This window comes from Jaculus jaculus, chromosome 12 (assembly GCF_020740685.1).
Source record: "Jaculus jaculus isolate mJacJac1 chromosome 12, mJacJac1.mat.Y.cur, whole genome shotgun sequence".
NCBI lineage: Eukaryota > Metazoa > Chordata > Mammalia > Rodentia > Dipodidae > Jaculus > Jaculus jaculus.
The window spans coordinates 74,418,007-74,531,625 of record NC_059113.1 but is presented as its reverse complement, the minus strand read 5'-3'; the positions used below and the strand labels follow the sequence as shown (position 1 = coordinate 74,531,625).

At 39.3% G+C, this 113,619-nt stretch overlaps 2 protein-coding genes and 1 non-coding gene across 4 annotated transcripts; 1 reads left to right on the top strand and 2 right to left on the bottom strand.

Annotated features, from left to right (window-relative positions):
• Nucleotides 1–6,634: 6,634 nt before the first annotated feature.
• Intu (inturned planar cell polarity protein) lies at nt 6,635–107,833 on the bottom strand. 2 transcript variants are annotated; one of them, XM_045131939.1, is made up of 16 exons: nt 107,639–107,833; nt 80,338–80,876; nt 62,151–62,236; nt 45,758–45,961; nt 39,970–40,088; nt 35,280–35,369; nt 30,924–31,001; nt 27,873–28,062; nt 21,652–21,705; nt 18,482–18,544; nt 17,131–17,352; nt 15,412–15,882; nt 13,249–13,346; nt 10,015–10,204; nt 8,922–9,079; nt 6,635–7,006 (listed from the first exon to the last, which is right to left on the bottom strand). In XM_045131939.1, the coding sequence occupies exons 1-16, from the start codon at nt 107,779–107,781 to the stop codon at nt 6,895–6,897; spliced, it is 2,817 nt and encodes a 938-aa protein (XP_044987874.1). In that variant the 5' UTR covers nt 107,782–107,833; the 3' UTR covers nt 6,635–6,894. The 2 variants fall into 2 exon arrangements, with proteins under 2 accessions (XP_044987874.1, XP_044987875.1); XM_045131940.1 differs by having other exon boundaries at nt 39,970–40,085.
• On the top strand, nt 38,378–38,468 carry LOC123453945. Its single transcript, XR_006633110.1, has one exon. It is a non-coding gene; the product is annotated as a small nucleolar RNA SNORD88 (small nucleolar RNA).
• A 4,094-nt stretch (nt 107,834–111,927) lies between the features above and the next one.
• On the bottom strand, nt 111,928–112,281 carry LOC101603295 (60S ribosomal protein L34-like). The gene has a single exon (XM_045131941.1). It carries the CDS (start codon nt 112,279–112,281, stop codon nt 111,928–111,930), a length of 354 nt encoding a protein of 117 aa, XP_044987876.1.
• Nucleotides 112,282–113,619: the final 1,338 nt, after the last annotated feature.

Here is a 113,619-nt window from a genome sequence, read left to right as displayed (position 1 = left end):
CAGGGTGACCTCGAATTCACAGTGACTCTCCTATCTCTGCCTCCTGAGGGCTAGGATTAAAGGCATGTGCCACCCTATCTGCATTCTAGAGTGGTTTTTAAAAGCTCTATTTGATTTTTTTTTTGCATTGTGCCCATCTCTGTTTTGAGGTATGATTTCAAGTCAAGGTCTGATTTTTTTTGGATGCTTCCTGGAATTCATTTTTGCATTTGATCATGTCTTCATTAAGCTTAACCAGCTGGTTATTGAGATCCTCCATTTGTTGACTACTGTCATTTCATTTTTCTCTCTTTAAGGCCTCTCTGGTTTTCTTCAATTAAATTAACTCTAGTGACAAAAGCTGTGTTTTGAGATGATTCTGCTCAATTTCATTCATGTGATTGTTGTTTTTCTTTGATGATTTTCTTCTATTTCAGTAATTCTCTTGATCAGGGTCACATAGCTTGTTGTGCTGTCATTTTGGGATTCAATTTCTGTTGTTTTCTCTGTCTTCATTGGAGGCTTCCTTGGTAGAGATCTCTGTTTTCTGACTTTCTTTTTTTTTTTTGCATTATGTTCTGCCCATCTCAGGGTAAAAGTCCTTATTTTATTAAGGAGGAAGCAAGTATTTCCTTATAGGATCTTCAGTGAGTGTTCTGTTTTAAATGTGAACTGTACTGGAGTAGGATGGAGTTATAATTGTAGATGTGCAGATTGTGGAGGTTGCAAGTGCATAAAAGGTACCTGGAGAACTGGGAGCTTAGGTTTACTCACTGCACTTGTGCAGACTTTTCAGCACAGGTGAACTGGGATTTTGGAACCAGGAGCCAGGAGCAAAAGGCCAACTCCCACAGTGGCTTATGTACCCTCTGGCTCAGGGGAACAGGGAGTTGGTGACCCAAGTGTCAGTTAATCAGGAAGTCAGAGCAAAAGGTCTGCTTCAGCAGCATGCACACAGGGACCAGACTGTCCCAAACCAGCAGCAGGGGTACCAGGGTCAGGGAAATAACAGGGAGCTCTGGCCAACTCCTTTTGTGTATGAACCCTCTGTGACGGGACCCAGGTGTTGGGGATCCAGAGGCCAGTCAGGAAGCCAGAGCAAAAAGGCCTGCTTCTGCTGCACACATGCAGGGTCCAGGCTGCCCCAAGGCAGCAGTAGCGGTGCCAGGGCCTGGAAACTGGGAGGCCAGGAACTAACAGGAAGCTCTGGCCAACTCACTGTGTGTGTGCACCTTTTGGTACAGGGGATCCAGGAGTTGGGGACTTGGGGCCAGTCAATCAGGGAGCCAGAGCTGAAATGCATTTCTTTTTCTTTTTCTTCCCCTCCCCCTCCTCCTTTTTTTGAAGTAGGGTATTGCTCTAGCCTAGGCTGACCTGGAATTCACTATGTAGTCTCACTGTGGCCTTGGACTCTCAGCAATCCTCCTGCCTCTGCTTTCTGAGTGTTGGGATTAAAGGTGTGCACCATCACGCCTGGCTCCTGTGTACTTATAACATCAGCATAACTCACTAGAATGTTTTTCTTCCTTACATCTGTAAAAAGTAATGCAGCAAAGCCAACAGTTTTAGCACTAATCTAGTGAAAAAACAGAATCACATTTAGCTGGACATGGTGGTGTACGCCTTTAATCCCAGCACTCAGGAGGCAGAGGTAGGAGGATTACTGTGAGTTCAAGGCCACTGTGAGACTACATAGTGAATTTCAGGTCAGCCTGGGCTAGAGCGAGACCCTATCTCAAAAACCCAGAATAAACAAACAAACAAAACAACAAAAACTTACACATGGTGAGGGGCCTTACTCATCTCTCTTTACAAATCAGCATGGTTACATTTCTTTACTTCAGGTCTAAGGTCACATCAGCAACTGCTTCCCTGGGCACACTATTTGCCAGTTTCATATTCCAGGTTCATACTTCTCTCTCTTAGCAGCAGACTTCATGTATTTCTGTCTGTGGTCTTGTAGAGCAATTTCCTGGGAACTGAAATATTTCTTCCTAGAGGGAGGCTCAGGAGACTTTGGAGGTCAACAAGTTTGGGAGAGCTGAAACTTTAAAAGGTGACACTGTTTCAGAAAAATGCTACTACAAAGCAAGTGCAGAGGCAGAGTGGAGAAAGAGATTTATTCATGTTGTCATGGAGTCAGGATAATTTGCAAAGCCTAAGTACCTGTTACTGTCTCTGGGGTCTTTTATAGACAGTTCAGTGTCAGTTTTGACCCTCTATCATTGGTGGGGTTAAAATTTTCTATGTGACTAGAGCCATGAGCAGGAAACTTTAGTTAGCATCAAGCAGGTTTACAGAAGCAGAGAGGTGGTTAGCCAATGGGGTCTTTTTTAACTTTTGTAAGCAGCTGCATCTCAAGGTTCTGTAGGCAGGACACAAGCAACTCCATTATAAGGCAGCACCAGAGTTTGGCTTTGGCTTCCTGCCTCAACACAGCCACTCCACCAAAGCTATAGGAGAAGTAACAACTGCTGAGGGCCAGTTTGACTTGAAACACTGAGTGGTTCTGAATTGAAATACTTCCTCCTAGAGCGAAGAGGGAGGGAGGCCCAGGTGACTCAGGAGGCAGTAATCTGGGAAATCTGAAACTTCAAAGGTCCCAAGACCCTCTCAGGTTATATAAAGGGTAAACAACTATTTGGGGGAGATTCTGACCAGTCCACTGCCTGCAAGCTACCAACTCTATAGCGAGCTCTAGAGTCATCCATGCATGTAAGCAACACCTCACCCTGCTCTGTAAGTAACCCTAATAAACTTATTGGGTCGCCAAATGTGGTTTTGGTGCAATCAGGCTTTGGTCTGTCATTAGTGCCCAATCTGGGGTGAATAGACATATGTTTGCATATCCCTGTTTCATGTGACAGGTCTGTATCTTTTATTGGGGTACAAAGTACATAGGGTAGGAATTATTAGCTTTTTGTCCACTGCTGTATCTTTAGCATTCAAAATAGGGCTTGGCATGGGACATAATTCAGAAGATGCTGTGGGATGAACATATGAAGAGGCAACACAACTCTGCAAACAAACCTCCCAAATACTTTTATTTAAAACTACTGACAATGTATAAAAATAGCTTTAATTATATAGATATAGAAATAAAATTCTTCAAAATTACATTATTTCATATAGTTTGGTGTATAGATTAGTTTTAATAGCACTAAACAATGCATTTTAATTAATTAATTTATTTATTTGTTTTTGGTTTTTTGAGGTAGGGTCTCACTCTAGCTCAGGCTGACCTGGAATTCACTATGTAGACTCAGGGTGGCCATTGAACTCATGGCAATCCTTCTACCTCTGCCTCCTGAGTGCTAGGATTAAAGGCATGAGCCACCATACCCAGCTTTAACAATGCATTTTAAAATGTCTAAAATGTAAACCCTTTTCTCAAAGCTATAATGAGGAATATTTTTTTTCAAACTGTTTCTAAAATGATGTATGATAACAGGAATGACTTTACTGGTTCCCTTAATTTTTGACCAGTGGATATTTAATAACAAGTGAAAGTCACAGCTGACATGCTTATGGAACACAGTTATGTGCCAATCATTACTGAGAACAAATACAACAGATAATGGTCAATGGAGACAAACCTAGTAAACAGGCTTTACAGCTTCCCCCATCAATATTAGAAATATTTAAAAATCAAGTATTTCAAAATTAGGTATGTATCATTATCATTATCATTATCATTATCATTATCATTATCATTATCATTATCATTATCATTATTATTGTGTCCCTTGGCACAAAAAAGAAATTTGCTAGGTTCAGTTTTCTGTTATGATGGAAAAACAAAACAAAACAAAACAAGTAAACCCTTCCAAAACAAGGATAAGCTAAGGTAGAGTGGAGCTAGAAAGTATAAAATGTAATTCTTTGGGGCTAAGAAACATGTGATAATCAGACAGTCCTTTTTATGTTTTTATCTTTTTGTCCTTTTTGAGACAGAGCCTTATCATGAAGCCCAGCCAGTCTTTGAATTTGCTATCCTTTTACCTCAGCTTTCCAAATATTGGGATTATAGGCATGTGCCACCACTGCCTGGAAGTACTTGCTATATTGTACGTGTGCAACAGCATGGACATATTGTAGTGACACTGCATTTTTAAGGAATAAAACTAAGTATCTAGTTTTTCATTTCCAAAAGACAACTGAATAGATAAGATTTAAAAAAATGCCAGTTAAACATTGCATTTTACATTGATAGTCTTTGATAGAAGGGAACATTATTAGCTGGATGCGGACAAGATCCAACTCAAGACTGTTTCTGGAAAAGCGTGGTCCCTACACTGCCACGTTGCTTTCCTTCACTTAATAAAGTGATAGCGAGGCATAGGCACTTTATGGTCCAACAGGCTCATCTACTTTCTGATGCACATCGGAACACATTTGGAAAAGTGAAGTTTACTTATAGTGTTTTCTTCAATGGCCTTTTAGAGATGAAAAAGTAGATGTTTAGTTTTATTTCTTAAACAGAAAATGGCACTACAATATGGGCATTCTGTTGCACACAAACAATATAGCAAATGGTCCTTTAAGATCAGCTATCTGCTTTGCCTTGATTTCCATTGAGTGGTGCTCCTATTATTTGATACCATGAATGCATCAACAGATCAAAATTACTTAAGTGAAATGAATAAACAAAAAAGTTCCCTGCACTAAAATCCCGAGTATTAGTTTGTTATGTCTGAAAACATGAGGCAAGCAACAGCTACATTCATTAATAGTGATCAGTGTTAAAAATAGCTCATGAGTTTTTTTTTGGAGGAGGCTGAAGGGATGATTTAGTGGTTAAGATGTTTGCCTGCAGAGCTGAAGGATCCAGGTTCAATTCCCCAGGACCCACGTTAGCCAGATGCACAAGGGGGTGCACACATTTGGAGTTTGTTTGTAGTAGCTGGAGGCCCTGGCGCACCCATTCTCTCTCTCTCCCTCCTCCCCCTTTCTCTGTCAAATAAATAAATAAAAAAAAATTAAATTAAAAAAGAAAGCCAGGTGTGGTGGCACACGTCTTTAACCCCAGCACTCTGGAGGAAGAGGTAGGAGGATCACAGTGAGTTCGAGGCTACCCTGAGAACACAGGGTGAATTCAAGTCAGCCTGGGCTAGAGGGAGGCTATATATATGGTGTATGTGAATATATATATATTCACATACAGGGCAATGCTAAGACAGTAAAGTCTTAAATGTTTTAACTTGATTCAATAGTGAATAGTGTTATCTGAAGGGGGAGGATATTTCAAGCTGTTTTCTGTAATATTTCAAGAACTAGTTTGTTTCCCTGAATTGAATGTCAAAATTAAGGCCCAGAAATCATGAATGAGACAGTTATGCAGTGGTTTACATCTTAAATACCTAGGTGAAAATCTCTTAAACTGATGAGAGACAAATAATAGTATTTCATGTAACACCAAATGGCTCAGTAGTATATCTGCTACATTTTATAATTAGTTTTAAGGCAGAGAGCTTGTGTTTGAGGCAAGGGAAATATAGGGATGGGCTGGTATAACTTTTCTTCCATCATGTTAAGTCCTACCCAATATCATAAAGTCAGTGTGTGTGTGTGTGTGTGTGTGTGTGTGTGTGTGTGTAAGATAGCTAAGCCTGTGGAAGTCACTGCTATAGTTCTCTTTCTTTCAATCCATCTAATTCTCAAAGCCAAAGAAAATTCTCATCCAATTAGTGTTTGCTTTTTTTTTTTTTATCTATTAAAGATCAAGTTAACCACTATTCATTAAAGTGCTCTCCCAGAGAAACCAAATACATAATGATACATTTGAAAGGCAAAAGTTAATAATTTATAAAATAAATCATCATAGGATATTTTAGTTAACCTTTCAGTGTTTTTAAAACATAATTTGCTTTTTTAGAAAGATTTACATAGCATTGCTGAAAGTCATCAGCTGTATAAAATGTTTGTCTGCCTGAATGTACTTCAACAAGAAAAAAACAAAACAACGAAAACTTACAGGTAATGAAAAACATATGTCCTAGTTGAAATAAATCTTATCTAAAAGAGTAAAGAGAATTAAATAAATACAAATTACATTTAATTTTTACCTTCCTTTTCTTCCCCTGCAGTTTGGTATCTACTGAAATAAACTAATAAAGAAACCATAACTTGGGCATTACAAATTTCTGACCAGTAAACAAAAGGAAACCAAACAAGTAACACATTTTACTTAATTGGGACTTTTAAAACCCAGTAATCTATACATAAAAATTCTGAGCTTAGAGAGGTACACAGGCTTGCTGATGTCATATCACTAATTAATTACAAAACCTTTCATCTTTCCTTCCCCATATATCAATATTAGCTTTGAGAAAATAAACAATGAGTTAGGTATTTTCCCATATATTTTCTATATTAGCCTTTTTAAGAAAAGAACATTTCACATTATTTCAAACTAAATCAACATTGTAGGCCAAGATGGCAATAAATTAACTAACTCTTCCCTCCCTCCCTCCCTCCCTCCCTCCCGCCCTCCCTCCCTCCCTCCCTCCCTCCCTCCCTCCCTCCCTCCCTCCCTTCCTTCCTTCCTTTCTTTCTTTTTTGGTTTTTCGAGGTAGGGTTTTCACTCTAGCCCAGGCTGACCTAGAATTCACTATATAGTCTCAGGCTGGCCTGCAGCTCATGGCAATCCTCCTACCTCTGCCTACTGAATGCTAGGGTTAAGGGCATGTGACACCACACTCAGCATGTTTTTCATATTTTGATCAAATATCTTCTAAAGTCTCAATATTGCATATGAATTGGTGCATCAATCCAATAGCATTGCCTCTCTGTATTTAAGATCATGTTCATTACTAAACAGTAGAAAGCCTAATCCTTGTCTCTGTGTACTGACTTCAGCAATCAGACGCTGTTCCATGTTCCGTGAGTGTACTGCTGGGCAGTGTAAACACATAGCTACAATGTTAATCCAAAGAACAATTTAAATGCCATTTCTATGGCAATTTCTGTGACTGAGTCATGAAAGCAGACATAAAGTTCCTGAGGTTTGGGATGAAGGAAGAGTCTCCTGCAGAAGAAAAGAACAGTCATTTCAGAAATTAAAGTCATGGAAACCCCTCTTCCCATTTATTTTATTTTAGTTTTGGAAAAATAGTAAATTCAAAATCCACTAATCTAAATCTAAGGGAGATAGCAGCCATATTTTCTTTTACTTTTTTTTTAATGTATGTTGTGTGTTTATATGTGCTTGTGCATGTGTCATTCTTCAGAAAACTGCCCAAAGTGGTTTTTTTTTTTTTTTTTTTGAGAGCATCTCCCATTGGCTTGGAGCACACCAATGAGGCTAGACTGGCTGTAGCAAGTGTCAAGAATACTCCTGCCTCTGCTTGACTTATGCTGAGATCAAAGGTGCCAGGCATTTTATGTGGGTTCTGGGGATTGAAGACAGGTCCTCATGCTTGTAAGGCAAGCTCTTTACTGATTATATCCCCAATCCCCCTCCCATTCATTTTCTAAATAGGATTCAATAGAACCTTGATGTCTTTCTTTTTGATTCCTGCTTTGTTTTTTTTTCATCTTCAGAATTCCTATATACTTATATATGCATTAATATAAATACCTATTATCTACATACATCTATGTTTTTTAATATTTTATTTTTATTTATTTATTTATTTGACAGAGAAAGAGGGAGAGACGGAGGGAAGGAGGGCCCTTTGGCTTTGCAGGCAAAAGGCCTTAACTGGAAAGCCACCCCTCCAGTCCCTACATCTATATGTTTATGTATAGTTTATATATCTTCTATTAGATGTGCGGGCCTTGGGAGCAATGACTATAGCTGAATTTTGGGTTTACATTACTGTTCACCCACCTATCCACCTCTACATTTTGCCTAGCATTAACTCCCATAGCCCAGAGCATCATATTCCATCAGGTGGTTATTATGTACAGGTGCTTCTGTGGATGCCAGTGGTGGACAAGATGGCTAAAATTCCTGATTTTACAAAGGTGAGGGTAGAAAGACAATAATCAAATAAGAAAAATAATAAAATGGCTGATATAGAGAGAATAATGGAGGAGATAATGGATCCTCTTTGAAGGATAACTTATTAGAATCTGGGAGTGAAAAGTTAAAGGGGAAACTCCCATACAGAAGAAAAAGCAGAAACACGTTTTGATTGGCGCTGAGGAAGCTGGCCCATAGTGTACAGAGGAGAGTGATAGAAGAATGAAACAGAGAGGTGGGCAGAAGCAAGTCTGAGTTGGGTCTTGTAGGTGCAGTGAGGACATAAAGAAAGAAGAGGAAGTGTAGAAGGAAAGAGGGAGAGAAAGAGCACACAAAAGAAAGCAGAGAAGAAGGGAACCAAATTGGAGAAGAATATGGGATTATTCTTTTAGTGATTTTAGGAGATTTGAGATATAACTGAACACTTTTTTTTTGGTTTGTTTTTTTCAACGTAGGGTTTCGCTCTAGTCCAGGTTGAACTGGAATTTACTATGTAGTGTCAGGCTGGCCTTGAACTCACAGCGATCCTCCTACCTCTGCCTCCAAGTGCTGAGATTAAAGGCATATGCCACCACACCTGGCCTGAACAGGTTTTTTATTATTTTTTTTAAGTAGGAAAGACTTGAGAGGGAAGGAAACTCTAAATATGCTAAAATATCTAGCTAGATTAATACCATGACTGTATTTTCACATATTGCTTGCCCTTACTACTTTTCCTTCTCTTTGAAAAAAAAAATTATATGTATATTTTTATTTGAGAATGAGAGAGAGGCAGATAGAGAAGGGATGCACCAGGGCCTCAGCCACTGTAAACGAACTCTAGACACATGTGCCACCTTGTGCATCTGGCTTACATGGGTACTGGGTAATCGAACCTTAGGCTTTGCAGGCAAGTGCCTTAATAGCTAAGCCATCTCTCCAGCCCTTCTTTCACCTTTTAACATTCACTTTATAGTCAAATATTTTTCCCACTTACCCTACTACCCAGTAAGTCAAAACTGGTGGTGACTTTTTCGGATCAGTCCAGTTTTCAGGTGAGCATTCAAACAACACACCATGCTCTTTCACAGCACTGAGAGAAGACGCTGGGGTTGAAGAGTCTGCATGATCTCTACCAGGCAATGCTTTCTTTTTCTGTAAATTAGGTGTTATTAATAGATTATAAGCTTCCCAACAAAGGACAGAGACAAAGTACTATTGATTTTTTATTTTTGTTTTTAAAATATTTTTTTAAATTTATTTGCAAAGAGAGAGAGAGCAAGAGAGTGCGAGAGATTGAGAGAGAGAGGGAGGGAGGGAGAATGAGAGAATTGGTGCACCAGGGCTTCTAGCCACTGCAAATAAACTCTAGATACATGTATCACTTTGTGTATCTGGCTTTACATTGGTACTGGGGAATCAAACTTAGGTTGTTAGGCATTGTAGGCAGGCCCCTAAACCACTGAACCATCTCTTCAACCCCTGATTTTTTATTATTATTTTGAGACAAGGTCTCATTATGTAGCCCTGAATTGCCTGAAACTTGACATGCAGGCATGACTGGCTTCCAGCTTGTGGTAATCCTACTGCCTCTTTGTCCTTAGTTCCTGAGTACAGGAATTACAGGCATGTGGCATTATGCTTGGTAATTTTTGTATTTTGTAAAAGCAGTAGTGCTTCTGCATGGTATGGGCACTTAATAAATGAACAATAACATAGATAAAATATTCCAAATAAGAAGAAGGGTTGGACGTGTGGTTCAGCATTAGAACTATACTCTTACCTATAGAATTCTTAAAGCCGCTGGGTGTGATGATGCCTTTAATCCCAGCACTTGGGAGGCAGAGGTAGGAGGATTGCCGTGAGTTCAAGGCCACCCTGAGACTCCGCAGTGAATTCCAGGTCAGCCTGGGCTACAGTGAGACCCTACCTCGAAAAACCAAAAATAAAAATAAAAAAATAAAAATAATAAAAAAAAGAATTCTTAAAGCCTCATCTTATGTTTCATTCTCAGACCACAAAAAATTCCAAAATTACTCTAAAATACATATATTTAAAGAAGTATTTTCTCTTCCTTGATACATACTTACCTCTTCTACCAATGTCTGTTGAAAAAAGGCACGAATGGAAAGACAACACTGATGAAAATTCTTTATTAGCTGAGAGTGGACAGAACCACCTAGTTGTGCCACCTCTTCATGTGTAGGAGTGATGAAAATTCCTTGCACTGTTTCTAAGGCAACATAATGGAATAGTGTGTTCTCAGGACCAGATGTCAATCTGAGAGGAAGAGAGGGAGGGAAGGAAGGAGGAAGAGAGAGGAAGAACATAAAAATTTAAATGAATTTAAAAGTACTGTTTCATTTTGAATTTGAAAATATTCTGACAAGCTTTTATGTACGAGATAGTATTAATAGTATAATTAGGGAAGGCAAATTGAGACATTTAAAATTCCCCTTTGACCTTAAGTCATTATAAATTCCTTTAATGGAGGCAAATAGCACATGCTCTGAAAGGATAAGCACCAATCCATTTGCAAGTGACTTTCTTGTGTCTCTACTAAACAACCTAACTTGGCTCAGTCCCTCTTTGTTCCATGGTTGGTAATGAGTGAGTCAGCTTGTGTGGAGGCCAGAGGCTGAAGTCAGGGGTATTCCTTATTATCGCCACCTTATTCTTTGAGACAGAGTGTCTTGCTGATGCCAGAGCTCACTGATTAGGTTACGTTAGCTAGCCACAGCTCTAGCGTTTCCATGTCTTTGCCTTCTTATTCCTGGGATTACAGGCATAACTCACCACATCCAATATCTTTATGCAGGTGCTAGGGATCTAAAAACAGGTCCTTATGCTGTGTGGAAAGCATTTTACCTACTGAGCCACTGACACAGGTCTTTTACCATGACAACAACATTGCTGATTCTGAATACATAGAAAATTATTATAGTAATTAACAAGTTAAATTAATGTTTTGCATTACATTACCTATAGTTGGTCATGTTAAGTATTCTGACACTCCTCATAATTATAATCATCCTTTTCTCCTACATTCTTTTACTATTTTCATTTTTCTTTTCTTTCCCATCTTTTCCTTTCTCCTTGTGGTAAGGAGTTACAGAACAACAATAAGAGTAACAAAACAATACTAGCTGTCATGTACTGAATTTTGTCCATGTGCCAAAGTAAGTGCTTTCAAGTTTCAATTTTAATAACTACCAGGTAAGATATTAAGTCTTTGGATTGATGTGTTTGTTTGTAAGATATTAAATCTTAATATCCTCATTTTAGCCATAATAGACACATTACTCAGGAACTGAGGCCAATTGGTTGCCCTGTAGAAGATTAAGGACATATGTAGAAGAGAGAATAATTTGTGGGATAGAGACACAACATGATCTCAGACAAACAAGAGTTTGCAGCTGAGTGACCTAGTGCACAGCTGAACAGGGACTTCACCTTTTACTAAGAGGGAAAGTACATTTGCTTACTCTCAAAGTCATAGGTTAAAAAGTTCAAGTAGTAGGTTAACTAATTAAGGAACTTAGAGAGGACATTTAGGGAATGTTTCTAAAAGCTAAAGGAGTTTATACTTGAAAGACAGTATGGACTTATCCTATCTAGGGAAAGAGTGAAAAGGTGATAGAATTACTACTGGTTCTGTGTATGGTGGTGCAGAAAAAAATATGGCCCATATGGTAGCCTTTAAAAAGGAACAGCATATATGGAGACAGCATATGTAAAATTAATGAAATGTATCTACTCTGGGGACTAGCATCATGTTAGCAAGATAGGAATGGAGTGGGTTAAAAATTCAACTTTGAATCCCAGCACTGTGCAGTGGCAGAGCTCTGATAACTCTACAGTGTGCTTTCCCTATATCTTTTTTTTTTTTTTCCCTTCTCTGCTGACTTTTGGAACATAGATCTTTACCTGCATCTCAAATATCAAGTAGCTCATTCTAATCTTTTTATAATAAATGTTGTCTATACTAAAAAACATACATTCAATTGATTCCCCCCCCCCAGCCATTTCACAGAGGCAAAGAAAAGGCATATTTCAGCTTTTAATCTAAGCACTACCATGATCACCTCTGCTATTTAAATTCCTGTTGCACTGTTGAGTTGGCACCATCACTGAAACTAAGGACAGAGAGAGAAGGAAATCATCTCCGAGTTCTACTCACACTTCCCTGTTGGATAGCTAGCTCATCAACAGACAAGTGACATCTTTTTAAGAAATAAAAACTGGGCTGGAGGGATGACTTAGTGATTACATGCACTTTTTTGCAAAGCCTGATGGCTTGGGTTCAATTCCTCAGTAATCTGTTTGCAGTCAAAGGAGGCTCTGGCATATCCATTCTCTCTGTCTCTCTGTCTGCTTCTTTCTCTCTGTCTCTCATAAATAAATAAACAAATTAATAAAAAGAAATAAGCATGTAGCTAGTGTGGCATTTGCAATGGGGAACAATGACAGACCCTGTCTCAAATTGGTGGAATGCAAGGACCAGGCCCTGTCATGCCCATTCTCTCTCTGCTTCTTTCTGTCATAAATAAACAAGTAGAAATAAGCGGACAGCTAGCATGGCATTTGTATTGGTGAACAATGATAGGCCCTGCCTCAAATTGGTAGAATGCAAGAACCAACACCTGAGGTTGTCTTCTGACTTCCACACACCCACCACGGCACTTGCACGCCAGAACTTACACATATGAACACATGTACACATATACAATATAAATAAAAAACAATAAAAAACACATAATCACAAAATGAAAAGAATGAAAATGACTCAAAAAACAAAACAATTTTAAACATACATTTTAATCTAGAGGTCTATGAATTCAAGAAAAAGTACAAAACAGAAATTACTCTTTGGTTGATTTATTGTTTTGAGACAGAGTCTTATGCAGCCCAGACTTGCCTCAAATAGACTATGTAGCTAAGGATGACCTCATCTTCCTGCTTCTACTTCCCATGTGCTGGGATTAGAAGAGTGTGTCACTACACCTAGCCAGACATCTTTTTTAACAAAATATTTTATTTATTTATTTGAGAGAGAAAGATAAAGGTGGAGGCAGGGGATGGGGAAGAATGGGCATGCCAGGATTTCTAGCTACTGCAAACAAATTCTAGATGCATGCTCCAACTTGTGCATCTGGCTTTCAGGGGTACTGGTGATCAAACCTGGATCCTTAGGTACATAGGCAAGCGCCTAACAGCTTAGCCATCTCTCCAACCCAGAAATCATCTTTGTATTAATGAAACTATACTTTCTCGTTATAAAGCTTCCTCAAAGATGCTTTAAGTGAAAAAAAAGTGCTTCTTACTTCATTGTGTTATATATTTCCAATTCTTTTTCTGAAAGTTCCTTTTTCAAATTTCCCAGATGAAATGGATTTGGAAGAGTAGATTTCTTTTTACTTGCCTGAAAAATAAGTAAGTAAAGGAGTTTGTTTGTAAGAACAGAATCAGAGAGCAGAAATGATTCAAAAGCCCTTCTAAGAGAACTACTTTGTGATGCCTTCTTTAAATATTTTTGTTAGTAAGGATCTCAGGGCCAGTGGAGGGAACAGCAATGTTCCCAAAACCTCTATACCAGAGCCATTACTAGATGTATATGTATGGGTACTTGTCTCCCTCCTTGCAGGTACTGGGTCTGTGTTTATTGATTTTCAGATCTCCTCCATGTAGCATAGTGCTTGGCACTTGGTAAGTGTTCAATGAGCATTTGTTGAATAGCTGACTAGTAAAAGTTAATTCAAATTTTCTTATGAGCTACTGATAGCTTTGTGACAACTTCCATTATTATAGACAATAAACCATGATAATTTCCTCCCACCACACCCATTTTGCCCTCCTAAATCTCCCCTCCATTGAATCTCTTCTTCTTTCCAATTAGTCTCTTTTCTATTTGATGTCAGCATTTCCCCCCTCCTATTATGAAGGTCTTGTGTAGGTAGTGTCTGGCATGATGATCTCATCTTATAGAGGGAACTAGCAAGCCTGGACTTGACCACAATAATAAACACAGAATCTTAGATTTGGAAGGGAATTTAAAAGACATCTAACTCCACATTTTACCTCCAGTCAGAAAACATCCGTAACAGCATTTCATTTAATTGATTTGGGAACTTTTCTAGGCACTGGTGATACAACGGAGGGAAAGATAATAAACAAACAAAAAATTATTCTTAACTCTATCCAAGTCATTTTAAACTCAGTTTCCTACTAATTTCCCCAGCTGAGACCATGGGTACCACTATGTTGTAAGCACTTCTTAAATGCCTTCCACCAAGGGCTCGAACAGTATCCTGCCATTTGGATTTAGGAAACAGGATCTATGGTTATATGTGTCACACCTCTCAGAATCCCACTATTGGTGGCCTTCTTCAAGTCTACCTTCTTCTTGCCTTGTCCAGCATCACCTCCATCCACTTAGATGGCAAGTTCCAAAAATGTTTCAAAAGACACCAGAATCATAAGAATAAGGGTAAAGCTTCCAAGGATGACTCCTCTGATAATCAGGTGTATATTTTATGTATGTATTTTAATGGGAAGATGGTAATCTGAAATAGAAACATACTCTTTGCTGTATAGTCATATCCTGAATGTTTGAAACCTTCACAAGTTCACATTAAAAAGAACAAGCTATGGCTGGAAAGATGGCTCAGCAGTTAAAGGTGCTTGTTTGCAAAGCCTGAAGGCTTAGATTCAATTCTCAGAACCATGTAAAACCAGTGGCACATGCTTTTAGAGTTTTGTTTGCAGTGGCAAGAGGCTCTGGTATGCTCATTCTCTCTTTCCCATCTATTTCTTTATATCTGCTTGCAAAACAATAAATAAAATTTTTTAAAAAATTAGCCATAAGAACTAAGTGTCTTTCTCTTCATTCTAGGTTTTTTTTTTTTTTGTCTGTTTCAGCTGAATATTTCACTGGTTATTTACTCAGATTAGCCTAGAAAATGTACCATAGCAAGATCTTTAGTTGTCATTGTGAACACAAGAAGTAGGACTAATGAATGTGGACACCAAGATGAAAAAGTACTTACTGGGAAATACTATGAGATAAATGTCCTGGATGTCAAGGGTTTCCTCTGAGTATGTGTGTCTAGGATGGGATCCCATGCACATGTGCATGTAGAAGTCAAACTCAGGTGTTGTTCCTCACGTACTGTCCACAATTTTTGGGGGGCCAGGAACTCACCCAAGTAGACAAAACTGGCAAGTGAGCCCCAGGATCCTGCTGTCTCAACATTACCAGAGCTGGGATTACCAAATGTGTCACTATGCCTGACATTTTTTTTCACATGTGTTCTAGGAATTGAACTCTGTTCTCATGCCTTTTATTGACTGAACTAACTCCCCAGTTCTAAATCTTTGGTTTGTCAAAGATGACTAAATCCAGCACTGCTTCAAATGAGGAATGGTCTACTAGTCAATGAAGTCTCTGGCAGTTAGCTTCCACAATGTATACACTTGACTGAACACACCTTAAGCCAGGTCCCACTGTCTTCTGAACCACTGGATTCCCTTTGCCTTGGTATTGCATCTGGGGTTGTGTGTGGGCTAAGACCAATGCCTTCACCTTCACAACCAGGCTCAGATTCTCCACTGCCTCTGGAGGGACTGGGTTTTCGTGTCTTGAAGGAATAGTCACTGAAGATGGCTCTTCTGCATGTTGGAGGTGTTTTTGCTTTGGAAGTACCGTGTAGCCTACTGATAATAGGTGAAGTGGTCAAACCATCTGTTTTGTCTCGTGGACCAGCAAGGAACCAATCAGCACAAGACAACCAGGGCCCAGTGGAAGAGGCAAGTCTTTCATCTATGCGTGACTGTACTGCTTCCAGCCGATGAAGTGTTGCTCTGAATTGGTCCACATATACACAGTCTGGGCCAGGATTCCCAGTAGCTTTGGATGTGCAGCCTCCAGCTTCTAGCAGGACACATAACACGTAATGTCTCTAAAAGGAAATTTGCATAGGTTTAAGTACCATGAAAAAGCTTATTGGTAATTTTTTAATGTATAAGCTTGTGACTATTAAAGACATATTGTCACATGGTGCTTACTCATATAATGATTACTAAAAATCTCTCCTTCCAGAGCTGGGGAGATGGTCCAGAGGGTGAGTGCTTTTTAGTAAGCATGAGGGCCTAAGAGGGGTGGATTCCTTGAGTTCAATTTTCTAGCACACATGTAAATAGTTTGGCATGCTCATGCACTCCTGTAACTCCTGTTCTGAGGGGAGCAGAGAATGGAGAACCATTGTGGCTTGCTGACCAAAAACAAACAAAAAAGGCAGCTCCAGGGTCAAGGAATGACTTCACCTAAAGGAAACATGCAGATGAATGAAAGGAAAGGACATTTGGCAGAGTGTGGTGGTGCACGTCTTTAATTCCAGCACTTGGGAGGCTATATAGTGAATTCCAGGTCAGCTTGGGTTAGAGTAAAATCCTACCTCAAAAAAAAAAAAAAAAAAAAAAAAAAAAAGAGAAGAGAAAAACATTTGGCATTCTTTTCTGGCCTATACATAGAAAATATATATCTGCATTTACACATACACATGAATATGTGCCATACACACAGCCTCTCTCTCTCTCGCGCCTATCGCTTTCTCTCTCTCTCACACACACTTTTCTTCTTGGTTATCAAAGCTTGATTCAGATTGCAAGCAATATCATATTGTTTTCTGATATTACCATCAACCACTTATCTTGGCATTCCCTGACATTCCCTAAGATGACTTTTAGCTTTCTCAATTACTAGAAGTTCTCTTATTTTCAGTTACTTTTTTCTTCACTTAGAGACAGGTCTATTTAGGTATCTTAGGTTGCACTGAAACTTTAACTTGTGATCCTCCCCATCAGTCTTGTCAGGTGTGCACCACCATGCATAGTTTGAATCTACCTTTTTCTCATGTCTTCTATTTTACAAAACAATGCAAAGGATAAAATCATTGTAGAAAGGAGAACAAAAGATCTTCAGGCCCTGCGAAAAGCTTACTCTGGGTTTTATAATAATTTTTCATGAGTATTGAGTAGATGAAGAAGAAAAGGAATAAAGGGACATGCAACATTTTCTTGAACACAGGCATTTGACACACTCATACTGGATCACTTTGTACATTATTTAGACAGCAAATAGAAGGAAAAATATAAAAATAAGCAAATAATTAAGAACTGAAAAATGTTCAAAAAAGAGGATAACTTACCAGTCCGACAATCAGTAAAAAATACCTCCCTTCAGGTTCCTGAAAAGCGTCAGTGTCTGATTCTGTGGAAGGGTGGAGGTGATGTCGAGGAAACACTTCTCTCCATATTATCAACTGACCAATTCTTTGTTTTGCTGCTAATGGCAGCAGGCAATAGTGGCGACAGTATACAGCAATCTCTATAAGATCATCCTTGGGCAAATGGCTGCATATCAAATATCCCTTGAATTTAATCACAAAGAGTAAGTCAGCTAGTAAATAAAAAGGAATAATCCTACCTCTCCAAGAGCTTTGTAAATCTTTATGTAGTTGGCTTTAAACAACTGAATTTTCAAATGAAATAAGTTAAGATATAGCAAAAGTATTATTTTTCCCTGAGGTCAAATTAGTGATAAAATTTTAAAACTTAATAGACCCAACAGGTAGATTTTAGCAGAAAAGAAGATTATTTCCATGTAGGGTTTCTCTGAGTGTTTAGCAAAATTAGACCAGAACTGAACTCTGAAATGGAAAAAGGAGAAGTTGAAATTAAGGTGAGGAGAGGCTTACTTTTTATTGTATACATTTCAGTATCATCTGACTTTAGGTATGCATTTAGGTATGTTTATACATAATGTGTTTAAAGATGTTTTCAAATAAAAATATTTAAAGTCACTTGATGCCCTTTTTTTCAAAACATGGAAATCAATTACTTAATGTTGTAAGATTTACTTAAAGATGCATACAGTAAATTATTACAAAAAGAAATTAAGAAAGTATTATTTTTCTCTCTTACCTACTTTGTTCTTTTGAGAAGTGTTTCTCTTTTTTTACACATTTACAAATGCTATAGAATATAAGAAATGAAGGTATTAAGCTTGCTTATACATCTTAATCTTTTCTAAAAATAGTTTGTTTTTTTTTTTTTTATTTAAGAGACAGAGAGAAAGTGGCAGACAGAGACAGTATAGGTGCACTAGGACCTTCTGCTACTGCAAACAAACTCCAGACACTTGTGCCACTTTGTGCATCTGCCTTTACGTGGGTACTGAGGAATTGAACCTGAGACATCAGAGTTTGCAAGAAAGTGTCTTTAGCTGCTGCTGAGCCATCTCTCCAGTCCCCAGACCTTAAATCTTATGGTACCTACATTCAGAAGGGAAAAGTTGAATGAACACACACACACATACAACTTGGAAGTACTGGAGATTGAACCCAGGGTCTTGTGCATGTTAGGCAAGCACTCTACCATTCAGTGACATCCCTTGGCTCTTGATGAATATATTTTTCTTGTGTATATAAGTTTGAAAAAAATTTCATGTGTGTATATATAACAGTTGAATACTTATAAGAATTTCTAGCTTCAACTTACCTTGTAAAATAGAGAAGATCCCAAAATTGTATACAGCCGTCTTATATTATAGTAATCCTCAGACTGGGAGGAAAAAAGATCACAATTGATTTATATTATTTATTTATTTTTGTATGTGAGATCAAAAGATCCCAGCTAAGCCACACTAGTTAAAATGAAATTATATTAGTAACCTAACTTTTCACAGTGTCTTCTTTTTATTCATTTTTTTGGGTTTTCGAGGTAGAGTCTTACTCTAGCCCAGGTAATTCACTATGGAGTCTCAGGGTGGCCTTGAACTTATGGTGATACTCCTACCTCTACCACCGAGTGCTGGGATTAAAGGCGTGTACCACCATGCCTGGCTGCAGTGTCTTCTTTATAAATCAACATATTAGAGTATTAGGATAAGATATGATTAAGTATACTTATTTGTCTGAGAGCAACTTTATTTTGGATTCTTATAAAACAATGTCAAAACACTGACATCTAAGAATGGAACATAAAATGTGTCATTTCATGAAGTATTCTTAAAATAAATCTGTTAAGACAAAAGCTTCAGTTTTTTTTTTTTTTTTTTTTGAGGTAGGGTTTCACTCTAGCCCAGGCTGACCTAGAATTCACTCTGTAGTCTCAGGGTGGCCTTGAACTCATGGTGATCCTTCTACCTCTGCCTCCTGAGTGCTGGGGTTAAAGGCGTGTGCTACCACGCCTGGCTCGAGACAAAAGCTTCTATAATATATCCAATATCACCATATAGTAATTTTTAAAGCAAAAATTGGTATAATCTATTTGTGAGCAGCTGAATAGAATGTAAAAAAAGTAAAATAACATACCACTTGAGCAATTCCTCTTCTAAAAATTCACAAAAACAATCAATAATTTCATGTGAGAGTTAGTAGAATTATTTGGAATATAAGAAAATTAATGATAAACTCTGATAAGAGGAATGCTATTAAATGATACTAGATATCATACAGATATTAAAATAATGGTGATCTCTAAGAAGAAGCATAAAGATTTTTCACTGATATGATACAAATTATACCTCACATTTAACTTTTAAATAGTTTGGAATATACTTTTTCTTTATTTCCTTTTTTTGTTCTAGCCCAGGCTGACTTGGAATTTAATATGTAGTCTCAGGCTGGCCTCAAACTCCCCACAATGGTCCGCCTACCTATGCCTCCTGAGTGTACCACTATGCCTGGCTCTAATTTTCTTTCCTTTTTTTTGGTTTTTCAAGGTAAGGTCTTGCTTTAGCCCAGGCTGACCTGGAATTTACTATGTAGTCTCCTTAAGGTGGCCTCAAACTCTTGGCAATCTTCCTACCTCTGCCTCCCAAGTTGGAATTAAAGGTGTGTGCCACCGGGCTGGAGAGATGGCTTAGCGGTTAAGCGCTTGCCTGTGAAGCCTAAGGACCCCAGTTCGAGGCTCAATTCCCCAGGACCCACGTTAGCCAGATGCACAAGGGGGCGCAGGTGTCTGGAGTTCGTTTGCAGTGGCTGGAAGCCCTGGCGCGCCCATTCTCTCCGTCTCTCTTGCTCTCACTCTTTCTCTCTCTGTGGCTCTCAAATAAATAAAATAAACAACAAAAAAAATTTTTTTAAAAAAGGTGTGTGCCACCACTGCCTGGCCTAATTTTCATTTTTAAGGTATAATTCACCGGGACATTTTTTTTGTGAGTTTTAACAAATGCATACAGCTTTGCAACACCAAAATCGAATATAGAAACCAGCTCAATGAATATATATGTTAAAGCCTTTTATTTTTTTCCTCTGAATAGTATTCCATTGCCTAGATACACCATAATTTGCCTATTCACGTGATGGTAGACATCTGAATTACTTGTGTGGTCTTTAGATTTTGGCTATGACAACAAAGCTGCCATAAAAATTTGTAAACAGGCATTTATACATGCTTTCATATTTCCTGAGTCAGCAGAAATGTGATGGTTGCCTCATGCAGCAGGTGCATATGTAGGCTACTAAGGAACTGTCTACCATTTTTCAATGTAGTTGTATTATCTTGCATTATTTATAAGTTTTTTCTTTCATGGATTGTGCTTTTTTTTTTTTTTTTTTTTTCCTTGAGGAAGGGTCTCACTCTAGTCCAGCCTGACCTGGAATTCATTCTGTAGTCTTAGGCTGGTCTTGAACCTCCTACCTCAGCCTCCCAAGTGCTAGGATTAAAGACATGCACCACCATGCCCAGTTAAGGACTGTGTTTTTGATGTTGTATCCAAAGAATGTTGATAAATCCTTTTCAACCAGAGAAAGCAGTTAGTTTCATATTCATTAAAGTGATGTTTATAAAGGCAGAAGTTAGATTTTTTTTTTTTTTCTTTGAGGTAGGATCTCACTCTATCCCAGGATGACCTGGAACTCATTCTGTATCTCCATACTGGTCTCAAATGTGGTGGCACATGCCTTTAATCCTAGCACTTGGAGGGAGAGGTAGGATGCTCTGAGTTCCAGGTCAGCCTAGGCTGTAGTGAGAACCTACCTGTGGGGGGAAAAAAAACCCTACATATCTGAGTTTACAAATCCTATTTTACTGGTTAAATGCTAACATAACCATTTTAAGTTTTTCCAAGGTAGGGGATCACTGTATCTCAGGCTAACCTGGATCTTAACCTGTAGTCCCACACTGGCTTCAAACTCACAGCACTTCTCCTACCTCTGCTTCCTGAGTATTGGGATTAAAAGCATGTGCCACCATGCCTGGCTTACAATAACCTTATTTGTTAATAGTTAAAGGAACTGCTATGGAATACTGTTTGTTAAAAGGATCTGTGAAGTAATTTACACTTGTTATAAAATAGTTTGTGGGAAGCCGGGCGTGGTGGCGCACGCCTTTAATCCCAGCACTCGGGAGGCAGAGGTAGGAGGATCGCCGTGAGTTCGAGGCCACCCTGAGACTACATAGTGAATTCCAGGTCAGCCTGAGCCAGAGTGAGACCCTGCCTCGAAAAACCAAAAAAAAAAAGTTTGTGGGGGAAAAAAAAAACACCAGTGTGTAACAAATAGTTTAAACTGAGTAGAAAATCTTAAGGTAAGCAAAACTGATTCTGTCAGTGTCAAACCAGAGAGCCAATGCTGTGCATTTCAAGATTACTGTTAAGTTCACTTGATAAGCACTTAGAACAATAACATATGAATCCAGCTTTTCCTCAAATCCTTTCCTCTTACCAGCTCTGCAAAATCTGCAGCCTCAAGGTCACTTAACATTGTGTCCAATTCCACCTAAAATAAAAAAATAAAAACAAAAGATACTTAATAACTACTTGAAGAATTGAGTATTTAAATAATATTTTATTTGGGCTGGAGAGATGGCTTAGCAGTTAAGTGCTTACCTGTGAAGCCTAAGGACCCTGTTTCAAGTCTTGATTCCCTAGGACCCATGTTAGCCTGATGCACAAGGGGGCGCACGCATCTGGAGTTCGTTTGCAGTGGCTGGAGGCCCTGGCATGCCCATTCTCTCTCTTTCTATCTGCCTCTTTCTCTCTCTGTCACTCTCAAATAAATAAATAAATATATAATATATATATATATATATTATATTTTTATTTATTTTATTTATTATATATACATATATATTATATTTTTATTTATTTGACACAGACATAGAGAGAATGGGCAAACCAGGGCCTCTAGGCACAGCAAACAAACTCCAGATGCATGCGCCATCATGTGCTTATGTGGATTCTGGGGAGTCAAACCTAGGTTCTTAGGCTTTGCAGGCAAGCTCTTTAACCACAAAGCAATCTCTCCAGACCTTGAATAATTTTTTTTTTTTCTCTTATGCCAACTTAAGAAATGTCTCAAAATAGAACATCCTATTTTTAAGCTTTGGAAATATAAAACATCAATTTATCTAATTTATGGGTATTTTTCAACTTAATCTCATTTGCAAAATAATTTATGAGGTTAACATTTCTGTACTGTTTTAAGTTAAATTAAAAAAAATATTTTATTTTTATTATTTGAGACTGAGAGAAAGGAGAGAGATGGACATAGAGAATGGGCATACCAGGGCCTCCAGTTGTGGCAAATGAGCTCCAGATGCAGGTGCCCCCTTGTGTATCTGCCTTACGTGGGTTCTGGGGAATCGAACCCAAGTCCTTTGGCTTTGCAGGGAAGCGCCTTATCCGTTAAGCCATATCTCCAGCCCTAAATTTTTCAACTTATTAATTTTTTTTTTTTTTCGAGGTAGGGTCTCACTCTGGCTCAGGCTGACCTGGAATTCACTATGTAGTCTCAGGGTGGCCTTGAACTCTTGGCTATCCTCCTACCTCTGCTGGGATTAAAGGCATGTGCTACCACACCTGGCTAACTTATTAAATTTCTTAAAGCAAAATGAAAATCAATATTAATGCAGCTAACCTATTTTCAGTTGTTTTTCCATTTTCTATGCTTTTTGGAGTCTTGGAAAATGCTAGCATTCTTTGTCTCTCTTCTGGAAAGAGTATGGTGAATAAAAGGGTGATAAATTTTTATTCACAGATTCAGATCAAGGCAAAGCTCCCCTGCGATCTGGCACAGCCTAACTTCCTCACAGAGTTATTAGGAAAAAAAATATTTATATAGGATTTGGCTTTTATTTTTATAGAAATTGCCTGCACTTTTCTCTGAAGTATCCAGAATTTAAAAACAGAGTAAATTTAATCTGTAGTTGATTATAAATATGTGCGTGTATATAGTTACTTGAGGTATAAAGCATACAAATTACATGTGAACAAGAATCCTGTCCTCTTTTCTTAAAGACAGGGACATTGTTGACAAGACTAGGTTTCACACACTGTCTGAGTAGACAAAAGGTTCTGAAATATTAGTCATGCCTTTCCAGTGCTTTTCACACAGGATGACTTATTACTCATTTTGTGACCTATAGTTTTCTGCATCTAGCAAGTACTTCATGGCCTTTTTGGTGGCTTCAGTTTACCTTGTGAAAAACTGTCAGACAAAGAGATTAAACATGTGATTTTTGATCTCAGAAACTGGTTAATGAACAGCTGTTCATTCTATTATACTCTCCAGGCAGGAATAGTATTCTTCCTTTTTCTTATTCTGTATAGAAAAGGTAAAATATCTCTTCCTCTTAATTCCAGTATATCTCTGCAAAGTATGATTGGAAAAATAAAGACTGTCTGAAAAACAAGCAAATTCTCAACACTAGGAAAGAAAACAGGAGTGATTCCTCATCATATACTCAACTCAGAATGGACAAGTTATTTCCAAATTAAAAAACTACTTTTGCTGGGGCTGGAAAGATGGTCCATTCAATAAAGTCCTTGCCTTCCAAGCATGAGGACCTGAGTTTAATGTCTGGGATCTATATAAAATAAGCCAGGTGTAATGGCATGTGCTTTCAACTGCAGCTCTTGGGAGGTAGACACAGGAGGACCCTTTGACCCTTTGCTGGTCAACTAGCCAGACTGGTGGATGGTGTTCTTGAGGATGATAACCATGTCTGTCCACTCACTGGCCTGCACGTGCATGCACACACACAAACATACAAGCATACCATACACACATGTATAAATGAATCAATGAATGAATGAATAAATAAATAACTACTTACACCAAAAGGATGTTAGGTAAAAGCTAGCTCATAGATCTTTTAACTAGCATTATTAAGAGATTAAAATCCTTAATATGTTTCATTAGAAGATGTACAATTGGGCTGGAGAGATGGCTTAGTGGTTGAATGCTTGCCTGTGAAGCCTAAGGACCTTGGTTTGAGACTCGATTCCCCAGGACCCATGTTAGCCAGATGCACAAGGGGCGCACGTGTCTGGAGTTCATTTGCAGAGGCTGGAGGCCTTGGCACGCTCATTCTCTCTGTCTCTCTCTCTGCCCCTTTCTCCCTCTGTCTGCTGCTCTCAAATGAACTAAAAAAAAAAAAAGATGTACAATTAATAAAACCCTACTATTTTTAGATAGTGAAAAAAATCTCTAAGAGAAAAAAGAAAGTATACAAGTTTTCTGATAAAATATAAACTTAGTAGACTTTGACTTCTGGTCAGACATGTCAAAAGCTTGGAGCTGCTACTCAGCCTAACAAGTCAACACATTTCTCAGGCCTGTGAGAGGTGAGGACAAAGCAAGGTGTTGTCCTCAAGACTGGAGCACTAGGGATGAGTTCAGGGTGCCACATCTGACAGAACAAACACGCAAAAAGCACAAACACAGCCAACACCAGGAAGTCAAAACTGCATTACAACTGACATGTTGCCAGAGGCTCCAGTCAGCAAGTCTGGTGGCTGAAGACCCCAGGGAGCCCAGGCTGTGGGCTTAGATCTTTGTGAATTTTACCACCAGGAGTTTCACCAGGTAGTTACAATAATGTTGGAGACATTCTCGATTTTATAGGGAATGGTTTCAATTTTTCCCCATTTAGTATAATAAGGTTTATTGTGTATAGCTTTTATATGCCTCCTTTCTTCAAGACTTATCAGGAAGAGATAGTGAACTTTGTTGAAGGTCTTTTCTGTGTCTATTGAGATAGATGATCATGTGAATTCTGTCCTTAAGTCTAATTAATTATATGCTGTATCACACTAATTTACTTGTTATGTGTATGTATGTTGAACCAACTTTGTTTTTTTTTAATATTTTACTTATTTATTTATTTATTTAATTTTGAGGCAGGGTCTCACTCTAGCCCAGGCTGACCTGGAACTCACTCTGTCATGCTAAGCCTGTCTCAGACTCATAGTGATCCTCCTACATCAGTCTCCCAAGAGCTGGGACCAAAGGTGTGTGCCACCATGCCTGGCTTTCAAATAAACTTTAAACCCCTGGAATAAAACCAACTTGATCATGAAGTATAATTTTATCTATGTGTTCTTTTTTAAAAATATTTTTTATTTTTATTTATTTATTTGAGAGAAAGAGGCAGATAGAAAAAGAATGAGAGAGAGACAGACAGACACAGAGACAGAATGTGTACCAGGGCCTCAAGCCGCTGTAAGTGAACTCCAGACACATGTGCCACCTTGTGCTTATGTGGGTCCTAGGGAATTGAACCTGGGTCCTTTGGCTTTGCAGGCAAGTGCCTAACCATTAAGCTATCAGCCCTTATCTATGTGTTCTTGAAATTGCTTTGAAAGTATTTTGTTGAGAATGTTTAGCTCTATGTTCAGGAGAGAAACTGGTCTACCTCTTTCTCTTTTTTGCTGTGTTTGTGTCCAGTTGTGTTCTCAGAGTAATTTTGGCTTTATAGAATGACTTTGGTAGTATTCCTTCCCTTTCTATTTTATAGAACTGTTGAGAAGCATTAGTGTCTTTTTAAAGTTCTTTTTAAAATTCAGCAGTGAATCATCTAGCCTTGGGCTTTTCTTAATTGAAAGACTTGCTACTATTACTGCTTCTATGTTCTTGATTGTTAGGGTCCAGTTCAGTTGCTTATATAGTGATTTAATTTAGGTAGACCCATTTCATCTAGATTTTCCAGTTTCTGTCAAACATGAGTTTTCCAAGTATTCCCAAATGATCCTTTGGATTTCATATTTAGTTTTATTATTTTCTATTCTTCTTATGGTGGGTTTGGCTAGGATTTGTCAACTTTATCTTTTCAAATAACTAACTTTTAAATTGACCCTATGTATTGGTTTCTCTCTTTTTTATATATATTTGATTTATTTATTTGCAAGCAGAGAGAGAAAAGAAGAAAAAAGAAGAGGAGAGAAGAGAAGAAGAGACAGAATGTGTGTTCCACGGCCTTTAGCTGCTGCAAATGAACTCCAGATGCATATACCATTTTGTGCATCTGGCTTTACATGGGTAATGGGGAACTGAACTTGGGTCATTAGGATCTGCAGGCATGTCTAAGTCATCTCTCCAGCCCAAAGGTATCTTTTTTTTTTTTTTTTATAAAGGAAGGGTCACTTTTATGTTTTTATTTCATTGACTTCTGTCCTGAATCTCAATTGCTTTAGGCATTGGTTTATTCTCATTTTTCTAAGACTTTGAGTTGTATCATTAGACTATTTATTTGAGATATCTCTGATTAGTATTGAGGGCTTGCTAATTTACTTTACTGGACACAGTATATTCTTTTGTGATTTCTTTTGTTTCCAAATCCCTCTCATAAAAGTTACTCTTTCCTGTATTCTCATGATTTAGACTACCTTCTTCCTCTGTGTATAGTATTCCTGTAGGTATCTTCTGTGGTACTGGATTGGGTTTCATGAACTGCCTAATTTTTGTTTATCTTGAAATATCTTTTTTCATAGTCAGTTTTTAAAACATTATCTCTCTCTCTCTCTCTCTCTCTCTCTCTCCAGCCAGGCATAGTGGCATATGCCTTTAATCCAAGCACTTGGAAGGCAAAAGTAGGAGGATTGCCATGAATTCAAGGCTACTCCGAGACTACACAGTAAATTCCAGGTCAACCTGGGCTAGAGCAAGACCTAACCTCAAAAACCAACAATAAATAAATAAATAAATATCCGGGTGTGGTGGCACAAACGTATAATACTAGCACTTGGGAGGCTGAGGTAGGAGGAACACCATGAGTTCAAAGCTAGCCTGGGGCTACAGAGTGAATTCCAGGTCAGATTGGACTAGAGTGCTACAGTGAGATGCTATCTTGATACCTCCTTCCCACCAAAAAGACTGCTTGTTAGTGTAGATCATTATAAAATTTTCTTAGTTATGACATTTTATTAGTATTAAATGAGTCACTATTCCATAGTCATTTCTCTACACATAAAAAACTTAAAACTTTTCCTTTTTCCTTCCCTCCCTCCTTCCTTCCTTCCTTCCTTCCTTCCTTCCTTCCTTCCTTCCTTCCTCCCTCCCTCCCTCCCTCCTTCCCTCCCTTCCTTCCTTTCCTTCCTCCCTTCCTTCCTTCCCTTCCTTTCTTCTTTTCTTTCTTTCTTTTGAGAGAGAGAGAAAAGGCAGATAGAAAGAGAGAGAATGGACATACCAGGGCTTCTAGCCTCTGTAAATGAACTCTGGGTGCATGTATCCCTTGTGTGTCTGGCTTACATGGGTTCTGGGAAATTGAACCTGGGTCCTTAGGCTTCACAGGCAAATGCTTTAACTAAGCCATCTCTCCAGCCCAAAAAGAAACTTTTAATTTGTCCAGAAACATAATACTGACTTTGTGATATAAAATCAAAGTCATAAAATTCCCAGAATGAGATACACAACTTAATTGTGATTTCTGAATAGAATTCTGAGTTTAGATAAAACTTAGATGTAAAATAAGATGAAACAGCCAATTTCTATTTGTAGTCATTTGTCTAAGTTTACTGCACAGGACCTCCTACTTCAGTCATGTGCCCCTCTGTATTTCTTAGCTAGAATCCTCAAAATTACAAAAAGACTAAGCAAAGAACAGAAGATCAAGGCTTAGTGTGAGGCAGTTGCTTTTGGTCCTTACTTATGACACTTCCGATTACCTTGATTTCCTGAGGAAGTGTGAGCCACCGGGCCCCAGGGAGACTGTCTAAGAGCACTGAGCTGGCTGCACTGTACTGCTGAGCACTGGGGCTGGCGCTGAGGTGTTGTCTGGCAGGATGAAGTGCTCTTTGAAAGAACAAGCTGAAGAAATGGTCCAAACGAGGAACATTCTCAACCTGGCAAAAGGCACTGAAGAAACCAGAGCTGCAAGTTAGGGTGACATATGGAAATGACAGTATTTTCTGTATTCTCCTGAGAGGCCTGGCTCTCTCCCAACTACTGAGCTCTTTTCCTTTCTCCTTTCCCTTAATTATGATCATGGGTATAATGTTACTAGAGGAGGACAGTAAGAAATTCATTCTGCCTATAATTAACAACTCAGTACTGCAGAAGAATCACAGAGTTGACATAAGCGGCATATATATAACAGAAAGAACTTCTCCCTTCCGTTCCATCTCTCCCCTTTCCTTTTTGTTCTCTTATGTTTTTATCCTTTTCCTCCCTCTCTTCCTGACTTCCTCTTCTCCCTCCCTCCTTTTCTTTCTTTCTTTTCTTTTCTTTTTCATTTTCTTTTTTTGAGGTAGGGTTTCACTGTAGTCCAGACTGACCTGGAATTCTCAGGGTGGCCTTGAACTCACTGTAAGCCACATACCTCTCTTTCTTTCTTGTAGAAAGTTATTTTTACCTTTATCTTCCAACCAGTTGCAACTTCTAATTTTTTTTTGGCAATAAAAGATAATAAAGAGATTTTGAGCACTATAATAAAATGTATTATTGAATCTTATCACCTCTCTTAACTAGTCATTTATTAGAGAACAAATTGCCTGACCTTTCTCTGAATGTTTTTTCCAAATCTAAAGCTGAGGTTCCTACAGTTTAACTTGAATGCAAACTTCTTGGTATTTAATAAACATAATTTCTTATTATACTCACTAGTACACAGTAAATACAAAAAATCAAGCTAAGTTATTCTCTCTGGTTTGAAGGCACAACTATTGGAGGGATGAAAGTAAGGAAAAGGGAGGTTAAGCGGCTGATTTAATGCATCATTAATTGCAGCCATTCCCTGGAACAGCTCACAAGATGACACAATGACTCTCTGCTGGAGGTACAGCAGTAAAAATATCAAGACCCAGACAAAGATTTCCTTTGGAACATGCACTCTAATGGAAATGACAGAGAATATCAAACTAGTTCTTACAAAGGATTATGGTAAAGCAGGATGAAGTGAATGGGGAGTGTGAATGTGTGGCTGTTTGATTTTTCTTTTGTTTTTAAGACGGCATCCTATCACCATTGTCCATGACAGTGTCCCCAAGTAGCTGGGCTATCAGGCCTTATTTAACCTTCATGTCTGGTTGCTACTTTAGATTACAATGAAGGAAGACTGAAAATGGGTCATTTAAAGTGCTGCCTGTGTTTCAAGAAAATACAGCAAAGGGAAGAGTATAAAATACCCGAGTGGGACCTGCTTTCCCAGGGTGCAGGGAAGAGGGGTGGTTGGAGATCTGGTCAGACAGGAAACTGGGAGCCAATAACAATGTAGGAAGATCATTTGAATTACTCTTTGTGCATTAAGTAAAGTGGTAAGAACAGGATAGAGAATACTTAAGAGAGGCTTACTGGTAAGCCCTGCACTGGGGAGAGAGACACAGAGGGGGGTTTTCAGGGCATGTTGGCCAGCTGGACTAGACAAAGCAGTGAGTTCCAGGTTCAGTGAGAAATTCTAGCTCAAAAAATAAGTAGTGACTGAGGAATACAGTCAACATATACCTCTGGCCACCACGTGTAAACATGTGCACCTGTGCACACATGTACATGAACATATATGCACACACCATCCCCCCATCCCCCCAATATTCATTTTATACAAAATATATGCAGGAATACAAAACAAGCTAACCAATATCTTCTTTACTGTATGTCTTTTTTATAACAGTGCATTTATTTATTTTTTCTGAGACAGTCTCTGAAGCTCAGACTGGCTTGGAAACTCATATGAGCCAGGGTGATCTTCAATTTACAGCAATCCATCTCCTGGGATTATAGGTAATGAATTACCATAATTATCTAATAGTGTTTTCTCTGTATGACAGAAGTATGTCACACTTGTCCCTAGAGAAATATATCAACTCATTATGTACTGATTACTATGTATACTAATATAAAATACTATAGTAATCAGTATATGCTATAATAATTATAATTAATTTCATGCTCCACACCATAATTTATTTACTTATACAGAGACAGAGAGAAAGAGGCAGAGAAAGAGAGAAGAGAGAGAACGCAAACGGTATAGGTGCACTAGGGCCTCCTGCCACTGTAAATGAACTCTAGACTCATGTGCCACTTTGTGCATCTAGCTTTGTGTGGGGTACTTGGGAACTGAACCTGGGCCATCAGAATTTGCGAGCAAGTTTCTTTAACCACTGAGCAATCTCTTCAGTCCCCCATAATATATTATTATTGCTATATACTAATAGTATCATTATTTCACCAAAAAATTCACTCAAGTAATATAGACCCAAAAAAGAAATAGATCAAAAAAAAAAAAAAACAACTTTCTAACACTATAAAATAAAAACCAGTAATATAATATGATCAGGAAGTGTGGTGGTACATATCTACTCAGCATTTAGGAGACTGAGATAGAAGGATCACAAGTTCTAGGTCAGCCTGGGATACATAGTGAGATTCTGTCTCAAAAAAAAAAAAATACTGGGACTTGGAAGATTTCTCAAGTCAGAAATCTGCCTACTGTGCCAGTATGATGACTCGAGTTTAGATATTCAGCATCATGTAATATGCTAGGTGTGATAGCACAGAGACAGGATGATCCTTCGGGCACGATATCTAACTAAACAAGCTGAATGTGTGAGCTCTGGTTCAGTGAGAGAGCCTATCTCAATAGAGAACATAGAGAAGCAATCAAAGCTATAGAGAAGGATGAAACAAACAATTTGCTTATCAAGGAAAAACTACTATTAAGTGCAAAAGGCAATGCAGAATCACATACAACTTCAGGTTGAGTTCAGTGAAGTACTCACCTGTCTAAAGAACCATACATAAATTTTAAGGTTTGGGCAACATCTTCTATCATATTTCTCAGCTGAGGAAGAGGAACTCTAAAAAGAAAAAAACCCCACCAGTACCTATTTATTTATCACACAATCAAATGACATTCTCTAAAAGAAACAAATCCTTTTTCCTTTTTATATGCAAGGTATGTGTCAATGGTAAGCAGGGTTGTGAAAAAATGCTCATTACTTTAGCAACTAATCACCTTCAGGTCTAGATTTGGGCTTGTAGCGTGACTCAAACAGGACTTCCACTATCACCATTAATGACACAGTCATTACTAAATCCTCTTCAAGTTGATCTCCTAGCCTGAGGCATGGGGGTCTGGACCAGGATCTTATATATGCTATGTAGGCATTCTACCAGAGCGCTAGCTCCAGTCAGAAATGCTTAATTCTTTACACTTTTGAGGTGTGATAGTTCATTTCAAGTCATTTTGATTGGATCAAGAAATACTTTGAGCATGCCTTATGCTGAGTCTGTGAGGGTATTTCTGGAAAGGTTTAACAGAGGAAAGAAAACCCATCTTGAACAAGAGTGGGGCCATGCCATGGGCTGGGATCCCAGACTTGGGCAAAAGGAGAAAGCAAGCTGGTCATGGCATTCTCCTTTTTCTGCTTCCTGGACAGTGCCACAGACCAAGTACTCACGGAAATGCCTTCCTCACCATGAGAACCTGCATTCCTCTGAACTGAGAGCTAAAATAATCCACTTCCCCTTAGGTTGCCTTTTGTCAGATATTTGTTCACAGCAATGAGAAAAGTTACTAATAAACCAGGAATACCTAGCCCTCAACTGAACCTCTAACTCTAATGACTAAAACACACCCTAAACAGCATGGAGAAAGGAAAGAAATAGAATTACATTTTTTTCATTTAAGGCTTATAAGAATTCCACAAGGTAGGTTGTATTACTTCCATAGTACTAAAGAGGTTACATAAGTTGTGCAAGGCCTCAAAGGGAGGAAATCCAGCACCTACTTTCTCAGCTCCCAAGTTATTATCTCCTCACCCTCAAAGTGCCTTCTCTATTAGCTTCCGGCTGTTTATTCTGGGTCCATGACGGGATGATCTTCTAGTTTGACAATGAGTACCTGAATCAAGTGTCCCACCCAGGTTTGCAGGAGACACTTTTCTCCCTGGCTTGTTGATAGGTTAGTTGTGAGTGGGGAAGAGCACAGGCTGTGGTGACCAGCTTGCTTAGGAACCACATGCACACTGAGGAAACAAAGACAATGCCATGGAGGAGAAGTTCATGCATGAGCTTGCTATATGCTTTCCCAGTGTGAGGACATGAGGAGGATACTATCAGTCTTCAACAGCTTTGTTAAACAAAGATGGTAAGAAAGAAGCTGGAGTTAATGGTTGTTGTAAGCATTAGATGGGGCAACAGTGACTTGGGCTTATTTTTCACTTGAAGCTCAGCAGAGTAAATAAAGGGAATCTTCAAGTTAATTCTGATTTGCCAAGCCTGATTTGTTCTAGGACAGGAATGACATAAATATGTAGGAAGGACAGGTTTCCTTTTTCTTCCTCCCTGCACAGTTGGCTGGAGTACTGCCCTACTGGAGCTTGGCAGTGAGGATCCCTGCATATCTTCTGCATCAAACCTCTCCTGGACCAGCCTGTGTCTCCTTCCCTTTTTAGGTTACTAAAGGCAAATGCACTCTGTAATTACATCCTAAATTATTTCATTCTGGTTCTTCCCCAAGTCTTTTACATCCATATTTTCAAAGTAATTCCTTAGTTCTTCATAATCCAACCAACCCATTGGTGCAGGGTAGTCTCCTAGCATAGCCCATCACACTCCCTTTTCATGAAAGTCAGCAAGACACATCTTGGCTGGTTCATGAGCACACCATTAAAGCACTATTATCCCTTCATGGTAAAAATATGGATTCCAGATTTATGATAAAACGTATGTTTTCCTCCCAAAAAGTGAAGTCATCACCAAGACATAACCATCTTGGCAATCTTCACCATAGCCACTGCTGGCATTTCTGTCTGTAATATAAAACCCACCCACAGATTCTCAGAGATTCTTCTCAAGGAGTGAGGCTCAGTTCTTTCCCCTTAAGCATGGGCTGATCTAGCAACTCATGTCCAGTAAATAGTATGTAGTGGAAATCACAGCGTAGCATCCCAGCCCAGCTTCTCTTAGATTGTGTCCTTTGGAGGAAGCCAGTGGGCATGTATTGAGGACATTCAAGCAGCTCTATAGAGAGATCCATGTGGCAAGGAACCCAGGCCTCCTGACAATGGCCATGTGCTAAAGTCGCCTTGGAAGCAGATCTTCCAGGTAACCTTAACCTTCAGATAAGCATCCCGACCAACGTTCAATTAAAGCCTCAAGAAACACTGTGAGCCAGAAACATCCAGCTGTGTTGCCCCTGGATCATTGAGCCATAAAATACCTCTGAGATAATAAATGTTGACTATTTAAGTTTAAATTACTCCTAAATTCCATAAGGATTTTGTTGCCTTTTTTTTTTTTTTTTTTTGGTATTAGGGACTGAACCCAAGGCCTCATGCATGCTAAGGCAAGTAAGTGGTCAACCATTGAGCACTATCTCCAGCATAAAACTACCACTAAGTGCCTGGCAAAAATGTGTTATGCTAAATAGTATAAAATAATAAACCCTGGTTAACAAAGCTATTAGTAATAAAACTAGTCATTATTTGTATTCAATTTTTTTTGTGTTGATTTACCTTCCCCTATTCCCCCCCCCCCCCCACTGGAAGCTCAAACATTAAGGCAAACACAAAAAGGAGGCTGATCTGACTGATGGTCTCTAAAGTTCTATCAGTCACATTGAAAATACTTAATATTTGTCTACAATTAGATAGAGTATATGGCATGATTCTACAGACCAAAGGGTACAAACTAACATGAGCTAAATAATAGCTGCCCAATTATTTCTAAAGTCGCCAGGAATTTAAATGACCTTAAATCACTGAACAGGATATACAACAATTCTAACTTATTCAGATCATCTCCTTGGAGCTGTTTCTATCCTCCCCACTAGTTTCTAAGACCTACTACATTAAAGAATCAAGGAAGAACTCATGCCCCTTCCTGAGCCTGTAACTTTTAGGAAGTTATTTAATCATCCCTTTATTTTATTTTCCTTATCTGTAAAGTAGAACCAGTAATTACTTGCACATCTGGAGTTACTGATTTTATAGATAAAATGAAATTAGCAAACATTGTATAGTATCTAGTACAGTCCCTGGGTTGATGGAAATTCATTATGTGCCAATCCAGCTTTCATTCCCAAGTATTAAAATAAGCTATATTTCCAAGTACTTGATTTTTTTTTTTTTTTTTTTTTTGGTTTTCCGAGGTAGAGTTTCACTCTAGCTCAGGCTGACCTGGAATTCACTATGTAGTCTCAGGTTGGCCTCAAACTCATGGTGATCCTCCTGCCTCTATCTCCAAGGTGCTGGGATTAAAGGCATACACCACCACACCTGGCTTCCAAGTACTTGAAATAAGCCGAGAGAGACCATGACAATATAGGGTCTTCCACCAGAGAAGTCATTTTAGCATAACATACCCATTGTTTTGTCAAAGGCACTGGCAGCCTGGAAAAATACCCTTTTGCTGACCCGTCATTTCCAAAATCATAAACATATCAGTCAATATGTTTGCTTCTTGTTGCTACACAAAATACCTGGCAAAAATAGTTTAAAGGAGGAAGGGTTTATTCTAGCTTCCAGTTTCAGGTTACAGTCTACTAAAACAGGGAAGGTATGGTGGCAGAAGCTTCAGGTAGCTAGTCACATTCAGTGAGGAAGTAGAAAGTAATGGAGGCCAACATTTAGGTAGCTTACTTCTTTTTGTAGTCTCCAGGACCCCAACCTGTGGAATGTTACTGTCCATATTTAAAGTGGGTTTTCCCACATCAATTAATTTAAAATAATCCCTCACAGACATGCAGAGAGGCTAATCTAATTTACACAATCCCTCATAGGTGATTTAGGTCCTGTCAAGTTTACAATCAAGATAAACACCAAACATACAAAATCCAAATCACATTATTGCATTATTGTCAAAAGTTTGGGCAGAGGACAAAATGACATCTCAGCCACCTCCTTACTGACCACAGAGGACAGTCAACCCAGGTGGGCCTTCAAAGCACCTGCTGCCTATTCGAGCCAAACGGACATAGGCACCTACTTCATTATGTAATAGAGCTTAAATCAAGTAAGAAGTTTGCCTTTTGAGAAAAATGTCAGTTTTAATGAGGTAGGCTTTGTTTCTGTTATTTTACCTTGATTATTCATTTTCAAAATGGGTTAAGGTAAACAAAAATCTCAACTTACTCTTCAGCAGGCAAGCCAATTAGCAACAACTTGTCAGACTCTTTCCAGTAAGCTACATGGATTTGTTTCCCTTTTAACAGTAGGGATGAGCTAAGGAAAAATAAATTCAAGATGAGGTTAGAATATCTTTGTTATAAAATTATGAAAAAATTACCCATAACAGATTGTGTATGGTATAAGAACTAAATGTTTAATAAGCAAATTTCTTGGCATATACCTAACTAAATGCCACATAGGAAAGGAATTGTGTCACAACAATGCCACGCCTCCAAGCCATATCATTTAAAATCATTATCTTAAAAGTGTTGGCATTTAGGAGGGTGTGGTAGTACACACGTATAATCCTATATTCCCAGAACTCAGACAGGAGGATTGCTATGAGTATGAGGATAATGTGGGTAACACAGTCAGTTACAATGAGCCAAGGCTGTATAGAAAAACCATGTCTCCAAAAAGAAAAAGGCTAAAATTCTTTTGTTGGGATTAAGTAGTATTAAGTAGCTATATACAATTCTTTTTTTTTTTTTTGGTTTTTTGAGGTAGGGTCTCACTCTGGTCCAGGCTGACCTGGAATTAACTCTGTAGTCTCAGGGTGGCCTTGAACTCACAGCGATCCTCCTACTTCTGCCTCCCGAGTGCTGGGATTAAAGGCGTGCGCCACCACGGCCGGTTACAATTCATTTTTTTTTCCATTTTTTTATTTATTTGAGAGGGACAGACACAGGGAGAAAGACAGATAGAGGGAGAGAGAGAGAATAGGCGCGCCAGGGCTTCCAGCCTCTGCAAACGAACTCCAGACGCGTGCGCCCCCTTGTGCATCTGGCTAACGTGGGACCTGGGGAACTGAGCCTCGAACCGGGGTCCTTAGGCTTCACAGGCAAGCGCTTAACCGCTAAGCCATCTCTCCAGCCCACAATTCATTTTTAAAAGGAAAATTTCATCACAGTTTGTTCTTTTAATGCACCTTCTGCGAGAAAATGTGATTTTAAGCTCAGAAGATAATAATATAATATGGGATGGAAACAGAACCAAGTGACCAAAATATAAATGAAATGTAAACATGTTCTCAAGGAATTTCTTGGGGCAATGGGTATATTAAAATACATTGTGGTAATGGTTTCAGAGTAAGCTCTATGTCAAATCTGATCAATGTACACTTTACATATGTATAATTTGTTGTAATTTTCATAAAACTACAAAAAATTGAATGTGTTCTCAAAAGATATAATACTGTAGAAGTAAAACTATAGGAATACAGATATATAGAATATATAAGAATATATATATATATATATATATATATATATATATATATATATATTTTTTTTTTTTTTTTTCCTGAGGTAGGGTTTCACTCTAGCTCAGGCTGACCCTAAATTCACTACATAGTCTCAGGATGGCCTCAAACTCATGGTGATCTTCCTATCTCTGCCTCCCAAGTACTAGGATTAAAGGTGTGTGCCACCACACCTGGCTTCTTAAAATTTTTTTAAAATTAATTTATTTATTTGAGAGAGAGAGGGTAAAAGGCAGAGAGAGAGAGAGAGCACACAAGCGAGCTTCCAGCTGCTGCAAATGAGCCCCAAGTGTATGCACCACCTTGTGCATCTGGCTTATGTGGGTCCTGGAGAATTGAACCTGGGTCCTTTGACTTTGCAGGCAGGCACCTTAACCGCTAAGCTATCTCTCCAGCCCCTCAAAGTTTTTCTAATAGTACTTACTGATTTTCACATGCTAATTCATATGAACAATGAAACGATCTAATTATTAGGTAAAATGACACCTATCGTATGCAGGAGGGGAAAAGAAATAAACCTACATGAAAAAAAAACACCTCATAATGAGACAACATGAAATAATAAAGTTTCTGCACAACAAAAGAAATCATCAGAAAATGACAACAATACAACAAAACAAAATGACAATAGGGTGTGAGAAAATATCTGTCAGCTTGACTTTGGTTGGGGTTAATAACCAGATAAAGAATTCTAAAAATTAGCCGGGTGTGGTGGCGCACACCTTTAATCCCAGCACTTGGGAGGCAGAGGTGGGAGGATTGCCATGAGTTCAAGGCCACCCTGAGATGACAGAGTTAATTCCAGGTCAGCCTGGACTAGAGTGAGACCCTACTTCGAAAAACCAAAAAAAAAAAAAAAAAAAAAAAAAAAAGAATTCCAAAAATTAAACATCAAGAGAAACTAATAAAATAAAACTACCAATCATCAAATGGGCTAATGAAATGAACAGATCACAAAAGTAAAAATGACCAATAAATACTTAAAAAAGTGTTCAACATCCCTAGCCATCATGTAAATGCAAATTAAAACCACTTTGAGATACTATTTCACCCAGAAAACTAACAACAAATATTAGTGAGGGTTTGGAGGAAACCTTACTCACTGCTGGTAGTGCAAACTAGTAAAACCATTATGAAAATCAGTGTGGAGGTATCTCAGGAAGTTAGAAATAGTTCCACCATATGACCCAGCAATACCACTCCTGGGCATAAACCCTCAGGACTACACACTCTACGACAGAGATACTTGCATATCCATATTTATGATAGTTAAAATGGAATTAGCCTACATGCCCATTGACAGATGAATAGATAATGAAAATGTGGTACATATGCACAATGGAATGTTATTCATTAGTATGAAAAAAACTATGACAATTCTCAGGAAAAATAGATAGATGTGGAAAGAACTATATTAATTGGAGTGACCCAAACTCAGAAAGACCAAAACTACATGTTCTCTCTCATATGCAGATCCTAGCTTGTAATATCTATGTGTATGTATATAAAGGTGGGTAAACAAGGGTAAAAGTTACAAAGGTACAATGGTAAACAACAGCGAGTCTAAAGACATGAATAAGAAGAGACATGGGGGCAGGGTGAAAGGATACATGTGACATGTAAACAGAAGGCTGGGGAAAAATGTTGGGGGGAGGCTGGGGAGAGGACGGAGAGATGACAATCAACTAAAACAAATTGTATTTGAAATGGCAGAATGGGAAAAAGAAATGTCAGGATGAATGATATCTAAATTTCTACATGCTAATCAAAAAACAAATCAAATAAAATTGGAAGAAATGAAACACGTCTGTGACGTGTAGCACTGGGCTCTGATCATCCTTGAGGACACAGTGCCCCTCAGGACCTTTGACACCTAGAGGTGTGAGGGGCTCTGAGTTTGAGAGAAAGAAAAAATAAAAAGAAATGAAATAGAACAAGAGGCCACACCTTCAAAACATTATGCTAAGTGAAAGAAGTTAGTCACAAATAAACACTCATCCCATGATTTCATCATAAGAACTGTCTAGAGCAGGCAGGCCTCCAGGTTAGGGACAGCAGACATCAGTTGCCTGGGGCCTGGGCTAGGGTGGGCAGGTTCACTGCAAAAGGGTTTTGGTTTCTTTTCAGGGTGATTAAAATGTTAAAAAATTGATTGATGATGGTTGTGCATATCTATGAACAGATTGGCATCATTTACTTGTACACATTTTAAATGAGTGAATTGTATGAACCGCAGCTCAATAAAACTGTTAAAAAACAAGAGGCACTGGAGAATTAATTAAAAAGAATATAGCACTTATCTAATAGACATGGGTCCCTAGGTTTGATCCCAGCAATGCAAAAAGCAACAATAATTCAAAGAGCTATTTTTACAAATACAAATTTATATGTGAAATGGAGTCTCAGGTACCATTCTCTTCAAAGTGAATTCATTTCTATGTACAGAGATTTAAACATGATTTTTATTTAAGAAAACAAGAACATTCTCCTTCCTTTTTTTTACAGACCTACCTCTTCTAAGATTATAAAGTGTAATTTTTACCAAGAGGATGAGAAGATAAAAGTTAAAGTTCAGAAACTCCAAGTTAATGTGAAGAGAATTCCAAAACATACTCAAAAGCTTTGGCTTCCTCATGCTATAAGTGTGTATGGCATTTCAAAGTCAGGGCTTGAAAGTAATGAGAAATGAGATTGGGCTCTACAAATAACTGGCATGTTTTCCCTTTCCCTTCCTTCCCCCTCCTTTCTTTCCTTTCCCTAGTGCTGGCAGTTCGACCCCAGTCATGTGCAAAGTGACTGTACTACTACTGAGCTACAAACTAGCCCTTCATTTCCAAAAAACTATTTGACATTAGTTTTGCTTATTTTTTACTACCTAACAACAAACCCTGAATTCTGAATATTCTTTTTAAAGCATATTTTACATGTCTCTATCAAGACTGTAAAGCCAGTATTTTCTAGCAATGTGAAAAATTCAGATCAGTTATTCTTACCAGTCACAAAGGCAAGTTAGCAATCACAATAAAAACATGAAGCCAAGACACATAATAATGGCATGTTTAAAAGATAACATTTTTCTGAAGGGTTATATTATTTGTCCTTAGCTCATATCTTAACTAAACAGCAACAGGACACCCAGATCTGTAAACCTACATTCTAAATTAAATTGGTGACTGGTGAAATGACAGCTGCAACAAAACTCTGCAGATAAGCTAGCCAGCAATCTAGATATCAATACTACAGAGGGAAGTATATTTGTAGAGTAGATACTTATTTTGGAATTTTGTTAGAATCAAAGAAATGATTGTGAACATATTACAAGTTATAATACAGTCCATAATTAAAACTGGTTAAAATGTGGGGAAAAAATTAAAGCTAAATAGCAATTATTACCTAGTAACTTGTGTCCCAGTTACATTTTCCAGCATGTCACAGAGTGTGAGAAAAATCCCTCTTACACTTTTAAGTTTCTGCGATGCTTCAGACATTGGATAGTGATAAAGGATTTCCTGCTGTTAAATGAAAAGAAATAGAAATGATCAGCCTTTCCAACCATTTTAACCATTATGCTTGCCATGGAAGGTTCAGACTTTGTATTAAGAACAAGAAAATGAATCCTTTCAGGTCACTGAGAGTTTTATTCAAACCAAGGAGCAGAACTATGTCTGGAATTTTCACACAAGAACTAGCATTTAAAATGCTACATTTGAAAATAAGTTCCAGACTGCCAATTAGTTATGAAAACAAAATATACTGTAATCACCTGAAATTACTATAGTGTTTTCATCTCTATAATGATTTCTAATACTAATATTTTACTATATTTCATTATAAATATATTCTTATCTACTCTAGTTATACAACTATACACAAAGTCAATTTTGTTCATACTAACTTTTAAAAGATGATCTTCATCATCATTGCTGGTACTACTGGATATTTAAGCCCAACACAAAACTAAAATTAGATTTATGAAGTATATTAAACTAAAGTGGTGCAAGTAGGAGTAAAAACTTAGGATGATATTATAAAATCTTGTCTTAAATTTGAGAGGGTTTAGTAAACGCATAAAATATGAATTCAAATGTTAAAAGAAAGCACATTTTACTTTAAATTATAGAAAATCATGGTTTATTGTCTACAATTATGGAAGTTGCCAATAATAAAAAAAGAAAATACTAATTTATAGGAAAATTCACAAAGAGTTTTAACATTTTTCTACATTCAACAAGAACTTGTTCCCAGGAAATCTTTTACAAAGTAAAATGAAAAAAATTGAAATTTAGGATGTGTCACATGCTAACATAAAGAGATGAACTATTATGTCTCTCTCTTTTTTTGCTGTGGTTTAAGGCATAGAAACCCTTGTGAATTCAGAGTAGCTTCCAGTTCCTCTGTTTTAGTACTACATCCATGAATATTAATAGTTACAATTGAAGTTCCAAACTCCAAACTCCGTATTATCTTTTCCTTGGTTCTCTAAAGACTGTGAAATAGTTTGCTTTGGTATCTACAAGACAAATGGTTACATGGTAGGGTGTTTGTATATCAGCAACTTTTCAACTGACTACATCTGCTTTTTATATTTACCCAGCACATTCAACATATACAAATTGCAATGGGATATACTGGCCAAAAAGCACTCTATTAAACAATTCAAAATTTCTTGCAGTATTTCCACTGTAAAATCAGCTTTGCAGTGTTTTATCTCTAGAAAGTAAGTTAAACATCAAATAAAATCTGCAATACCTACTTAAAAAATTTAAACCTTGGCCAACAAGCTCTTTTACTATATTGTGCCAAAATACCAACACCACTTTAAACAGTCATTTTTCTTTTTTTTTTTTTTAAATCTCCCATCTTATGGGCCTTACATTCCAAATCTTGTCATTTGAAGATGGCAGGCTTTGTATCATTTATTTAACTCCTAGAAAACAAAATGACCCTATAGCACTTCATTATAAAATAAGTGATACTTAAAAAGGGCATTTAAGAAAGTCTCCTTTGCTGTGCCAAAAGCCTTAGTAGTAAAGACTTGGCAAGCTCTATAGCTCCGAACCAGTTTAATTAGCTGCATTTTAAAGTCCTTGTTAGTAGCCTACATTTTAGCAGCTCCTACTCTGTTCAGTAAGAATAAAAAGCCTTTCCTAATCACACTGTTGACACAGAGCTAGCAACAGAATCCTGTTTATCTGAGAATCATCCACACACTTTCCCAGGGAAAGAAAGGCAAGGATGACAAAAGACCTTAGTAGGCTCTAAACTAAAAAGATATAAATGCTACCCTTGAAATTTGATGGGGGTCTTATATAACATATAATTAAATGTTTCTTTGTCTTAAAAGATATAAGGAGCCAGTAATACACCAAGAAATTAGAATTGTTAAGTCTAGGTCTCTATGTGTTTTCCAAAATGCAGAAAATGGTAAAAAAGAATAGCTATACATTATACCTTTTTTTTTTTAACCATTTCAATGACTCATTGAATATTGATATGAATCAACATAAGCAAACATATCTTGTGGGTAAAATGGCTTTGACAGTGGAAAGACAGGGGGAAAGATTTTAAAAATAAAGAAATGTAGATCAGCCAAAAACTGGAGATGTCAGAATTGCATTAAGCATGATAGTAGCAATGCTGATAGCCACATGCACAAAACCAGCTCCTAATGCCTGGCTGTTGAATTGCAAGAGGACAGAGATTACAAGAGTGACCTCCCTGCACTCTTCCAATTTTCCTCAGTGCTGCAAAGAAAGGTCTCTGTTACAAGTGCTGAGTGGTCACTGGCCTTCAGGACTGCCTTGTTTCTGTCCTTTTTCAGGGTGGTGGCCAGAGGGGCAGAAACAGGGCTATCTTGAAGGCCAATGCCTACAATAGCTTTAAGAAAACACAGCATGGAGCTATCTCAAGGTGGGTGAGCCGAGTCAAGGACCACTATGTGAAGGTCCAGCACTCAAGCATGGTTCCAGTGCCCTGAGGCAGTAGCAGAAATATTAGAAGCAAATTCTGAGAAAAACATCTCCAGGATTCCCAAGACAAGACCAACCAAGCAGTGAGTTTAAACAAAGATCTCCCAAGACACAATAAGGCAAACCATGTGTTATTATTTTATAAAGAGGTTAAGATAGTGTTTATTTATGGGGCTGGATAATTGGCTTAGCTGAAAAGCCAAAGGACCTAGGTTCGAGTCCCCTATGTAAGCCAGAGGCACATGGGGGTGCATGGTTCTGGACTTTGTCTGCAGTGGCTGGAGGCCCTGGCATGCCCATTCTCTCTCTCTCTTTTTATTTCTCTTAAATAAATAAAAATAAAATATTTTAAAATAAGGAAGTGTTTATTTAGAACATGTATGAGAAGTAGCACGATAAACATTTAGGAATAATCACCAAAAATATAAATACAGAATATAGGAAAAATAATTATGTAAGTAACTAGAAGTAAGAAAAATATCATGAAAAAATAGTTCAAATAGAAATTTTAATATTAATGTTTTTCATTTTTATTCATTTATTTGAGAATGACAGACAAACAGAGAGAGAAAGAGGCAGATAGCTAGAAATGGGCGCACCAGGGCCTCCAGCCACTGCAAATGAACTCCAGTTGCATTCGCCCCCCTGTGCATCTGGCTAACGTGGGTCCTGGGGAATCGAGCCTTGAAACTGGGTCCTCAGGCTTCACAGGCAAGCACTTAACTGCTAAGCCATCTCTCCAGCCCCAAATAGAAATTTTAGATGACAGAAGTTTTCCAGCCTTAGCCTCTGATCCTGCAGTCATACACTGTTGATGCCCAAGAAGGAGCTAATGCCATTTATGAACTCCTCTGTACCATGGGGTTGATGATAGTCAAGAAGGATTCAACATGCCCAAACCCTCAGAGCTGGCAGACAAGCATGTGCCCAACCTTCAGGTGATGAAGGCCATGCAGTCTCTCAAGTCTTGAGGCTATGTGAAGGAACCATTTGCCAGAAGACATTTATACTGGTACCTTACCAATGAGGGTATCCAGTATCTCCATAATGACCTCCACTTGTCTCCTGAGATCATGCATGCTACTTTGCACCACAGTGGTCCTGAGACTGGCAGGACTTGGTCCAAAGGCCTGGAAGGTAAGCAGCCTGCATGACTCACAAAAGGGAAAGCTGACAGAGAAAAAGACAGAGCACTGTGTCCACTGATGCTAACAAGAAGCCGGTGCTAGGGCTGGGACAGCAAGTCAGCAACTGAATTCTATTTAGAGGTGGCTTTTGTTGTGGACACAGTCAGCTACCTCAGTAAAGCTGAAGAGGACTTATTTTGTGTAGAATAAACTTGTAGCCAGAAAAAGAAAGATGACAAAAAAATTCAAATACACCAATTATCTCTATATAAAAATTCACTAAGTTTGTTACTTAGAAATTAAAACATACAAACATGAGAAGACAAGAAAATCATTTAAATACTTATTAGATAAATAAGATTAGATAATGCTGTATATTAAAATACTTTAATAGTACTGTTTTTAAAAGTCTGTAAGACAAAACACACTTCCTATATTATACATCCAACCAAAACTGAATCATGAAGTAGAAAACCTAAACAGTTTTTTCAATGAGCAATGAGATTTAATCAATAAGAAAACTTTCCCATTAAAGAAAAGCCCAAGATATGATGACTTCTCTATTGAAGTCTACTAAACATTAAAGAACTAATATTAGTTTTTTAAGGATTGGAGGAAAAAGTTAGGATCATTTCAAACTCACTGTATGAGGCCAGCATTATTACTTTGATACCAGGAAAAAAAAAAGAAAAAAAGAAAACAGATTCAAAAATTTTCACCAAAATACCATGGTCACATGATAGTTATTCCAGGGATTCAAGGAGAGTTCAATACATATAATTCAATAGACATGATATACCATATTAACAGAATGAAGGACAAAATATAGTGATCACTTAAACAGATGAAGAAAAAGTATACAATAGTCCCTTCATGTTTAAAAAAAAAACAAAGAGACCAACAAACAATAAAGAGATATAGCAGGAATGGACCTCAGCATAATAAAGACCACATATGATAACCCAGAGCTAATATCATCTGAGTAGAAAAAACCTAAAGACCTTTCCTCTAAGATTTGGAATAATACGATATCTACTCTTACAATATTTATTCAACATATTACTAGAAGAACTAGCCAGAGTAATTGGGCAAGAAATAAATAAAGGGCATTTCAACTGGAAAGAAGGAAATCAAACTGGCCTTATTTGCAGATGGAATGAGCTTGTCTACAAAAAAACCTACACTCCATAAAATTATTGGAAATAATAAACAGAAGTAGAGGAAAAAATAGATAAAGCTTGACCAGAGAGTGAGATTTCCATACCTTTCTTAATTACAAATAGATCAAGAAGACAAAGGTTAGTAAGAGATAAAGGAAATTGGGACAAAACAATTATAGGCTGAAATACAATAATGGAAAGTAGAAAGGGCATAGAAAACTTCAGGAAGCAAAACAGCCAAGCTTAAGCAGAAACTCTGTTAGGTACAAGCTATGTGAATGTGAACATATTAGTTATCTTTACTATGACTGTTTCCTTATTTGCAAATACAAATACTAATATCCGATACTATGTCAGTCATTAACAGGTGGTAGTAAACATCAAGAGATAAGCAAATAAAAAATAACATGAAAATAAAATGTTGGATAACCTATGAAAAACAATTAATACTCAATTTCCCAATACCAAAAACAAGTAGGTGGTAACTGAGTGTAAAGGGACACGAAGACACCTTTCTGGGTTGGTGAAAATGTTTCATATCATGATAGTGATACTACTACTTACACAAATGTAACACTGTCAAGGTTCATTAAACTGTACACAAAATTGTTTATTTCAATATATATAAATAATCTCAATAAAAATTTTTTAAAAGGTAACAAACTTCTAAGTTAAAAGGTACTGCAATGATATCTTCTTTCACCTTTCCTATTGCCTTAGAAAAACTGAACAAATTCACTTTTATTTTATCTTAAAATCAGTAATGAATATCAAATATTCATTATGAACATGTATGAACTATTTCTACTAGAATAGAGCATAGAGTACACAGATAATCTTAAGAAATAACAATAAATCACAGGCAACTTGCTTCTGTTTCTTCCCTCAACCAGAGCTGCTTATTATTTGCTGGGGAGACACTCACCTCTTCCTTGGATGAGTCTGAGTCAAGCTGTAGATTGAGGTACATGATGATATGTGGAGTGACCAGGACACTCTGTTGTATGTCTTCAGCCGCTTCCCCACATAGGAGTTTGACTAAATCATTTGCATTTGACTGTTTCTTTTTCTTTTTTGGTTGTGCTGTTTCCTTTTTCATAGCATAAGCATTTTCAAATGTCAGTTTTACCTTAACAAATTAAAATAATATGTTGCAATTAGCCACATCTTTTTGTTTGTTTTTTTGAGTAGGGCCTTGCTCTAACCCAGGCTGAACTGGAATTCACTTAGTAGTCTCAGAGTGGCCTTGAACTCAACTCACAACAATCCTGCCTCCCAAGTGTTGGCATTAAAGGCATGCGCCACCACGCCTGGCTCTCAATATGTCACATTTTTAAAAGAAAGGATCTGCATGGGCAAACACATTGAGGTGTGCATGGAACAGAGATGATCCCAGAGCCAAGGCTGCTGATGACGGGCTGTACACTTCTATTTATACTTTTACCTGTACAGCCTACCACAGTAGTGGACAAATACAATTACAAATGTTTACTGAGTGAAAATGTATACTTTTTTTTATAAATATCCCTTCATTTAAACATTGCAAACAAGAAATGCCATGAACACACAGAAGCTAGAATAATGTGTGTAATAGAGTAGCTCCACATTCCATCTGCTAATAGCACTGACTTAGGATCAAGGGCTACTCCATATAACTAGAGTTAATGTTCCTTTCAAATGAGGTAGAGTTCCAAATATTCTTCTCACAGACATTCTTTGTGACTCTTTAGAATAAAGGCCAATAATAGCACAAACAAACAACAAACAAAAATAGTCAACATGTGGGATGTTGGACTGTGGTCCTAGGAAGATTATTACCAGGTTTCTTTCTTTTTTTTCTTTACTTCCCTTCCTTCTTTTCTCTCTCCTTCTCGCCCTCCCTTATTATATTATATTATATTATATTATATTATATTATATTATATTATTATATTATTATTATTGTTTTTTTATTTTTCATGGTAGGGTCTCGCTCTAGCCCAGGCTGACCTGAAATTTACTATGTAGTCTCAGGGTGGCCTTAAATTAAATTAATTTACTATGTAGTCTCACAGTGATCCTACTACCTCTGCCTTCTGAGGGCTGGGATTAAAGGCATGCACCACCACATCCAGCTATTTGCTAGGGATAGTTTTAATTTCAGGGCTTGAGTCAAGATTGGTCAGAATCCAGAATATGGCTATTTTCCAGCAAATGAAAGGTACTTTTGACTTCTCAGTTACCTCCCCTTGAAAATGGAGACAATCAGCTAGGGCCAGCTGGCCAAAGATGACTCACTTGTTTCAAACAAGCACCAATGTGCATCCTGACTAAGAGAAGTCAGCACTATATGTGACTGATATTGTGAATGGAGGACGTCATCATAAGCTGTGTGAGTAAAACGTAACCCTATACAACCCTCAAAAGGAGTAAGAAGGATAAGAAGGGCCCCAGGTGGAATAAAGCCCAACCCTAAAGCATTTGGCTTTGGCTTATAACTTCTAGTACTGTTACAATCAACATTGAGCTGTTGATGGGAGAAACCTATGAGGTCTCCAAAACAAAACAGGTTTCTGTCAAAGTACTTGATTACTAGCCTCAGGTAAAAGGTAAGACCCTATTCCTGAAGGCACATGAGCTTACACAGACCATGGAGAGATCTGGTTGGAATCTGAAAGAAAACTAGTCCCCAGATGGTCTGCTCGTATGGTGCTAGAAAGTGCTATATGAGCTGCTGAGGAAAAATGGCCATTAACCTTATGTGCTATCAGGGGACACTACTATACAAAAACAGCCAGCTTGACAAGATGGACATGTGTATGCATTGGTGGCATCCAGCCTAGGTGAGTAACCACTGGCTCTCTGAGTGGCTAAGAGATCTCTTCAGTGGAAAGGAAACCTGAGCTGGAACTTGGAACTGTGTCAGAATCCTATAGAGACCAAAATCATGGACTCCAACAAGAAGCTCCCACAGTCTTGAACCAACAGAGAGGCCACACTCACCTGAATCTCTCCTAATTAATAATTTTTATCCCACCAAACCCATGCTGACCTTGGTGTCCTTCGGAAAATCTGTTTTTCTTTTTCAGAAGCAGTTAGACTGAGGAGATAAACCATCCCTTGCACACCAGCCAGGGCCCAGGTGAAACCACAGAGGCACTGGCAAGATGAGCAAGAGTGCTGCTTCAACAGTGAGCCTGTCAACTAGCACTAGGGCCATAGAGAGTGACACTGAGGATACTCAAAACACACCAGTGCAGAAATCCAGAACATGCTGAGAGCACAACACACCTACTATGACTCAGGGGACTATGCAGAAGAGTAGTGAAAAGAATCTAAGAGCCACAGAGTGGAAGGGAATGTCCAGAGGCATTGCACTCATATCTCATAACCTGCAAACCTAGGTGGAATGCCAGCAATCCCACTGAGGAGGACCCTTAGCAGAATAGGGGCAGCACGGAGGGAAATGATGGTACTAACATATGATGTATACATGTAACTTTCTACTTAGTAAAAAAAAAAAAAAAAAGTAACCCTAATGTTCAAAATTCTAGAATGCAGTTGAGTAAAATGCCATTCATAAAGTTTTGGATTTAAACACTAAAGTCCATTCATTCTTTTAAAAATAAGAAAAAAAGGCTAGAGAAATGGCTTAGCTGTTAAGCACTTGCCTGCAAGGCCTAAAGACCAAAGTCTGATCCCCAGTTCCCACATAAAGCCAGATGCACAAGGTAGCACATGCATCTGGATTTGTTTACAGTGGCTGGAGGCCCTGGCATGCCCATTCTGTCTCTCTGCTCTTTATACTTGTGAATAAATGAATAAATATTAAAAAATAAGAATAAATTTAACAGTAAACCAAATCATGTTTGATTAAGAAGTTTTGTAAATGTCTGAAAACAAAAAACATTATATGAATGTGGTAGATTACAGTTTGGGGGAAAATACTTAAAAATTATTAAGGCAGTAATAAATGATCCCTACTCTAATAATTTATTCAAGAGGCACCATTTTCAAGGCTAATTCTAAATGTATGATAAATATTAACACATTGTAGTTACTTTTGTTCATTTTTTTTTTAAATCTATTTGAGAGTGACAGACACAGGGAGAAAGACAGATAGAGGGAGAGAGAGAATGGGTGCGCCAGGGCTTCCAGCCTCTGCAAACGAACTCCAGACGCGTGCGCCCCCTTGTGCATCTGGCTAACGTGGGACCTGGGGAACCGAGCCTCGAACCGGGGTCCTTAGGCTTCACAGGCAAGCGCTTAACCACTAAGCCATCTCTCCAGCCCTGTAGCTACTTTTAAGAAATTAGCTTTAAATATTTTCATAAACATGATAAAAATCACTCATAATCTACCTACTCATACAACTTGCATGCAACTATAAAAATTCTGTCTCCAACAAAAATGTTTCAAAAGAAAAAAAAACTTGAGACACTCCCTTTTTGTTGCAAGAAATGTGTTCATGGTTGTATTCAATTTTGATTATCTGTGTATGATGTCAGCTTTTACCAGCACAGATGTTATCTTTGCCTTCCTAGTGTTAACTACATTAAATACAAATCTTTTCTATGTCTGGGGGTTTACTTTGGAGGGGTATTTTTAACAAGCTGCTGTTGTTTGGAACATCTCTGTCGTGTTAAAAGGCTTGGTCTTGGGTATGATGCTATTGGAAGGGTGGGGAACCTTTAGGAGATGGGGTCCAGCAGCAGGTCTGCCTGTCATTAGGAGAATGCCCTGGGAAGGGATTGTGGGACACTGACCTCTTCTTTCTCTCTTTGCTTCATGGTAATGAGGTAAATGGTTCTTCTCCACACTCCCTCTCCAACATTGCCATTTAGAATTTCCAACAAAGGACTAAAAGTAATGAGCTCACCTGGTGTGCAGGTTAATCTTATCAACTTGACTGGAGTTAAAATCAGGTATAAGACAAACCTTTAGTGGTACCTATGAGGATGTTTCCCGAGAGTAAATTGAGGAGGGGAGACCCATTCTAAATGTGCATGGAAATGTCCCAGGCAACAGTACTTTCTGATTCCTCAGTCTGTCCAGATGTAAGAAATCCCAGCCACACAGTCCTGCTGCCATAAACTCTGCTGTGCTTTCCATGCTATGATGGAGACCCTCTTGAACCATGAGCCAGCACATATCCTTCCACTCATTAGTTGCTTTTTGTCAGGCATTTGATTACAGTGACAAAGCAAGTAACTCAAATACCTGATCATGTACTAGAACCTCCAAACTTGAGCCAAAATAAACCCTTTCTTTCTCTCTGTTTTTCACATGTGTATTTTTGTGTGGTGTGTGTATGTGGTATATACAACTGTGTATATATGTATGCCCTGTGTACATGCATGGAAGCTAAAGAATACCAGATATTCACCCCGCTCCCCATTGTGCATCCTTCAAACAGTTCTCCCTGATTCCAGAGCTTGTCATTTCTTCATGAGCCCCAGCAATTCTCTTGTCTCTGCTCCCCACAGGACTAAGGTTGTGGATGTGCAAGGCCAAGCCCAATCATTTCTTATGTAAGCACTGAGCAATCAGACTCAGGCTGTCTCATGCTCTCATGCTTGTTGAGCCTCTCTCTAGCCCCTAAACCTTTCCTAAGTTGATTATCTCAGGTATTTATTTATTAGTGATAGGCTAACCAACAGGCACTAAAGAGACATGGGGGTTTATCTTCATCTACTTGTATGTGTTCTTAGTAAGGATGAAGTGGGTCAAGACTGGAGGTATCAGAGAAACAAGGTAAGAGTCCAGATCTAAGAATCTGCCAGATAAGCTAGATAATGAGTTGAGTTTCTTTAAACCTCCGGGGCAACAAGCTATGGCTGAGCTTGTAAATTCCATACAGGTGCAAAAGTTGGGCCTTATTGGGAGGGGGATAATGACTTACAAATGCTTGTTGAGTTGGTACAGTGTGACCAGAGGTCAAGGTCAGAAAGTCAGTAATCCTTGTCATTTTAAATTTCTAGAAACTTTAATCTACTTAAAAATAGTTATTTAAGAGAGAGTGGGAGGGAGGGAAAGAGGCAGATAGAGAGAGAATGGGTGCATCAGGGCCTCTAGCAATTGCAAACAAACTCCAGATGCATGCATTACCTTGTGGATCTGGCTTTACATGGGTAATGAGGCTTTGCAGGCAAGCATCTTAACCATTAAGCCATCTTTCCAGCCCTACTTTTCATTTTAAAATTTTCAAATCTTCAGAAAAGATCCATTGCCTATTACATTCCCTTGTAGTACCATGGTTCACCTTCTGCCATATTTGCTTCATTCTTAGTTTTTCTCTTTATCCTCATTCTTTTTCTATATTTTAACTATTTTCACTGTAATATTTGAAAATTATTTGCAGATACACATGTGTGTAGTATGTGGGTGGACGGTGAGCATGTGGAGGCCAGAGGAGGATGTCAGGTGTCCTCCTCTGCATATTTCCTTGACATGGACTCTCTCACTGTTCCTGGAACTGTTGTTTCCAATCAGAATGATGAATAGTGAACCACAGCGATTCTCCAGTCTCCATTCTTTTTTTCTTTTTCTTTTTTTTCTTTTTTCTTTTTTTTTTTTTGAGGTAGGCTCTCACTCTAGTCCAGGCTGACCTGGAATTCACTATGTACTCTTAGGGTGGCCTCGAAAACATGGCGATCCTCCTAACCTCTGCCTCTCGAGTGCTGGGATTAAAGGCATGTGCCACCATACCTGGCTTCCATTCTCTTTTATTTTTAATTTATTTATTAGAGACAGAGAGAGAATGGGTGTGATGCATGTACTACCATGTGTATCTGGCTTATGTGGGACCTGGAGAATCGAACCTAGGTCCTTAGGCTTTATAGGCAAGCACCTTAACTGCTAAGCCATCTCTCCAGCTCCAGTCTCCCTTCTCTATAGGACTGGGGTTCAGGCATGTATGGCCAACCTCAGCTGTTTATGTGGCTTCTGAGAATTGAACTGCAGGTGAATCAGGCCATCTCAGCCCCTTAAGCTTGTACAGTGATAGCTCTTATCTGCAAAGCCATGTCCCCAGCCCCTGCAGACACTACACTTCTTCCTTAAGCTTGCAACTCCCAAGGTTAAAGGTTTCCTCCAACCAAACCACTATATAACTATACGTAGGAATTCTGACATTAAAGACAATACAGTGATGTTCCTTAGTCTAAAAATCTGACATCTGAAATCTCTGAAAATTCTACACTTTTTGAGCACTAACATGATGCTTAAAAGCTTTCAGATTTTAGAATATTTAGGATTTAAGATTTTTCTGATTCACGATGCTCAACCATGTAAACATTCCAAACTTTGGACAGGAATATTTAACCTATACTATAATCTAAAAATGCCCATGTCCAAATTTCTCCAGTGGTCTAACTCACCTGTTCCTTCAGGAACACTTCAGGACTTCTTACTGCATTTAGTCTGTCCTAACATAGAAGAGCTCATAACCCTTTTTTCTTTTAATGATACCTTTGTGTGTGTATGTGTGCTAGGGTTTTCAAGTTAAGGTCTTGTACATGCTAGGCATGTGATCTACCATTGAGCTATATATATCCCATCACGTCAGAGTATTAACTTTTTTCTTTTTTTTTTGGTTTTTTGAGGTAGGGTCCCACTCTAGCCTAGGCTGACCAGGAATTTACTAGGTATCTCACAGTGGCCTCGAACTCATGGCGATCCTCCTACCTCTGCCTCCCAAGTGCTGGGATTAAAGATATGCGCCACCATGCTGGTCTCTGAATATTAACATTTTTGAAGCATGCATCAAAAACAGCTGTTTTGTAAATGTTAAAACTCAGACTTTTTGTACCTCACTGAGTAGACAAGGCCTCTGGATTTCATTCTGGTACTCCAAATCTATTTATAACAGAAATTATTTACGAAGCCAGCACAAACCAGTAGAGTTGGAAGTGGATATAACGGTTACTCTTTCGAATCCACTCTGATTATAGCGGAGAAAACTGAAACCCAGAAAATGTTGGAAACTTGCTTTGTGTGAGGTTTTAGGAACCTCCACACTGATTTCCACAATGGCTGGACCAGATTGCATTCCCACCAGCACTGTAGAAGGGTTCCTCTTTTTCCACATCCCCACCTACATTTATGATCATTTGTTTTCATGATGGTAGCCAATCTGACAGGAGTGAGATGGAATCTCAATGTAGTTTTAATCTGCATTTCCCTGATGACTAGTGATGTAGAACATTTTTTTAGATGCTTATATGCCATTCGTATTTCTTCCTTTGAGAATGCTCTATTTAGCTCCATAGCCCATTTTTTCATTGGCTTGTTTGATTCATTGTTATTTAGCTTTTTGAGTTCTTTGTATATCCTAGATATTAATCCTCTATAAGATATATAGCTGGCGAAGATTTTTTCCCATTCTGTAGGTTGCCTCTTTGCTTTTTTCACTGTATCCTTTGCAGTGCAAAATCTTTGTAATTTCATGAGGTCCCAGTGATGAATCTGTGGTTTTATTGCCTGAGCAATTGGGGTTGTATTCAGAAAGTCTTTGCCAAGACCAATATATTGAAGGGTTTCCCCTACTTTTTCCTCTAGCAGTTTCAGAGTTTCAGATCTGATGTTAAGGTCTTTAATCCATTTGGACTTAATTCTTGTGCATGGTGAGAGAGAAGAATCTATTTTCATCCTTCTGCAGATATATATCCAGTTTTCCCAACACCATTTGCTGAAAAGGCTGTCTTTTCTCCAATGAGTATTTTGGGCATTTTTATCAAATATCAGGTGGCTATAGCTACTTGGGCTTACATCTGGGTCCTCTATTCTGTTCCACTGATCTACATGTCTGTTTTTGTGCCAGTACCATGCTGCTTTTGTTACTATGGCTCTGTAGTATACGTTAAAATCAGGTATGGTGATACCACCAGCCTCATTTTTGTTGCTCAGTATTATTTTAGATATTTGAGGTTTTTGTGATTCCAAATGAATTTTTGGATTGTTTTTTCTATTTCCATGAAGAATGCTTTTGGAAATTTGATAGGGACTGCATTAAATGTGTTGATTGCTTTTGGTAAGATTGCCATTTTCACAATATTGATTCTTCCAATCCAGGAACAGGGGATGTTTCTCCACTTTCTAGTGTCTTCTGCAATTTCTTGCTTGAGTGTTTTAAAGTTCTCATTGTAGAGATTCTTTACTTCCTTGGTTAGGTTTATTCCAAGGTCCGTTATTTATTTATTTTTTGATGCAATTGTGATTTTCTGATTTCATCCTCTATGTGTTTGTTGTTAGGATATATGAAGGCTACTGATTTCTGTGTATTTATTTTGTATCCTGCTACATGGCTGTTGGTTTTGATCAGGTCTAACAGTTTGCTAGTAGAGCTTTTAGGGTCCTTTATGTATAGAATCATGTCATCTGCAAATAATAACTTGATCTCTTCCTTTCCAATTTGTATCCCTTTTATGTGTGTCTCTTGCCTTATTGCTATGGCTAAGACTTCCAAAACTATATTAAATAAAAGTGGGGACCGTGGACACCCTTGTCTTGTTCCTGATTTTAGTGGAAAAGCTTCCAGTTTTTCCCCATTTAGTAACATGTTGGCTGTAGACTTGTCATAAATAGCTTTTATTATATTGAGATATGTTCCTTCTATTCCCAGTCTCTGTAGGACTTTTATCATGAAGGGATGTTGGATTTTGTCAAATGCTTTCTCTGCGTCTAATGAGATGACCATGTGATTTTTGTCCTTCAACCCGTTTATGTAATGTATTACATTTATAGATTTGCGTATGTTGAACCATCCCTGCATCTCTGGGATAAAGCCTACTTGGTCAGGGTGAATGATCTTTTTGATATACTCTTGTATTCTGTTTGCCAATATTTTGTTGAGAATTTTTGCATCTATGTTCATGAGGGAGATTGGTCTGTAATTTTCTTTTTTTGTTCTATCTTTGCCTGGTTTTGGTATCAGGGTGATGCTGGCCTCATAGAAGGAGTTTGGTAGAATTCCTTCTTTTTCTATTTCCTGGAAAAGCTTAAGAAGCAATGGTGTTAGCTCTTCCTTAAAGGTCTGGTAAAATTCAGCAGTGAATTCATCTGGGCCTGGGCTTTTTTTAGTTGGGAGATTATTGATAACTGTTCGGATCTCCATGCTTGTTATAGGTCTATTTAAGTGATTAATCTCATTTTGATTTAATTTAGGTAGGTCATATAAATCAAGGAAAGCATCCATTTCTTTCAGATTTTCATACTTTGTGGAGTATATGCTTTTATAGTATGTCCCTATGATTTTTTAAATTTCTCTGGAATCTGTTGTGATGTTACCTTGTTCATCTCTGATTTTATTAACTTGTGTCTCTTCTCTCTTTCTTTTGGTCAGATTTGCTAAGGGTTTATCAATCTTGTTTATGCTGTCAAAGAACCAACTCTTCGTTTCATTAATTCTTTGGATTTTTTTTTTTGTTTCTATTTCATTAATTTCTGCCCTAATCTTTATTATTTCTTCCTGCCTACTGATTTTGGGTTTGCCTTGTTCTTCTTTTTCCAAGGCTTTAAGGCGAAGCATTAGGTCATTTACTTGCGACCTTTCTTATTTCTTTTTTTTTAAAAATTATTTATTTATTTGAGAGCGACTTAGACAGAGAGAAAGACAGATAGAGGGAGAGAGAGACAGAATGGGCGCGCCAGGGCTTCCAGTCTCTGCAAACGAACTCCAGATGCGTGCGCCCCCTTGTGCATCTGGCTAACGAGGGACCTGGGGAACCGAGCCTCGAACCGGGGTCCTTAGGCTTCACAGGCAAGCGCTTTACTGCTAAGCCATCTCTCCAGCCCTCTAATTTCTTAATATACGCACTTAAGGATATAAATTTACCTCATAGAACTGCCTTCATTGTTTCCCAGAGATTTTGATATGTTTTATTCTCATTATCGTTTGACTCTATAAATTTTTTGATTTCCTTCTTGATTTCTTCATTGACCCATTCATCATTTAGTAGTGTATTGTTTAGTTTCCATGATTTTGTGTATGTTCTATAGCCTTTCTTGCTACTGATTTGTAGTTTAATTCCATTGTGGTCAGATAGAAAGCAAGGAATTATTTCAATTTTCCTGAATTTGTTAAGATTTGCTTTGTGTCCTAATATATGGTCTATTTTAGGGAATGTTCCATGTGCTGCTGAAAAGAATGAATATTCTGCAGCCTTTGGATGAAATGTCCTGTATATATCTGTTAGGTCCATTCCTTCTATGACCTCATTTAGTCCACTGGCCTCTCTGTTTATTTTTTCCCAGGATGACCTGTCAATTGATGAGAGTTGGGTGTTAAAGTCACCCACCACCACTGTGTTTGGTGTTATCTGTGACCTTAGTTCTAATAGTGTTTGTTTGATGAATTTGGGAGCCCCCATGTTAGGTATATATATGTTTAGCATTGTAATGTTCTCCTGTTGGAGTGTGCCCTTAATCAATATAAAGTGACCTTCTTTATCTATCTTGACTAATGTTGGACTAAAGTCTACCCTGTCCGATATTAGGATAGCAACCCCTGCCTGTTTTCTAGGCCCATTTGCTTGAAACACCGTCTTCCAACTTTTCACTCTAAGATAATGTCTATCCTTTGTAGAAAGGTGAGTTTCTTGGAGACAACAAATTGTAGGATCCTGCTTTTTAACCCAGTCTGCAAACCTATGTCTTTTCGTTGGGGCATTGAGGCCGTTGATATTAAGAGATATTATTGAAAGGTGTGTATTTATGTTTGCCATTTTTTTTTTTTTTTGTGGTTCCGGTTCTACCTGTGCTCTCTTGTGTTAACTAGTATTTGAGTATTGCCTTTTTTTTCTAGGTTCCTTATATGTGTGCTTTTCCTTTTCTTGTGTGAGGTTTTAAGTAGAAGACTAACTTCCTTTTCTTCTTCCTCATTACACTGTCTGACAGGCTACATTCTATTAGAGGACAAGTGGCTTCAGACTACTTTTGTACTTGAATACATGTTTAAAATGTTATTAGATATTTTCAAGTTTTAATTTAAAAAGTCTCCTATAGAAGCTAGGGGATAGTACAGTGGATAAAATGCTTGCTTTGCAAGCATGAAGATGAGTTTGATACCTAGAACTCAAAGAAAATGCTTGTATGTAAGCAAGGACCTATGATTCCAGCACTGGGGAGGCAGAGACAAGGGGATCACTAGAGCTTGCAGGCCATGAGGTCCAGCCTAGTTGGTGAGTTCCAGGCAAATGAGAGACCTTGTCTTAAAAACAAGGTGAATGTCATTCTTTTTTTTTTTTTTTTGAATGTCATTCTTAAGAATAACACATGGGGGCTGGAGAGATGGCTTAGTGGTTAAGTGCTTGCCTGTGAAGCCTAAGGACTCCGGTTTGAGGCTCGGTTCCCCAGGTCCCACGTTAGCCAGATGCACAAGGGGGCACACGCGTCTGGAGTTCGTTTGCAGAGGGTGGAAGCCCTGGCGCGCCCATTCTCTCTGTCTCCCTCTATCTGTCTTTCTCTCTGTGTCTTTCGCTCTCAAATAAATAAATAAATAATTTAAAAAAAAAGAATAACATATGGGTTTACTCTCAGGTCTCCAACCACATGTATGTCCACACACATAAGAACAAGTACACACACACATGCATGCACACACACTTACATATACCCCGTACACAAAAGTTTCTTATGGTACTACTTAAAATCCACAACTGTTTTGCACATGCTACAGATACCAGTAGGTAAAACTAAAAACCTGGGACAAGTCCACTTCAGGTAGATCAGCCCAACAAGATACAGGTTGTATATGAAACTGGAGGAATATGTCTTGGGGTTCTACAACTTTGCAGAAATTATTAAATATTCTTAAATATTTTCTGTCTCTTTATCTCTCTTCTTCCCTCCTCTCTTCTCCCCTCCTCTACTCTCTCCTCCGTTCCCCTCCTCTCCTCTCTCTTTCCCCACTCCTCTCTTCTTTCCTTCTCTTCTCTCCTCTTCCCTCCTTTCCTCTCCCCTCCCTTCCTCTCTTCTTCCCTCCTCTCCTCTCTGCTCTTCTCTTCTACTCTCCTCTTCCCTGCCTTCTTTTCTCCCCCCTCACTCCTCTTTTCCCCTCTTCCTTTTTTTCCCTTCCCTACTCTCCTTTTCTTCCCTCTTCCCCTCCCCTCCTCTCCTCTTCATTTTAAAAAAAATTTTTAAAATTTTTTATTTATTTATTTGAGAGCGACAGACAGAGAGAGAATGGGGGCGCCAGGGCCTCCAGCCACTGCAAATGAACTCCAGACGCGTGCGCCCCCTTGTGCATCTGGCTAACGTGGGTCCTGGGGAATGGCGCTTCGAACTGGGGTCCTTAGGGTTCACAAGCAAGCGCTTTCCGCTAAGCCATCTCTCTAGCACTCCTCTTCCTTTCTTTGCTCTTCTTCCTTCCTCTACTCTCTTCATTCCCCTCCCCTCTTCTGTCTTCTGTCCTTTCCCCTCCTTTCTCTCTTCTTCCCTCTTCTCCCCCTCTCCTCTTCTCTCCCATCCTCTCTCCTTTTCCCTCCGCCTCCTCTCTTGTTTCTACTCTTCTCTTATCTTCCCTCGTTTCTTCTTCCTTTCTTCTCCTCTCCTCTCCCCTTCCCTCCTCTCATTTCCCTTTCTCTTCCTTCCTTCCCTTCCTTTCCTCTCCTCTATGTCCAAAAACTGGTGCTCAGAACCGGGGTTGTGTCTGTGATGATCTCTATCTGCTGGTTTAGGAGCCTTTATCAATTGGTTTGCAGGAGGTATTTGAACAAGTAAGCTAGAAACGCCTAGAACTGCAAACTGAACTTAATGAGAATTTTTCTTTTTTGTGGTTCCAGACTGGCCTTGAACTCACAGCAGTCTTCCTTCCTCAGCCTCAATGGGAAATTTTTTTTTGAGAGCTTAGAAGACTAGAGTCCTAACAGAAGTGCACACAGGAAGAACTAAGCTCATTAGTTTTCATCTGGAAGTGAAGATGTTCCTGGTAGTTGGATTATAGTCTACTTTCTTTACATTGTAGCCATGAACCTGAACGTATTTTGCTCATGCACTAAAAACTCTGTTGGAATATGAGTTTAAATTTGAAAGACTAATTAATCTGACAGGAAAATTTAAGGCCATAGCATATTCAGACTGTTGCTTGGATATTACTGGCTGCTTTTAGCCAGACATAGTGAAAACGAGGAGCAAAGAGCAGAGCAGAAACATTGGGAAAATGTGCGGTTTAGTCAGACAAGGACTGCATTAAAGCTGCTGCCAGTAAGGATGTGAATACTGGTGGCATTGGGGAGCTGAGTACTCTGCACTGCTGGACAACCGGGAAGATACTTGGAGGGCATCTTAGGAATTTGTCAGGAACTCCCCGCCCCAGCCCAGCCCAAACATGCTGTGGCTCAATAGTGTAAATCGGTAAATGCCCAAGCTGGAGAGATGGCTTGGTAGTTAAAGGATTCCCCAGGACCCACATAAGCATGCACAAGGTGGTGCATGTGTGTGAAGTTTATTTGCAATGACTGGATGCCCTGGCGTATCTATTTTCTCTCTCTTTCCATCTCCCTCTCCCAAATAAATAAATAAAAATAAAATTTTTTAAAAAAAACCTGTATACTCCCTTCCAGAAGACAGGTCTGGAAAACTTGCTTAGGGTAGTTTCCCTGGCATTGATTTTTCTTGTTCAGCTGTTAAGTCCACTCAGAGACTGCAGGGAGTATGGTTTCAGTAGGCCTATGTAGATTTTGCCACTGGATCATGTGATGCTGGGGAAGGAGACAGGCAGAAGACAGCCATATAGATAGATATTTAGGAACACAGTCCCAAAGAGAAACACGTTTCCTACTCCTTGACAGCTGGAATTCAGTTTCTGATCCAGTCTCATCCACAACAGCTGTAGCTACCCCTGCTGCCTCCCTAGTCTAGCGTACTACCTAGGTGGGCTAGCCTTTGGGTCAGCACACTGAATCCACCAGCCAACCAGGTCTCTCCCTGCATACATGGGTCTGATGACTGAAACCCACCTAAATGTGACTATAAAGGCTTGAATTTACTAACTACTTCCTCTCGTCCTTGTGATCTCATCTGTGCGGGCATGCATGCCAGCCAGCCTCTCTCTATTTTGTGAGATTCATGAGAGTGGGCTCCTCTCTTGGCCTGAGTATTTCCTTGTTTGCCTTCCATCTATGTCATGCTTTGGGGTAATTTCTCGCTTTGATTACATGCATTATTTTCTTTTGAGATAGAATCTTGCTTTAGCCCAGGCTGACCTGAAATTCACTATGTAGTCTCAGGTTGGCCTCAAACTCATAGCAATCCTTCCACCTCAGCCTCCTGAGTGCTGGGATTCAAAGCATGTGCCACCACGCCCAGTTGTATTTTTCTTTGATCTATGAGCCCTTCACTATTTCTTAATCCTCTCTGGTCTTTTACCTGCCTTGTTACTCTTCTTTTTTTGTTCTATACATGTATTCTGGTTCCAGATTTTTTATTTTTTCACTTTGGTTTTCCTCTAAACTCTGAGTCTACCATGTGTGCAACTCTCTTTACTACTCATTTTTCCAGCATCTGAATTTCACAGTTCCTGCTTTGGTTCTTTCTCTCTGTTACTCTTCCTTTAGGTCTGAGTCCATCACTACTTTCTCCTGTATGGGGGGTACAGGGCTGACACTTTTCATGCTTGGCTGACACTTTTCATGCTTAACTCCCATACATGTATGTGTTTCTCTAAACCCTTCAGCATGGGTTTCTAGGTCCTGCCTTTCACATGCATGTCTAACTACCCTATCATTTTCCTAGACAGCAATTTCCCCTAAATAAACCTCACAATTTATGATTCTCCATAAATAAACTCAGTAATTCATACCTCATACTTCTCCACTCTAGTTTTATCAACTCTTTGTTAAAATAAGGACCTAAACACTGGGGGTAAAAAGTCTGGGAGACCCCTCCTAAACCCCCAAATAACTGCATCACTGGTTTTGCAGGCACATAGAATGCAAGAGCTATGTGGGTCCATGGAAACTTCCTCCATTTCCAAGGACAGCCCAAGATGTAACATAATGTACAGCAGGTTCAGAGTCCCCACAGGCAGCCCTGAGTCAAGCATGAAGCTCAGATAGCAAGCACAGTTAGTCTAAGAAAATGCAGCTACCAAGGCCACAGGAATGTCAGAGCCACAGGCAGGGGCTGTTCAAGCCATCTAGAGCTTATATCAGGCCACTGTGTATCCTAGCTGTCAGACATGTAGCTAGACGACATATTTTTCTTGCTAGGTTTTAGTCACTCTTTGGTCTAATTTCTCCTTATTATTTTCCTATTCCTTCCTATGGAATGTGTTTTCTGTGCCATTGTATCTTAGAAGTATGTAACTTATTCTGATTTTGTAGATCCATAGATGAATCTGCCTTGACAGCTGGAGGAGACTGAGGATGTGGACTTTGGAAGTGTTGCAACTGTTAAGGCCTTGGGTTCTCCTTGATGTGTATTATATGTATTTTTTACTGCTACAAGAACATGAATCTTTGGAACTAGGGCAGAATGTTATGAATTAGATCTTAAGTTTTCCCTGAAAGCTCATATGCTAAAGGCTTGGTTGCCAACATGTGGTCCTACTGGGAAGTGGTGGAATTTCAAAGAGGTGGAGCATAGTTTGAGGAAATTAGGCCACTGGAGGTATGCCGTTGAAGAGAACATTTGAACCATAGAATCTTTGTTCAACCATGTACTCCTTCCCATAATGCTCTGTCTTCCCCATAACAGGCCTAATAATAGCAGACCCACCCAACCATGGACTAAAACCTCTGAAGCTATGAGCCAAAATAACTTTCTGCTCCTTAAACACTGGTTTTCTGAGGTACTTTTTCACAGTAATGGAAAGCTGAAAGGAAATGGCATATTGACTGCATGACATACTGAATTCCACATATTAACACAAATTCCCTTCCTAAACCTCTAGCCTCTAGTAACTCCTAGAATACAAGGCCTTGATGAAAAAAAACCCCAAATACTTTATTATATGAGTAATTTTAATAAATGACTCTTTAAGAACTAAATTATCATTGCACATGGTAGTTATATACACAAGATGGTTTTATATACATATACATATATGTGTATATATATGTGTATACACACACACACACACACACACACACACACACACACACACATATATATAAAATTGTTGCTGCTCTACTTAGAATGAGTTTTATTTGCAGAGATTTTTCTCCCTTTCTAGAACACGGCATCCAAGCCAAAAATGTTAACAAGAGGTACAATTTCTTAACTACTCAAGTACAAATGTAACTTATGCATTATAGTTCTCATAATGTTAAAGAAGAAAACAGGACAAAAGGCATTTATTTCATGTAGTGCATTATGAAGGATGGAAAGAACACCCCCACCTGCATTGGCCCAGGAATGCAGGACAGCACTCTCTCAATGTTTTCAGAGGTCACATCCACATCATTCACTGCAACAAGGACATCACCTGCAAATAGAGAAGCAAAAGACAACCGAATGAATATTCTATCAAAAAAAAAAACCTAAAATTGCAGCATGAAAAAACATCTGTCAGTTTGGGACAATGGCTCATGCCCAGCAAGCATGAGGACCCACAGAAAATCATGGATGTGGTGAGGTATGCTCATAATTCCAGAACTGAAGAGGTGGAGACAGGAAGATCTATGGGGCTTGCTGGCCAGTTAGTATAACCTAACTGCTGAGCTTAAGGTTCAGTGAGAGATCCTGTTTCAAAGGATGTGCATGGTGTTCCTATGGTTGACTTCTGGCCTCATATACGAGTGCACAAAAGTGCATGCTTACCCATGCACACATGTGTGTACCTACACACATATAAACCTGCACACACACACGCACACACACACACACATCCACACATATCACACAAGGAAAAACAAGTAAATAGAAATCACCTATCCTGACCTTCCTCAACATATAATGGAAAACTTGGTACAGGGACTTTTCCAAAGTTATATGGCACATTTGTGACATGAATAACCACCCAACTCATCTATAATGGCTACTCAACATTGCATCATAATCATAACTTGTGCATTTTTTCTTATCTTTTCACAATTTTTATTAACATTTTCATGATTATAAAAAATAACCCATGGTAATACCCTCCCCACCCCACCTCCATGCTTTCCCCGTTGAAATTCCATTCTCCATCATATTACCTCCCCATCTCAATCATTGTACTTACATATATACAATACCAACCTATTAGGTACCCTCCTCCCTTCCTTTCTCTTCCCTTTATATCTCCTTTTTAACTTATTGGCCTCTGCTACTAAGTATTTTCCTTCTCATACAGAAGCCCAATCATCTGTAGTTAGGATCCACATATGAGGGAGAACATGTGGCACTTGGCTTTCTGGGCCTGGGTTACCTCACTTAGTATAATCCTTTCCAGGTCCATCCATTTTTCTGCAAATTATATAACTTCATTTTTTTTACTGCTGAGTAGAACTCCATTGTATAAATGTGCCACATCTTCATTATCCACTCATCAGTTGAGGGACATCTAGGCTGGTTCCATTTCCCAGCTATTATAAATTGAGCAGCAATAAACATGGTTGAGCACGTACTTCTAAGGAAATGAGATGAGTCCTTAGGATATATGCCTAGGAGTGCTATAGCTGGGTCATATGGTAGATCAATCTTTAGCTGTTTTGGGAACCTCCACACTGATTTTCACAATGGCTGGACCAGATTGCATTCCCACCAGCACTGTAAAAGAGTTCCTCTTTTTCCACCTCCCCGCCAACATTTATGATCCTTTGTTTTCATGATGGTGGCCATTCTGACAGGAGTGAGATGGAATCTCAGTGTAGTTTTAATCTGCATTTCCCTGATGACTAGTGACATAGAACATCTTTTTAGGTGCTTATATGCCATTCGTATTTCTTCCTTTGAGAATGCTCTATTTAGCTCCATAGCCCATTGTTTGATTGGCTTATTTGATTCCTTATTATTTAACTTTTTGAGTTCTTTGTATATCCTAGATATTAATCCTCTATCAGATGTACAGCGGGCCAAGATTTTTTTTCCCATTCTGTAGGTTGCCTCTTTGCTTTTTTCACTGTATCCTTTGCAGTGCAAAATCTTTGTAATTTCATGAGGTCCCAGTGATGAATTTGTGGTTTTATTGCCTGAGCAATTGGGGTTGTACTGAGAAAGTCTTTGCCAAGACCAATATGCTGGAGGGTTTCCCCTACTTTTTCCTCTATCAGTTTGACCTATGAATTTTTAAAGATGCAAATACTACTGTTCCTGATGTAAATGGGGAGTTATGTAAATCCAAAGGTCAAAAGGAAATTTTTTAGCATCAGCCAAGTATTGCACTTAACAAAATTGAATCTACTTAGGTCCACAGTAAAAGACAAAACAAAACAAAACAAAACAAAACAAAAAAACCAACCAACCACCACCACCAACAACAAAAAACAACCCCAAACCAAATTTTAATGAAATCTGTGTGGTACATCCGAACTCAATACACTGTGGTATTCACTACTATTACCAATTTTGCATCAGTTTCCAATCACACCAAAATAGAGAGCATATTCAGTAAAAATGTCCCTTTCCAAGGCTGCTCTTTAACTGTATGTTTATCAAATTTGGTAATAAAGGTCTATCAATATGGAAATTTTCTTTCTATACTCCGACATCAAGGGAATAAGAGATAAAACTGAGACATACTTGATGGTATGCTATTGACTCTAGAGATGAAAGCAGGAAGCACAATCTAAGGAATGCAGGTGGCCTCAGCTGCTAGGAAGACAAATTCCCCTCTGGAGTCTCCAAAGAGAATATAGCTCTGTAGTAAGCTCAAATTTAATGTGGAAAGACCCCTTTGGCTTCTAGCAGAATTGCTTTTAAAACTATTAATTTATTTGAGAGCAACAGACAGAGAAAGAGGCAGAGAGAGAGAGAGAGAGAGAGAGAGAGAGAGAGAGGGGGAGGGAGAGAATGGGCGCGCCAGGGCCTCCAGCCACTGCAGACGAACTCCAGACACGTGCGCACCCTTGTGCATCTGGCTAACGTGGGTCCTGGAGAATCGAGCCTCGAACCGGGGTCCTTAGGCTTCACAGGCAAGCGCTTAACCGCTAAGCCATCTCTCCAGCCCAAGAATTGCTTTTAATATATCTGTATTGTTTTAAAATACTAAACTTGTGGTAACCTGTCTAGCAGCAATAGAAAATAGATGAAACCATCTAGCAATATAATTAATTAAGTAGCAAGTAAGAGTAAGGACTGGTGTGGGGAGGTAGCCCAGTAGATAAAACATGAAGACTTGAGTTTGATTCCCATAATTAACATTTAAAAAGCTATGCATGGAGAGATGGCTTAGCAGTTAAGCGCTTGCCTGTGAAGCCTAAGGACCCTGGTTCGAGGCTCAGTTCCCCAGGACCCATGTTAGCCAATGCCCAAGGGGGCGCACGTGTCTGGAGTTCATTTGCAGTGGCTGGAGGCCCTGGCACTCCCATTCTCTCTCTCTCTGCCTCTTTCTCTCTATCTGTCACTCTCAAATAAATAAATAAAAACAAAAAAAATTTTAACAAAAGCTGTGCATGGGGTTGGAGAGATTGCTCAGTGGTTAAGGCACTTGTCTACAAAGCCTAAGGACCAGGGTTTGATTTCCTAGTACCCATACAAAGCCAGATGAACAAGGTGACCCTGTCCAAGAAAACAAAACAAAACAAAATAAATTCCCCCAAAAAACCAGATAAATAGAGTTCCTGAAGAATGACACCTGAGGTTGTCCATTGTCCTGTGTATGCATCTGCACCTGTATAAACAAGTGTACCCACACACATATGAACACACATACATAAACATGCATGCACAACACACACACACACACACGGTAGGAACCACCAATATTAAAGAACAGTTATGAATAAAATAAGATGCCTTTGGAGATCAGTAGGGGAAGACTAAATCAGTCTTGTTAGGAGGAGGCTTGCTTGTGTGCTTATTTATTTATAAATATTTATTTATTTATTACTGATAGACTGTGCCCAGAAAGGGGCTTCCTCATACACCAAAGGATTGGAAAACTGATCAGACTGAACCAAACATGACTCTAAGGGAAAGATAATATAGTTTTTGGAACAGTTACTGTTTCCATTTTCTACACACCAAAGTCCACACAATAACAAAGGCATCTGTTGATACTGGAGTTATGACTGTTTTAGGTTTCAATTTCATTATGTCACCTAGAATATTTGGGCACCAGCCAAGAAAGAATTAAGGCTCTTCCAATCTACCAGTATATGTCCTTGAATAATGGTAACTCACATACTATAACCATCATTTAGAACATTTGGTTAAGAATATTGCATTATCTGGGCTGGAGAGATGGCTTAATGGTTAAGGCATTTGCCTGCAAAGCCAAAGGATCCCGGTTTGATTTCCCAAGACCCATGTAAGCCAGATGCACAAGGGGGTACATGTGTCTGGAGTTCATTTGCAGTGGCTGGAGGCCCTGGTGCACCCATTCTCTTTCTCTCTCTCAAATAAATAAATAAATGAATACAATATTTAAAAAAATTTAAAAAGAATATTGCATTATCTGAATATCATATTCCTGATGGTAGTGGATAAGAAACTAGTACAAGATTTTTTTTTAATTTTCAGAAGAATTTAATGATTCATCATTAAAACAACAGATCAGGAAATAAGACAAGTTTTGATCATGATATCCAGCACTACTACAAATGCATTTCTTTTTTTTTCTTTAGTATTTTTTTATTAGTTTTCTATTGTGCAAGTACAGGCAGTTTGGTACCATTATTAGGCTCATCCATGACCTACCCTCTCCCCTTTAGCCCCTCCTTTTTGAGGTATATGGGTCGTGCATTGTGGTGTTAGCCCACAGTTATTGGTATGATAAATGTCTCTGTATATCATGACCCAACATGTGGCTCTGACATTTCTTTCCACCCTCTCTTCTGCAAAATTTCCCTGAGCCATGTTAGGTTCATTTTTGGTCTGCTTCAGTGATGAGGTGTTGGGGACCTCTGGGGCTCTGGCTCTCTGATTTGGTAGGAGTTGATTTTTCTCCTGTTGGTCTCCTTTCCCCTTGTGCTGGTATCCGGTTCATCAGGAAAACAGCACCCTTGCTTGTTTTGCCAATTTTCCTTAGTTTCAGTCAGGGCCCTTTTGAGATATGATGGGGTGGCTCTCTCCTTAGGATCTGCATCTATCTGAAAATGAGAAGCAGATTCTCCAATGGAGAGTAAGGTAGCACCAGGTCAAATGAGATAACCCTTACTTTTTTTATAGAGAGTTTAATAGGTATAGGTCATCTTGTACCCAATGATTGATGGTAACTTGATATTGGTGAGTGGACTTATGTTTGGATATGGTTCTGACTTGTCTCCCAGTTCCAGCTATGGGTCTTGTACCACTGAGGGGATCAGTTAGCTGAATCAAGAGCAGTTGGTTCCCCACCATGGCTGTGTGCCACTACTGCATTTGTGTGGGCATCACAACAGCTTATTTGCTGCTACATAGGTTGGACCATGAGGTGCTAGGACAGATATTGGTCGTTTCCCCCAGTCGCCCATGTGGCACCTTTTGGCACTAGACACTGACTGTCTGGGGACTGACTCTCTCCTGGCTTCCAGCCATGCTGTTCAATTTTACCTGTCAGCTGCATATGGTGTCTTCAGCAATAGGGTCTTACCACTAACCTTTGGTGGCTCATCAAGTACTCTGAAAGAAATCTGTCATTCTTTTAGAAAACCTTGTAGGTTTCTCTGATCAAAAGCTCATTGTGAGAGACAGCCCCATGCTGGTACTGGGAGTTACAGGTCAGTGCCCCCTAAGAAAAGAGGGTAAAAGGTAACTAATATATAGGAGTTAGAGAGGCAAGAGAGAGGGAGAGGGAGAGGGAGGGAAGGAAGATGTACAGGATTTAGGTTAGACTTCATCCTACCCTCTCCAGTGTCTTGTGGCTCAGGTGTTTCCTGTAAGGGCCTGGTGAAGGTTCAGCCATTTGGTCTACCATTTAGAAAGTAGAATTTTAAGGTACCCTTACTGTTTGGGTCTAGATTAGTGCTTCCCACCTCTTCGATGCTCTCCTCTTCCTCCCCATCCCTCCGAGTGTCTATTCCATGAAATGCTTGCTGGGTATGTAAGGTATCTTGGGTACATTCAGGTTAGGTGCTGCAGATGAGTGAGACTATGGGGTGATTTTTTTTCTGTTATTGGGTAAGTTCACTGAGAATGATCTGTTCTAGGTTCAACCATTTTTCCTCAAATTTCTTTGTGTCAGTTTTTCTTACTGTTGTATAGAATTCCATAGTGTAGATATACCACATCTTAGTTATCCATTCTTCTAGTGATGGACATCTGGGTTGATTCCAGCTCTTAGCTATTACAAATTGAACCACTACAAACATGGTTGATCAGATCTCTCTGGCCTGTGGTTTGAAGGTTTTAAGGTAGATGCCCAGTAAGGGAATAATTGGGTCTGTTGGTATCTCTATAGTCAGCTTTTTCAGAAGTCTCCATACTGCTTTCCAAAGTGGTTGTACCATCATACATTCCCACCAACAGTGGATGAGTGTTCCTGCTTCTCCACAAACTCACCAGCATTTATTTTCATTTGATTTTTTGATGTTTGCTATTCTTATTGGAGTAAGGTAGAATCTCATAGTTGTTTTGATTTGCATTTCTCTGATGATTAGAGATGATGAACATTTTCTTAAGTGTGTGTTTGCTATTTATATTTCTTCCTCTGTGAACTGCCTGTTCATCTCTTTGCCCCATTTTGTGAGTGGGGTGTTTGTCTTCTTACTGTTTAGATTTTTGAGTTCTTTGTAGATTCTAGAGATTAGGCCTCTATCAGCTGGATAACCTGCAAATATTTTCTTCCATTCTGTGGGTAATCTATTGGTTTTGCTTATTGTATGCTTGCCTGTAAAGAAACTCTTCAGTTTTATATGATCCCATTGGTTGAGTGACTGTTTAAGATTGTGAGCTACTGGGGTTTTGTTCAGGAAGTCTTTTTCCATTCCTATATCATGGAAAGTACTTCTTAAATTTTATTCCAGTAGTATTTGAGTTTCTGGTCTTATATTGAGGTCTTCGACCCATTTGGATTTGAGTGTAGTGCATGGTGAAATGTGTGGATCAAGTTTCAGTTTCCTGCATGTGGTTATCCAGTTTGTCCAGCACAAGAAGATGCTGTCTTTTTTCCAGCCTATATTGTTTGGGCCTTTGTCGAATATCAAGTAGCTATCGTTGCTTGACCCAAAGTCAGGTCCTCAAGTCTATTCCATTGGTCTATACTCCGGTTTTTACGCCAGTACCATGCTGTTTTTATTACTATGGCTTTGTAATATAGCTTTAGATCAGGTATGGTGATGCCACCACAGGTATTTTTTCCTGAGGATATATTTGGATATGCAAGGCCTTCTGCCTTTCAATATGAAATTTGAGATCATTTTTTCTATGTCTGTGAAGAACACTGTGGGGTTTTTAATTGGAATAGCATTAAATCTATATATTGCCTTTGGTAGGATTGTCATCTTCACAATGTTAATTCTACCTATCCAGGAGCATGAGAGGTCTTTCCATTTTCTCAAGTCCTCCTCAATTTCTTTTTTGAGTGTTTTTACGTTTTCATTGTATAGATCTTGCACTTCCTTGGTTAATGTTATTCCAAGGTATTTTTTTTGTTGTTGTTGTTGTTGTTGCTATTGAAAATGGGACTATGTCCCTTATTTCTTTAGCTGTATCTTTCTCATTTGCATATAAACATGCTACGGATTTCTGTGCATTGATTTTGTATCCTGCTGCTTTGCTATAGGAGTTAATCAGCTTCAGGAGTTTTGGGATGGAGTCTCTCAGGTCTCTTACATATAAAATCTTGTCATCAGAAAATAGAGCTAACTTAAGTTCTTCCTTTCCAAATTGTATCCATTTTATTTCCTTCTCCTTCCTGTCTTATTGCTTGAGCTAAGACTTCCAGCACTATATTGAAAAGCAGAGGTGAGAGAAGACAACCCTGTCTTTTTCCTGATCTTAATGGGAATTCATCCAGTCTCTCTCCTAAATATTATTTGGGCCTTTGGAGCTTTGTATATTGCCTTTGTTAAGATATGTACCAACTATGCCAATTCTCTCCAATGTTCTGATCATGAAGTGATGTTGTATCTTGTCAAAGGCCTTTTCTGCATCTATTGAAATGATCATGTGGTTTTTATGTTTAAGCTTGTTTATGTGGTGTTATTACATTGAAAGATTTCTGTATGTTGAACCACCCTTGTGTTCCTGGGATAAATCCCACTTGGTCCAGGTGGATGATGCTTTTGATGTGTTGTTGGATTCGGTTTGTGAGTATTTTGTTCAGGATCTTTGCATCTAAGTTCATTAGGGAAATAGGCTGGTAGTTTTCTTTTCTTGTGGCATCTCTGCCTGGATTTAGAATTAGGGTGATACTAGCTTCATAAAATGAGTTCAGTAGCTTTCCCTGTTCTTCAATTGTGTGGCACAGTTTTAGGAAGATTGGTTTGAGTTCTTCCATGAAGGTTTGATAAAATTTGGCTGGGAATCCATCTGGTCCTGGACTCTTCTTTTTTGGGAGGTTTTTTATTACTTTTTCAATCTCCATGAGTGTGATGGGTTCATTGAGGTGGTTGATCTGCTCTGAGTTTAGCTTTGGTAGATGGCATGTATCCAGGAATTTATCCATCTACTCTACATTATCCAGTTTTGTGGAGTAGAGGTTTTTGAAATAAGTCCTGATGATTCTCCCAGTTTCACTTATGTCTGTTGTGATCGCTCCTTTTTCGTTTTGAATTTTGTTAATTTGAAGCCTCTCCTTTTTTTGCTTGATCAAATTGGCCAGGGGTTTGTCAATCTTCTTTATTTTTTCAAAGAACCAGCTCTTTGTTTTGTCAATTGCCTTAATTGTTTCCTTGGTTTCCAATTCATTAATTCTGTTCTGATTTTAATTATTTCTTTCCTTCTGGAGCTCTTTGGGTTGGATTTTACTTGTTTTACCAGTGCCTTTAGGTGGATGGTTAGGTTATTGATTTGGAATCTTTTTTTCTTTTTTATGAAGGCCTTGAGTGCTATGAATTTTCCCCTGAAGAATGCCTTCATTGTGTCCCATAAGTTTTGGTATGATGTGTCTCATTGTCATTCAATTCCAGGAATTTTGCAATTTCCTTTTTTATTTCATCCACTATTCATTTATTGTTTAAGAGTGTGCTATTCAGTTTCCAGGTGCCGTTGGGATTTTTGGGGGGGAGGTTGTTGTTGATTTCTAGCAATATAGCATTGTGATCTGATATCATGCAGGGAATTATGTCAATTTTCCTAAATATGTGGAGGGAGTCTTTGTGACCCAGTATATGGTCTATTTTAGAGAATGTTCCATGGGCTGCTGAGAAGAATGTGTAGTCTGTGGATTTGGGATGGAAAGTTCTGTAGATGTCTGTTAGGTCTAAGTGTTCTATGGTTTTGTTGAGCTCTCTTACTTCCCTGTTGAGTTTCTGTTTGGATGATCTGTCCATTACTGATAATGGTGTATTGAAGTCCCCAGCTATGATGGTGTTGGTGGTTATTTCTGTTTTATTGTCCAGTAAGTTTTGTTTTATGAACTGTGGTGTCCCTGTGTTTGGTGCATACAGATATGATTTTAACATCCTCTTGATGGATCATTTTCTTGATAAGTAGGAAGTGGCCTTCTTTGTGGTTTTTGATTATTTTTGGTTTGAAGTCTATTTTATCTGATATTAATATAGCTACACCTGCTTGTTTCTTATTCCCATTTGCTTGAAATATTGTCTTCCACCCCTTTACCCTGAGGGGGTTCTGTCTTTAGTGGTGAGGTGGGTTTCTTGAAGGCAACCGATGGAGGGGTCTAAGTTTTTGATCCATCCTATTAGCTTGTGTCTCTTGATGGGTGAATTTAAGCCATTAATATTTAGGGTAATGACTGTAAGATTTGATTTGATCCTGCCATATTGTGGTGGTAGATGTGTTTTGGTGTTTTCATGGGCTTTGAAGTTTTTTGTGTCTACTCTGGGTTTGGTTGTTGTGGTCTGCTTCTTGTAGGCATTTGAGTTTGGTTATTTGTTTCTTCCTTGTGGAGAATTTCCTGACATACTTTCTGTAGGTTTGGTTTTGTGTTCATGTAGTTGTAAAGCTGAATTTTGTCATGGAAAGTTTTTCTTTCACCATCTATTATGAGGGATACTTTTGCCGAGTAGAGTAGTTTAGGTTGGAATCCATAGGTTCTTAGACCTTGGAGAGTTTCACCCCAGGCCCTTCTAGCTTTCAGGGTTTCCATTGAGAAGTGTGAAGTAATTCTGATGGGGTTGCCTTTGAAAGTGGTGTGCTGTTTTTCCCTAGCTGCTTTTAGTATTTTCTCTTTTGTGTCAATGGTTAGAATCTTAATGATATGTCTTGGAGAGTTTCTCCTTTGGTCTAGTCTGTTTGGAGTTCTGCTGGCTTCTTCTACCTTTATGGGCTTTTCTTTTAAGAGACTGGGGAAGTTTTCTTCAATTATTTTGTTAAATAAGTTCTCCATGCCTTTGGTCTGAAATTCTTCTCCTTCTGGTATTCCAATGATTCTGATATTAGGACATTTAAGTGTATCCCACAATTCCCTCATGTTTTGTTCACTGGAACTTTTGAACTTACTGAAGTTTTTGAACTCTTGAACAGTTTCTTCCATCTTGTCTTCCAGATCAGAGTTTCTATTCTCTACTTTGCTGACTCTATTCTTGAGTGCCTCTAGAGAGTTTTGGACTTGTTCAATTATGTTTGCATTTTCTACTACTTTTCTATGTATCATTTCCATTTTTCTGTCAAGCTCCCTTTTCATATCATTTTCTGATTTTCTTGATGATTCTTGGAATTCATCCTTGCATTTCTTTATGTCTTCATTTAGTATGGCCTGCTGATTTTTAAGGTTCTTCTTTTTTTCACTCTCTCTCAACTCCCTTAATTCTCTTTGAAGTCCTTCCAATATCTTACCAATTTTTTCTAGCTTAGTGATGGTAGCATCCACATGATTATCGGTCCTTTGTTGCTTTCCTGCAAGTTCTATCAGTAGGTTGGTCAAGGTTGCATTTCTCATAGCTTCAATTTGATGTTCTGATCCTGATGGTTCGTCTGTGTTTTGGTTAGATGCATTATTCATTGTAGGACTAGGTGATCTAACTGGATTTTCTTGCATTTGATTTTTCATGTTATTTCTTTTGTGCTGTGGTCTGCCCATGATAGTGTATAGGCACATAGGTGGGTGGATCAGCATGTGCTCTAGTGCAATGGGAATCTGAGGCAGCCTGAGGCAGTTGCCAAGCAGCCTGCGCTTTGGCTCCCACTTGCCAGAGCCGCCTATCTACTGCCTGACAGGGGCACTAAAGTTGCCTGAATTCTCAAGTGGTAATATGCCAAAGCTGCCTGTATTTGAGCTTGGAGGGGGACCGAGGTACCAAGGCCTGAAGCAGCCCAAACTCTGGTTGGGAACACTGGAACCAGGAAGTAGTCTGTGTTCCCCCATCTCAGGATAATGGGGGCTGGCTGGGAAGGTACCTGAACTGGCACAAGCCAGAGACACTGTCTGGGTTTGTGTGGCAGTTGCTGTAGGACTGGACTCACTGAATGAGCAGTGGCAGGAGCAGTAATGTGGGCAAATGTGCAGAGCAGTTTAAGCTTCCACAGTGGTGGCGATCCACGGCCGGGCACAACAGTGGGGTGCTGGACAGGGCATGGCGGTGGTGCGAGGGACTGCAGGGGGTGCCAGAAGGGGCGTAGGACCACGTGCGGGGCGGCAGCAGGGCACAGGACAGGGTACAGGATGGCAACAGGGCACGGGATGGGACGCGGGACAGGGCGCAGGACGGTGGTGGGACGCAGCGCAGGACCGTATGCAGGAGGGTGACGGGGCACAGGATGACATGGAAGGCAGTGGGGCGTGGGACGGGGCGCGAGATATGGCACGGGATGGCGCAACAGCTATTTGGTGAAATGGGTGGTCTACCCACCCGATCCGCGATTCCCTGATTTCTCCCCTTCGGAGCCCCCCAGAAAACCCTTAATTTCTTGCCTTTTCTTCCCCAGGATTTGCAGGGCAGCTAGACGGTAGCCATCTTGGCTGGAATTTCTCATTTCTTTAGTACAAGAATTTTTAAAAATTATTTCTTATTTATATATTTGCAAACAGAGAAAGACAGGCAAAAAGAAAGAGAGGGAGAGAATAGGTGTGTCAGGACCTTTAGCCATTGCAAATGAACTCTAGATGTATTGTCACCTGTGTATCTGGCTTTATGTGGTACTGAGGAATTGAATTCAGGTTTTTAGACTTTTCAGGAAGTGCCCTAACCACTGAACTATCTCTCCAGCCCAACTGGGTTTTTTCTGTTTTATTTACTTCTTTTTTTTTTTTTTTTTTTTTTTTTTTGCCCAAGGTAGGGTCTTGCTGTAGCCTAGGCTGAATTGAAATTCACTAAGTTCACTATGTAGTCTCATGCTGGTCTTGAACTCATAGTGATCCTCCTACCTCTGCCTCCTGAGTGCTGGAACTAAAGGCATATACCACCATGCCCAGCTAGTGCAAGATTTTTGTTTCTCATTAAATTATAAAATAGTGTTCTAGGTCTAGTACGATGGCTCACAGTTTTAAAAAGGTACTTGTTTGCTAAGTCTGGCAGCCTGAGTTTGATTCCCCAGTACCCATGTAAAGCCAGTTGTATAAAGTGGCATATACATCTTAAATTTGTCTGTAGCGGCAACAGGCCCTGATACCCATTTTCATTCTTTATGTCTCTCACGCAAATCAATAAAAAATATTTTAAAACATAGTGTTCTAGAAAAGTTAGTAAAATTATTGATGGTCCTATTACTGTAGTTATGATTACTTATACAAATTAAATTTAGTCTTTACTAGTTCACCCAAACAACACATAAAGGATTTTTATCCTTTTGTTGCAGTCAGCTCCATGCTGGGCAAGCACCTGACAAGAAGCAGCCTGTGGGAGGAAAGGGCTTATTGCAGGTTTACAAAATCCAGAGCAACACCATTAATGACAGAATCAGTTGGCTCCTTTCCAGACCTTTATAACAGAAAGACAACATCAAACAGCCAGCAAGCACCAAACAACCAGAACACCAGCAGCCAGACTCCAAACTCTATACACACCTATATATACACCCAAACTCTATACACACCTTAGGGCTGCACTTGAGCTTTGCTCCCAATGACATACCTCTTCCCCAGTATGGCTATACCACTAGAGACTTAAGCTTCAAGTCTGAGTCTATGTGCCATACATTCAAACTACCACACCTTTTACTTTTTATTTTTATTGTTTGCTTTTTGGTTTTTCGAGGTAGGGTCTCACTGTAGCTCAGGCTGACCTGGAATTCATTATGTAGCCTCAGGGTGGCCTTGAACTCATGGCGATACTCCTACCTCTGCCTTCTGAATGCTGGGATTAAAGGCATGCACCACCACATATGGCTTCATGCTTTTTTAAAAAATATTTTTTTAAGTTACTTTTTTATTTGAGAGAGAGAGAGAGAGAGAGAATATGGGCATGCCAGGGCCTCTAGCCACTGCAAACGAACCCAAGATGCATGCGCTACTTTGGGCAACTGGCTTTCATGAGTACTGGGAATTGAACCTGGGTCCTTAGGCTTCGCAGGCAAGTGCCTTAACTGCTAAGCCATCTTTCCATCTCTCATGCTATTTTATATAATTTTTAATATCACCTATGGTTACTGAATAGGTTTGGCATAATCTGTGTGTTAAATTTTTCTTTAAAAAATTTTGGGGGCTGGTGAGATGGCTCAGCAGTTAGAGGCACTTGCTACACAAGCATAAGGGCCTAAGAGGGCCCAATTTTCCCTGAGTTTGATTTCCTGGCATTCACTTAAACATCTGGGCATGGCTCCTGAATTTGTAACATCAGTCCTGCAGGGAGTGGAGACTGGAGAATCACTAGGGCTTGCTGGTCATCCAGTCTAACCAAAAATGGCAGCTCTAGGTTCAGTGAGTCTCTGTTCTCAAAAAACAAGTGGAAAGGTGATGGAGAACACTCAATATTTTCCTCTGGTCTCTACACTTGTGTGTATCTGCACATACATGTGCATACACTATATGTATATGTACACATACACCACACACACACACACACACACACACACACACACACACACATACACATACACTCATACAATGTGTGCTTTATAGTCAGAAATATTTTTGAGATGTAACATTCAATTCATAAGAGTATATCTGATGATTTTGATGTATTATGTGCCTACTTAACTGCCCCAAGACTCAGCATTTTTGGTGCCCAGAAGGCACTGTATGACATCCTCACAATCAGTTAACATTCCTTCTCAACTCAATCTGAAAGCCTTCTATCCACAGAGTTTATTTTTCTTATTCTTTAACTTTTTTTTGTATGTGTGGTATGTATATGCATGCATGGTGCATGCATGCTTGGATGTCTTCAGATTGTGTGTATCTGGAGGCTAGAAGTTGACATTGGGGGTGTTTATTACTGTCAGTCTTATTCTTAGACAAAGGATCTCTCACTGGACCCCAATCTATGGTTTTGGCTAAACTAGGCAGCCAACAAGTCTGAGATATTCCCTATCTCTGTTTCCCCAGCTCTGGGATTATTAAGCCTAGCACTTATGTGGGTGATGTGGAATCAAACCTAGGCATTGTGCTTGCACAATGGCAAGCACTTTAATATGCAGGCACTTTACTTACTATCCTTCTCCCTTTGTTCTGCAACTTTATGTAAATGGAAATAAGCAGTTTAAACTCTCATGTCTTTAGCTCAAGTCATGTCTGTGAGTAGAATCCATGTTCTTGTCTGACTGGGTGGTCTATATTTTCACTACTGATTTGTGATTCTTTTTATAAAAGCCCTCTGACTCTTACAATGATGTCACTTTTGAAAAACCAGAGTTCTTGATTTTAGTGTACAATTACTTTATTTTGTGACTAGTGATGTTTAGTAAATGTTTTTCTTGGGTCTTGAAGATGTCCTTCCATATCATCTTTCAAAAGTGGGATTGTGGGCTGGAGAGATGGCTTAGCGGTTAAGCGCTTGCCTGTGAAGCCTAAGGACCCCGGTTCGAGGCTCGGTTCCCCAGGTCCCACGTTACCCAGATGCACAAGGGGGCGCACGCGTCTGGAGTTCGTTTGCAGAGGCTAGAAGCCCTGGCGCGCCCATTCTCTCTCTCTCTCTCTCCCTCTATCTGTCTTTCTCTCTGTGTCTGTCACTCTCAAATAAATAAATAAAAATTAAAAAAAAATTAAAAAAAAAGTGGGATTGTTCTGTCAACTTCAGATGTACATTGTTCTGAAAATTTGATATTTATGTCTGGTATGAAATAGGGTCAAATCTCTTGGATTTTCTCCCATATGGAAACTTTCTGAGACATTGGTCCTTACTTGCAAGCTTTCTGTTATCAGGATAAATTACAAAGACAAATATATGTCTTTCTTGGAGGGAGAAAATAATGATATGCTTCTTGACACATAGTAAGCACCCAATAGGTTTGTTGAATGAATAAATGAATGACAATCATTGAGATTATTATTTGACACTTATAGCTGATGCCATACTGTAACATGTATAGTAAATCATATGTTTCCTTTTAGTGTAGGTTCAGAGAGGAAGTATACAAACAGCAAGTCAAGTGAGAATTCTTCAAGAATTAATGAGCAGAAGTTCTCTTCCTCCATATAATTCAATCTCTTTGCTCCACATTAGGTTTCAGGAGAAGTGGGTAGACAGAATCATAGAGATTCATCTAAACACAATCAGTGTAGATGTCTAAGCTAAGTAGAGAGAGTGCATTACTGGAGTTTCCCACAGGCTGGGGAGCTGGCTTGGCACAGGCACTTGTTTGGAGCTTCCTATCATGTGAGGGGCTAAAACCATGGTGGTCAGCAAACAATCAGGCAGGATTTCTGTGACTAGACTTCTTGGTTATCTTTAGCACTAAAAGGACAAACACCCACATGTGGTAATTTGGATATGAAATGTCCCCCATAGTCTCAAGTGTTTGTGGTTAAACCTCCTACTCAGTCCCCAACTGAGGAAGCCTTTAGGAGGCAGAGCCTTGCTACAGGAGGTGTCACTGGGAGCAAAAGTTGAGGTTGATTAGTCCAGCCCACAGGATGTTGACAACCAGCTCACAGCTTGCTTTTGCTTCCCCTTACCCACCTTTCTCACTATGTTATAAAGTGGTAAGCAGGAAGCCATGCTTTCTTCACCATGAAGAAACTTCCCCTGAAATAAATCCTTTCTTCCCATGAACTGCTTCTGGTTGGGTGTCTGTCCTAGTAGCAACAGGCTAACTGCTATACCATCACTTTATAACAAAAAAATCAGAAGTGGAAAGTATGCATTCATTCCCACTCCAGTGATTACTGCTACACAACAAATCATTCAGAACTTTGTGTCTTAAGACAACAGTTATTTATTATTTCTCCTGGCTCTGGGCTCAGCTGAGGTTCTCCCTGGGTGTTCCTCATGCAGGCATAGCAAGAATGCGGTTGGGGCTGAGTCTTCTGGAATGTTCTTCACTCATGTCTGGTGGAGGGTGGCAGATAGGTTGTACTGGTTAGATCACAATTCCTGGTCTCTTCTCATAGCCTGGCTTTCCTCATAGAATGATAAATGGGTTCCAAGAATAAGTACTTCCAGAGGAACCATGCAGAATATTAGCCCCAAGTATGATCCAATCTATTAAATCACATAGCACCTCTTAACCTGTGGTCATATGCCTACTGGGATGGTTTATTTCTGGTTGTCAATTTGACAGGATTTAGAACCACCATGGAAACATATTTCTTGCCATGTCTATAAGGGAGTTTCTAGATTAGATTTCTTGAGATGGGAGGAATTACTCAACTGGTGGCACCACCCCAGGTCTTAGGTTCCTGGACGGTATAAAACAGAGAAAGCTAGTTGAGAAACCAGCATTCATTGTTATACTCCCTCCTGTCTGATGTGATGATTTAACATTGGTGGCCTGCTCTTGGCAATTTTTCCCCTCCATGATGGACTCTACTGCCTGGAACTGTAAGTTGAATTAAACCCTTTCCTTCTATAAGCTGCTTCTGGTCAGGTATTTTGTCCCTGCAATGCTACACAGAACTAGTACTGGGAGTGGAGCTACTGCTGGGATAAACTTGACCATGTGGTTCTTCAACTTCCAGAACTGGCTTTCAGGAAGAATTTGGAATTTTGGACTAGAGAAGCTTCACAATGCTGAAAGCAGAGCTTAATGGGATGTTCTAGTGGGAGTCTGAAAGACCAGAAAGCTGAGAACTGTGGACTATGTAGGCTAGACTTCCAAGATTGCAGGGTAGAAAAAGAATTTTATTGGAATCTAGGCTAGAGGTAGTTCATGTGATATTCTGGCTGAATATTTTGTCAAAGTAACTGATATACCCACCAAGATTCAAATTCACAAGCATAGCTCTCCTTGGGTGGACCCATGTCTCATTGTTAAAAGACAATGTGGAGATCTTGTTTCAATCATTTTGGAACTCACATTTGGCACAAATGCCCTTCCTACAAGATTCCGTGGGACTTGGTAAAGATCTGTCATGATGTTTATACCACTGTGTGAAGCTGAATGCCTATTTATGACCTATCTCTTCCAATATAATATGAGCTTCTTTATAGGAATATTCAGACCATTAGTCTTTGGGTTTCTGGCACTTTCTAGATGTTCAAACATGCTTCTGTTCAATCAATGAACAAACATGAAATTTAGAATTCAAGTCAGACACAGCTAAAACTATCCCTAAAATATCTACAAAAGTTCCTCTGTCTAAATCTCTTAAGCTGAATCAACTTAAAGACAAGCAACTTTAGAATTTTTTATAAGTATTAAGTTTCATTAATAATCTGTTTTTACTTTTGATTAATCTGCCTTTAAGTAACAAAATTATAATTAATTTACATATCATATCAAATGTCTTACAAATTATCAGTAATACAAAATGTTCATCTTAAAAATATATGCTCAATAGCTTGTGAGTTTGTTTTTCTCTTAAAATTGGCTAGATATTTTATGACAAATACCCTTACTGGGACATTTATGTATTACACCACTGTTGCTAAGTGTGCCAAATGAAACAGTTTAAAACTATTCCAAGGACTTGGTGTACTCAAGTGCAAACATACAATTTAGAAGTATTTTTATTCATGAATTATATATTTTTTGCATCATGTCATTGGATATAGCCACTCAAGCCTAAATTATCACTATATAATCAACTGTCTTTTCCTTGTCAGCAAATATAACCAAAATGAAATAAAATTATATAATTCAAAACTTGAAAATTAGTTAGTGGCTTGAATAAGGCACACATGTATTCAGCACTCTGACATGTTTACTGTAAGAACACTGCCTTGGGATTCCCCCATTAGCAATAATTCCATACAGTACTATATACTCATCAGTCCTTAGTCTGTTTCATATCACATCCTTTCCCGTGCATCATTAACTGTGCACCTCTGTAAACAAGGACACATGCTCAGCAGCAGAACCTACCGATTAGTACCTGGCCACTCTTCATTGCAGATCCTCCGGGCAACAGGCCATGCACCACAAGTCTCTCCCCATCACTCTGCTTCCCACTTCTTCTCCAGCTCCACTTAGTCTGATGGATAATTCCAACAAGTACTTCCAGAAGTTTGAGCTGCTCTCTGGCTTTGGTGACAGTGAGATTTTTTGGGTTTACATAAACAGTCACGTCTTTATACCTCTGATGGACAGTCACTCCTATCTTTGGGTTGAGCTGATGCTTTAGAATGGATACTGGCCCATCGTTGTTGCTGCTTTTCTTATGGTAGCGCTTGGGTAAAAGTTTTTTACTTTTTAAAATTCTGGTAAACCGCTTGAGCTTGGGTTCATGCTTTTTTCTTTCTTTGTAATCATCTTCTTCAATGATAATCTCATTTTCACTGAACCTTACGTGGTTCACAGTTGGTGTTTCAGGAAGGAGACTTTCTTCCTCACCTTCACTCAATTCCAAATAAAACAGCTCTCCATTTCTCTGCACACTATCCAGCCATTCTGGCTCCAGATCACTATGGAAGAGAGAAAAAGGCATTGGAATGGCAGTCCAACCAAAGAAAGCAGCTTTATCTTCTTGTGGGGAATGGGGAAGATGACAGGGAGTGAGGATAGGGGGTGGGAGAGGATCAAGATTTGCAGACACTTTCTTCTTTAAAATGTTTTGTACTTCTTTGGAGAATATGAATATGAGTATGAATGGTGTGTGCAATGGCCTCTTGCCACTGCAAACAAACTCCAGTTGCATGTACCACTTTGTGCATCTGGCTTTAAGTGGGTACTGGTGAATCAAACTTGAGCTATCATGTTTTGCAAGCAAGTATCTTTAACTGCTGAGCCATCTCTCTGTCCCTCTTAGACCCTTTCAAAAAGTCCTTATCAGTTTTAATTTCTTGTACACACCAATACTATCTCCTATAGAGTGTATTTTATAGTGTTTTGAAGAATGAGGGAGAAGGATTCAAACAGGCACAGTAATAGAAAAGAAAACCAATAAAAATACAATCCATGATGGCAGGGGAAAATGGTGGCATGAGCAGTGGGTAGATATCACCTCCTTGCCAACATCAGGTGGACAACATTAGCAGGAGAGTGTGCCAAGTCCTGGCAAGAGGAAACTAGCTATAATGTGTATAAGCCCACCCCCAACTATATACTGCCTCCAGGAGGCATTAATTCTCAAATCTCCATCAGCTGGGAACCTAGCATTCAGAAACATCTAAGTTTATGAGGAACACCTGAATCAAACCACCACACTGGGTTATATAGTGAATTCCAGGCTAACCTGGGCTACAGGGAAAAACTTTGTCTCAGGAAAACAAAAGAACAATAAAAAATGAGCTGGGCATGGTGGCACATGCCTTTAATCCAAGCACTTAGAAGGCAGATGTAGGAGGATTACTATGAATTCAGGGCTAGCCTGAGACTACATAGTAAATTCCATGGCAACTTGGCCTAGAGCGAGATCCTACCTTATAAAAACAGAACAATAAAAAAACTAGTGTTTGGGCTGGAGAGATGGCTTAGCAGTTAAGGTGCTTGCCTGTGAAGCCTAAGGACCCAGGTTCAATTCCCCAGTACCCACATAAGCCAGATGCACAAGGTAGTGCATGCATCTGCAGTTCATTTGCAGTGGCTAGTAGCCCTGGTGTGCCCATTTTCTCTCTGTCTCTCTCTCTTTCAAATAAATAAATAAATAAATAATAAAACTAGTGTAGTACAAAGCTCCATGTTACTGGGACAAACATCCAACTAAACACACTTTTTGGGAGGAAGGAATTTATTTGAAACTTACAGATCCAGGGGAAGTCCATCAATAGTGGAAGAAGCTGCTTATTTCCATACATCCAAGCAGAGAGAAAGCAAAGCCAAACAGCCAGCAAACACCATAAGCAACAAGGTGGCACCCACCAGAGCTCACAGTCTCTTTATACCTTTGGGCTGGAATCAGCTCTACCCCCAAACACACCTTTGGGCTGGACCCCAGGATCCACTCACAGTGACACTTTTTCCAGCCAGGTGGCTGAAGACCCAAATTAAAAGCTTAATAAAATACTTACGTCTATGGGAAAGACACATTCACATTCAAAGCACCACATTTTGCCCCTGACCCCACAGACTTTTGATTATATCACAATATAAATTATATCCAGCCCAAGTTCAAAGGTCCTTATAGTCTTTACCAACTTTAACACTGTTCCAAAGTTCCAAGACTTTAAAAATTTTTTTTTAATTTTATTTATTTATTTGAAGGCAATGGAGAGAGAGAGAGAGAGAGAGAGAGAGAGAGAGAGAGAGAGAGAGAATGGGTGCGCCAGGGTCTCCAGCCACTGCAAATGAATTCCAGACGCGTGCGGCCCCTTGTGCATCTGGCTAACGTGGGTCCTGGGGAATTGAGCCTCGAACCGGGGTCCTTAGGCTTCACAGGCAACCACTTAACCGCTAAGCCATCTCTCCAGCTCCAAAGTTCCAAGTCTTATTTGAGATTCAAGACTGTCTCTTAAGTGTGAAATCAAAATAAGTTATATATTACTAACACATAATGGCACAGAAGAAACATTTCTATTGCTATAAGGCATAAAAAGGAGAGTAAATCAATATAAAGTCAATATCCATCAGGGAGACAACAAACATCTGCAGTTCAAGTCTAACATCCATAACCAGGGAAAACAGTCTCTGGAATTCGAATTCAGTCCCTCCAGCTGGCTGAGTGGCTGGAGAAAATATCTATCCCAAGATAACAACATTCCATAGTAGTCTTTACATAGATCTGATATATCCAAAACATCTTTGGGACTCCACTGCAATCCATGGTCCATCTTCTGCAATATACACTGGCCTTTTCAGCCTTCAATATAGGAATGTCTCTGTACTTTCTTTCCTGTTCTCTCTAAATCTCTTTCATGTTTTTTCCAGGCCCACCACAGGGCCTCAAACTGTGCGGATGTCTCAATTTTCCTTCCCTTGGTTTGGCACTTTCCCAAATAAACAATAATTTAATTTGAAAAAACAAAAAGAGTTTGCATTCCTTCTCTTTCAATCATTCCTGGGTGGAATTCACTTCCCATATCTTTTCCATTGTTTCAATGTAAAGCAGTTGGCTCACATAATGGTGGTAATCTACTTGACAATAGCAGCCTCAGTTACCTAAAAGCAGTTTCTGTGCCAGTAACTATAAACTGGCTTAAATTTTTCCTGTGATAAACTATACATCTTTCAGTTCTGTATCTTTTGCCAAGCATACCAGTATATATATATATATATTTAAATATTTTATTTATTTATTTGAGAGAGAGGCAGACAGAAATAAAGAGAGAGAACGGGCATGCCAAGGTACCCAGCCACTGCAAACAAACTCCAGACACATGCACCACCTTGTGCATCTGGCTTACATGGGACCTAGGGAACTGAACCAAGGCCCTTTGGCTTTGCAGGCAAATACCTTAACCACTAAGCCATCTCCTCAGCCCCAGTCTATTATTTTTAAACTAAACCTTGATCAAGCTCTTTGGACATGGGCAGCAGGATGCAGTCAGCCTTTATGCCAGTAGTCCAGTTCCAAAAAATTCACTGCTATCTTTCCTTCCCCTTCGAAGGTTTTTAAGTTAACACAATTCTCTCTGCACTTCACATTTTTAAAATCTTAACAGAATAGTCCCTAAAATTAGGCTTATGACTATACAATTTCTGTAGTTACAAGTACCAAATCCATCAACATTCCTCCAGCACGGAAGTTTCAATAGATGAAAGTCCACATGGTCAGATTGATCTCAGCAAGACCTCACTCTAATGGTAACACATTCTGTCACAGTCAGCTTCACATAGCTGGAACAAACATCCAACCAAACATAGTTTATGGGAGTAAGGGATTTATTTCAAGCTTACAGATCCAGGGAAAGTCCATCTATGGTGGAAGAAGCTGCTTACTTCCATACATCCAAGCAGAGAGAAAACAAAACCAAACAGCCAGCAAACACCAAAAGCAGCAAGCCAGCACCCACCAGACCTCATACAGCTCTCTACACATCTCTGGTCTGCAATCATATTTGACCCAAACACATCTTTGGGCTGTGGATTCAATTGGAAACCCAGGATCCAATGCTCCCAGTGATAGCTTTTCTAACCAGGTGTCTGGAGACCCAAATTACAAGCTTAATAAAACATCTGAGTATATGGGGGAGATACATTCACATTCAAAGCACCACAACTAATTTAGCCATTTTGAAGTCATTGTTCACTTTAGACAATTTTGCTAGATAAGAATTTATATTAGCCATGATTATGTAATTACACCCATAGAAGCAAGCCATGTAGAAACCATACATAAAACCACCCAAGACTTCCGGATAAGATGGCGGCACAGGAACCACACCAAAGCAGCCTAGGGGACAAAAAGCCAAAAACAAATCAAAACAAAATAAATGCAGCAAAATACACTCTTCTACAAAAAAGTGAGGTGTATAAGAAATTATCAACTATAGCAAAGAAGTAGGAGAGATTCAGAGTGTCTAGATCCAACAGAAGCAGCAGAAGTGGCTACAGTGGTAGAGGCACCAGGTCCGTGGGGCCATAGCCAGTAGGCTTGGCCTGAGATGCAGGAAAAAAGCCAGGTAAAGGAGGTTCTTTACTCACAAACTCAAGAAACATGAAAGGAGGACAGCAGGGAAGAACAGAGGAGCAGCTAGTGAGGAAGAAGATCATGTGGACCAGGGGGAGAACTAGAACCACTAATCACAGCCTCCCCTCCCCCACCACCAGCACATGCACCAATGAGCACCAGAGACCTGAGGAAGAGAGCTCACCTGCACAGCACCTGACACCCAGCACAGGTGACCAGAGCAGTGATCTAGTGACCCAGCCAGCCTACCTGAGCCAACAGTGCAGCAAAGAAGGATCCAAGCAGAAGTGTGGCATAACTGAGATCAAAACAATCCCAAAAGATAACTGTGACATCTCAGGTCAGTACCCACCATATAAGCCTGGTATATAGGCTTGAATCAGAAGCGCTAATTGTACCTTCCATGTCAGAATAAGTTATATGTTAAATCTGATGGATGGTGGGATTTGGTATTCTTAAATAAACTACATCTGCGGCTTGTCATTTGTTGCTTCCTGATTTATAGTGCCTTTGTTTCCTCTTCTGTTGTTCATTAGGGAAGGGTCTCACTTGGTCAAAAGCTGACTTGGAACACTCAACAGATCAGAAATCTTAGCCTCCTAAGACATGGCTAGGGGTGTGGGGCAACACACATCCTAAAGGATGTGACTTTGTTAGAGAATCTGGTTGTCATAATACCTATTCCTACATAAATATACTGTGCTGTTTTTCACTGAATGTGTACATTGTTTAGTTAAATTTTAGAATCTGCCTGTATTTTGCTTCACTCAGCTTACTTTAATACTCTCATAATAGGCAAACCCATCATCTAGGGTCACTTTTGTAGATACTCTGAGAGTCTTAAGAGCTACACCTAGCACCTTAAGCTCCTACCCTGAAGATATATAACATCAGATTGACTGATACATCTAATAATAGTGCAGATAATTAGAAAATCTAAGCATTAAATTAATCCAAGATGCAAAACTATGTACATTATAACACAAGAAACACAAAAAATCAAGACAATATAAATCCACAAAAAAGTATTAATGCATCAGAAATGACCTCCAGTGAGAATGAGTTAGAGGAAATGCCTGAAAAAGATTTCAAGAGAATGAACATAAATATGTTCAAGGAAATTAAAGAGGAAATAAAGGACTCAAACAGGAGATCAAAGGAATCAAAGAAAATACAGGAAGCCAATTTAATGAAATAAGGAGATCAATATAAGATATAAATAAGGAAATAGAAATAATAAAGAAAAACCAGTCAGAATTACTAGCAATGAAGAACAGTCAATGAAATAAAAAAACTCTGTAGAAAATCTCACCAGTAGAATGGATGAAAGAGGGACAGAATATCTAAACTAGAAGACCAGTTGGCAGATCTAATACAGTCCAACAAAGAGAAAGACAAACTAATAGAAAAGTATGAATGGGAATTTCAAGATATTTGGGACACTATGAAAAGATCTAACATAAGAATTCAGGGTATAGTAGAAGGAGAAGAATTTCACTCCAAAGGCATTTTCAACAAAATCATAGAAGAAAACTTCCAAATTGGGAAAGAGATGCCAATGCAGATACAGGAATCCTTTAAAACACCAAACAGACAAATCTGGAAAGAACATCCCCTCGTCATATGCTGGGCTCCCCTGGTGGGTAGTGCTGGGGGAGGATGAGGCTGCTGGTTCTTCCCAAGGGGTTGAGGAGGAGAGTGGATATCAATGGCCAGGAACAAAACCACCAAGCCATGAGTCTCATCATAGCAGGAACTCACTTTATTGTTACAGGCGGTTGTTTATATAATGTTGAGAATGAAGGCAGGGATTTTAGGATGGGGTGAGGTGTATGGGCCAATAGCATACTGTGACCTCTGAGATGATTGGTTCTAACTCTAACTTCCTGTGCGGAAGTAGCAGGCCAGAGGCCATTTGGCCCCCTGCTAAGTCATAGGTGGCCAGAGGCAGTTTGCCAAACTTTAGCTAGGCTCAGGAAGTTCCACTAGGCCTCAACTCTGGGCCTCTCAAGGCCCAATAGCCATATTATAATTAAATTACCAAACATACAAACCAAAAAAATATGTTGAAAGCAGTTAGAGAAAAATTTAGTCACATACAAAGGCAAGCCCACCAGGATCACAGCAGGTTACTCAACACAAACTTTAAAAGCCAGAAAGGCTTGGAATTATGTATTTCAACTTCTAAAGGGTAACAACTGTCAAAGGTTACTTTATCCTGAAAAGCTATTCAGTCAAGTAGATATGGAAATAAGGACATCCACAACAAAATCAGGCTAAAGGAATATTTGCAGACAAAACCAGCTCTACGGAAAATACTTGAAAGGATCCTTCATGCTGAAGAGAAAGAAAAGTACACATATAAGGAAACTAGAAAAAAACAAACCATACTCAAATAATAATTCCAAAGGTAAAACCAGAAGAACTACAAAACAAAAAAAAATGGAAAAAATAAACACATGCCTTTCAATAATATCTCTTAATATCAATGGCCTCAAAGCCCTGACCAAAAGACATAGGTTTGCAGATTGGGTTAAAAAGCAGGATACTTCCATTTGTTGCCTCCAAGAAACTTACCTTTCTACAAAGGATGGACACTATCTTAGGGTGAAAGGTTGGAAAACAGTGTTTCAAGCAAATGGGCCTAGAAATCAAGCAGGGGTTGCTATCCTAATATCTGACAAAGTAGACTTCAGTCCAACATTAGTTAGGAAAGATAAGGAAGGTCACTTTATATTAATTCTAACAGGAGAACATTACAATCCTAAATATATATGCACCTAACATGGGAGCTCCAAATTCATCAAACAAACTCTATTAGAAATAAGGTCACATATAACACCAAACACAATTGTAATGGGCGACTTCAACATCCCATTCTAATCAATTGACAGGTCATCCTGGCAAAAAATAAACAGAGAGGCATCTGGGTTAAGTGAGGTCATAGAACAAATGGACCTAACAGATATATACAGGACATTCCATCAAAATGCTGCAGAATATACATTCTTTTCAGCAGCACATGAAACATTCTCTAAATTAGACCATATATTAGGACACAAAGCAAATCTTAACAAATACAGGAAAATTGATATAACTCCTTGCACTCTATCTGATCACAAAGGGATCAAACTAACTACAAATCAATAGCAAGAAAAGCTATAGAACATACACAAAATCCTGGAAACAAAACAAAAAACAAAAAAAAAATGATGAATGGGTCAATGAAGAAATCAAGAAGAAAATAAAAAAACTCATAGAGTAAAATGATAATGAGAACACAACTTACCAAAACCTTTGGGACATAATAATGACAGTCCTAAGAGGGAAATTCATAGCTTTAAGTGCCTATATTATGAAATTAGAAAGGTCGAAAGTAAACAACTTAATGCTTCACCTTAAAACCTTGGAAAAAGAAGAACAAGGCAAACTGAAAATCAGTAAGTGGAAAGAAATAATAAAGATTAGGACAGAAATTAATGAAATAGAACCCCCCCCCCAAAAGTCCAAAGAATCAATGAAACAAAGAGTTGGTTCTTTGAAAGGATAAACAAGGTTGATAAACCCTTAGCAAATCTGACCAAAAGAAAGAGAGAAGAGACACATATTAATGAAATTAGAAATGACAAAGGCAACATCACAACAGATACCAGAGAAATTTAAAAAATCATAGGACATGCTATAAGAACATATACTCCACTAAGTTTGAAACTCTGAAAGAAATGGATGATTTCCTTGATTTATATGACCTACCTAAATTAAATCAAGATGAAATTAGCCACCTATGACAAGTGAGGAGATCCAAGCAGTTATCAAAAATCTCCCAACTAAAAAAAGTCCAACACCAGATGGATTCACTGGTGAGTTTTACCAGACCTTCATGGAAGAACTAACACCAATGCTTCTTAAACTTTTCCAATAAGTAGAAAAAGAAGGAATCCTACCAAACTCCTTCTACAAAGCCAGTATCACCCTGATACCAACACCAAGCAAAGATAGAACAAAAAAAGAAAGTTATAGACCAATCTCCCTCATGAATATAGATGTAAAAATTCTCAACAAAATATTGGCAAACAGAATACAAGAATATATCAGAAAGATCATTCACCCTGACCAAGTAGGCTTCAACCCAGAGATGAAACATAATACATTATATAAATGGTCTGAAGGATAAAAATTACATGATTATCTCATTAGATGCAGAGAAAGCATTTAACAAAATCCAACATCCTTTCATGATGCAAGTTCTACAGAGACTGGGAACAGAAGGAACATACCTTAAAATAATAAAGGCTATTTATGACAAGCCTACAGCTAACATATTACTAAATGGAGATAAACTTGAAGCTTTTCCACTAAAATCAGGAACAAGACAAGGGTGTCCACTGTCCCCACTTTTATTTAATATAGTAGTGGAAGTCTTAGCCATAGCAATAAGGTAGGAGACAACCATAAAAGGGATACAAATTGGAAAGGAAGAGATTAAGTTATCATTATTTGCAGATAACATGATTCTGTACACAAAGGACCCTAAAGACTCTACCAGCAATCTTTTAGAGCTTATAAACCCCTACAGCCATGTAGCAGGATACAAAATAAACACACAGAAATCAGTAGCCTTCCTATATGTTAACAACAAACACACAGAGGATGAAATCAGAGAGTCACTCCCATTCACAGTTGCATCAATAATAATAATAATAATAAAGTACCTTAGAGTAAACCACAAGTAAACTTTAAAAAAACTCAAGCAAGAAATTGCAGAACACAGTAGGAAATGGAAAAACATTCCTTGTTCCTGGATAGGAAGAATTAATATTGTGAAAATGGCAATCTTACCAAAAGCAATCTATACATTCAATGCAATCCCCATCAAAATCACAATGGCATTATTTATGGAAATAGAAAAAAATCCAAAAATTTATTTGGAAGCACAAAATATTTTGAGTATCTAAAACAATTTTGAGCAACAAAAATAAGGTTGGTGGTATCACCACACCTGATTTTAACCTATACTACAAAGCCACAGTAACAAAAACAGCATGGTACTGGCACAAAAACAGACATGTAGATCAATGGAACAGAACAGAGGACCCATATGTAAGCCTGGGTAGCTATGGCCACCTGATATTTGACAAAAATGCCAAAGATACTCATTGGAGCAAAGACAGCCTTTTCAGGACATTGTGCTGGGAAAACTGGATATGTATCTAGAAGGATGAAAATAGATCCTTACCTCTCTATGCATAAGAATTAAATCCAAATGGATCAAAGACCTTAATACCAGACTTGAAACTCTGAAACTGCTAGAGAAAAAAGTAGGGGATACTCTTCACCATATCGGTCTTGACAAAGACTTCCTGAATATAACCCCAATTGCTCAAGTAATAAAACCACAGGTTAGGGCTGGAGAGATGGCTCAGTGGTTAAGCGCTTGCCTGTGAAGCCTAAGGACCTGGATTCGAGGCTTGATTCCCCAGGACCCACATTAGCCAGATGCACAAGGGGGCGCATGTGTCTGGAGTTTGTTTGCAATGGCTGGAAGCCCTGGCATGCCCATTATCTCTCTTTCTCTCTCTCCCTCTTTCTCTCTCTGTCTGTTGCTCTCAAATAAATAAATAAAAATTTAAAAAAAAACCCCACAGGTTAACCAATGGGACCTCATGAAATTACAAAACTTTTGTATAGCAAAGGACACTGTGAATACAGCAAAGAGGCAACCTACAGAATGGGAGAAAATTTTTGCCAGCCAAATGTCTGATAGAGGATTAATATCTAGGATATATAAAGAATTCAAAAAATTAAATAATAAGAAATCAAACAACCCAATTAAAAATGGGCTATGGAACTAAATAGAGAGTTCTCAAAAGAAGAAACGTGGATGGCATATAGACATCTAAAAATATGTTCTACATCCCTAGTCATCAGGGAAATGCAGATTAAAACTATGTTGAGATTTCATCTCACTCCTGTCAGATTGACTACCATCATGAAAACAAATAACCATAAATGCTGGTGAGGATGTGGAAAAAGAGGAACCCTTCTATACTGTTGCTGGGAATGTAATCTGGACCATCCACTGTGGAAATCAAGTGTGGAGGTTCCTGAGACTGCTAAAAATAGATCTACCATATGACCCAGCTACAGCATTCCTAGGCATATATCCGAAGGACTCGTCTCACTACCTTAGAGATAGTTGCTCAACCACATTTATTGCTGCTCTATACAAAACAGCTAGGAAATAGAATCAGCCTAGATGTCCCTCAACTGATGAGTGGATAATGAAGATGTGGCACATTTACACAATGGAGTTCTACTCAGAGGTAAAGAAAAACGAAGTTAGAAATTTGCAGGAAAATGGATGGACCTGGAAAGGATTATATTAGGTGAGGTAACCCAGGCCAAGAAATACAAACACTTCCTTTTCTCTCATATGTGGATCCTAGCTACAGATGATTAGACTTCTTTGTGAGTAGGAAGAAAACTCAGTAGCAGAGGCTAGTAAGCTAGAAAGGAGATATAAAGGGAAGAGAAAGGAAGGGAGAGGGGGATTTAATAGGATGGTATTGTTTATATGTAAGTAGAAGAATAGATTAATTGGGTGAAAAGGCCTAACTGAGGTCAGGGGAAGTGATTGAGTAAAGGAAAGATGGAGGGAGGCTAATCAAAATCTAAGAGGATATAAATAAATCATATGGAAACCTTTTGGACAATAGAATACATAGGAGCCATAGATAGTTACTAGAAAATTTTCAATGCCAGGGATGGGATACCTTCTAGTCAGCTGTTGGCCACAGAAGTCCCTGATGCCCCCAAAACATTATAGGCCATTGCTGAGCCCCTGGATCCCACCAGGAAGAGATGGTAAGACTGTACTGCTGAAAACTGTACATACTTGGGCTGCAAGATCATTGAGAAATCCTGCTGGAACTGAGCTGAAAACCTCCTCCATGTAGACCAGATGACAGAAAGCTGGAAAAAGCCATACTGTATGCAGCTCAATGGGAGAGAGAGAAATCACCAGTGAAGATACTCCACAGTGGACACTGCCAGCCTTATATTTGGCCAAACAGGCCAAATGAGCCAACATGTGCAATAGTGGCACATCTGTTATGGGGGAAACCAACTGCCCTCTAATTTGACTGGAGGCCTACTCCATGAGAGGGAATACATCCCTGATACTGAAAACCTACAACAGGGTTAGCCATGAGCCCTAGAGGTGTAACATCTCCTGCTATTGGTCTAAATATATATACTATGCTTATCAAACTTCCCATTAAGTACTTCTATTAATGTTCATAGCCATATATTAATGCTACTCTCACTTTTTCAGTGAAGAACTTTCTTTTTTCAGATGCCAGTGACCTTGGGATGTCTCAGAAGGCATCACAGTGCTGAGAGGAAGTGACAGAGGGGTGGTCAGCACTGCAATATCTCTATCACACCTTTTAAGGCTCAGGGTCCATTGCAGAAGAGATGTCAGAAAGAATGTAAGAGCTGAGGAAGGGTAGGACTCCTTAAAACGTGTTCCTCCAGACACAAAATGGCCTGGATATCCATGACCCATGACCTCATAGGGTCTGACACTACCTACACAAGACCATCATAATAGCAGGAAAAGATGATAACATCAAAATAAAAGAGAAACTCATTGAGAGGGGAGGGGATATGATGGAGAGTGGAGTTTCAAAGGAGAAAGCGGGGGGAGGGAAGGAATTACCATGGGATATTGTTTACAATCATGAAAGTTGTTAATTATAAAACAAAAACAAACAAACAAACAAAAAACCCACCCCATCTGCAATGGAAAGCATTCAGTATGGCCATCAGGCTAAAATGAAAGCTAAGTTCACCCACAGTCACAAACTTTATTTATGGAACAATTGTCAGCAAAGAAAAGTTCATCTTTTCCTGAACTAAAACCATGGCTAAAAACAATCTATAATGATCACTTCTATAACCTGTGATTTCTGTAAATTTCCTTTTTATGAGTAATAGTAGTAAAAAAAAGTAACATTATATAATTTACTATGTGATATTTTTTAAAACGTTCTTTTAACTGGGAAGTAGTTCACTAAAAAGCCAAAAATTATTAAAATAGCAGTAAGCAACAAAAATACTCAGGATATGAAATTTAATCTCATGCCTTACCCTGTTCAATGCTATGAGTGTTATCTTTCAGCTACTTTTATTTAAAAAAGATATTGGTTTTATAAACCAATGTGAGGAGAGTCTGCAACATGAGCTATAAAGCCCTGGCAAGGAAGGATATAATTTGTGTCTAATCATTCAGCCAAATTGATGACTTCTCTGTTTTCTTAAGTGTTTATTAGCAATTCTTGTTCTTTAATGTTTTTGTGAAATGTCTCTTTCTAAAGTCTGTGACAATTAGTGCCCAAAATAATGCCATATTCAGTTATTGCTCTGGTCTGTAACTGGTCATTAATATAGATTTTTCAAGTACAGATGAATCACTTAAAAAGAAAAAAAAGGGCTGGAGAGATGGCATAGCGGTTAAGCACTTGCCTGTGAAACCTAAGGACCCCGGTTCAAGACTTGATTCCCCAGGACCCACGTTAGCCAGATGCAAAAGGGGGCGCATGCATCTGAAGTTCGTTTGCAGTGGCTGAAGGCCCTGGTGTGCCCATTCTTCCTCTCTCTCTTTCTCTCTCTCTGCCTCTTTCTCTCTCTGTCATTCTCAAATAAATAAATAATTGAATAATAAAAAATATTTAAGAATAAAGAAAAAAAATCAGGGAGTGGTGGCATATGTCTTTAATCCCAAGCAATTGGAAGGTAGAGGAAGAAGGATCACTGTGAGTTTGAGTTCAACCTGTGACTATATAGTGAATTCCAGGTCAGTCTAGGCTAGAGCAAGACCTTATTTCAACAAAACAAATAAAAAGAGAGAGAGAGAGAAAGAAAGGAAGAGAGACAGACAGACAGACAGACAGACAGACAGACAGAAAGAAAGAAAGAAAGAAAAGAAAAGAAAAAAGACATAGTTCAAAATATCAAAACTAATATTGCTTTGGTTCTGGTTGGTTTCCAGTACATGCTGTCATTTTAGTCACTCAGCACCACTTTCTACAGAGCAGTAACTACATATATCGATTGCTTCTACCTCAACTATTTTCACAGAAATAGTACTTAATAACTCTGCAGTTCCTCTTAAGAGCCTAAATGAAAGTACCTTCCACAAACCTTTAGACAGCAAACAATAATTTTAACTGGTATAATGTAGAAAATATGTGTATGCACTGCAAGAAGCAACAGATAAGCAAGGGCTTGAAGGATAGTTTCCATTGCCTATGTGGAAAGCTACTGCCAATGTGTGCTTGCCAGCATAAAGATGAGGTGGGCAAAGACAAAAATGTGGTCCAGCCCTGGTTGTACACACATCAAGGAGTTTGGATTTTGTGGTATAGGTGACAGTCATCAATGAAGAAGTTTTTATTTTTATTTACTTATTTGCAAGCGGGGGGCAGAAGAGGAGAGAGAGAAAAGGAATGCGAATGGGTGTGCCAGGCCCGCTAGCAACTGTAAACAAACTCCAGGTACATGTGCCACTTTGTGCATGAGGCTTTATGTGGGTACTGGGAAATGACCTGGGTCATTAGGCTTTGCAGCCAAGTGCCTTAACTACTGAGCCATTACTCCAGCCTCAGGTGTGTTTTAGAAAAAAATGTATTCCTTTATATGTGTGTGTGTGTGTACCTCTAAACATTGAGCCATTTCCTCAGCCCCCAGGGAAGAGTTTTAAGACAAGGGCCGATATGTCAGATATCTCTGGATAGACCAACTTCAGCAACTAAACAGAAGGTGGGCTTGAGATGATACAACTCAGTACTGTGAACACAAAAACAACACTAAGACAACAAAAGAAATGTAAAGTAGGAAGACATTTGAGAAATAATTGGAAATTTCCAGGTTCATGAGAATTATTGGTGAGAAGATAAGAACTAGATGTCAAGCTGATGACCACACTTGCATGTATCTCTTTATGTATGCACACACTTGTGATATATAAACAGGCATGTAACTATCGTACAATCATTATGTTTCCTCATTCTCACTGACACAAAGTATTAAAAGTCTTGTTTTTATAATCATTTAAAATATAAACTTACGGGCTAGAGAGATGGCTTAGTGGTTAAAGTGTTTACCTGCAAAGCCAAAGGACCTTGGTTCAATTCCCCAGGATGCATGCAAGCTAGCTGCACAAGGTGGCACATGCATCTGGAGTTCATTTCCCTAGCATGCCAATTCTCTCTCTTTATCTCTCTTGCTCTGCCCCATTAGCTCTCTTTCTCTCTCAAATAAATTTTAAAAAATCAAATAAAATATACACTTAAGATATATATACTTTTACATACATGTGCACATTTAACAAAGTATATACTTCCTTTCATAATGTCTACTTAACAATACAGTTTGGAAATCCCTAAAGGCAGTATAATATTCCACATCAAGACTGGACTGTATCTATAATCAGCTGTGGATTCAGTTTTTTTTTTTTCTCAATTTTATTAACCATTTTCCATGATTATAAAAAATATTCCATGGTAATACCCTCCCTCCCCGCCTCTTCCCCCTTGAAATTCCATTCTTCATCAGCAAAAGGCAGGTAGAGTGAAAACTGGAGCACCAGGGTATCTAGCCAGTACACATGAACGTGGATTCAGTTTTGATTCTGTTTTTGCTCAACAGTTATAGTATTCACCTTATATGTATGTATGTGTACATATAGGTTTTCACCCAAAATATACCACTACACATCTTCACCAGCAATGTATGATAGCCATTTCTTTTCGCTAATTTTTTTATTTATTTATGAGAGTGAGAAAAAAATAGGTGAATGGAGGCACTAGGGCCTCTTTCCATTGCATATGAACTCCAGATGCACATGCCACTGTGCATCTGGTTTTATGTGGGTACTGGGGAATTAAACCCGGGCTGTTGGACTGTGCAAGAAAGCACATTTAACCACTGAGCCATCTCTCTAGCCCAAGAGCCATTTTCTTTTTTATTTGTAAGTTTTTAAAAATGATTTTTAAGTTATTTATTTATTTATTAGAGAAGGCAGAAAGGGGAGGCAGAGTTCAGTTGCTGCAAACAAACTCCAGATGCATGTGCCACCTTGTGCATCTGGTTTACATGGGTCCTGGAGAATAGAACCTGGGTCCTTCAGCTTTGTGGGAAGCACCTTAACCACTAAGCCATCTCTCCAGCCCTGCATACAATTTTTATTTTATTTTAATTTATTTGATTTAACAGAGAAAAAGAGAGAGAAGGGTGTATCAGAGCCTTCAGCTATTGTAAATGAACTCCAGACACATGATCCATCCTGTGCATCTGGCTTATATGGGTCCTAGAGAATTAAACCTGAGTCATTTGGCTTTGTAGGTAAGTGCCTTAACCATTTAGCCATCTCTCCAGCCCAAGAGCCATTTTCTTAATGTCTAGGTTAAAAAAAAAAAGTATAGTACGTGTGTTGTGCTATGTGTGTGATGGTGTACATGTGGTGTGTGTGGTATATGCATGTGTGTGCCAGTGTGGTGCCAGGTATGCTCACTTGTGATTACTGGACAAGAACACTGAGTGTTTCTCTTCATTGCTTACTTGCCTGCTTTTTCCTTGCAATGATAAGGTCTCTCAACAATTCTAAAGCTTTGTGAGCTCCAGCAATTCTCCTGTTTTTGTTCCCCACAAGACTAGGGTTGCAGACATGGGTGGACACACCCAGATGTTTACTTAGGATTTGAAGATTCTGACAAAGGTGGTCTCAGCACCCCCTACCCTTGCCAAGCCCTCATGCTTATACAGGAAGTGCACATAACCACTGAGCAATCCCTCTAGCCCTGATGCCTAGGCTTTAAAAATACTTCACTTTAAGAAGTGAAAAAAAAAATTGAAAGAGGAAGAGAGGAAGAAAAGGAGAGGGAGAAATATAGACAGTAAAAGGAAGGAGGAAGACTGATTTTAAAAAGACAGGGACCTGGAAATGACTATAGTTAATGAGGTAACCCAGACCCAGAAAGCCAAGTGCTACATGTTCTCTCTCAACTGTGGATCCTAGCTACAAATGTTTGGATTTGTGTGTGAGTTGGAATAAAATTCAACAGCAAAGGATAGTAAGCTAGAAAGGGGATGTAAGGAAGGGAGGTTGTCGGGGGCACTTAAGGGGATGGTATTGTATATATGTAAGTAGAAGAACAGATTACTGGGAGTAAATGATGTCGGGGGGGAGAGACTGAGTAAAATAAGGCTGGGGGGAGGGTTAATCAAAATTTAAGGTGGTATGAGTAAGCTGTATGGTAATCTATGTTTTTGGACAATGGCACACCCAAAAGCCATAGGTTGCTACTAGAAAATTTTCAGTGCCAGGGATTGGATACTTTCCAGTGAGTTGTTGGTCAGGGAGGTCCCTGACGCCTCCAAAACATTACAGGTCATTGCCAAGGCTCTTGGTTTCCCACCAGGAATAGATGCTCTACTGCTGAACTTCACATGCTAAGGCTGCAAGGTCACTGAGAAATCTTGCTGGAGCTGAGCTGAAGACCTCTTCCCTGTAGACCAACTGACAGAAAACCGGAAAAAGCTATGATGAATGCAGCTTCAAGGAAGACAGAGAAATCACCAATGAATATAAACAACAGTGGACACTGCAAGCCTTAAGTTTGGCCAATCAGGCCAAATGAGCCAATGGGTACAATAGTGGCATGTCTGTTATAGGGAAAACCAAACACACTAATTGAACTGGAGGTCCACTCCACAGGAAGGAATACATGCCTGGTACTGAAAACCTATGACAGGGGACATCATGAGCTCATGAGCCCTAGGGGTATAATGCCTGCTGGTGTCTGGCTAAATGCATATATTATATTCACCAAACTGCCTGGTAATCACTTCTTTTAATGTTCATACCCATATATTAAAGCTACTTTCACTTTGGTTAAAGAAGCTGCTCTTTTCAGATGGCCGTGATCTCTGGGGTGAATTAAAAGGCACCATAGTGCTGAGAAAAAGTGACTTAGGAGTGCTCAGCACTGAAACACCTCTATCACACCTTCCAAGGCTCAGGGTCCACTACAGAAGAAGTGGTAGAAAGAATGTAAGAGCCAAAGGAAGGGTAGGACTCCTTACAATGTACTTCTCCAGATACACAATGGCCTGGATACCCATGACCTCACAGTGCCTGGCACTACCTACTCAAAACCCTCACAATAGGAGGAAAAGAGGATAACATCAAAACAAAGTGAAACTAATTGAGAGGGGGAGAGGATATGGAGAGTGTAGTTGTGAAGGGGACAGTGGGGGGGGGGGGAATTATCATGGTTTATTGTCTGTATTATGGAAGTTGTTGTGGTGGTTTGATTCCGGTGTCCCCTGTAAACTTAGGAGTTCTGCATGCTATGTTCCCAGCTGATGGAGATTTGGGAATTAACGCCTCCAGGAGGCAGTGTATTGTTTGGGGCAGACTTGGGGTTGTTATAGCCAATTTCCCCATGCCAGTGTTCAGCACCCTCTCCTGTTGCTATGGTCCACCTTATGTTGGCCAGGGGGTGATGCCTACCCTCTGCACATGCCATTGTTTTCCCTGGCTATCATGGAGCTTCTCCCTGAGCCTGTAAGCCAAAATAAACCTCTTTTTCCCACAGGCTGAAAAAGAAAACCAAGGCTGGAGAGATGGTTTAGTGATTAAGGCATTTGCCTGCAAAGGACCCAGGTTTGATTCCCCAGTATCCACATAAGCCAGATGCACATGGTGGCACATGCATCTGAAGTTTGTTTGCAGTGGCTGAGGGTCCTGGCATAGCCATTCTCTTTCATAAATAAATAAATAAAATATTTAAAAAATTAAAAAAACCCTAAAGACAGGGACATGAACTTCAGAGACTCCATATAGGCAGGTGACATGAAATACAAAGAAATCACAAACAGCTGCATTCAAATTCTGTTTGACTAAAACCTGATCTTTCTAGGATTCATTCATTCATTCAAAGCTTTAGTTTTGGTCTTAAAATTAGATCAGTTATCCCATAGGGTTACTGCTAATACCTAATAAGTAATGTGCCTGGTATGCTACGTCTCACACCAATATCTGCTCCCCTCCTTGTGCCCCAGAAAGGTAAAACTGTAGAAAATCATATACTTTTATGGAATGCAGGCTCATGCCCCTAAATTTTTCTACCCCTTGGCAGTGAGTGATGATGTGTTAAATGACTTCAGTTTGGCAGAATTCTGACTGGATTGTTAGTGATACAAAAAGCCAGACAGGGTGTCATTTTTGTTTTGCATGTATACATGTATGTGGTGTGTACATACCCATGTTGTGTGGAAGACCAGAAGTTGGTGTCAACTATCTTCCTCAGTTGCTTTCCACCTTATTTTTGAGACAGGATTTTTCATTGAGCTGGAAGCTCATCAATTTGGCCAGATTACCTGGCCAGAAAGCTGTAGGTATTCTCTTGTCTCTGCTCCTCCAGTTGGATTAAAAATGTGCACCTCGGCCGGGTGTGGTGGCGCATGCCTTTAGTCTCAGCACTCGGGAGGCGGATGTAGGAGGATTACTGTGAGTTGGAGGCCACCCTGAGACTACATAGTGAATTTCAGGTCAGCCTGAACGAGAGTGAGACCCTACCTCGAAAAAAAAAAAGTGCACCTACATGGCCATCATTTTAGGGGGGTGCCAGAGGTCCGAACTCAGATCCTCATGCTTGAATAGTGAGTGTTTTACCCAATGAGCCATCTCCCAGGACCCTACAGTTTAGTGTTCCTGGAAGGTTCCTTACTCTCACTCCAAAAGAGCCATTTCTAGTCAGAACAGTACCAAGAGTGTAAACTATTCACATAGGAAAAAGTCTATGAGGTCTAACTATACTTCCAAAGTAGTCTAGGTCCGCTGCAAGGCAGATGTACTGAAGCCACCACAGACACAGACCCAACCCTCCAATGAAACTAGTCATCAATAGCAAAAATAAAGAAACTGATCAATTCAGATCACCCCTGCTGCAGTAGATGAGAGTTTAATCCCTAATGTGAATTTAGAGAATGGCTTCCACACAACAGGGTATGGTGGCAGACATCACCTTAAGCAAGTGACTGAGGTTTTGGAACCAAGGACGGAAGGACTAAGAAAGTGTCACAAACCATCTGTGTCAGAGGCAACATGGGTTCCACAGCAGAGCCCACGAACAGAAAAGGAACACTGCTAGAAGAGGATTACAATCTAAATAATGTCTGGACTTTAGTTAGCAGAGCTGTCCAATGTTGATTTCTAATTTTGATAAGTGAGTAATAGTGTAAGATTCACCATTAGGGAAAACTGGATAAGGGATTTACAGGAACACTGTATTATCTTTGCAACTCTTATATATCTAAACAAAAATTTAAAGATATCCGATTTTTGTAATGCATGGCCTCATTAATCAGCATTAGTAAAAATACTCCCTCAATATTGTCTGGGACTCTATGGGGCAGGTTACAAAGTTATTCCTGAGTAAATATCTTTCAATCAAAGTCTTTTTTGTTGTTGTTGTTTATTCTGTTCTGCTCTATACAGAGATAACTGTAGGTTTATAGCTTGTTTGCAAAGTTTGAGGGTACTTTAATTGGTTTTCTGAGGACCTAAGTGATTTGGTAAACAAGAACAAAGTCATTCTTCCTAGAGGTTTGCTAGGGATGGATAAGTCAACTGCCACACAAGCCCGAATACTTGAGTTTAGAGCCCCAAACTCCACATAAAAATTCAGAATCTGTGGTGGGCTTCTGTAATCCCAGCATGTACACCATGAGAAGGGAGGCAAGGACAAAAAATTTTCCCAGGAACTTGAGGTCAGCTGGTCTAGTGAACACAGTAGTGAATAACATGAGACCCTGCCTGAAATGAAGCAGAAGGAGAGGGTTAAGTTAATACCAGAGTTGTCATCTGACATCCATATACATGCTGTGGCATGTGTATGCCTGCATTGACACATGAACACACACACATATTATACACATACAATTTGCAAATTAGCAAGTTCACTTACATAATGTGCACCATAAATATATTAAAGGACATGAATTTAGGATAATGTTAATAAGTTCTTAATTTCCAATTCATTCAAAAATTTTCAATTGATACTAAATCTTTTTTTTTGTTGTTGTTGTTTTTTGTTTTTTCATGGTAGGGTCTCACTCTGGTCCAGGCTGACCTGGAATTAACTCTGTAGTCTCAGGGTGGCCTTGAAGGAGGTTCCAAACAGAAAGAAAAATGTATGGAAAGGCATGTGTGTGAAAGTCCGTGGTCAGTACAGCAGTAATGCAGGTGACTTCCAAGGGTGATGTCAACAAAGATAAGATCAGAATAGTCAGGGAAAAAAATCAGAACAATGTCTTCAATCATACTAAGGAATCCAACTGAGATTTTTGCATAGAATGGGGACATGACTTATTACTGTGTTTAAGAAAGAAAACTTTGGAAGCTAGACTAAAAACAGAAACAGAGAAGCTCAGATCTGTTAGAAAATGTGGGAGGGAAGAGAGGCAAACCCTGTAAGTAAGGCAGTAAGTGTGGGGATGGAGAGGAAAGGAACAAGAGAGGGGATCCAGTAAAGGCAGAGAACAGGACTGGAGAAAAATCAGATCTAAACAGAGAGTAAGGAGACACTGATGTCAGTAAACGAGATGGGCAACATTAGCAGAGAATAAGAAAGATAATTCTCTTCAAACTTTGAGCTTGAAGTAGAGAGAGATGTTATTAAAGAATAATGATGTTTCATCATTAGCCTATTTATATACTATTTGCCTTTTAAATCTATATAATCTAATAAAAGATAAACTATGGGCATGACTTATTAAGAATGAACTCTGAGGATATAAATAAATCATATGGAATTCTACTTTTTTGGACAATGGAACACTCAGGAGCCGTAGATTGTTGCTAGAAAATTTTCAGTGCCAGGGATGAGACACCTTCCAGTGAGTTGTTGACCAGGAAGGTCCCTGATGCCCACAAAACATTATAGACCATTGCTGAGGCCCTTGGTTTTCCAATAGGAATAGAGGAGACCCACATACTTGGGCTGCAAGGCCACTGAGAAATCCTGCTGGAACTAAGCTGATACCTCCTCCATGTAGACCAGCTGACAGAAAGCTGGAAGAAACCATTCTGCATGCAGTTCAATGGGAGAAAGAGAAATCACCAGTGAAGATACTCAACAGTGGACACTGTAAGCCTTATATTTACCAGGCCAAATGAGCAAATGGGTGCAATAGTGACATGTCTGTCATGGTGGAAACCAACTGCCCTCTAATTGGACTGGAGGCCTGCTCCATGGGAGGAAATATGTCCCTGATACTGAAAACTTAAAATGGGTAGTCATGAATCCTAGGGGTGTAATGTCTGCTGCTGTCTAGCTAAATGTCTATACTATGCTTATCAAACTGCCCAGTAAGTACTTCTCTTAATGTTTATACCCTTATATTAATGCTACTCTTACTGTGGGTAGAGAATCTTCTCTTGTCAGATGGCAGTGACCTTGGGATGACTCAGAAGGCATCATGGTGCTGGAAAGAAGTGACCAGAGTGCTCAGTACTGTAATATATATATCACAACTTCCAAGGCTCAGGGTCTAATGAGGAAGAGGTGGTGGAAAGAATGTAAGAGCCAAAGGAAGGGTAGGACTCCTTACAACAAGCTTCCCCCAGATACATGATGACATGATTGTATATCTAAGAGACCTGAGAGACCCCATCCCAAAACTCTTGAAGGTGATTAACTCCTATAGCAAAGTAGCAGGACACAAAATCAAGGCCTAAAAATCTATATTTGCATATATTTCTATATGCAAATGACAAAGATACAGAAAAAGAAATAAGGGACATGGTCCCATTTTCAATAGCAAGAAAAAAAAAATACCTTGGAATAATGTTAACCAAGGGAGTGAAAGATCTATACAATGAAAAGTTAAAAACATTCAAAAAAGAAATTGAGGAAGACTTGAGAAAATGGAAAGACCTCCCATACTCCTGGATAGGCAGAAATAACAATGTGAAGATGGCAATCATAACAAAGGCAATATGCAAGATTTCATGCAATTCCAATGAAAATCCCAACATTGTTCTTCACAGAGATAGAAAAAAATGGTCTCAAATTTCATATGGAAAGGCAGAAAGCATTGGGTATCCAAGCATATCCTCAGCAAAAGAAATCACTAGAGGCATCACCATAATACCTGATCCAAAGCTATATTACAAAGCCCTAGTAATAAAAACAGCATGGTACTGGCATAAAAACAGGAGTATAGACCAATGGAATAGAATTGGGGACCCTGACTTTGGGTCAAACAACTACAGCTACTTGGTATTTGACAAAGGCCCTAACAATATGGGTTGGAATAAAGACAGCCTCTTCAACAAATGGTGCTGGACAAATAGGATAACCATATGCTGGAAATTGAAACTTGATCCACAAATCTTGCCATGCACAACACTCAAGTCCAAATGGATCAAAGACCTCAATATCAAAGACCAGAAAGTCAGCTACTACAGGAAGAAAATAGAGTAGGAACTTTCCATGATATAGGAATGGAAAAAGACTTCCTGAAAAAAAACCCAGTAGCACACAAACTTAAAACAGTCACTCAAACAATGGGATCACACGAAGCTGAAGAGTTTCTTTACAGACAAGCATAAAATAAGCAAAGCCAATAGATTACCCACAGAATGGGAGAAAATATTTGCAGATTATCCAATTTACAGAGGCCTAATCTCTAGAATCTACAAAGAATTCAAAAACCTAAACAATAAAAAGTCAAAAAACCCACTCACAAAATGGGGCAAAGTGCTCGACAGGCAGCTCACAGAGAAGAAATACAAATGGCAAACACACACTTAAGAAAATGTTCATCCTCCCTAATCATCAGGGAAATGAAAATTAAAATAGATTGGTCATTTTCCCCCAGTTGCCCATGTAGCACGTCTGGTACTAGGACACACTGACTGTCTTGGCATAACAAACAAGGGTGCTGTTTTCTTGGTGAACCTGACACCAGCACAAGTGTGAAGGAGATCAACACAGACAACAATCAACTCCTACCAAATCAGATATCCAGAAACACAGAGACTCCCAACACCTCATCACTGAAGCGGACCCAAAATGAACCCAACATGGCTCAGGGCAATTTTGTGGAAGAGGGGGTGGAAAGAATGTCAGGGCCACACTTTGCGTCATGATACTCAGAGACATTTCTCCTACCCATTAACTGTGGGCTAACTCCACAATGCATGATCCATATATCTTAACAAGGAGGGGCCGAAGGGAGGGGGTAGGACATAGATGAGCCTAACAACGGTACGAACTTGACTGTATCCACTGAGTACAAAACTGATTAATAAAATAAATAAATAAATAAATAAATTTATTACTTAAAAAATGTTATATAGCCAAACTATGCAATCCTACTCAGAAAAAAAGGAGAAAGAAGCCACTGTTGCAGGCAACCACATGGGTAAATCTTAACATAATTATTCTGAGCAAAAGAAGCCAAAAATAAAAAGAAAGAGAGAGAGAGAGATAAGGGGCTGAGGAGATGGAACAGCATATTTAAAGGCACTTGCTGGGCTGTAGAGATGGCTAAGTGGTTAAGGGGCTTGCCTGTGAAGCCAAAGGACCCAGGCTCAATTCTCAGGACACACATAAGCCAAATGAACAAGGTGGTACATGCATCTGGAGTTCTTTGCAGTGGCTGAAGGCCCTGGTGCACCCATCCTCTCTTATCTGCCTCTCCCCTCGACCTCTCTCAAATAAATAAAAAAATAAAGGTGCTTGCTTGAAAAGTCTATCCTCCCCAAGTTCAATTTCCCAGCAATCCTTATGTAAAGCCAAAAAGGCATTCATTTGCAGCGGCAAGAAGCCCTGGCTCATCCATACATATACATGTACGTATTTTAAAAAAGACCGATACTATACTAATGATCCCATGTTTACAAAAGTTGAGAAAATACAACTCAGATACAATGGCAGAACAGAAATAGCTGTGAGGAGAGAGGGAACATATGTGGTCTTTAGGGCGGCAACATTTGGGTGAAATAAAATCCATTATCTAGATAGATGTATATATGTTAGAGTCGTAAATGTTATAGCTTCAAATATGTGTATATTTCAGTAGTAGTGTTAAAGATCTCAGAAAAAAAATAAAGGATATATTTTCTTTCTTCTACTCAATCTTGTTTTAGGTAGAAATTACTCAACTTTTTTTTTTCTTCCAGTTTTTCAAGGAAGGATCTCACTCTGGTCCAGGCTGATCTGAATTCACTATGTAGTCTCAGGCTGGCCTCAAACTCACAGTGATCCTCCTACCTCCGCCTCCCGAGTGCTGGGATTAAAGGCATGCACCACCACACCCAGCTCAACTTTTTTTTCAGCTAAAATTTATACTTGCTACTCTTTTTGCCCATCAGCCAGTTATAAAACCAACAATGACAAAAAATGATTCACTTTAAAAAATTAAAAATCCAAGCCATGAAACTGACTTATGGCCAGCATGAAGCCTCATTAGAGACATGACCATGTGCCAAGTTCAGACATCACAGGTACTAATCTAAAAGCTTCCTCTCTTATAACAAGTAAAACAAACCTATTACAAGAAGTACCAGAATGTATCTAATTTCACCTCAATAATAATAAACATATTTACTGACAATCACATGCAGTTCAAACTGGTTTTCAGTTATAAAACATGTATGAAACAATGATAACTTCCAAAAAGAACATGAAGATAACTATAACATTGAAAGTTCAAGATAACCTTATGTGAATGAATATACAACAGTTACAACAGTCACACATTCACACTCATAATATGCAATAACTTGTGTTACTAAGCTGCATTAGACTACAGAAATGATGGGCAAGTCCTATCTCTTTGCTTTGATGAGAACACATTCTTACACCTTTGCTCAGAGTGTGGTTCTGTCCACTGGAAGTCCCAGCTTACGTTGCTAACTAACTTAGGAAGGTTATACCTTATACCCTAAGGAAGGAATTGAAAAAAAAATTTCCTGGCCATGTCAGAAAATCTACCCATATATCATATACATCAAAAAGGGTCAGATATAAAATCTGGTATGACTCAAACTTCAAACCAGTAGAGCATTTTACAATAGGAATTTACTAAACTTATAGGACACAAACAATAGAATATTTGAACTGACTGGTGAATGACTGATATAGAAAGCTTAACACTCATTTAAAAAAAAAACAAAAAACTAAAGTACAACACATAGATACATGCATTATGGACCATGAAATACAACTCACAGATTTTCCTAACATATGTGATTTACAGAATTAGGCTAAAAGTGTGTGGCTATCATGTGAGAAAGGCAAGAATTTAAGTTTCACACTGTCTACAGTTATGGCTTCCCTTTTATCAGGAGCAAATAAAGTTGCTCACAATTGATGTTTCCTTTCAGGAACCTCAGTTAATAAACAGAGATTTTACACTTATTTTTAAAATGATCACAGCAGGTTTTAAAATATTCTTAATTTGTTTAAATTTTCAAGAATACAGTTTATCCTTATGAAGCTTCTAGGATATATTCCATAGGATTCTTTCTTTTGTCTCATTTTTAAGGTCAATGATAATATTGTGTTGTATGTATTGATGGGTAAAAAGATACACATTATTTTTAGTGTAAAATGTCATCCTAAAACTACGTATGCCAGTTCAGTTACCAGTTGGCTGTTTTTATTTATTTATTTATTTGAGAGTGACAGACACAGAGAGAAAGAGAGAGAGACAGAAAATGGTCATGCCACATCCTCTAGCCACTGCAAACAAACTCCAGACTCATGTGCCCCTTTGTGCATCTGGCTAAGGTGGGTCCTGGGGAATCGAGCCTCGAACCGGGGTCCTTAGGCTTCACAGGCAAGCGTTTAACCACTAAGCCATCTCTCCAGCCCCCAGTTGGCTGTTTTGTTATCTAACCCTTTTCACTGTGAGTCATTTATTTTAAGCTACCACTAAATGACTTAAAAAAAATCCTTAGTCCATTGAAATAAGATTCCTTCAAAACTGTCATAGTATCAGAGATTGTGAGTAAGGTGACTAACTTATGGGATTATTAAGGACAATTATGACATAAAATAGAAAACCATAGAGATGTTTAGAAAAAGTGTCCTAAAATGGAAATCCTAAATAGAAAGATCCTGAAATAGAGAGTGTCATTGATGATGGGGCTGCAAGTGGATCATCATTCTGCTATACTTATCAATTAATTTCCATCATCTCCATAATTAAACAGTTGGCCTACAAAAGGTGTAGGGTGTCTCTCCCTTCTAAATACTAAGAGGTTAAATCACAAAGGTCATGACTTCAGAGAAGAGGACACTGCTATAGGTACAGAGCTTTATGAACACAGGTAATATATCTTCACCTAGAATAGAATCCACCAGGAAGAGCCCTTTCTTATCTGAGAACCCTAAGATACCTACAGTAGCCTCTTGACATCGGCTCACTACCACCACATAATGGAAAAGCTGGGCAAATAAAACTCGCTTACGATAGGACCTCGAACACTTCATGGCAACTACACCAACGCATTTGTGCTCCCCCAGCCCGCGTGTACACGCCGGATGAAGGACACTTGTCCCTCCTGGAGACCCTTACTCATCATTGCTACTCGCTGAAGTACAGGAACCCGAGTCGCCGGTCCTGTCTTCAGAGTCACTGTCCTCATCTTCCTGTGAAGAGGGTTCACCATGGAGCTTGTCTGGTCCCCCACGTGAGTCGTGCAAAGTTGGGGACGCCATCGTCAGGGACGCCGTGGCTACACCAGGAGTTCACTGCGCGCAGCCATCTTGCCTCAGCCGGGAAAGCGGGCCACGTGGCCGCGATGCTTAGCGGCCACTGGAGGAAGCTCGGGTTGCCTGGGAGACGGAGAAGCTTCCCAGGTCTAGGCGGACAACCGAGAGAAGCCAATGAGCTGCGAGTTGGCTGAGCGCTCTTCTTCCAGCGCGCTCCCTGGCAGCCGCACATGTTACCGCACAGCGGAGAGGTACTGCTTTTTGTGTGTGCGTGTGTTTCTCTTTCCTTTTTCTTAACGTACTGAACATCTTACGGTTTAAACTTTGTCCTTTTTCTTTTTTCTTCTTAGTTTAGAAGCCAAAACAGTAGGTACCGTTTGTCCTGTTTTTCTATGCAGAACAGAGTCCTCTGCATTCCTCAAGGAGGGACTTTCAAACACTTCTGTAAATGTAGTGTGTGTGTGCGCGCGCGCGTGCGTGTTTTAAAGAATGAAAGTAGAAGGGACCACTGGGAAGAGGATATCAGGGAGGGTAAGAGGAACAAGAGAGGGTAATAGAAGGGTGAATATGATCAGAATACACTATATGCTGTATTAAAAATATAATGAAGGGCTGGAGAGATGGCTTAGCGGTTAAGCGCTTGCCTGTGAAGCCTAAGGACCCGGGTTCGAGGCTCGGTTCCCCAGGTCCCACGTTCGCCAGATGAACAAGGGGACGCACACGTCTGGAGTTCGTTTGCAGAGGCTGGAAGCCCTGGCGCGCCCATTCTCTCTCTCTCCCTCTATCTGTCTTTCTCTCTGTCGCTCTCAAATAAATAAATAAATAATTAAAAAAAATAATGAAATATGTTTAATATAACGATATGAAAAAAAGAAATGGTTTCTATAAGTACCTTTTCTTTTTGCGATGCTAGGTATTGAACCCAGGCCAGACAGGCACCCTACCAAGCAACCCCGAACTCTGCTTGCAGACAGCAAGTATTGATTTAAACTCTCTCTCCACAGACCATATATGAGAGAAAACATTCACTATTTGAGTCTTTTTAACATCATTTAATATGATCTCTATTAATGTTCCAGCAATGACAGGATTTCTTCTTTTTTGTTTGTTTATTTTTATTTATTTGAGAGCGACAGAAGCGACAGACAGAGAGGGTAGGGGGAGAGGCAGAGAGCGTGTGCCCCCTTGTGCATCTGGCTAACGTGGGACCTGGGGAACCGAGCCTCGAACAGGGGTCCTTAGGCTTCACACGCAAGTGCTTAACCACTAAGCGATCTCTCCAGCTCTCTTTTTGTTTTTGATGGCACCCAGAGCTGCAGTGAGCCCCAGTAATTTCCTGGTCTCCTCCCAGCCCCCACCTTGTACTGGAGTGACAGATGTGCATGACCACAGCCAGCTGTTTTTTTCAAATGGTTTTTGGGGAGTCAAAATCTGGTGATTTCTAGCTTGGGGGACCCTCATGCTTTAGTGACAAGTGCTCTTAGCTATTGGGAATCTCCTCAGCCTATTTTTGCTTTTTTAATAAGGTGGCTATTTTTTATTTTGTATTTTTTACATGTGTGTGGTGTGCCTGGGTGTATGTATACATCTTCATATGCATGAATGCATATGTGTGTGTGAGTATGTGTGCACACATGTGGAGGCAAAAGGCTGACATCAGTGCTCTCCACTTCATTTATTTATTTACATTTTATTTATCTGTTTTATTTTATTTGAGACAGAGAGAGGTAGGGAAAGAGAGAGAGAGAGACCGAGAATGGATGTGCCAAGGTCTCCAGTCACTGCAACGAACTCCAGATGCATGCACCCCCTTGTGCATCTGACTTACGTGGGACCTGGAGAATCAAACCTAGGTCCTTAGGCTTTGCAGGCATACACCTTAACCACTAAGCAATCTCTCCAGCCTTCCACTTTATTTATTTACAGGGTTCCTCAGTTAAACTCAGAGCTTGCCAATTTGGCAGACATCCTATCTACCTCACAAGGGTTGGGATTATAGGTGGGATGCCATGCACACCTAGCATGGTCATGGGTGGTGAGAATCTGCACTCTGGTCTTTACACTTATGCAGCAAGTACTTTACCCACTGAGCCAGCTCCCCAATCCAATCAAAGTGTTTTTCTAAATATATAATATCTTTCAATAATTGAGAGCCATTGTTGACTCAATCATGCTGTAGGTCTATTCATATGCCATGCTAAATATTCACCTTCAATGAAGTAAATGTGTCCCCTATGCTAAAATAAGGAAATTGAGGGTTTAGCGAGGTAAGGCATATCATTAAATGTTACATGGCTGACAGGCAATAAAGCCAACCAAGAAGTAGACCTGTCATTGCATTACAATGCATTTTCTCTTCAGAAGCCAGTTCAGTAGTCCTCTCTTATCTGTGGTTTCACTTGACCATGGTTTCAGTTATCCAAGATCAAACAAGGTGAGAAATAATTAAATGGAAGTGCCAGAAATGAACAAAGAATCAGTTTTAGGGATGGAGAGATGGCTTAGCAGTAAAGGCACTTGCCTGTGAAACCTAAAGAACACTTGTTCCAATCTCCAGTTCCCAAGTAGTAGCCAGATGCAAGTGACGCAAGCATGCAATGTCATACATGCTCACAAGGGGGTGCACATTTCTGGAGTTCGTTCACAGGGGCTGAAAGGCCTTGGTGCACCCATTCCCTCTCTCTGCCTCTCTCAAAAATAAAGTAATAATAAAAAAAATTTTTAAAAATCAGTTTTAAATCGTTACCACTCTGAGTAGTGTGGTGAAATCTCACATGGTCCCACTGTATCCTAGAGTGAATACACACTGTATATGCTGCCCACCAATTAGTCACTTAAAAAGCTAGGCGGCCTATGAGCGCAACCATCATGGTGTCAGTTTCACAGTGTTTGTGTTCAAGTAAGCAGGTCATTATTAGGCTAACACTGGGTCACAGTGCTTCAATCCTTCACCTGTCTTCATCACTCTGGTCCAGAAAAAGCCAATCTGTTTGTACCCTCTAATCTCACACCTTGATCAACATAGAAGGCTCTCATGGCCCCAAAACATGTGGAGATTCATTCCCACCAACAAGCAAACATTGGACATCAGCTAAGTATCCTCCAATCTAATTTAATTCTGTTGTTGCCTGGAGATAATGTCAAACCCCACAGATTGAGAGCTCACTCCCCCAAGACTGATTCTTCTCACATACAGTTTAGATGCCAGGTGTAAGTTCAGGATTTTTTATCCTTTTTTAAAAAATGCATATGTGTGTGGTGTGCATACACATGTGTGTATGTACATGTGGAGGCCAGAGCACAATCTCAGGTAACACCATTAGGAATGCTTTCTACTTCTGTGGAAACTGTCTGTCATTGCCCTGTAGTCCATCAATTTGGCTAGACTGACTGGTAGGCATCCACTGGAGATCTGCTTATCTCTGCCTCTCTAGCACTGGGATTGCAGGCATGGGCCACCATGCTAGGCATTTTGTGTGGATACTAGGGGTCAATCAAGGTCCTCATGCTTGTGAAACAAATGCTCTACTCTCTGAGCCACATTCTCAGCCCACATTCCAGCTTGTTTTCTTTTGTATTTCTGACCTGTCTGCTATACATTGAGGTTACCATAACCCTCTCCTTGAGTTTAAGGAATTTGCTTGAGGGGCTCATAGAACTCAAGGGAATCCTTGCATTAACACTTTCATTCTCCATATAGTACTACAAAGAATATAGATGGAAAGATGCATCAGATAAGGTGGGGGGAGGAGTGGTGCAGAGCTTCTGTGACCAGCCTGGGTGCGCTATCCTCCAGGAACCTCTACATGCTCAGCTGTCTAGAAGCTCTGTGAACCTTGTCCTTTGAGTTTTTTTTTTATTATTTTTTTTTAATTTTGTTTGTTTATTTATTTATTTGAGAGCAACAGACAGAGCGAGAAAGAGGCAGAGAGAGAGAGAGAATGGGCCACTGCAAACAAACTCCAGATGCATGCGCCCCCTTGTGCATCTGGCTAACGTGGGACCTGGGGAACCGAGCCTCGAACCGGGGTCCTTAGGCTTCACAGGCAAGTGCTTAACTGCTAAGCCATCTCTCCAGCCCTTTTATTATTTTTTTTAAGCATAAAGCCACAGAACAAGCCTTGGTTTTTATTATTTAAAAAAGCTTCATATTTATTTAGTTTTCTGGCTCTGTGCTTGTGCCTTCAACACCTTCACGACGATTTTCTGCTCCTCAATAAGGAAAGCTCGCTTGGTCCTGTCACGGACACATTTAGCACACATGGAACCACCGTAGGCCCGGCTGACATGGCTTTTTGTTGTGGAAAATCTCATAAGGGCTTTAGGTCTCACAGCACGAACCCCTCGAAGTTGGCCTGGGCACACACCGCAAGCTGACTTTGGTGCTTTCCCGACCTTGTTGGTGTACAGGTAAACAATTCTATTACCAGGCATTCGGGACAGCCTAGTTTTGTTAGAGGCTGTGTTGTAGGAAAGCCTACGATGGTATGTCAAACACTGGACCATTCTGAGTGCAGCTCGACCCCTGAGGACTCCCTGCTCACGCAGCTCCTCGGATGGCGGCCAATTGTCCTCCTTTGAGGGTTTATGGAAACTGAATCGCATAGGCCTCACCGCTAATGGACTGGGTGGGAAAATCTAGAAATCTGTGTATGTGTAGATTCTTCAGTATGTTTTCCTCCTGGCAATGAGGCAGGAAACCTCCAGGATAAGTGTATTGTGAGCTACTATCAGATTGGAGTAGGTCACTATAACAACAGGAGTCATTACAATAGTTATTTTATTTTTCTAGTGAAACATATAACCTTTTTCTGACTAAAGTTCCCAACATTAGAATTTACTTAATGAGTTGGGGAGATAGTTTAGTCAGTAAAGTGCTTGCCTTGTAAGCATGAGAATCTGAGTTGAAGCCACATAAAAATATAGGGCATGCTGGTGCAGGAGGATCCTTAAAGGTCACTGGCCAGCCAATCTAGCTTGCTTGGTGAGCGCCAGAATAATGAGAAGACAATTTACAAAATAAGTGTTCTTTAAAAAAAAAAAGTGTTCCAGGAGATGACCCCTGAGGTTGTCCTATAACCTCTACCTTCATACATATGTGCACCCTTCTACAAACATGCACAGATATGTGCATGTACACACACACACACCCCTATACTCACTTGAAAACTTCACTTAGGATTCTGTTCCAAAACTTTAAAAAAATGATTTAGGTATCCATTTAATACATTGTGGTGGTTTAATTCAGGTGTCCCCCATAAACTTAGGTGTTCTGAATGCTAGTTTCCCTGCTGATGGAGATTTGGGAATTAATGCCTCCTGGAGGCAGTGTATTGTTGGGGGCAGGTTTATAGGTATTATGGCCAGTTTCCCCATGCCATTGTTTGGCATACTCTTCTGTTGCTGTTGGCTATTGTCTACCTGATATTGGTGAGGAGGTGATTTCCAACCTCTGCTCATGCCATTGTTTTCCCCTGCCATCACAGAGCTTCCCCTTGAGTCTGTAAGCCAAAATAAACCTTTCTTTCCACAACCTGCTCTTGGTTGGGTGATTTCTGCAAGCAATGAAAACTTGACTGCAACATATATTCTCCTTTTCATTTTATTTATTTATTTATTTGCAAGCAGAGAGAGTGACATAGAGTGAGGGAATAGGCATGCTAAGGCTTCATGCCACTGCACATGGAGTCCAGATGCATGCACCACCTTGTTCTTCTGGCTCTACATGGGTACTGGGTAATTGAACCTGGGCCATCAGGCTTTGCAAGTAAGTACCTTTAACTGCTGAATCATCTCTCCAGCCCCATAGTTTTCATTTTAAAGCAATTTAACAGAAGGAAAAAG

Excerpts from the sequence above, each read along its gene's own strand:
- Intu (XM_045131939.1), bottom strand. The coding sequence starts at position 107,781 with ATGGCGTCCCCAACTTTGCACGACTCACGTGGGGGACCAGACAAGCTC. Across the intron at positions 17,353-18,481 it reads GATCTTCTCTATTTTACAAG|GGATATTTGATATGCAGCCA; the intron begins GTAAGTTGAAGC and ends ATTAAATTCAAG. Across the intron at positions 13,347-15,411 it reads ACAGTGGGACCTGGCTTAAG|GCAAGTAAAAAGAAATCTAC; the intron begins GTGTGTTCAGTC and ends CTTATTTTTCAG.
- LOC101603295 (XM_045131941.1), bottom strand. The coding sequence starts at position 112,281 with ATGGTCCAGTGTTTGACATACCATCGTAGGCTTTCCTACAACACAGCC.